At 44.0% G+C, this 140,223-nt stretch overlaps 10 protein-coding genes across 28 annotated transcripts in view; 6 read left to right on the plus strand and 4 right to left on the minus strand.

Annotated features, from left to right (window-relative positions):
* Positions 1–580: 580 nt before the first annotated feature.
* On the minus strand, positions 581–5,350 carry mibp (muscle-specific beta 1 integrin binding protein). Of its 2 annotated transcripts, XM_066695734.1 has the most exons (8): positions 5,160–5,350; positions 3,915–4,005; positions 2,571–2,619; positions 2,190–2,364; positions 1,631–1,702; positions 1,342–1,448; positions 1,051–1,136; positions 581–963 (listed from the first exon to the last, which is right to left on the minus strand). In XM_066695734.1, the coding sequence occupies exons 1-7, from the start codon at positions 5,183–5,185 to the stop codon at positions 1,051–1,053; spliced, it is 606 nt and encodes a 201-aa protein (XP_066551831.1). In that variant the 5' UTR covers positions 5,186–5,350; the 3' UTR covers positions 581–963. The 2 variants fall into 2 exon arrangements, with proteins under 2 accessions (XP_066551831.1, XP_066551832.1); XM_066695735.1 differs by lacking the exons at positions 2,571–2,619; positions 5,160–5,350.
* Positions 5,351–8,045: 2,695 nt separating this feature from the next.
* Positions 8,046–22,699, minus strand: atcaya (ATCAY kinesin light chain interacting caytaxin a). Of its 4 annotated transcripts, XM_066696190.1 has the most exons (13): positions 20,615–22,699; positions 18,272–18,368; positions 15,034–15,092; positions 14,489–14,722; positions 14,055–14,234; positions 12,976–13,078; positions 12,524–12,655; positions 12,274–12,360; positions 12,031–12,129; positions 11,711–11,746; positions 11,292–11,381; positions 11,110–11,172; positions 8,046–10,592 (listed from the first exon to the last, which is right to left on the minus strand). In XM_066696190.1, the coding sequence occupies exons 2-12, from the start codon at positions 18,346–18,348 to the stop codon at positions 11,139–11,141; spliced, it is 1,131 nt and encodes a 376-aa protein (XP_066552287.1). In that variant the 5' UTR covers positions 18,349–18,368; positions 20,615–22,699; the 3' UTR covers positions 8,046–10,592; positions 11,110–11,138. The 4 variants fall into 4 exon arrangements, with proteins under 4 accessions (XP_066552287.1, XP_066552286.1, XP_066552288.1 ...); XM_066696189.1 differs by lacking the exon at positions 11,110–11,172; XM_066696191.1 differs by lacking the exons at positions 11,110–11,172; positions 11,711–11,746.
* On the plus strand, positions 22,600–42,084 carry zfr2 (zinc finger RNA binding protein 2). Of its 7 annotated transcripts, none has more exons than XM_066696182.1 (20): positions 22,600–22,683; positions 26,431–26,683; positions 27,041–27,079; positions 27,467–27,581; positions 28,015–28,242; positions 28,434–28,753; positions 28,844–29,026; positions 29,284–29,503; positions 29,772–29,923; positions 30,065–30,184; positions 31,749–31,894; positions 32,585–32,717; positions 32,975–33,186; positions 33,287–33,458; positions 35,746–35,920; positions 37,698–37,792; positions 38,899–38,994; positions 39,410–39,521; positions 39,641–39,738; positions 40,039–42,084. In XM_066696182.1, the coding sequence occupies exons 1-20, from the start codon at positions 22,631–22,633 to the stop codon at positions 40,216–40,218; spliced, it is 3,102 nt and encodes a 1,033-aa protein (XP_066552279.1). In that variant the 5' UTR covers positions 22,600–22,630; the 3' UTR covers positions 40,219–42,084. The 7 variants fall into 7 exon arrangements, with proteins under 7 accessions (XP_066552279.1, XP_066552282.1, XP_066552280.1 ...); XM_066696185.1 differs by having other exon boundaries at positions 32,990–33,186; XM_066696183.1 differs by having other exon boundaries at positions 32,588–32,717.
* Positions 42,085–43,061: 977 nt separating this feature from the next.
* On the plus strand, positions 43,062–55,061 carry matk (megakaryocyte-associated tyrosine kinase). Of its 6 annotated transcripts, none has more exons than XM_066695448.1 (14): positions 43,062–43,269; positions 44,386–44,451; positions 45,306–45,363; positions 45,707–45,820; positions 46,184–46,299; positions 46,388–46,607; positions 49,232–49,325; positions 49,592–49,657; positions 50,176–50,275; positions 50,627–50,711; positions 50,797–50,870; positions 51,281–51,476; positions 51,568–51,654; positions 53,710–55,061. In XM_066695448.1, exons 3-14 carry the CDS (start codon positions 45,331–45,333, stop codon positions 53,899–53,901), a joined length of 1,377 nt encoding a protein of 458 aa, XP_066551545.1. In that variant the 5' UTR covers positions 43,062–43,269; positions 44,386–44,451; positions 45,306–45,330; the 3' UTR covers positions 53,902–55,061. The 6 variants fall into 6 exon arrangements, with proteins under 6 accessions (XP_066551545.1, XP_066551544.1, XP_066551543.1 ...); XM_066695447.1 differs by having other exon boundaries at positions 43,063–43,296; positions 51,565–51,654; XM_066695446.1 differs by having other exon boundaries at positions 43,063–43,269; positions 51,565–51,654.
* A 100-nt stretch (positions 55,062–55,161) lies between these two features.
* cplx4c (complexin 4c) lies at positions 55,162–61,615 on the plus strand. Its single transcript, XM_066695452.1, has 3 exons — positions 55,162–58,158; positions 60,318–60,405; positions 60,577–61,615. Exons 1-3 carry the CDS (start codon positions 57,992–57,994, stop codon positions 60,793–60,795), a joined length of 474 nt encoding a protein of 157 aa, XP_066551549.1. The 5' UTR covers positions 55,162–57,991; the 3' UTR covers positions 60,796–61,615.
* Positions 61,616–75,769: 14,154 nt separating this feature from the next.
* Positions 75,770–88,704, plus strand: rx1 (retinal homeobox gene 1). The gene is made up of 4 exons (XM_066695964.1): positions 75,770–76,017; positions 79,321–79,863; positions 83,884–84,134; positions 84,601–88,704. The coding sequence occupies exons 2-4, from the start codon at positions 79,581–79,583 to the stop codon at positions 85,042–85,044; spliced, it is 978 nt and encodes a 325-aa protein (XP_066552061.1). The 5' UTR covers positions 75,770–76,017; positions 79,321–79,580; the 3' UTR covers positions 85,045–88,704.
* Positions 88,705–95,719: 7,015 nt separating this feature from the next.
* malt2 (MALT paracaspase 2) lies at positions 95,720–104,588 on the minus strand. Of its 3 annotated transcripts, none has more exons than XM_066695264.1 (17): positions 104,091–104,588; positions 102,520–102,678; positions 102,249–102,415; positions 101,898–102,037; positions 101,367–101,520; positions 100,705–100,895; positions 100,149–100,245; positions 99,838–99,873; positions 99,111–99,152; positions 98,723–98,926; positions 98,349–98,526; positions 98,163–98,237; positions 97,949–98,076; positions 97,653–97,802; positions 97,181–97,338; positions 96,732–96,869; positions 95,720–96,627 (listed from the first exon to the last, which is right to left on the minus strand). In XM_066695264.1, the coding sequence occupies exons 2-17, from the start codon at positions 102,654–102,656 to the stop codon at positions 96,133–96,135; spliced, it is 2,490 nt and encodes an 829-aa protein (XP_066551361.1). In that variant the 5' UTR covers positions 102,657–102,678; positions 104,091–104,588; the 3' UTR covers positions 95,720–96,132. The 3 variants fall into 3 exon arrangements, with proteins under 3 accessions (XP_066551361.1, XP_066551362.1, XP_066551360.1); XM_066695265.1 differs by lacking the exon at positions 104,091–104,588 and adding an exon at positions 103,789–104,042; XM_066695263.1 differs by lacking the exon at positions 104,091–104,588 and adding an exon at positions 103,159–103,499.
* A 98-nt stretch (positions 104,589–104,686) lies between these two features.
* On the minus strand, positions 104,687–111,151 carry mrpl54 (mitochondrial ribosomal protein L54). The gene is made up of 3 exons (XM_066695266.1): positions 110,980–111,151; positions 107,314–107,470; positions 104,687–105,428 (listed from the first exon to the last, which is right to left on the minus strand). The coding sequence occupies exons 1-3, from the start codon at positions 111,089–111,091 to the stop codon at positions 105,296–105,298; spliced, it is 402 nt and encodes a 133-aa protein (XP_066551363.1). The 5' UTR covers positions 111,092–111,151; the 3' UTR covers positions 104,687–105,295.
* Positions 111,152–111,161: 10 nt separating this feature from the next.
* Positions 111,162–113,941, plus strand: fam32a (family with sequence similarity 32 member A). Its single transcript, XM_066695267.1, has 4 exons — positions 111,162–111,281; positions 111,494–111,635; positions 111,875–111,928; positions 113,544–113,941. The coding sequence occupies exons 1-4, from the start codon at positions 111,211–111,213 to the stop codon at positions 113,610–113,612; spliced, it is 336 nt and encodes a 111-aa protein (XP_066551364.1). The 5' UTR covers positions 111,162–111,210; the 3' UTR covers positions 113,613–113,941.
* An 883-nt stretch (positions 113,942–114,824) lies between these two features.
* Positions 114,825–140,223, plus strand: part of LOC136717840 (AP-1 complex subunit mu-1) — a 31,673-nt gene continuing 6,274 nt past the window's right edge. Inside the window, exons 1-11 of one of the 2 annotated variants that reach the window (XM_066695378.1) lie at positions 114,825–115,040; positions 116,699–116,855; positions 117,099–117,166; positions 117,828–117,958; positions 118,120–118,267; positions 118,417–118,543; positions 118,663–118,805; positions 122,237–122,308; positions 124,203–124,361; positions 126,551–126,676; positions 138,079–138,154. In XM_066695378.1, coding sequence (XP_066551475.1) covers positions 114,999–115,040; positions 116,699–116,855; positions 117,099–117,166; positions 117,828–117,958; positions 118,120–118,267; positions 118,417–118,543; positions 118,663–118,805; positions 122,237–122,308; positions 124,203–124,361; positions 126,551–126,676; positions 138,079–138,154 — 1,249 coding nt within the window. In that variant the 5' untranslated portion in view covers positions 114,825–114,998. The remainder of the gene's footprint in view (positions 115,041–116,698; positions 116,856–117,098; positions 117,167–117,827; positions 117,959–118,119; positions 118,268–118,416; positions 118,544–118,662; positions 118,806–122,236; positions 122,309–124,202; positions 124,362–126,550; positions 126,677–138,078; positions 138,155–140,223) is intronic. The other variant, XM_066695379.1, reaches the window with a different exon arrangement.

The raw sequence follows: 140,223 nt of genomic DNA on the forward strand, positions 1-140,223 counted from the left end.
AAGCCAGAGCACTAATGACTTTAGGATCGCATTTAATCTGACCTGCTCCAGCTTCTTAACACATCACTGGAACAATGGCAAAGCACGCCAGCAACCAGAAAAGTGCTGGAAGGGCGATTATGCGCCAACACTCCCAGAGTGCAGGTTTACAAGAACGTCAAGTGATTTAATATGCTATTGGGGTACAAACCTGGATTTTGAACACTGCGTGGATCTTAATCTGCAACATTAGGGTTGTGTAACAATCAGATCTCTGGCTACTCTATAGAGGAGGTGTAGGGGGGGCCGGTACAGGATTGAAGCCAGCAAGGACATCTAAATTGAATGGGTTTGAAGACTAATCAATGTTCACCTCTGCAAGCCCCCGGCGATCCTGGTATGGTTATAATTAATTGAAAGGCAGGTCTTACATTTTATGCAGTAGTTGAATGAAAAACAAACCAGGTTAAAGTTGCTAGATAAGTAGTGCTTGTTAGATATGGTAAACATTTGGAGTTCCCCCATCAGTTGTATTGACAGGAGCAGATTTGGCTGGGGAAGATAGTGAATTGTTCTTTGGTGCATTTAAAAAGCAAAACAATTTGATCACATGGATTTTGGTTTTTATTGGCATGACAAACCCATTCGCATGGGGATGGCGTACATTTTCAAGATGAACAGAACAAACTTCCCAGGTTTCTAAGGTAATTAAATGTACACAAACTGGGATGTTACTATGGCACAAGTTCTATGGAAAGTCTAGACATTTAGTTTCTTAAAGTTGACTCAGTCTTTACCTTGGATGTCATTGTATAAAATACCAAAAATAGAATTGCAAATCAAAGTTTTAGAATAAGTTAAAAGATCCTTCATACTATTTACAGAGTGTATGCCACTTATTAAAAAGACTTCCAAATAAACAGAAAAATGCGACCCTCAAATATTTACAATTCTGTACACAGGTCTTCAGAGATGCAATCTATGCTGGAGAGAGAGGGAGGGAGAGCATTAGATTCAAATTTAACTTGACAATTAAATGCATAAAATAAAATGTATGCTTAAGATAGTTACCTATAAACGATTTAACAATGTGTTCTGGATATCTTCGTAAACCTGCTCGTAGAGTTCATCTTTAGATTTCAAACCGTCAAGATATTCTGGAATAAGAAAAAACTGATTAAGTCAAATTACACTTGATCTAAGGGTGTAAGAGAACGGGCCAGGCTAGCATTCACACCCCAAAATACAAAATCGCAACCTAAAAACAGAACAGTTACAATAAAACTATTCCCCCACCCAGTCTGAATACTCTGGTTTGTACCCACCCATTCTATAGAAGAGGTCTTGCAGTTAACCACCTACCAATATTCATACAGTTGGCTTCCATCTCTTTCCTGTGCTTCAAGTACATGGGCCACACGTGGCCATCGAACAGGCCGGGGGGGTCAGGAACCGTGTATTTCCTTGTACTGTAAAAATAAATCATGGACAACCGTAAGAGACCTTCAGAAAAAGCCAGCATCAACTCACCAAAAAATAAATAAACCTATACAATCCAAAGGGGTTTTAGCCCACAGTTCAATTAGGATTGGCATCCACACGTTTAAAGCTCTTGAGGCATCATTTTTAAATTAAACCAAAACCAGCCTACCTCCTCCTCTTCTTGCACTCCTCGTACGGAACGGCAATGTAGTAGCACTTGTCATAGACGTCAAGTAACGGCCTGCGAGGGGAGAACAAGATGTTCAGTCCAAGATTCCAAGAACTCCTCCACCCAAAAATAAAAACTCATGACTGGAAAAATAAATAAATTTGAAAGCTTCATCCAGATTAATCCGGATTCACTCCTACAAGTTTATTTTGTAAACATCCACCCCCCCCTTCCCCCAACAGACATCGCAAACATTACAACAATATCAGCACCCATCCTGCTATTCGACAGACGCCCGATAAAACAGCTGGCCAAAGTCCCCAGGTTACGTCAATCATAGAGAAGCTAATCTCTGGGGACAACACCCTCTTTATCTTCCACTGCATGCCGAGCAGGAACGCGAGGGGCCCGGCGAGAGCCTGCCCCCTGCCGACACTCACCGGCAGACCTGAACACGGAATAGTCAGTACGAGTCCTACAGCCTTTATTCACGATCTCCCAGGCTCTGAAGCTGGGCTACAGGTCACCGCGGTTTGGCATCAGAGGTGGCATCCCTCACCTGTAGTTGTAGAGCAGAAAGCCCTCCACGATCAGGATGTGGATCTCCTCCTCAGACTGGGCCTCATCCTCCACAGGGGACACGCTGACACCGTGAGAACGGGCAAATTTCACTGGGTTCTCCATCCACGCCTTCACCGTGTTGGTCATCGCCTCCATGTCCAGAGCAGTGATCACTACACAAGGCAAGGAGAGGGGCGGAGGGAGAGGAACCAGTTACTCAAGAGGAAGGAAACCAGTGGGGGCAATATATTAAGAACATTACTTTGTATAAAACAAAATTTGCATTTATTTTAGGTTACAAAACTGTTAGGTTAACCATTACTAAAGTAGCTTAAAGCAAAATACTTTACTGGTTTCCCTCAGCGAAAACCACTCTTACCATCCCACTGTTTAAAGCCGTCCTCCCCGACTTCTATTTGGTCTGGTGGCTGAAATAACAGTGACCAATAAAACAACGCTGCAAACCACAGAGTGATCAGTTATCTGACAGACCTGATCACATCCTGAACACTAGAAGCCACACACACACAGGGCAGCCATAGGGGTTAAATGGGAGTAGAGGGGATAGATACCCAGGGAGTCTGTATAGACCAGAATAATGGATGATGGTAAAGCCCAAACTGAAAGTGACATCTTTGCACCCTATTGGTCAATTTAGGGAAAAAGGAAATTTTGTATGAGGATAAAATGATTTTATCCTAACAAAGAGGTCCTTTATTGAAAGGCACTCATGGCTGTTGCTCATGGACAGATGCCAAAGGTCCATGTTCCCATCCTGCATCCACTACATCTCCATTCAAACCCCTGGGTTTTGGGAGTTTATGGGACAATCAGAAGACTGGGATGATTTTCTTGTGGGAATGGAAAATTAACCCCCAGGGGGCACTACTATCTCAAACCTAATAGCATTCTCTCTATACTAGAGAAGAGTTAACGTACAGGACCTAACAGAGCTTTTACAGCGTCAGGGGGTTAGAAAGGCGGCCGGTTAGCAAGAGAAGTGCACAAATTGCAAGGATTTGAACAGCTTAGTTATACTTTTAAAGTTATGAGGACACGCGTCTTAAATGGTATACAATATATACAATTAGAAGATTAAAAGAACGGCACTTCTTTTGCAATTAGCTTCTCCCAATGCATCAGTCAGCCAGGCATGTGTTAGTAATCGTGATTAAAGCATGCACTTTAAAGATTTGAGCTCCGATGCTGGAAAAGAATTTCAGAATACTAAGAGTCCCACCGCCCTAATAGTGGTTGACATTTTAAATGTCAATACAGAGTGGAATTTCCATTCCAACAAACGGATGCATTACAGTTTATATTTGGGTACATTGAAATATTATGGTACATGAATCATTTAGGTAAAAGATGCATGGCTTTGGTTAACCATGTACATAAAATCATAGGACTAAGTAGATTTTGGAAGTCACCCTGGACTGGGGCGTCTGCTAATTTGTCATTTTAGACTTAAGGAACTGTCGATTTGACACAAATTAGTTTAAAAGCTGGCCGACTCTCAATACCGTCTTAAGGGTTACAAGTGGAACATTTACTGGTGCATTTCAGATGGTTACATTCCAGGGTAACTGAAGCCACAAAACGGGTCACCAGATCTAGGCAACAAAAGCCATGCATCCCAAACTATCAATCCAGTTCCAACACGATGGTAAAGATCAAATCGAGTTTAGTTTGGTTTCGCATGGTCTATAAAGCAGATGCTTACCTTGAAGAAGTCATCTTGATGCACCACACAACAGTTGGGAAACGCTTTGATAAGTCTATTCGTCAATGTGGTTTTCCCACCATTGGTCATGCTAAATAGGAATTTTAAGCACATGGCACAGAGTTAGCACTCAGCAGGGAAAGAGGAGACAATGGCACATGACCTTAAACTACAATTGTTCGATCTCTTGGTGCGATTTAATACATTTAGCTATATAATGCATTACCAATCATAACGGTTATAATTACTGTAATTATAGCTAAGTATTCCAATTTAATTAGATCTAATTTTAACTTCTGATTTAAAAAAAAAAAAAAAGAGTGGCCAAGCTTTGGCGCAATTTTTTCCCTCTCATTCCCACGACGCCTGCAACTATTCAGTCACGATAACTAGTGAATCAATCTTCGGGGGGCAGGATTTTCATTAAACACGTCTATAACCTGGTGAAATACTAGTTTAGAATCGGATTAGATTAGATTACCAACAAATGCACTGCTGTTAGGGTTATATCCCGGTCTGTACAAAGGTTTGCAACAGTAAAAAGGCGCCAGATGTCAACACACCCTCCCCCCTTCCTTATGAAAACCATTTTCTTTTACACAGGTTTCAATTTTTCAAAGTTCCCGCCCGGACCATTTAAAGTCCTACCTAAACACATAGCATTAATCCTAATGACATTACTTTTATATGACCTGAACACATTGCAGACCGCTTCCTTTCATAATCCAGTTTTAGATTTTTTTAAGTGAGGGAAGCATTTAAACCCCCTAATATTGCAGTGTTTAATGCGGTGCTCAGTGCAGACAGCGCGCATGCCCAGTCCGCCCTCTGAGCGCGCAGGAGTTTAAATCTGGCGCTCAAAGGCCCGTCTCGAGCGGCGTGCGCAGGCGCACAACCCGCCCGCTGCTCCTGCTGCCGTGTGCGCTTTAATCCGCCGACCCTCGATAAAGACACTGCACCCTCCTCCAGCGCCACAGATCTATACTACAGCTATACGTAAAGTAGTAATAAGTAGAGTCCAGTAAACCAATACAACCATAGCGATGAGCTATTGGCATTTGCGAATGGCAGCAGTGTCATCAAGCCTGGCTAGATTGTCATTCCATATAAATATGTAATTTACAGACAGATGCGATTCAGATCAAGCGTCAAAAGAACATGAACAGTTCTGCCGCCCCTCACTGCCTGCTATCCTTTTAATCATTCAGAATTTTAAAAATGAAAGGATGGTTAGCCTATACTCACCCGCCAATGCCTAAAATGTACTTCATGTTGAGGTCTTGATCTTGGGCTTTGCAACAAGAAAGTGGGGAAAAAAATGAATACAACTTCCTTTTTAATAATAATAACAACAACAAAAACAAATCAATTACAAATCCTGCGGTGTTTTCCTCTTCTTTTTTTTTTTTTTTGTCCACCAGAGCCCTACTCTGCCATTACTATTTCATTGATAAAGTAGCCCGCCCTCTGTGTTTTATAGCCTCCGGGCTGTGCGTCACTGGGACACGCCCCCCCGGGGAGTGACGCGCCCTCAGCTCCGCAATGTGTCCTTTTTCCTGCAGCCAATCAGCGAGCTCCAAACAGGAGGCAGGTCCAATCAGCGGCGCTGCTGCGCTCCGGAGTTCGCATGTTGGCCAGGGTCCCATCCTGCACCTGTTGCGCCGTGTCCGAGGGACAGACCCCCCCAGCTGATCATTCACTAGCCCCCAAAATAGCGCCGGCACTGGGATAATAGGAAAAATGGCTGTGTGACTTTCTTTGATCTTTTTAGGGGGCTTTTTTGTTGGCCTTTAGGAAAAAAAAAAAGATTCTCTTCCCTGTTTCCAAAAATAATGCAAAGTAGAAGAAACTTAAGGTGGAAATCAACCAAGACAAGACCAGTATAGAGAATACATTAAATTAATACAATTTTATTTTCCAACCTCCAAAAGCTAATTTAAACAATAATAATAATAATAATAATAATAATAATAATAATAATAATAATAATAATAATAATAATAGCTGTCAGGGGATTACATGAAAATTTAATCACATTTAATGTAAACATATTTTCCCATACGTTGTAATGTTTGACATTAAAACTCCTGAAGTTTATACATGTTCAAATACCATTGCCTCAAAGCTACTGAACGACTTTTATTTTCACCTGGTGACCTTAATGTTTAGGACAAGAAGGGACCTGTATCAGTATATTTTTTCAGTTTTATTATACAACAATGTAACTACTAAGCATCTTGTCTCCTCTGTCATGTTAGAGGTATTTCTCTCTCCTCGTCCTCTGCACTGTGAGGTTTGGACAGAGACCGTGACGCACTTAGAAACGTGATTGTGCATTCATTTTCCCCGGCCCTGCCGCTGTTTCAACGCCGGGCTCTCGTGCCTGGGAGAGCCTTTTCCTGGGTGGGGGATTATTTGCTGAGAGAATCTGTGCTCTCCTGCGACGGCCCTGGATTGTGTTTCGCGTATTAATGCAAAGTGTGCCAAGGACACAGCACTAGCTCAGTCGCCCCTTGTCTGAGCATGATGCCAACGTATCGGCAGCATTTTGATGGACGGCTGAATGAGCGTGTGGGAGCACATTTGTCCAGGGCAAAGACACACACCTGTTTGGATTCCTTTCTCTCTGGAAACGTGCGCTTTTTGTGATTACAGGCTCTGCCTCTCGTTTGCTTTCTTTTGCTCTCCAAATCAGTTTGATTGCCTTAATTGCTACCCACTTCCAAGTGAAATGTCAGGCAGACCGCTCTGGACATGGTGTGCCTATACTTCTGTCAAAACCTTAGCAACCATCCATTTGTTGAATTGTGTTATCATTTTTGTGTCACAGAGATCAGGCTAGGACTTCAGCCCATTCTGTGTCTGTTTAACATCAATATCACAAGCTTCCAATCAAAAGCCTTAATAAGATGTGAAGGGACATAAACAGCTTTTGTGAGAAACTGTATCAGCACTGACCTCCATTCAGACGTTTACTCTGCAGTTACCACATACCACTCAAACACAGCTAGCTACGTCTGAGGGACAGTAATTGCTTTGATCCACACTGTTGGTTAATTGCAGCTTCTGCTCTGACAACCCATATTTTCCACTTTTCCATCCTGTTTATATAGCAGAATGTGCTAATCTGGCCTGAGAAGCCCTGCCTATCCAAACAGCGCTGGGGAGATTACTGTCTCTTTCCCCTCCTATTGCCTGACAGCCACTTCCACGCACGGGGATATGTTTCCGCGTGACACACATCAAGAAGAACAAACATCAAGAAGAGCAATATGTGTTGCGACACGTTTATCTCCCAAGAAGATTGCACATGTGCTTTGTTATGTGCTTGTAAATGTGTTTGCATCCAACAGATGATGTTCAGCATTCCTGATGCAACAGTCACACACACACACACACACACACACACAGGCTGCTACGAGAGCTAGTTAGTTCATGTGACTGCGTGGGTAAGGTCTGCCATTTGTATCGAAAATATAAATACATTTTGGCAGTTTAACGCATCACACTCAGCGTTCATGTATATCAGTCCAGGTCCTTAACACTACCATTCTGAGAGGCATTCTTGTGAGGGTGCAGGACGTGGTGACCGGAGGACACAGCCTTTTACATAATCCCCAGTAGTGTCTGTTCATGCGATCACATGGATGGAAAGTCTTGCCATCCCTAAATATCAGAGCCAGCTCATGTGTGTCCCTGTTCCTTGGTTTTTCACAATAAAAGTACTCCTGTGTGGCAATGTGGGGGTGTGCCAACTGATCTTTTTTATTACTCTTATTAAAAAAAAACATTTATAGACATTTTTAGTTTTCTGTCGAGTTCAGCACGCACTTAAAAGATTAAAGGTCAGAATCTGTTCATGGAATTTGAGGTACTTGATGGCAGGTCATCTTGTGGATGTGCTTCTAGGAGAAAAAGCTTGGCATATCAGTACTGAAGCTACAAAATGAATGATTTGGAACAAAAAAATGAGGTTTTAATAAAATGGCGAACTTTCAACAACACAACTTCACAGCAAACATGGACCGCCCCCCTCCTCCAGCTCTATCCTCATCAAATGAAATGAAAGCCTGGTTTGTAACATTGATGTTTTCAGATTTTTTTAAATTGATTTAGGAGTCCAACACCACACATTATTTACACATTTAATGAGGATCTCAGACTTGGCTTCAACAAACCCCAGTTTCACCAAACAAAATGCCTTCCAAAATGTCACTAAAGAGATGTTTTTGGAGAGTGCGAATCCACAAAAAGAAACTGTCAGATTGGTCCTTTAGAGAAACACCTGAAATGAAAAGTATTTACATTATGGACAGCCTGAAATCAAGATGAAGGTCCTTTTTTCACCGAGAAGGAGGAAGGCAGGGGACCCTCACCGATTGTCTGCAGACGGTGTTCTTCTCCGCCACGAAGCCCCTGTCTATCAAATCACACTCTGTGAGGTTTTTGGCACAAAGGGTTACGCAGGAACTAAACGGATAGGATAACGTCCTCCTGTCCCCATCCTTGTCCCCGCCAGACCACCTGGGTATCACCGAACCCCTTCCTGACTGCCTGTGCCGGACGTTATTCTTCACCTCTGTAGCCCTGCTTGGCGGTGTTATCAGTTCCCTTTGCCGACAGCGGCTTATCGACTCCTTTTCGATGACTCCTGCGCCTTGAAAGGAATGGGTCAGCACAGGCTAAGCACGTGAGAGGGGATCAAGATAAAGTAGGGCCGTATTTGGAAGAAGTGGCGCACTACTCCTTCTGCTTTGCTAGATCTTCCGTACAGCTGTAAGTGAAACGGTGCTTTGTCCTCTCACGCACGTGGTTGAGTGGCAGAGTGGCAGAGTGCCAGCGTGCGGAGAGGCTCAGCCCGTACAGACACACACAGCAAGGACGGCTGGCGATCTGACTCTGTGTTGACACACCAGAGAAGGGTGGACGAAGTTGCACATCGACAGCGTACCTGGAAAGAAAACACAGCTGCTCACGAAGCATGCTTGGTTTGTCACAAGGCTTCTCAAATTGCAATTTGAAAGACAATAAAACACGCAGGGAAAGAAGGGGGCAGTATATACAAGCGCACTACTGGTGTGACATCACAGATGGTCCATCGTTTTTTTTAGTTTTGGAAGAAAAAAAGGTTGGTTGGCTTCTTTTGACAGTTCCTTCCTAAACTCTCATCCACGGCAGTAATAAACCATGTGGGTTGATTTCTTTGATAGTGCAATTGACTATATGTCCTTTTTACAAAATGAAAATAAATAAACACAGTTGTCCTCTATTCACCCCCCATTCCCCAGGCTTGTCAAAGTATTAGCTAACAAATGAAGGATTTACAATGGGGCTGGATACTCACACTGGAGAGGAATGTGGAATTGACAGTCAGCACTCGGAGATACTAAAAGATTCCCATTCATATGAATAGCGGTGTTCATTTATACTGTGAAGCCGACAGAAATCGCTAGTTATAGTACTGTAGATTGTAAGTAAATTTGAAAAGAAATACAAGACTGATGTACAAATCACATTTTACACCCAAAATGACTGGTACAAGAACCAAACCCACTGTTCCTCGTGTACCACTATACATAACTATAAGTAAGGTGCTTATTGGATGGTACAGAACATCTACGCAGATGACAATTTCCCCCAAATGGGTCTTCTTGGCTTTATCGATTGTCCCTTCTGACAGTGTCGGTGCAAATCCAAGGTATGACGCCTCAATTCCGGGGAAATATCAGAGACAGGATTAAACTGACGCACTAGGTGGCTGCTGTCTGGGTTAAACAAAAGGTAAGGAAATATTGTGGCAGCTTAACGTGAGTTTTTTTTAAATGAGGCCAGGTTTGCGGGGGAGGTGTACTGGTCCCAGGATTGGATTTGTGAAAGGAGTGTGGAGTTGCGAGTGGCCTTGCTCTGTCCGCCCAGCAGGGGGCACTGTCCACTATCCTCTCAGTCAAGGGAATCTGTATAGTGTAAGGGGGCCCTCTCTCCCATCAATGCCATCTTCCCTCCACTCTGCAGAAATTAGAGATGTCCGGTCTGTCTCTCTCACTCTCTCAAAGAAGAAGAACCGTAGTGCAGAGAGGGGGAAGGGCCATTCCAGCTTCATTTCCTTCCCAGAATTCCTCAGCCATGACTATAACCACACACCATCTGCGGAGAATGACCAGCGTGGTAGTGACGTGTTGAGGGTTATTCTTGATAGTTTTTGTTCCTCTCACAGAATAGCCACCTTCCCAATAGTGTAATGTACTTTTTGCTTTTCCACGGGGAATATCTGGAACTAATTATGTAAGAGATACATTAACAGTTCATTTGGGGATTTAATACAAATTTGCTGTAGGGATATACTTGCAAAATTAATCATGCCTTGACAGATAGTAAAATACATTGATCTGTGCACCCAGTCCTCCTGCTCCGAGTGGGAATGGTAACGTTAGAATGCCACCGGATTGGTCCGTTGGGAATGGGGGGCGTGAGGGGGTGGGGTCAGGAATAGTAGCGGGGATGGGAGCTCATTGATTGATCGATGGAAGGTCTCAGTTCTCTTAATACAAATAAAGAAATGAAAAAAATGACAGGATTGATCTTCCTTTTCTTGTTGTTGTTTCTGTTTTGCCTTCCTCTCACCCTGGCTGCGAACATTAGTTTTCTTCTCTTTCCGCCTGATTGCAAACTGAATCCTCCCTGCCGTGCAAAGAAAAACACAATCAGTTATCGTTGTTGTTGTTGTCGTCGTCGTCGTCTTAATAACTTTCGGGAAGTGTGTCGATGTCAGTGCTCTGTAACACTAAACACACCCTGAAACACCCTGTTACAGGAACATTTGCATACGTAACTAAAGATCTAGGGAGGGAAAGAGAGAGAGAGAGAGAGAGAGACCTGTGATGTTTGGGTCCGCAGGGGGCCTTCAGTCTCGGTGCATATGTGATGGCAGCACTTCTGAAGAGACATTCCTGCACATAACATTGCACGTGCTGGGGACTGGTATTTTAAGCATGCAAGCAGGTGCAGCTTATGTAACTCCTGTACACGAGAAGCAACACTGTGGTTCAGCGTTGGCCACACTGCCTGAGGAAAAGACGGGCTGGGGATGGAACCGGTCTAAAGCATTCCGTGAGAGAAGAGTGCCACCTATTGGTGACCATCTGAATTACACTCAGCCTGTAAGACTGTGGTGCCCATGCCTTAATGTGCCCCTCACCTCTTACGATGAGATGCCGCCCGCCTCCCTCACAGTCCCGGCTCTTGCACCATCGATGTGGGCCTGTAAGCACATTTCTCCACTTACTAGTGTGTTCGTTAAAGGCCTAATATGGAAACAGGGCCGTTTTTTCGATGAGATCACAAGGGGGGGGTCTCCCGGGGTTTCAGTGCTTTTCTTACCTTTCTCTCTCTGCAGGTGCCGGCGCAGGTGCCGGTGGCTGTTGTTGCTGCTGCTGCTGCTGCTGCTGCTGTTGCTGTTCTTGCTCCATCCTATAGGGGGCAAAAGAGAGCTAGTGTCGACTGGCCTGTCTTTGGGGATTCCGGAGAGAAGGTTTAGCACCTTTGTCTGATTAACAATGTACCCTCTCCCTTGCTCGATGACAATATAGGTCTGCGACTGGCCTGATTTCTTTCTGTTTGCCCCCCCATGGACACTGCTCTAAATGTTTCTCACAAAGACAGACCAGCTGCCAGGAGGAGGGGCTATAAATGAAGCAATATCTGTATATAGTCTGCCACTCGGTCCCCTACTGCTCCTTTTTTTTAAGAATTATGAAAAAGATTTAAAAAAAAAACACACACATAGTGATTTGCTTTACCTCTCTTTCCTAGCTTGAATTCTCTCCTCTTCATACCTAAAAATCGAGACCACCAGGTTATCATTTTAAATAAGTCAGATTAAAATAAAAAACAGTGATACAGAGAACGCTTGAACTGCCTTTCCATGTGTTGAAAGGGTAAGACCTTGTAGGCCATGTTCAGTTAGGCCTGATCGTTTTATCTTTGTGATCTGTGACGTGCAGAAGTCAACTAGCAGTGCATGCCATCGAGGTGTATTCGCTACTTCAGCCTATTCGTTGAGCTGCGTGGGACTCGGAGGGGTGAGGGGCGCCGGTGCTGCCCTCTGGAGCGCACTTACTGCAGGATGCACTCCGGGATCTGCACATGCTCCATGGGGATGATCTGTTCCAGCTCCTGCAGGCTGTGCACGTAACGGATCTTATTCATGAACTTCACACTGTGCGAGGCAAGGGGACAGGCAGAAATCTTTTATCTTATTTTATTGTATCTTGTTGAATGATGTCTTTTATCGATTGAAGCACACACATATTATTTGATACGAGGGTAGGGGGCTGAAGGTTTGGTTCCCATGACCCCTTACCTGATGAAAGGTCTGGAGATGGCCAGGACGGTGCGGATGAACCAGGAAGGGTGGGCGATGATCAGAGACTTCAGATTCTTCCGCAGCCTTCAGAGATGGACACAGACAGAAAAAGAACGAAAAAAGAAGGTGCTGAGTGAGTCTAGATGATTGTGATTGGAGGAGCCCAAGATGTGGCTCTAACAGCCCAGTGTCTCCAAAGAGGCCCCGAGGAGTAAAGCTTCAGCTCAGACATGGAGGGCTGGCCTACCTCCTGTCAATCATCTGATAGCACCGCTTCAGCCAGCCAATCCCGGGCATCCTTCTCCGCGGAGTCGCGCCGTTCAGGTAAATAATCATGTAATCCTCGGCCACCAGGAGCTCCAGACTGCTGATCACGTACCTGGGGGACAGAGAGAGAGAGAGAGAAAGAGAAAGAGAGAGAGAGAGAGAGAGACTCTTAGTCCCTGGCAAAGGCTACAACAATACTAAGGGCTCCACTGAGCACAGAATGAATGCACATAAAGAGGATTGATTAAGATCTGGGGCAACATTTTATCAATTATTTATTATCACATAGTTTTCCCCTTCACTAATGTATCGGTTTCAATGTTTGAAAGTTGTTGGTGCAGCAGGCCAAGGCACTGTGCCATGGAAAGCAGATACGGTGTGTGTAAGACCATGTGATTGGCCCCAGATGCCCTCTGGTTTGGCCTTGCTTACAAGAAGAGGTTCTCCATGATGTAGTGATAGTCGGCACAGCTGCTGTCCGGGAGGTGGCAGGCGGCGAACACGATGATAGCGTTCAGGCCCTCGCCGTAGTAACCTGGAAGAAATAGGGCAGAGTTCACTGGAGGTTGGGAGATCTGCTGACATATTGAAATGGCCTCCCTGGAGCTCGTGGAAGGAGATTTGGGAGCTTTTCAGATCACCGCCTCAAGTGTCCACACACTGATGGTGACAGTTATGGTCCCGAAACGACGTAGTGCCTGAGCAGCCCAATGGCAGTGATACAGTTTACTGTGTACAGTGTGCAGTGTGTCACAGTGTGTTAGTGTGCAGTGTATAGTGTTACAGTGTGCTGTGTGTTACAGTGTTCAGTGTGCTGTGTGCAGTGTTCATTGTTACAGTGTGCTGTGTGCAGTGTGTAGTGTTACAGTAAACTGTGTGCAGTGTGTAGTGTTACAGTAAACTGTGTGCAGTGTGCAGTGTTACAGTGTGCAGTGTTCATTGTTACAGTAAACTGTGTGCAGTGTGTTAGTGTTACAGTGTGCAGTGTTCATTGTTACAGTAAACTGTATGCAGTGTGTTACAGTGTGCAGTGTTACAGTGTGCAGTGTGTAGTGTTACAGTGTGCTGTGTGTTACAGTGTTCAGTGTGCTGTGTGCAGTGTTCATTGTTACAGTGTGCTGTGTGCAGTGTAGTGTTACAGTAAACTGTGTGCAATGTGTAGTGTTACAGTAAACTGTGTGCAGTGTGTTACATTGTTACAGTGTGCAGTGTGCAGTGTTCATTATTACAGTAAACTGTTTGCAGTGTGTAGTGTTACAGTAAACTGTGTGCAGTGTGTTACATTGTTACAGTGTGCAGTGTTCATTATTACAGTAAACTGTGTGCAGTGTGTAGTGTTACAAAAAACTGTGTGCAGTGTGTTACATTGTTACAGTGTGCAGTGTGCAGTGTTCATTATTACAGTAAACTGTGTGCAGTGTGTTACAGTGTGCAGTGTTACAGTGTGCAGTGTGTAGTGTTACAGTGCGCAGTGTTACAGTGCGCAGTGTTACAGGGCACAGTGCACTCACCTCCGTGCGTGATGACACGCAGGTACGGCCGGATGACCTGCATGTCGATGCGGTGCTCCTGCTCCCCGATGATGACGCTCCTCCACAGACGCCCGTTGGCGCCCGCCCCCCCTGCCCCCTCCTCCCCCCCGCCCGCCCCCTCATTGGGTGGGGCCTTCGCCGAGGCCACCGGGGTGTCATCTGGAAGGACACAGAGAGAGCGTCACATCTCAGCATAGCAACGGTAAGGAAAACTTCTCTCTGACCTCTTCTGGCTGCCCTTTGACCCCCGGGGCCACTGACAACAGCTGATCAATGAGTACCTGCCAATGACCTCTGACCCCCTTCACTCTCCATCTCCATTAAAATAAATCCCCTCCCCCGCCATTTCCTTTCTGGCCACTGACCCCTTGATCTTTCCAACCCAGCCTCACGACCCCTGACCCCCAGCTGACCTTCCCACTCCAGCTCGTTGCCGTTGGTGATGAACTCCAGGGAGTCGGTCTCGTCGGGCGTCTCGATGTCGTCCACGTTGATGTCCAGGTCATCCGGGGTGTCCAGGAAGTCGTCAGAGAGCAGCGAGCCCTCACTTTGGTCCAGGGACAGGTTCATCTCGGGGGCCACCAGCGTGCGCCGCTTTCGGGAGCTGCCTCCGCCCCCCCCGCCCACGTTCAGGGAGCTGGGGGGAGCTGGGCCCGGGACACAGCAGAGAAGAGACACACAGTCAGGCAAGGTTCGTTCAAGTCTTCAGTTCTTATTAATTCCTCACTGCTATCAGTTTCACGTCAATCGCTGTTTTGATAGATGCCTAGAGCTCCTTTTCACAGTGAGAACCAGTGATTTAATGAGGAAATACGAAGTTTAGTAGTGCGACTTCACAAGAGACGGCACAAATTGACTCGCAATCCAATTTAGTGGGCAAACAAACCAACAACAAAAACATCCAGAGTCCTCAATAAGTCAGACCCAACTAGGGGTGTTGGGGCGGGGTTGTACTCACAGTTCCTGTTGTCTGTGAGGCTGCAGGATGTCTCCATCTCGCCGTCCTCTGGAAGGGGTCTGCAAGAGAGGAGGACAACGGGATCAGTCTCCCTGTGCCATGCAGGACCCATAACCCTCTTACAGTCGAAAACACATCCCCGACATCAATGGGAAATAGCTTTTTATTCCCAGAAATCAAAGCACACACAGAAAAAGATGATTTGAAAATATTTACAATGGATGCATACAAACAGAGGCTCTTTCGAAGCAGTGTCACTCAAATCCTGGAATTAAGCACTAGCTTGATTGAAAAAGACTAATTTCACACTCCAGATGTGCCACATCAAACACAGTGTACGACAACAACAACAACAAAATGAAACACAGACATCAATAACAAAAAACGGGTACAATAGTGGCATCCCTACTGACTCCCATGTGGCCGTTTACATCCTAGCGATGCAGCCATGGGGAGAAGGGGAGGGGAATCGAGGCAGGGGGAGTGGCGGAGGTTCGGAGCGGGGGTGGGGGAGGTCTGGTACACCCCCCTCGGCTGTGGTCAGGGTGCATCGGATCAAGCAACTGGCAGCGCGCAGATCGCATCCTCCTGGTCCCTAGAGACAGGCAGCACCCAGCTTGAACAGAAGGCCGGAAACGGACAAACAACATTTTTTTTTTTGTAATAGGAGAAAAGAAAGACAGACGAAAAGCTGTGCTATCTGCAATTCAAACTCCAGCCCCCGAGACAGCTGTTTAATTGAGCGACAGGAGAGAGGAAATCATCACCGTCAGCATCCGCGGCGCTGTACAGTGTGGTAAAGTAATAATAATACGCAGACTGAACACCCCTCTGGGCAGGAGCCTTGTTTTCGTACGGCAATATTTGGCACAGCCTTTTCTTTTTGCTTCCCTGGATTGCGTAGTGCATAACAAACAGCCCACATTTCAGAAAGAGATCCCTCCCCAATTAATCTCACAAGGAAAAACACAAAAAATCCAAAATATGCTCATTTCAGACATAACTTTCTTACCTACTGGAAGCACAGAGGTTTTAGGATATTGTATGATTTAGTCCCAGGCTTCTCTTTCGTCTGCAGTCTGTTTGAAATGCTTGCTGTGTGTTTTTTTCCCTCACACGCACACACACACGCACACACACACGCACGCGCGGACGACACACACAGCAGGACTTGGCAGTATGATGAATCTGATGCTCTTTCCCCCCCCCTGCTAAGTCTGTCTTGCCTCCATTTTCCCAGAGATGATGCTGTGTTGTTGACTGTCGGCTGCGTCACATGACATGGGGTTTTACCATTTAAGGCTGGCACTGCACCTGCTCCCTTTCCGCTCTCTCTCTCTCTCTCTCCCTCTCCCCCTTCTCTCTCTCTCTCCTTCCTTCTGTGCCTCTCTCCCTGTCTCTCTCAGGGCCTCCCTTTCTCATCCTCCTCTCTCTCAACCCTGCTAATTCTCCCTTTTTCTCCCTCTTTTTCCTTTCCTGCTCTCTCTCTCCCGTCCACTTCTCTCTGCTGCTGCCACATCTCTCTCTACCCCCCTCCAGACTTTCTCCTGGTCTCTATCTCTGCCCCCCCCATCCATAAATCTCACCATCTCCCTACATCTTTCCTCCATGTCTCATTCCTCCCCCCTGACCCGATGTGACAGACTGCAGGGCTGAGGGGTCGGGGGGTCGGGGGGTTGGAAGGGGTCCCCTGCTCCCTACCCAGCCCCCACCCCCTTGGCGCTCTGCTGGGAGACAGAAAAGATACTGGGGGGACAGAATCAGCTCTCCTCAGAGAAGCCCAATTATAAAGCCCACTGAAGCATGCCTTACTCTCAGACGGTCTGTGATTAGGAAAATGAAGCGATGAGGAAATTGATTGCCGGTGATTTCCAAAGCAAATACATTAATGACGGATTCCGCGCTGCACGGCGATGGAGAAATGGTGTGGAAGTGTGTCGGCCTGCTTGACATTTGAACTGCCGAGCCTGCGGGCTTTTTGTGTCTTCCCCCCTGCCTTACAGTGAATTTCCTGATCTCCATTATTCCTGCCCCACCACCCTCTGGGCCAATGAGATGTGCTTTTATTGCAACCACAGCAAATGCATTGTTTTTTCCCCCATGTTTAATAGCGAGCAAGTACAAAAAATGGGGGGGGGGGTTACAAATACACACTTTGGGCCCTTGAAAGATTTTTTGTGTGTGGTTTGGACCCATGTGCTCACACAGTGGCCCTGGTCTTGTAGTGCCTTCTCTCATATTTGAGCACGACTACACCTGGCTCCATTCTGTCTGTGACACATTTCAAATTGATATATCTACTCCTCGTTCAGAGCTCTCTGAAGTCTAATGTATCAATTTCCACTGGATTTAGAGGAAGGTTGTTTTTTTAAAAAGACATATTCAAAGCCACTTCTCCGCTCTCCCTCTCTCTCTCTCTCTCTCTCTCTCTCTCTCTCTCTCATTTTCCCTCACGTTGTCAAGGCAACACAGCTGCTCTTTCTCCCGTTCTTGCCATGCAATCTTCACCCCTCTGTTACTGAGGCACTGGAACCGAAAACACACTCATGGTGGGTGTGTCGTCACTTGTCTTGTGTCTGCGTGTGTGTGTGTGTGTGTGTGTGTGTGAACCACAAACACCCACTCACAATGACAAAGCCCCATCAAGTAAGGTTAGCCCATTCTTGAAATGAAAGTAAATGAAAATGCACATCATCCATTGTGATTGGCCGGTGACTTTAATCCATCACTGCCAGTTAATGCATCTGGCAGTGCCATAGAAATGAAACATGAAAACTAGAAAATAATTGCCTGTGTCGGGCTGTATCCATTCTACAGCTACATAAGACTGACAGCACCGATCCAATCATTAACATTTAGTATCCATACTGTACATTGTCATATCATCTCCAGACCATCTCATCTCATTGGTCCAGTGGAGCTAGGCATCCACATCAACCAGACCTTTTCATACTGAATAATATTAACATTTACAATCATGAAAAAGCTACTATATATATCCTGTTCTTCTTTTCTGCTCAATTTGAAATTAGAGAGGTATCTAGGGACTAAACCAAATCCACACATTTGACTTGGACTGTAACATTGAGGATTCTGAAAGCCCACCTCATTGTTCCCTCAGTTCAAGGCTAAAAAGGTCAAATTCTTATGTCCACACACCGAAGGACCCCCAGCACCCATGGCTGGATGCGTTAACACCTAGTGCTGGTGAGGAAACGTAAGCAACAGTCCGCCTTACCTGGGGAAATCCTCGTCCTGCCACTCGTCTTTCACCTCCATGTTCTCCATGCGCAGGGTGGCCTCGGTGGTCCCCATGGTCCTCGGGCAAGAGGGAGCTGAGACAGACACACAAGGAGACGTCCCATATTGAGGAAACATGCTTCGCCCAACAGAAAACTCAAAACACAACAGGGAAAATCATGCTATGCTGAAATACAGAAGAGAAGGCATCTCAATGCGATGCTACAAAGGACAGGATGTTAATTGTCCTGATCGACCTTCCAGATCTCCTGTTGATGGGAGAACATAAAAGGACCAGTCTGAACCTTTTGTAGAAGCCTGCATATTGAAGGTCATCTTCTAAACAGGTCCCCGGACCTAGTCCACCTGACCATCCCGTGAGCGCCATGTGAACTACATGTGACACCCCGCCCCCCTGACCCACGTCAATCACGGCAAGTCCAAGTCCTGGAGTGAATTTCCTGGAGCCTGGAGAAGTCAAATGTAATCCCGCTCATTACGCCTAATCCGCTGCTGAATTCCCACTTTTTTATGTTTTCAGCCTTATCCCTTCGGTCACCCTGATTTAAAGTGACAGTGTCCCCCATTTCCCGCAGTTACGTGACCTAATTTCAGTGGTGAAATTGCGTGTGCGTGACTCTGTGGCCTTCACCCGTGTGTGTTTCAGTGCCTGGGCCATGTTCTGTATGTATCTATGCAGGAATGCGTGGGGTATGTATGTTTTCTTTTGAGAACAGTGTGGATGACGTCTCCTTACACTCAAGTGCTGCTCACAGATTTATATGTGTGTGTGTGTGTGTGTGTGTGTGTGTGTGTGTGTGGTGGGGGAGGGTATGCGTTATTATCCATTCAATTTAGAAATCTACCTGCATCAACTGTGTGGTCCTTTTTCAATGCCCTTAACTGCAGCATTTCTAAATATAATTTCATTTAGTGCATGCTTGAGTTCAGCCATGCCCAGAATACAATGTATTATTTTAGTTTGTATTGATGGAGGCCTGCCTTTATTTTTCAACTGCTGCACCCATGTGGAAAACCAGCAATCCACAATATAACCCACAGCAATCTGCCTCCCATTAGAGACGTGTGTGTAAAGCACTGAGGGGTGGAGCTGATCGGCTATATAAGGGGAAACTCACATGGCATCTTCTAGCACAGTGCCTGACAATAGGCAGCACCGTAATCCCTAATCGTTGCAGGGCAAATAATTCACTTTCAAAATATATTTTTTCATTTTTTTTGACATAGGGGGGGAGGGTGAAGCCATGTCCACTCTTATTCGGGCAGGTCGTGTTTTTATTCTCTCCTTGTACTTTGATTTTTATTCTCTCCTTGTACTTTGATTGCCTTTTTTCAAACCAACAGTAACCTGCTGGATCTCTCGCTCCATAAACCCAAGCAAAAGCAAAAAAAAAAGCTTGAACACAATCAGAAGGGTGCTTGTCTGTTTAGTCTCAGTGTACGTGATATTGTGTAGCTTTTCCTGTGCGTCTGGCACTGCAGGTGTTTTTGCGGGAGCTCAACTCCTACACAGCGTGTCTGTCCTGCTGGGCTTCACAGAAACAGCCCCACTTCCACCATCCACTGACAGAGACAGTTGTGGCATGGTGGTCTTTATGGATCCGGGCTGCAAACAGACTTTTCCCCATCTTGTGTGTAAAAGGACAGTTTTGGCCCCAATTACCAGATCCTTAGCATTCAATGCCACTGCCTACATAGCTGGTTGGATTACGAAAATAAAATCAGGTGGGTTTTGTTAGATGCTACTTCTTGTGGGGGGGAGGTGATCAGATCTTTGCCTCCCAATTACGAGGTCAGCCTCCTTGCGATGGTCTGTGTTTCAGTCCGTCTTTAACACTTCGCAGTGCACCCCTTCCAAAACGGATTTCACCAGCATGAAAAGGTGAGAGGAGAGCACACCACTGCAACGAAGGAACCCCCACACCTCCCAATACACGCACCACACAGATACAAACCTGTGTGATCAGACATTAAAGCAGCACCCGTGCCTGTGCAGTTCTGTGGTTTGGTTTATCCTGCAAGCACATTCCTCCACTGTGTTACACAGTGAAGGGCACAGTCTCCACCCCCCCACCCCTCCGCCTTTTAATCCCAATTCGCAATTTTGAGGCGAGTATTAAACGCTGTCCACTCAACGGGGAAGTGGATGCATTCCAGCTGCATTACACAACCCAGAAGAAGTGTGTCAGCCTTGATTATAGATCAGGAATCAGACTCCATAACCACCATATGTTTTTTCACCCCCCCCCCCCCCCCCCCACAAACAAACATAACACAACACACCCAGCTCCACTGAAAAAAGAAAGAATGAAACACTCACATCTCGGGAAGGGTGCCTGTCTCCTCCTCTGCCTGGTCCCAGTCGTCCTCCCTCCTTTTCTTCTTCTTTTGCTAGTCCTCTACCTCTCTCTCCTTCAGGGATGGGCAGAGCGGACAAAGGAAGCGGCTCGGGCTGGGATGCGGCAGTGGCACATGCCGCGTCTGTGCGGGTGTGGGTTCCGCTTGGGCTCTGGTACCAGCAGCAGGTGCCTGAGAGAGGGCACAGCCCGGGCAGAGGCTCGGGGAGGGGGAGAGGGAGGGTCTGCTGCTCCCTTTCCCGAGGCAATCAGACAATGGAGAGCCCCCCTGTCGCGTGGGTGGGCTGGCGACAGAGAGAAGACGCTCTTCTCTCCTCCTTTCCGCAGTAGCAGCAGCAGCAGCAGTGGAGGGCTATTCAGATGCCTGTCCTGCCCCTGTTAATATCCCCTCTTCACTGCCATGACAGCCACCATCAAATGCTTACTCTATAATTTCTCTCTCTCTCTCTCTCTCTCTCTCACACTGTCCTCCACTGGCCCAGTTTCGGCCAAGTTTATTGGTACGGCTCCCAAATCCTCTTCTTCTCCTCCCTTCCCTTCTCAGCTCTGCTACTCCCTTCTTTTCCCTCTCTCTCTCTCTCTCTCTCTCTGTTCTCCTCTCCAGCTGTTATAAGGTAAGGAGTAGTATCTCAATTTCTAGCGCTGTGCATAGACATTTCTCTTGATGTCTTCTTTATCTATCCATCCATCCATCTAGCTAGCTACCTATCTGTCTGTCTGTCTATCCATCTGTAACACCAGCTTTTGCAGCTAGGTCTTTATCGCTAGTGTTTCCTGGCAACAGCATCTCTTTATTCCTCTCTATTGCTATCCATCTCTCTCTCTCTCTCTCACACACACACACTCTCCCTCCTACCACATAACCCCCCTTCTCTCTGACTTTCCCCTCCAACCACAGCTCCCCTCCTCCTGTTCTGTCGATCTCTCCCATATCTCCTCCCACCAGCCCCCTCCTCCCTCTCTCCCTCTCTCCCTCTCTCCCTCTCTCCCTCTCTCTCTCCCCAGCTGCATCATACTCAGGCAATGGCAGTGAGCAGGAGAACTCACTCGCTATTCCTGAAGGGTTTGTGAGGCCAAACAGCAGCATCCTTTCTCTCCCGCCATTGGCTGGCTGATAAATTGAGCTCCACAGTCTCAGGCAGCCCTTTACCCAGTTCCTGCGTTCTATTAATACACCAGCTGCGCAGTGCAACAACGCAGACTCAGGCTGTGAGGAGACTGCACTGGGAGCACCTTATAATAAAAGAGCTTGTTCTCCAGTTGCTTTGTTATTTCACTTTGTACTATAATAGGGATGCTCTACAGGGGTATCTGTAGTTTGATTGTACAAAAAAAAATAGGTATACTCATATGCAGAATAGTCTTTTATCTCCAGACACAAACAAGATGCATTATTTTTTAGGGTAGGTGTGACTGTGTATCAATAATAACAACCCACTTCAGTTGAGGAATCCTTTCAGATGGTTTTCTCTTGCATAGTTTAGGGGAAAAAATTAAAGACAAAACCACCAGGCACATTAAATTCACAAAACCAATTATTAAAAATAACATGTCATGCAAACAACCTCTCCCTGGACACAGTAGTGAGGAAATAAAGACGCTTGCATTTGGCTGGATGATAACATCAGGGCAAATAAAGCTCAAAATCCCTGGATGGCAATATTGATCTTTTCATGTATCACCAGGTGTTGGCCTGTACATGCACAATAACGGAGTGTATAAACCATAAAACCAATCACACCAACAGCACGAATGCAATAGTATGGCCATGCAGCTATAACACGATCACAGCACTTTTCGAAAGCACTCAAATAAAGATGTGAAACAAATGCAAAATAAACTTCGTAACTCAAGTAACGGGGGGGTGCTGGTCCCGTCCGGCGCTCGAGGGGTTACCGGCCCGCCGTGCGCGAGACTCGCTCATTTGAGGGGCACGTGACGGCGCGCGGCCCGGCTCGCTCCTGTCTGAAGACGCCAAGATGGCGGCGAGCAACTACTACGGATTCACGCATGGTGCCGGCCCGCAGTACAGGTAATACCACCGGCGGCTTACGGGGGCAGCCCGTCCTCACCTGCGTGGGAGGGAAAGCGCGGCTGGTGAATGCAGAAACAAGGGTCTGGTATGTGTGCAGGCAGTCGGGGCGGCAGGAGAGAAAAAGGCCGTGAGCAGATAAGGAGCTCTTTACTTGCACACTTGACAGAAATGCATCTCGTTGAGCCCCATCCGGAGGAGGGGAAAGATGCGCCCAGACCAGCCCCGCAGCGGTGCCACGTCCCCCGGGGTTCACTAATGCCAGCGGGTGGCTTTTCCGCGCCGGGCGCTGGATGCGGCGGGGAGGTGTTGTCATTTTTAAATGGTCAAACTTCGTAAAGAACCGCCCTTCACTATCGGTGGGAAACGGCAAAATGGCGGTGGAAAGGGTGCATGCATTGCAACCAGCGATCGCGGGGGGACATCCTCACCCCCAAGCATTTGCAGTCAGATATCGTCCTGACTGCAAGATGCATGTAAAAAAGCAGTGGGCACTGGTGCCGTGTCGGGTCCATTTTATGATCTGGGCGTGATGTCTGTTCTGCAGCAGGCTGTTGGTCGGGGTATCATGCCGGAATGAAGTGCGATGGCAAAGCTCAGGTTAATAACACTGCAGGTGCTCACTTTGGCCTGGACGATTTCAGCACATTTGAACGTTGGACGTGAATGCATTGGTGCGCGTTTTGGGTGACGGTGGTTAAGAAACGGGAAGAGAAACATGACGTGCAGATCCGTTGCATTTCACCTGTGGAGACTAATGCGATGTCTTCCAGAGACATGGCTACCTTGATCTCTTGTCATTGCGTTCAGTATTTCATTGTCACGTATTGGACGCTGCCTGGCCGCAGCCTAGTCAAGGTGAAACTAAAATGCGTTTGTGTTTTGGATTTGATCATCGCACCCTGACATTGAAACCCGCTAACCTGTAGGCTGCACCCTGCACCTGCCAATTTAAATTAGTTGGCATACAGTAGGGCCACCAACTTTAGAAAAACAGGAGGTTCATATAATCTGTATTTTTTAAGGAATGACTATATCCAAACTTCACATTATTCTGGCAAGAGTTAGACATGCATCTAAGAAACATGCATTTGAATATCCCATCAGAGAGGCGTTGTAAAGCAATAGTAACTGAGTAACAGCTCATTTGAATCTGATGTTCCCTTGCATTAGTATTTTAATATGCTGTCCAAAGCTGCAGTGTGCAGCTGATAGTCTGTTCCAGCTGAATAAAGCCCTGCATTACAATGGGCATCTTTTGTGTGTGAGTGTATGTGCTGCTTTAAAAGTATAACCTGAGGCAGCATTGGACTTGTGATTGACAGTGGAGAATGAATTTCAGGTGCTAATGTTCATAAGATCGCCATCATATCGTTTAAGCCGTGCCTGAGCGATTTGTCATATAATGCCTATTGTAAAAGTATAAACACACTTGCTTGTCTGTGGGTTTTAGTTGTTTTTTTTAACAAAAGCCCTTCCTGAATTTGTTTAAATGTTAGCCTTGCATGACCTCACATTGACCCCTTGCAAGCATTCTTTGTAAATTGGGAATGGTGTTTTCTTTTGTGCTGTCACAATTAAATGGTTTGTGCATTTTAATTCCCAAGTAAATATCATGTTTCCATAATTTTTTTTAACTACCAGTTGCTGCTCACATCAGCCTGCCTTTTGTCTGCTTTATACCTATTCGTTCATGCCAAAGACATGTTAGCAAGATTGTATTAGATGTCTGTACTATGATAACTGTCTGTATTGCATACCACAAAAGTCTTCACTGGCAAAGTAATGTCTTGTTTATTTGTTATTATCCTGTTTATTCCAGACCCGATTGTACTATTTATGTCTCTATATATAATATGAGCAAGACTTGTACCGTATTGTAACAAGTAACATCTCTAGTGATTTCCAATTAAAAAAAGTTTTCAGGTAGCAAATTCAAATAAACTTTCTCTCTCTTGTCAGTATATGCATTGCTGAATATATTTTGGCATTTGGTGTGTTTTATTTTGTACTCACCATTACAATATGGCAGTGCCACTCCCATCCTGAATGTACTAGACTTTGTATGCAAGAATAATCTTAATTATTTCCCATTGTTTCAAGGTTAAGCGTTTTAAAAAGATTTACTAGGTATGTGTGTACAAAACCTAGTGCATGTTTTTTGATCAGATTTGCTTCAATCGTGCCAAGTCAGTTGCATTGGCACACATTGGTGGCTTTGCCAAAAACTGGGCCCTGAAAATAGTCTTTACTGGAGAAAGTGGTACAGCGAGTTTTGCTTCATCGAAAGGGAAGAAAATGTCCTGCGAACACGATTTTTTTTTCCTGTAGTGCATTAAGGAGGTGTGATGCTGAGTCAAATTATACACGCTTAAAACAGAGTAGGTACAGCAGTTTATAAGGATGGATTGATCACCAAGTGGGAAGAAGTGAAAATGAGAGAAACTGAATGCTTCGTGTTTGCAGCTTTCGATTGTTGTTCCTAATCGCCAACCCCAGTAAATTCTCTGCACTAAAATTAGAGGGATCTCTGGCAGTTCGAGGTGTTTTTTGTGTGTGTGGGTGTGTTGGAATTGGACATTTGTCAGATATCTTGCTGGTAGTTAAATGCAGATGGCATTTAAGGAAATGTTACTCTGTTTAATGAAGTGCATGGTGAGAGGTTTTCAGGGGGGCTGTATTGTTGAATGCCAGTGCTGTCTCTGCTCAGTGCCTGGGGTGGTAGGTATTTTATAAAAGCAGCCTTATATTCTTGCCCCATGAAGTGCTTTTTTTTCAGAATTGAAGGGAAGGATAATTGTTCTTGCATAGTTTGTAATGTATGACATTTTTGATCTGTCGCTCTCCAGAATGCTGAAGCCCTGCTAAACGTCCTGGATGATCTTAGTGTGAGCTCTTAAAGTGGCTGAAAAAAGCTTTTTAATTTGTGGTTTAGGCATGGGCAGGCTTGTGTAGAGATTCAGAGGTGACTTGTGCAGGTGGTGTTGGGATGCTTTTAATCTCGCAGCCTGTCTCCAAAGGCACACGTTTACCGCAAGTGAACAGGGCCTGGCAAAGTATTTATCTGAGTGCAGTCTGATCTGTGCCGAGCTTCTCCTTCTGCTGCCTAACATTTTGTGTTGCAGTGTTTTTCTGAATAAGGGCAGTTCTGCAAATCCTTTGCTCGTTCAAGCTGAAGGTGGCACTCCCCTGCTGTGCAATCGAAGAGCTGGGAGTCGCATTCATGCATGCACATTGCACATGTATTACTGACCCACAGCTTCCAGTATTCCAGTGCCCCGGGCTCATTTCAGCTCATCCAAATGTCTTCATTGGGGGAGCCGTTATAAATTTGGTACTCTGGGTCTGCAGTCTGACAGGCAACATTGAAAGCTTTCTAGTTCTGTGTAAATGGCTGATCCAGCTTACCTGCTATCAGGTTATTTTAGTACTCTATTTAGAGAACACCACCATATTTCCTGGGGAAAATTGAGTGATGGCATAGGAACTGTCAAAAATGTAGCCGGAAGAGGGGTGGGTCCTGTTTGGCCCTCACAGCTAATTGATGTATTTTTTCCCCTGCGCTTTCAGGTATTGGGTTGGAAATGCAAATTTTAATTTCCATTCATTTTCCCTCTAGTTTTTGACACTTTCATCCATCTGCACATTCGTTTTGCCTGACTTCTGTCCTTGTGTTTGTGAAGATCTCGTGGTCATGCTGAATCTCCTTTCTCTCTCGTCCCCGTCCCCGTCCCCATCCCCCCCCAGTGCCCAGCCTGCCCCAGCCTATTCCCACCCCACCACAGCGAGCTACACTGTGCAGGCCGCTCCGGGGGTGGCCCATGCCGTGACTGCCACGTATGCTCCAGCCGCCGCCCAGTCCGCCAGACCAGTGGTGTCCGTCGCCTACCAGGGCTACCAGACCCATGCGGGCCCCGACTATGGCTATGGGGCGCGCCAACAGGAAGCTGCGCCACAGCCCACCACCACACCACAGACCTACCAAGTATACACAGAAACGGTCAGTACTTCTCCTTTTTCTACTCTATTTTCCACTTTGATTTAAGACTTTTTAATGTTTGTGATAATTTAATGTGTTTAAGTGCATTTTAAAGTTAGTAAAGTTGTTTTGTGTGTTAATTAAGAGGATCATTTAAACTGCACTAAACAAAATATCTATCCCCCTGTCCACCATTATAAGATGTAAGTTTACTGTAGAAAACATTATCGTAGGCCAGGCCGTTTAAGCACCTTGGTGCCGAGGCACTATAATCTGAAATGCAAGATTGCCGAATCCCTATAATTTTTAATTGCGCTATAAATATTGTACCTATGCGCTTACATTTCACCAATTTGAAGAAATATCGCCTTTTTTCAGTGTTTACATCGAGATTTCGAGACCCGGGCTGCAATTTTGGTATGTACAAAGGCCGATGTCGAACAAACTTCTGATTGGCTGACGAGCAAAACGCAATCTCCAATTATACCCGAAGTCATCCCTACGACACCCCCTGCTCGCAAAAATGTTTGCACTTACAGAAAGTCCTGGGGAAGACTGATTTATTTAAGTAAAGATCTTAATAATAAAAGCTTTACATTTTCATCTTGGTTATATTTTGTAGCTTGTTTAAAAGTATTTTAAACCTTGTAGTTTACATTTGTCATGTTGCATGTGTTCTCTTATTGACTTATACTGTATTTAAATGCTCTCTGTGTGCTGTTCAGTTTTTTTATTCATTAGTGATTATTGTGGTTCTTAGTAATATTCTTAATGTACTTTATATGATTTTAATACAAATTTCAGGACAACTATAGTTACGGACGGTCTACGTCTGCAACCAACTATGAGAATAAGCAGTACTATCAAACGAGTGTAGCCCCGGTGCAGCGCCCAGCCACAGAATCCTACTACCAAACGGGTGAGTTCCCTGCAGACGGAGCACAAAGATCTGTGTTTACTGCCATTATCTCCTGCGTCTTGCCTTGATTTTCAGCTTGGTAGTCATGCAGAGTCCTGTCGCGTCTCGGCACTGTGCGCCGGTTATTTTGCAACATTGCACTGCAGATGTCCGCTCGGGTGCTTTTGTTTTTTGCTGCTGGTGTTTTTAAAAATATTTTTAAAAATATTTTTGTTAATGGAAGAAGAGCAAAACCTCCCTGTGTTTAAATCAGGAGGAGACTTGAAGTTGAGAAACGTTTCAATGGGAAGCAAACCATCAGTCCTGCCCTGTTTAAATTGCAATGCGCAATAATTGCTCATTATAAATAAGTGTATATATGTTTGTATATCTATATCTAAGTATGTATTTGTATTTTCTTCAGGTGTTTTATGTAATAATTATGTCCCTTCAGGCACAAAAGGTTGTTACAGTCAAGCCAGCAGTGGGTACAGCCAGCCGCCGCCCCAGAGACAGGTCACCGCATTAAAGCCCATTGCCCCGGCCAGCTCGGTCTCCACCAGCTACAACATCTATCCAGTGTCTACCAGTGTCCAGCAGTCTGTTACCCCCACCTCCATCTCCATCTCCTCCTATTCGCCAAGCTCTTCCTACAACTCCACCTCGGCCACGTCCTACTCAGGTGAGCCGGCGGTCCCCTTTCCCCCGCTGACCGCAGTCAAGTTCAGAGCCAAACAATGAGTGTTTGAAATGCCGTGTCCCCAAGTCTTATGAAAACGCACTCATGCCCAGTGTAGCAGATATTCTAACAGGCCTCTAACATTTGTAAGACTTTTCCTATTTTCTTTCCCCACTCTTCTAACCATTGCTCAGGTCCCAGCTATTCCAGCTATGACACAAGTGGCTACACCTCCACCCCTTCCTACTACCAGCCTGCCCAGCAGCCCCCGCCACAGCAGCCCCAGCCCCCGCCACAGCAGCCCCAGCCACCCCCCCAGCAGCCCCCCAAACAGCAGACCTGCTCTTCCTGGAGCAACGCCGGCAGTCACATGGTCACCACCCCCGCGCCCACCATCAACACCTACAGCAAGAAGCCCATGTTCCAGAACAAGATGCAGAAGCCCAAGGGCCCCCCAAAACAGCCCCAGCTCCACTACTGCGACATCTGTAAGATCAGCTGCGCCGGTCCGCAGGTGGGTCTGAGCTGTCGTGAGCGGGCATTGTGTGACGAGTTCACGTGGGTGCTGTGGGCGCACTGACGGGTTCTCCTCTCCGCCCCGCAGACATACAGAGAGCACTTAGAAGGTCAGAAGCACAAGAAGAAGGAGGCTGCCCAGAAGTGTGGCAACCAGGTGCCCAGCGGCCCCCGCGGTGTGCAGACGCAGCTGCGCTGTGAGCTGTGCGACGTGTCCTGCACCGGAGCGGACGCCTACGCAGCGCACATCCGAGGAGCCAAGCACCAGAAGGCCAGTACTGGGTTGTGACATCCTCCACCTGTTGCGACCTTTCAACCTGTGTTAGTAGTTACCTTTAGGAACTGTTAACTTTGCCTGTTGCTGTAGAACCTATTCAGCTCGTTTACACCTTTACACTCCTCATACCTCAGAAAAACAACGCTGAAGCGGTAACTGTAGTAGTAAAATTTCCAAACACGAGGATGTGGATTTGGGGTGTTTGTGTTGGAGATTAACAGTGCAGATTAACCTTGTGACCCTTCTCTCAGGTGGTGAAGTTGCACACCAAGCTCGGGAAGCCCATCCCCTCCACGGAACCTGTTGTGGTGAACTCGGCCCCCGTCGCGACGACGACCACGGCAAGTAAACCCACACCTCCCATCACCACCCCAGCAACCCCACCAACGCCCCCAAAACCCATAGTCACCAACGCCAGCAAGCCACCCCCTGCCGTCAAGAAGCCAATCGCACCCAAGATCACTTTTGTTGGTAAGTCTTCTATGCGGTGATCTAGGCCTTTCTCTGAAAATGACCACAGTGAGTTTCACCTGATCTGAAGCCCTCGAAAGAAATGCAAAGATTGTCCATAACCTTTGCAGAAAATGACTTATTTCAAATTAAACCTCCCCTCCATGAAGAGATTCAAAAAGCCATTAAACTGCTGTATCTGCGAACTCTTCTGGGGGGGAGCAAAGTTAATCGTTCTACATTGTAGTCGCTGCGCAGGTGTTGATCCTTTGTCTGTCTTTATCACAAGCTAATAAGCCAGCCACGCCACCTGCTGTGAAGGTGGAGGAAGCGAAACCGCCTGCAGTAAAACCTGACCCGCAAAGCGAGCACGAAGACGATGCCGATAGCGCGGGGGGGCAGGGCGACGTGCAGCCCGTCGGACACGACTACGTGGAAGAGGTCTGTAGTCTCCTGTTGGATTTGTTCACAGGTTAAGATGTCGTAAAAATAAAGCCAAATCTGTTACCCGTTAAAGAGAACGGTAGATTGTTAAATTGACGGATGTAGTGCTCTAATCCTGCACGACTCGTCTTCATTCAGGTGCGTAACGATGATGGTAAGGTGATCCGTTTCCACTGCAAGCTTTGTGAATGCAGCTTTAACGACCCCAACGCAAAGGACATGCACCTGAAAGGGCGCCGACACAGGCTACAGTACAAGGTAAGAGGTGTCTCTCTCTCTCTGAGTAATGACGTTGTTTACTGTACCATACTACAGAATCAACTGATCAAGCGAATACACCTCCGCTTTGTGTCAACGCTGCACACAGACTTAGAGATGGCAAGCGCCTCTTACTGTAGGCTTAAATTGTACAGATCTGATTGCTTGTTTCCAGAGTGCTGCAGAGAATATTCTAACCCCAGATCACAGCATATATCTAATCACACACGCTGCAGTAATAAACAGTTTTAACTTTCAATTTTTGCAATCAAAAGAAGGATGTCATTGATTCCTCACCTTTTGCATTGAGAAATTATCATTCTCTGCTGTTTCTGTTGGTTTGGTGTGAGCAGCTTTTGGTTTCTTGATATATTTATTTTTAAGTGATACCAGCAGTTTATTTTTCCCACAAGATGAAGTCTGACATTCCGCCCATTCAGAAACGATATTAACCCCTCGAGAAGAGGACAGCTTTAAGCTAGAAATGTTTTCCGTGTCCTGCAGCATAGATTTCCATCTGAAGCAAATTTCCAGACGTTTTTCCTTCTGAACCCATTAAACTGTCCTCTGGTTTGCACGGTTAGACATTTCTGTGTCGGTAGGCTCGGCCATTCAGACTACCCAAACTACCATCCATCTCCTCAGGTTGCAGAATCGTCTCCTCTGTGGCTTTGTGGTTTATCGGTAGCTCATCTGTCGTCTTTATTTTAGTGGCACTTCCTGCTTATTTGTCTTCTGCTTTGCATATTAATATTTTTAATAAGGTTTGTTCCACCGACATTTGTATCGCCCCTTGCTTAACACCAGTGATATTCAGTTTATCGGTTCAGCCGCCTTCAGTTTCACTCTGCTTTTACTCGATCGGTTACCATGACAATTGGGAGTCGAGCAAGTGTAACCTGCTAAACAGCGCCAGTTGTCTTGTCATTGCAAATGTATATTGAGCATTGTCAGAATAAGAGCGAGCTAATTGTATACACCAGAAAATGTGCCAGTTGTGTGGCTTGGCAGTTCTGGTGTTAGAGGGGTTTGTTAGATTTATAGAGTGAGAAGTAGATGTAGTTCAGAGTATTTATATGATGTCACTTCCATTGGTGCAGTGCTATACATTTTCTCCCACATTTTATATATGGTTTATGTCACCACAGTATTGAGCATCCTTGGGGCATTTTATATGAATTCAAACTAATAAATTCTGCCAGTAGGTGGCATAGTTGAACACATTTCAATTTTAGTAGGAGAGGTTCTCAGAGCTGTGACACGGGATCTCTTGACTTACTGGTGGTTTTGGTTCATTTTCTTAAAAAGGAATGAACCACAAGAGTAAACAAGATCTCATAAAAATACCTATACAAATAAAAATACCTGTTTTATCTTTGGCCTAGGGCAGTTGCTGGAAAGGGGTGGGTAGCCTCTTGTTGGACTCTTGATTTATTCTAACATGAAAACATGGCTTCCGAAATGAAGAGGGCAGTTGAAAATCTTCATGACCTTTCCTGACCTTGAGTTTTTTGTGTGTGTCCCCCTTCCCGTTCCCTCTCCTCCTCTCCTATACTTGCTGTAGAAGAAGGTCAATCCCGAGCTACCGGTGGAGATCAAGCCCAGTAACCGAGCTCGCAAGCTGCAGGAGGGCAAGCTGAGGAAGCAGAAGCAGAAGGCCGTGCTGAAGAGGCGCAGGGACGAGGAGCAACGCTGGCACTTGGAGATGAGGTCGGTGACCCGGAGCCGCCCCCACGAGAATTACTTCTCTTTAAATGCGTCTTTTGCATAGAAAAAGTCAATTCTCTTCCGGAAAAAGCTGAGCACAGGCTTCAGTAGCCTTTGGAACATCAAGATAAGTTGGAAAACACTCTAAATTGAAGTGAGAGAGAGATGCGGCTCTCACTGCAGGCTAAACACGGCTGCATCAGCATCACGCAGTCAGACAACAGCGCGCACATCTCACAACTGTTACAGATGAGAAACCAAAGCAAAGCAAAGTTAGAATAAGCAGACAGTGAAGTAAATAGTTTAGATGGGGGCAGAAATGAGACTATATACTTATGCAAAACCTGCAGTCTTACACCCAGATGAACAACAGATGGTCTGGAATGTTATTTTCTTCATGAAATTAAATTGTACCTGAGCAGCCTGACAGCTGCAAAATAATTGGACTGTGAAGGGTTAATGGGGAAAAACACATTCTGTGAAACCCAAACTTCTGCTTTTTCTATTCAGCCTTTGACATCCTTAAAGCCTTACCGATGCAGATTTTCTTCCAGATTAGTGTGTGTGACCGGAGTTCATATGGAAAGCCCCGTGTTTTTAAATATAAAGATGTAGCTTTTTCTATATATCCTTCCATTCAGACACTGTGGACTATTTTGTGAGAACATGAACACATTCAGTTGGTTTCCTCAGCAGGCGTTATGAGGAGGAGATGTACTGGAGGAGGATTGAGGAAGAGCAGCTCTACTGGGAGGAGCAGAGACGCCGGATGGTCCCTCCACCACCTCTGATGGGTCGCCCCGGCATGCCTGTCCCCCCTCTTTTGGTATGGTCCATTACCTCACCAGTAGAAGCTCAACATGCTTACGATACTTATACAGGCTTCCATAGAGGCCTCCCACACCCTCCTCTGCTCCCAGTTCACCCTTCATTTTGTTTACACTTAATTCTTGTTGCTGCTACATGTAAACATGCACTTACCCACATTTGTCGATGTCATGTGTCCATTGTGGTCATTTCTGCTGTAGTGGAAGGGCAGCGTAGCGACTGTGCCCCTGTGCTAAAAGGACGTGGTTTTATTAGCTCTTCTCCCCTAAGCCCGCCCGGCGCCCCGACTCCCCCGACGACCGGCACATCATGGCCAAGCACTCCACCATCTACCCTGTGGAGGAGGAGCTTCAGGCGGTGCAGAAGATTGTGTCCCACTCAGAGAGAGCCCTCAAACTGGTCTCCGACTCCCTGCTGGAGAAGGAGGATGAGAAGAAGGAGGAGGAGGAGGAGGACAAAGACAAAGTGTAGGAGTTTGTGTGTTACCAAGTTGTGAAAATTGGGTACAATAGCCCATAATGAAGGCTTTTTCCTCATTGGAATTCCCTGTATCCGTCCCTCCTGCAGGACAGTGGACCCTCAAGCCCGAATGCTAAAGGGAGTAATGAGGGTGGGGATCCTGGCCAAGGGCCTGCTGCTCCATGGCGACAGGAACGTGGAGCTCATCCTGCTGTCGGCCAAGAAACCCACCGTCTCCCTCCTGGACCGGATCGCTGAGCAGCTGCCCAAAGAGCTGGCGGTAAGAACGGTGGCAACCATATTGTTGGGGTGGCAACCATATAGCCTCGTTGAGGTTGTTGCTCGAATGCAACCTTATTTCCAAGCCAATAATATTGTTCATGCCAGTGACTCTGAACGAACCCGCTGGAGGGAGCGTGTGGTGATTACATGGCATTGAGATGAGTGGTGCACTCGGGGGAGAATCATGGGCTCTACGGGCTGGTAATCGTTTGCACGTGCCATCCCTGTCAATCATGAGGAGGTAACTCTTCAAAGAAGCGTCAACCATAAAATGTATTCATTACTGTGGTCCTTTTTGTGACAGTTAATCAAAACTCTTCATAAGGTCCTCTCCGCATCTTGTGTGTATGTTTGGCTGTTGTGAGGAGCTATAAGAGAAGGCGGAGGTTCAGGAGAAATCTATAGAAGATCTTGTTTGCAAAAGGCAAACTGTGCCTCTGATTTAAAAAAAAAAAAAAAAAAAAAGTTTCCATTTGAATCTGTAGATCATTTTAGGGACTTGCCCAGAAGTGCTCAGAGCAGATTTCTAAAGCAATGACTGTATTTGACGCTGTGGAAATCTTAGATGGCGCCCATTGCACAATTTTGGATCAAGTGTCTTGGGGAACTTAGATTCATGTATTGGTGCTTTGGTTTCTAAATCCAATAACTTCTTGCTAACCTTTCATCTCATGGAGTGTAATTTGGTCAGAGGGGAAGTTTTTGAAAACATTCAAATTTTCATTTGATAAACATTTTTGTGTCCTCCACACACTTTTTTCCAATCCCCAAATTGTCATGCTGACAATGTGTGGTCAGTTTCACTTTACTATCAGAGAAGTACAGCTTGAAGTTGAAATGCTTGTCAAGGACTTTCATCTTTAGTCTCTGTGATATCTGCACTTGTGTGCCAATTTATGTAAATTTGAAACAGGATCATTTTTCAAGTTAATAACTGAGGCGGCCTTTCACACTGTAGTCCACTAGCTCATTCCTACAACTATTTTAATTTAGTTTTTCTCTCAAAGCCTAAGTAAAGGTACAGTTAAAATTGCAGTACCTTTTAGCTACTTTGCAACCCAGCTCTCACTTCCGTCCGATTTCAATTCGTTCTGGCAATATCCAGAACCCAGAGGCAGTAAATTGTACCCAGACTTCATTTTCACCTCGAATCGTAGTGCTCTGTGAACAGAGATCCCGACTAAGCTTCTTGGACATGTTTGCCCTGTTGACTTTCAAGTATATAGTAAGCCTAAGAATAGTTTAAAAAAAAATCTTTTAGTGCCATGTTTTTCTCAAGCCAATACTGTGATCTCACTGAAAGCTCAATCTGGAAGGTATGTTCATGAAGCCGTGCATTTTATACCAAACCTTATTGAATCATCTTCACTTGATGGGGAAAAATGTGCCGTTTTGATTTTCGAGAAACAGACTTTTGTGTCACCTACTCGGGTCCTGCAATCTTCTGCTTTGTGGTAAAGCAATTTGTTTTCGTCTGTGGCATGTCAGGAATTGTGAAGACAGGGTGTGCTCCCTGTCAGATAAGGTGGAGAATGAATGCATTGGTGGTTCCTGCTGGAATCCGTTAATTACCCTTTTGCTTGCCCAGAAAGTGTCCGACTCCTTGCTGCGAGATGCTTCTATATTTCTCGCGTTGTAAAGGAGCATTCCAGGAAAATCTACAGGAGGGATTCCAGACAGTCGAGCTGTTCAATAAACAGTGCGATGTCTAAGCGTGTGTTTTGCAATTTCAGTTTTTCTCCCATTTAACCTATTGCTTTAGACTGGTTTAATTCGTATTTCTGTTCATCTCATGTGCTTTAACTGATCTTTAGCTCCACTGCCTGGTTATGACACCTGAAACCTACAGAGCGAGATTGGGGCAGTTGAGCCAAGTGGCACTCCCAGATATTTCTGTGGAAAAGGAGTCACTTTTTATCAAGTGTAGTGTTCTCGCCTCACAGTCTAAATGCTGTCCCCCTTTTTAGAAATCCCACAACAGACTTTATTGCCTTGCCAGTGGCACCCTTCGCTATAAATCCAGCTAAATGCATGAACAGACATGGCCTGGTTTGTGAAGAATTTCTTTCAAGGCTAGACTTGATAGCAGTCATATTTAATTTGGACTGAGCCAAGGCAGTGTTTAAGTTGCACTGAAAATGCCTGAGAGAAAATATCTGAAAGGGGGGGATACCTTTTTATAGAATATAAAAAAGTGCATTCCCAGACCCCCAGTCGCACCCATCCCCCTACTCTCCAATCCCCTCCTCTGTAGTGAGTAATTTTAAGTGTCTTTTAACCGGCAGACGTTTTCTGAAGATCAGTATGAGGTGCAGGCTCATCCTGAGGAAGCCAACATCGTGATTTGTTCAAGCAAGGAACCAAAAATGCAGGTCACCATCTCTCTCACGTCGCCACTGATGAGGGAGGACAGTGCCACTGAGGAGGAGGAAAAGGCAGGAGACAAAGCGGCCGAGAAAGGTTAGAGAAGCCAAGCTTTCAGTCGACTGCACTGTGAGTCTCTAACGGAAAACGATGGGAATTAAAACACTAAATTTGACTCTAACATAGTCAACAAAGCGATTTTATTTCTGGATTTGTTTTTTTCAGACCTCCCTCTGCCCCTCCAGCCCCCCGCCCCCCGCCATTACCCTCCTGTGAATTGGCTTCATCTAGTTGATTTGTTTGGTTTAGCTTTCCTCTTTGTATAATCAGACCCCCATCATTTTATTTTGGTAACGTCTCGCTGTTTGAAGCAGGGATCTCTGACCTTTCTGCGCCCTGGTGGCAAATGTCACTCCAAAGATCATAAGGCCGTACTTTGCTTCTGACTGGTATCTTTTGGGAGTTGTGGTGATCTACACAGAACTGTAATGCCCAGGGATGAGAGTGCGCACATCGCTGGTCCTCTCAGTGCGGTTTAGGGTTGTGATTTGTATGAAGTTTGTATTAATTTCTATATCCCCCTTCTAATGCTTTAAAATTCTTATTTTACCTTCGACTCCTAAATCAGAGTGCATGAGCTGGGGAGAATTATTCAGTCTCTTCCCACCCCTGCCCTTCTCTCTCATCCCTGAATACCCAAGGCATTACCTTAAAGACGGCACAAATTGAAACAGTGTAATATTTCTTAATCTGTGGACCTTGTTGAGGTTTTGATGCTTTATTTGATTTGCTTCCTTTTTGCTGCCTTTATGTGTACCCTGACTAAGACATTTTCTGTCAGGGTGGGCCGTCGCATCTAACCCACGCTTTGCTTTCTTGTGGTCACTTTGGTAGTATAAACAAGAATAATGGAGTGTTTTATGAGAATTAAAGGCAGTTAAAGTCACTGCTTAACTTACAAATAAAGTGCTCAATTACCTCACATTTTGTCTTTCAATTTTTACTGAATTCAAAGCAATCAAAATCTGCTTGTAGATGCATCTTGGGAGTTGGCAAATATTTTACCTTTGTCCACATCTGAGCAAATCACGGTCACTGTGATGTTTTCCAACTCTGGTGGTGGTTGTTTGAAACTCGCAATATGCCCTCTGGCATCAGCGGACTGATGTAGATTGGTACTTTTCTGCAATGTGGTGTTCTACAACTAACTTGTATGGCCCCAAAAGCAGGTTATTAGGAACAGGATGGTCGCTTAAACACTGACAGTGCCATCTTCACTCGGGGCATCGTTTTGAATTCAGGTGGCTTCAGCTCTGAAGGTTACCCTGAATATTTCTCCCGTCTAGCATAGCTGGGATCAAATTCCGTGGACTTATCCGTCGGCAGCCCCCATTTGAGTGACTTAATTTCTCGTTTATTAAGTTGCTGGCAATTAGGGGGAGATTGATTTGTCCTCCTGATACCTGAAGGGTCAAATCTAGGCCAGGTTGCCAATTAAAAGCTGTAAATGTACTTGCATTGTAAAGAAAGATAAAGAACCTGGTGCTCTGTGATCTAATGGTATACTGGTAACATTCAAAGACATGTCCTGGAGGGAGGGAAGGTTTTGTTCTTGAGAAAAAATAAATATTAAAATTGTTAAAAATCCAAAGAAAATTGTAAAATGTGAGTGGCCTCATCTGCTGTCCAATCCATCATAAGGGGACATAATTGTAGTGAAGTGCCGAGTGCACAAGCCTGCAGTTTAAGTAAATGTCTCCTTCTCCAGGGGGCGGGGAGGATTTAAAAGAGGGAAGTGAGGGGACACTGAGAACTACTCTCTATATGTATCAGTGGGGCCACGCACAATGAACCAGATATTCTTGTCTTCTAGAAGAAGCAGTGTCGGAGCCAGATCCCCCAGACGTCCTGAATAAGAAGAAATGCCTCGAATACCTGGCTGCTCTGCGTCACGCAAAGTGGTTTCAGGTGAGGGGCCTCGGCTCGCCACAGTCGCGCCACCAGAGCGGCTGCTTCGTGTAATTGATGTACAAAATGCTTTTGATAGACTTCTGTGTATCAATGTTGATTCATTACAAAGTTTTGAAGTAGATTCAAAGCAGAATTCATTGCATAGCTGGGTTATTTGGCACATTTGCTCTATCGTGCAAGGTATAACTGTATAGTCTTTAGTCCTGGTGCTTTTAAATTCTCAATGTTAGCTTTAATTTTAAGCTGTATGATATTATTTCCTGATTTTGCTTACCAACACACAAACCACACTTAAATTTTGTCTTAGTATGTTAGATTTATCTGCAGCGCAACATTAATCTGAAGTTTGTTTGCATTTGGTCAAAGAGTCAGTGTTAATTATGAGGGCTGCCTGCTGAAAATACAGAAGTTTGTGAAGTGTTGTCGGTTGTCAAGTGTGCTGAAACCACACTAACTGCACGAGCTGCAAACGCCATGTTCGCCTTTTGCACAGATCCATATATTTCTCGAGAGTGCCGCACCTTCAAACCCCCAGTGTTTTTTTTTTTGTTTTTTTTCTTCACTTTCCTTATCCAGGGCACATTGCAACATAATTGGTTTATGGCAGCGATGGTTGGGATAGATTAATAAATTCCTATTCAAATACTGGAGACGACAGGACAGGTTGATTTTAGTCTTACATGTTTTGTATATTTGTCCATATTTTTTATTTTAATGACACACACACCACAGGTTGACTTCGTTAACATTTTTTTTTTAAATGTTTTAAAAGGGCTGAAGAAGCTTGTGATTTTTACAGAACATAATAAATAGATGATGAAAACCAAAATTAACACACCACGTGTAATCTCAGACCGGCAGACTACACCACAAAAGTGTTTTTTATTAATTTCCCTTTGGTAACAAACCTTGTTGAAAACACTAGCTTGAGTAGACTGCCCTCCTATGACAGGTTCACAGTGTGTTCTGTGCCCACAATAGACACAGCAACGGTTATTGCAACCGGACATGGTGCTTACATACATGCATATACATTTCTCTATAAAGATGCATATATACGCATGTCAATTAATTACTGTTAATTAATTTGTTTCTGGTTGCAGGCCCGTGCCAATGGCTTGCAGTCCTGCGTGATCATTATCAGGGTGCTGCGGGACTTGTGCCACCGTGTCCCAACCTGGGGCAAGATGCCAGGCTGGGTATGATGCAATTCAGTTTTACGCATGCACTTTAAAGGGCATCGGCAGCCACGGGACAAAGCCGCGTTTCATCCTTTTGTTCAGAGGCTCCCAAATCGATATGGTCTAGGCCTTAAAGAGGGGCAGGGCCGTCATGGGACAGGCAGCCTTTCCCATCTAGCCGAGTCACTTGACCAGGGTGGGAGTGAGTAAGATGATGATGACTGAACACTAACAATCATATGCACTCTGGTCATTTCTGCACTGATGGATCCCGATCCTTCAGGTCCTTGACACTTACACATGTATCAAACACCTATTATTTTTTTATTTTTTTTTATTTTTTGCTAACCATGCAAAATAAATGCTTTTTTTCTTCTTTTCTCTCCCTTTGGCTGTAATCTCTAATGGCTGGGTTTTGCTGTTGTCTTGGCAGGCTATGGAGCTGCTTGTGGAGAAGGCGATCAGTAGTGCATCGGGCCCTCTGAGCCCAGGTGAGGCCATGCGCAGGGTCCTGGAGTGCCTGGCCACTGGGATACTACTGCCAGGTTTGTGCAAGATGACCTGCAACATGTTAATGTTGGACAGCACAATACACGTAGTTTTTTGTTGTTATAAATCTCAAACAGACGAATTTGAAGAGTCTTTTCTGCTGCTCTCTATACAGATGGGCCTGGACTCCTGGACCCTTGTGAAAAAGACCAAACAGATGCTCTGGAGAGCATGACCAATCAAGCGCGAGAAGAGATCACTGCCAGCGCTCAGGTGGGCAAAATGATCCTATTTGCATTTGTATCTCCTGTTCTTAAAGAAACAAACACTCTTTAAATTGATCGACCGCTCTGCCTTTGACCAAACCAAACTTCCTGTTGAACTGTGTCCTGCCACTCCCACTCCATTGCCACTCCATATTGATATTTGTATATTAAAAATAAAATGTGTGTATCAATCTATAGATGGATATATCATGTGCGAGTAATCTGCACTGTGTTTGTAGACATCAACCCTGCTGAATATTTAATGACTCCTTATACTTCCCCCATCCTCTCTGTCTCTCTGTCACAGCACGCGCTCCGGTTACTGGCCTTCCGGCAGATCCACCGAGTCCTGGGCATGGAGTCGCTGCCAGTGCCCAAGGCCCGGGCCAGCGCCCGCAACCGGAAGAGGAGGCGGGACGGGAACGAGACGGGCGAGGGGGAAGGGGAGGGCAAGAAAGACAAAAAGGAAGATGCAGACGATGCCTAAACGCGGTCAAAGCAAGAAAAGAAAAACGCTTGAAACAATTCACAGAACCTGCTTCTTTTTTTATAAATATATAATATATACATATATATATTTATATATACATATATATATATATATACATATATATATTTATATATACATATAAGTTGCTGTTTAGTCGGACATTTGGCAATTCTTAGGGGGTGAAGGTAATGGTGGAGATTCCTGACTGCCATCCTCTCCCTTAATGTACTGTAGTTTTTTTTTTTTTTGTACTTAAAATTGGTTTAAACCTCAAAAGCAAAACTAATTGCATCATTCCATTAAGATCAGAATAATTGCCCCTAGGTAGCTACTGTATCCCCCTTTCTCTCTACCAACCACTGTTAATTTTGTTTGTTTTAACTGCACTTTCATTCTTTAATTTTTTGGTTTGTTTTAAAGGTGAAATCCCCTTTGCCAAGGCCAGTTTGTTTAACCAATTTTGATGACTGAAATACTTCAGAATTTATTTACGTTGCATGCAGAGTTGTGTGCAGAAGGAAGACTAGAGGGATTGAGCAGCTAGTTGGACTCCGTGGAGGAGCGTGTGCTCACCGTGTAGCCCAGCTCAGGACCGGTACCTTGTTTTCAGATTTTAAAGAAACGATGGAGAAAAAACCACGACTTATAAAGCAGTCTTTTGTTTGTTCTTGGATCTAAGAACATAGTTTACAGCACCTACAAAGGGTGCCAAGGTTTTTTTTTTTATTCGTTTGTTTTGGGGTGGGGGGGGAGCTTTTTAATAACACTATTGGAAAAGACTCAAAACTGCAGTTAATTAAAGCTAAGCAAAGGCAATCGCCAGAAGCCCACTTTTAGATCTCTTTTAGATGCGGGGGAGGGGGATAAAAGCAGCCCCTTTCCAGTACCCACTGAAGGAGAATAAACTAAATCGGAACAAACTTTGCTTTCTTTATTCAAATTTTAAAAGCAATTTCGGATAAGCTAGTGTCCACTTGTAAATCGGACATTGGATTGTGTGTGTGGGAGTGACTTCAGTTAAATGAGAGGACCCCACACGCGTGCACACACCGGTACCTTCCGCCCTATTCCACAGTAACACGGCTCGCTGAGTGCTGTGGTGCTCGGACTTGCGAGGAACGCTGGGCGAAGGATAATATAATAACCTGACGAAGTAAACTGAAATGATCGAATTCCGTAGGCACTTTAGCGTGTTCTGTAGTGGCGTTGGAGTCGCAGGCCCTCTATCGCATTCGTATCGGAGTCTGTGTGGTTGGAGCCGGTGTCTCACGCCTGCGGAATGCAGCAGGATTTTGAATACTGCACCGGGCCAACCCAGAAAGTGTATATTGTGTTGCATGCCATTTTGAGACCTAGGAAATGACGGCAAATCCTCAAACCGTGTCGTCTGTGTTAAGGTTTAGACGCTCAGTGTCCCGGAAGATCTGTTTTGTTTGCCATATGCCTTCAGAGTATTTCCTGGTGGTGATTGAGTACTTCCCTGGCTTTGGTTCCTATTTTGCTCGAGGGTTGTTGGCGAAATGTACTGATCCAGTAGGACACGGATGAAGACCTCAATTTGGAAAGGAATGGTACCCTTCTTGGCTCGGTCAACAAATGCACTGTTCTGGGTGCATCTTTTTTTAAATAAACGTGCATTTTATGGTTTGATTTTGTAAAAAGGAAAAAAGTTTATAAATTTGCAAAATCCCTTGTCCAGTTTATTCTCCGCTATATTATTTTTTGAGGATGTCACTTTTTTTTGCCAGTTTTTTTATTTTAATTTTGTATGTTACAAGGACAGTGCGTCTGTGGCTTTAATATTTGAATGTCTTTGTAGTGCTGCCAAAAAAGAGGAAAATATATAAAAAAAATTAAAGTAAACCTTCAAGTTGTCTTGTTTTTTTATCAAATGTGGGAGCCAGTTTGCATAATTGGTGTGACTACGTTTCATAAAGCATATAACCTACAGTTTGATTTCCTAGTAAGTCCAGTCAAGCCTGGAGTGTTGATGAGCGAATGAACAAGTGCTGAAAGTCCAAAAATGAACAAAGCAGCAAATAAGTGGTTTACTAAAAAAAAATAAAAAAAATAAAAAAGGGGGCCAAAATGTCATACTTTTACATTAAAGATACTCATTTATATGGCTGAAGTTTCTCAAAAACCCAGCATGACCCATCTCCACCTGTCCAGTTTTGGCTTCAAAAGTAATTGCCTAACGTGTCTTCAGTATGAGATGCCATAGTCCATGTTTATTGCCTCCATCTGTTAATGTTCTTAATTTCTGCCAAGTGAGCCTCCCACAAATGTACTTAATTTTACTAATAAATAATTTAAATTAAAGTGCATATTACCAATTTTTTTTCATTCCTTCCCTTCCTTCCCCACATTCACTTTGATTTACTTCTATCAGGTTTGCTTAAAACCCAAGTAACTATTACTTGAATGTCTTATCAGCTAATTAAAATTACTTGTGGGGTGCACTTTTTTTTTTTTTGGAACCACTTAGATTAGACAAGTAGTTTTGTTTCCTGGACATAAGTAATCGATTGAATTACATTTCCCATTACTAGCAATGGCTACCCAATATTGTACATAACTAAGAATGACTTGTAGAATGGGCAAGGTTTTTGTTTTGTACACCCCTGTATTTAATTCTGCAGCACAAATCGTCTGCATCTAATAAAATCCAATGCAAATCTGCCACTTCTGCTGCTGTCAAGGGGGAAACAAATCGGCATCCCCTATGGCAGCAGAAACTTGTGTCTGGAGTGGGTACCGCAGAAGGTACACCGAGGACATTAGGACCCTAACACTGCATTGGTGTGTGTGTGTGTGTTATTTCTCAGGCTCCTGCACTGCACAAATGAGGAAGTGAGCAGTTGCAGCTGGCCTGCTTCCTTGTGTCTGCCTGTCCGTTTGGCATGAAGGAGCCCTGGTCTGTCCAGCAGCCGGGGGCTTCGCAGTGGGACCAGCACGACCAGCACGACCATCCCTCCGGGCTGCAGTGACATGCCATAGCCCGGCCTGGCTCCAGAGACCGGCATCCGAGAGCCGCACAGCTGCCCGGTGAGCCATTTTCAAGAGCGATGCAAGGTTACTTTCCGTCAGAAACCGCCACTGATCTCTCCGTTTCGTTACAAATGTATCAGCCGGCGATCGCCGCACGAACAGCCTTCTGCGGTGCTGGATCTTGGGTGGTGGGTTTCTCATGCCTAAAAATACGAAGCTCTCGTTTCCCTTTCATGTCCAATTGTGTTCTTCACCGAGCGGGACAGAGTTATAGCTTGCATGCATGCAGATTAGATGCCTGGCCTTATTACGACTATCAGCCGACATGGTTTATTATACATACGTGTAGCGTTAATGGTCCGTGGGAACGAAGGCGCACCTGCGTTTTCAGGTAACACGGGGTGTATTGAATGGTGCGAGAAGGCGGCTGTGGACTTGTGATTTACAGGTAACGGCAACGACGACGCAAACCCAACTGTCTGCGAGATTTGGAGAAAGCAACGCACATTGGGGATCACTGTGTAAAGAGCATGGGTATGCATGCAGTAACGGCTTTCCCCACTGACTTCATCTTGCAGATATACAGGATAACAACTGTATTTATGAAGACATGGACATTAGACTGTTTTGCATGTGTTAATTACTGTACGCACAGGATTACAGTAATAAGCCATTACATAAATTGCATTCGCTGTTGAGCAGCACATTATTTATCTCTCTGTCTCTCTCTCCACCATCTCCATTTTAAGACTAATTAACGAAAACAAGTTGGTACAATAGCTTATGTTCACCATTAGACAGTCGTTAAACCATTTTATGAGTGTTTTAGGTATTCAAAGAAGAAGAAAAAATGTCTACGCATGCGCATCTAAACAGAAACCATAATTAGTTAATTGGTCATGTTTCCCTCTGCAATTTGGAGTGTGGGACGGTAGCTAGATGCAAAGTTTCTCAAGTTTGTTCTTTGTTCATAGTTTGTTCATATCTCTTGCGCAAATCTGCTGCAGTTTCCTATTATGTCAATAACGCCAATTTTGTTAAGGTAACATGACGAAATGTTGTTAACCAAATCTGATGGAAATCTGTCGTTGCTGACGTTTTAGCCAGATGTTTGTTAATAGCCTTTTAATTATCTGCACACAGCATTTCACTTTTTTTCCCCCTTCTCTCCAGTCATTCAGCTTTTCCTTGCAGCATCCATGAAAACACATCCAAGCTGAGCTTCCAAAGATGGCAACAGTAAGTAAGATTGTTTCTGTTTATGGTATCTATCTGTTCTATCTGATCTATCGATCTTTCTGTCTGTCTATCTATCATGCTTTTGATATGCATGCTTTTGATATGCATAACTGGAATTGAAACTCATGATTTTCCAAGTCCTTACTTGTTGCTTCTGTAAGGCATGACAAAGCTTTGTATCACATGCCATCTGGATGAAGAAAACAAAACACCAGTCCTGTGTGTCTTGCTTCCTTTTCTTTACCACAATATGAATGAAGAAATCCAGCCATTTTGCACCCTCTTTCTCATCCACATTTTCTATTATTGAAATTCTATTGTACGATGCTTGAAAAATGCTTTTCTGTTTATTTATTGACTTGGTTTGGGGATGTTTTATTTTTGATTCCACACACAGGTTTTAGTATGACTATTGTCTACGAACTGATTGCACCAAGTTGGTTTTTTTTTGGGAAATAAGTGTGATGTCAATAGAAGCCACATGATCATTTAAGTGAAGATTGTTTTCCTTTCCATTTTCCATTTCTGACTTTGTTTAATTAACTTATGCATGTGAAACCTTTTTGTGTTATTGACATAACTGCAGACTATTTTTTTTCCTTTTCCAAACTATTGTCCTTTTTTTAAGTTTACTTTTGCTCATTAGAAAATAATTAATTATCTCTCTCTGTAAAATAAACTGAAAATTCCATAGGGTTATACTGAACTGTGATTATACATTAACCCCAATCCTTGGGAAAGCTTTGAGTCCAGCGATGAGTGGGCGTTAATGTGACAAAGATCGCTCTGGAAAGTGTGATGAGAGGAGTCTGTCTCCAGGGAGAATCATGGTGTCACACTTCCTTGTGCCACAGCTATGGGGAACAGCTAGATGGTCAGATGTCATCCCACAAGGCGTTGCCTCATCAGAATGTACGCAGAATTAAGGAAGCACCCATTTCCTATTTTTAGTATGCCCATTTTGCGCTGTGTGAATTGTGGGAAGGTGAGTGGCGCGTTGAGTCATTTTCCAGCACAGCATCCCAGAAGGTTTTGCTTTAAAACATCAGAATTGAGGATGTCACATTTACAAACACATCACTGTTATAGTCTGCTTTGCTGCCCCCAAAATGTAAAACCCAATTTTTTTCATTCAGATTGTGATCTGAATCACAATCACAAGAGGGTGGGGAGCTGTAAAATCAAAGCCTGATGCCCTGTCCTTTGGCTGCATCCTGTAATCAGGCCTGTTTGTCTGTTTTGTCTTCTTGTGCAGAAGGGGTGGGTGCCCGGCACTCAGTGTGTTGCCAAGAGTGATCACACCAAGCCCAAAGCCACCGAGTTAGCCTATCGCAGAGGGGACATCCTCACCATTGTAGAAACAGGCACGGTAAGACTTCCTTCTCTCTCTCTCTCTCTCTCTCTCTCTCTCTCTGTGGCTCACGGAACAGCATTGACCTTAATGCCTAAAACCAAATTCCCCACTGTTTCACTTCTTCTCCAAGACTGCCACCAGTTCCTCTAAGGCGGTAACCTTTCCAGGATATTTCATAGACAGCTCTATTCTGGGAAGATAAACATTTGTTCTCCATTATCGGATCAATCAATCTAGAACAATGTGCTGTCATTTGGGCTTGGTTGAGAAAAAGTGATTTGTTGGGAGCTGGGAAAAGAAAATGCAGTTCAAGTGATTGGCCTTGTCCGTGGACTGTCAAATGAAGACAGCTTTGTGTTTTTTTTTTTTTTTTATCAGGGCAAGGGGGTGTACCGAGCACGGCACAACAAGAGCGGGGACGAAGGCATCATTTCTGCCAGCAACGTCCGCGAGAGAGAGGCCATCCGTGTCGACCCCAGCCTCAGCCTCATGCCGTGAGTTAAACACCAAGAACTCGTCAAAACAAAATTGTTCCCTGCCTCCCCGTGTTCTGATTGGTGCTCCGGCTCTCGCCCCTCGCAGCTGGTTCCACGGCAAGATCTCGGGGCCTGAGGCGGTGAACAAGCTGCGCCCGGTGGAGGACGGCCTGTTCCTGGTGCGCGAGTCCATCCGCCATCTGGGCGACTACGTGTTGTGCGTCAGCTTCGAAGGCGAGGTCATCCACTACCGGGTCATCTACAAGGACAACAAGCTGACCATTGACAACACCCAGTACTTCTACAACCTCATTGACATGATCGAGGTGAGTTCCTGAAGACCTGTGGGTGCAATGCTGTCTTACTGGAAACAATTGCTCTGGTATGTTGTAATGTGCCATGTAGCAAAACTGCATCCGTATGTGACTAGGTTTTGGTCACCCATTTAGAGAAGTGGTGGTCGGATCGATTTGTTCTTTCCTGGACTGCAATCATGTTTCCTGATTGTGGCCAGGCTGGGGGTAGGGGGAGGTGTATTTCTCTAGCTCATTGTGAAGGTGTCAGCTGTGATCTTTCCGAGCTGAGACTAGCTCTGTACTGCAAACTTACACTTACTGTAGAATGCTCACTTTTATTATGCTTAAAATTGAGGCGTACCTGTTTCTTTTTGTATTTATATGATATTCATCTCCTTCCTTTTGAAAGTTTTATTTATTATTATGGTCTCACCGCCAGTCCTTGTTATTTCTGAAGTGCGTGCACCAGAGGTTAGTATTCTAGAGCGTTATTACCTTTTATGGGTATTTACCACAATTCAAAATGAGCAGATGATGCGAGCTGAGTTGCTTCACAGTGTATGTGTGTGTGTGTGTGTGTGTATCTCAGGGACAATAACAGTCGCTTTCAGCTTCTTGACAACTTAAGATGTCATGTTCGTGGATTTAGACACTCATATCACAGCTGCCCAGCACTTCGATCTTGCGGCAGCTAAGCCACAGTGGGGCATGACTCATTTCCTTGTGCACATCTAAGATAAGCCCTGGTCTTTCCATGAAAAACCTTGAGCCTCAGTTAGATCTGGGTCTAATGAAGCACTAAGAAATACTTTGTAAATAATGAAAAATGGCGCATATGCCCCGAGTGTGTAGCAGGGCACGGTGAAATCTCTTCCAGTGTTTGCATGGACCAGACGCAAAAAGTGTCTGAGCGATAAGCATACTTTAATGATATTTGTTAAATTAAAAGAATCACTGAATAATATACACTACTGGTCAAAAGTTTTAAAGTTTTTATTGAAATGTATGCAGTTTAATGTCTCAATGTACTCTGAAATTAAAGCATAGAACAAATAAACAATTGGAGATAAAAAATAAATCATGGAATTGTTCTGTTTAACAAAATGTAACCCCTTAAGCTGACAAACCCCTCTGGTACCCTTAAAAGGGCACCAAATCCATGTGCTTCTCTTTAATCCCATGTGTACAATTCATGTTGTCTGCCAAGTGTTGGTATCCCATGAAAGCTGATACTCTCAGCTTTCTAACAATGTGAAGCATTCTCAGATGTGAAAAATGTGTTTTTTATACCCCCCCCACCCTCCACATTCTGAAATGGGGGGTGGGGGGATACTTGGTCTGAGTAGGAATACAACATCTCAGAAAATATTGACAATTATGACGTATTCTGGAACCAGACAGCCTACTGATCAAAACAAGACCATCCACGTTTTGGTAGAAACAACACACACCCGTAGAGAGCTCGAAATGTCAAGATGGACCACTGTTTACAGTGTACACAATGATTTTACATAATTGGATCTGAACTTCTCGGTTTGATAGAACATCAAATGATGTATTCTTAATCGTTAGGTTGTTCTGAATAACGCAAGCCTATTTGCAAAGAAATCCGATCGAAACTGAGTGATCTGTGACCGTCTGAATGAGACTGCGCATTTACCCGCCGGGCTCTGAATGACGGTAGGCGACACGGAAACTGTAAATCGGATGTGTTTGAGAATGAATCGCACTGGTAGCCAAGAGAATAAGCTTTCAAACGATGTGTGCATTGTAGGAATACAGTGTAACTACTATGCACAGGAGCTGCGTGTAACACTGCCAAATAGTGCTTAAGAGGGTGTAGTAACAGTATATAAATGTGAAATGTACATTATTATTATATAAACTTTTTTTTAACCTCTGTCAGTTTACCGCTTACCTTTGTACCATTTCAGGTTATTCACTGGACTTGAACTGCTTAAATTTCAATAAAAACTGGAAACATGGGGGTGTTCTAAAGCTTTTGACCGGTAATGTAGTTTATATGAGGTTCCTACACTGAACCAGTAGGTTGCATTTTTCTGTCAAGTATTATCTGTATCCAAGCATTCAAAGATGGTTCCTTTATAGGCACTTTAAATGCAACTACAGCATCCATTCCAAGGTCTTCTGTTTGTGGGGGATTCTCCCCTTGTTTTGTATCTTTTAATAGCATCACCTTCAACTATTTTGACGCATCATTTTTTTAGATATCTGTGTGTTGCTCTGTGGTTCCTCTGCCGGGCTGTTCTGTTTGTACCGTTGCACAGTATTGAGGCAAACCACTATTTTCTGCGGTAAGCAGAAATAAATTTGGACTTGTTAAAATGCCAATTGTATGATAGTGGTTAGGGCTGTTCAGTGTGACTCCCCCTGCTTTACACTCTTCCCACTCGTGAAAAAGTAAGGACTGCAGTCACATAGAGAATTTAAATGTAATATTGTTTTCTTTTGTCTGTGTATCTCTTAAATTCTTCACATTAATCACCCAAGTTAACAGTGCTGAATGCATCTCATCTGGACTGAGGAAGTCCTTCAGATCTCTGGGCTAGAGCTCCAAGTCTGTGCTGTTCGAATAAGCAGACTGAGGTCCCCTTTGCAGTTGCAGGCAGTCAGAAGTCTCCTCTCTCTTTCAGTTCTATACCAAGAACAAAGGAGCTATTGCAACCACACTGAGGAAACCCAAACAGAAAGAGGGCACCAAATCAGCGAAAGATGAACTATCCAAAGGTAAGGGAAGTAGTCACTTCGATCACGATTTTTCAGATGTACAATTAAAACACGTTGCAATTGCTTTTGATCCTTGGCAACGTGCTCTAAATTTTTTGGGGTTGATCTTATTTTGAACCCATCGAGTATAATCTGTGGAGCTATAATCTTTTATCTGCGTGCTACAGTTTGTGCAGAGATGGTGATTAATTGAGATGAGTTAGGATGTGGGCAGGGCGGGTTACGGCATGCTGTGTAGAAATCATCAAGGTGTCTGTGTGTTTCAGCTGGGTGGCTACTGGATATTGAGAAGCTAACTCTGGGAGAGAGTATCGGAGAGGGAGAATTTGGCGGTAAGTTCGCAGGGTTGATGCAGGCGGAATCGTCCATTGTGTTAAAATTAAAAACATGCATGTAAAAAAACAAAAAAAAGACTTGTCTGAATCACAAAATGCTGACCTAAATTACAGGTGGAAAAAGCGTACAGTGAACACTATGGCATCCTGTTTGTAGAGTTGTTGTTTCAAGTTCTATAGAATTGAGGTCAATTTCTAACACCTGAGCCACACCTTCAGCATCACACACCACTGCTTATCTGAAGCTGCACTGTTCAGTGTGAGACCTGGCCTGCAGCTCCTCCGCTCATCCGCGCAACATGTGGTGGAAAAATTAGCTTTCACACCTGTACGGTTCTCGCGATCACCGCGTGGGAGGTCAGACACCCTAGTAATGTTCCAATGCTCTTCGGCCTTGAAGTGGTTCAATTGTTGGGGGGAGGGCTCCACTGAGACTGTTCGTAGTGGTCAGTGTTGCTGGGTGCCGCGTTGTGCCAATGCAGGACAGTCACTGCCCGGTCTCTGTCGCCCCCTAGCGGTGTACGAAGGCGAGTACATGGGCCAGAAGGTGGCGGTGAAGAACATCAAGTGTGATGTCACTGCCCAGGCCTTCCTGGAGGAGACCACTGTCATGACGTAGGTGTATCCACCCCCCTTTTCTCATCCCTTCTTTCTCTTTGTTGCCTCTATGTCTCTTCCCACGTTGTCTGCTTTCTCTCTGTCGTGGCACTTTTCTTCCCCCTCCTCACACTCAAAGCCCAGACCTCCTAGCTCTGACTGAAGTTCTCGGGCACGTCCTGGACCAGTCAGACAGCTTCTCTCAGAGCTACCTGGTACAGTGTCTGTTTGTAGTTTTGTTTGTTTTTCACAAGAATATGCCAATCTTTTGTCATCTCTACCCAAACTCCCTACATTTGTGTGCTAAGAAGTTTCTCCTTCCTAGTTCCTCCCCTTCTCTCACTCCCTCGCTCTCTCCCTCTCATCCAGGAAGCTGCAGCACCGGAACCTGGTCCAGTTGCTGGGCGTGATCCTGCACAACGGCCTGCACATCGTCACGGAGTTCATGGCCAAGGTGGGAGCAGGGAGATCAGGGTTTGCCTTTCGCGCTGTTCGAAATTGTTGATTTTGAAGGTGCTTAAATGGTGTCTGTGCTGCAGGGTAACCTGGTGAATTTTCTTCGCACCCGGGGCCGTTCTGTGATCAGCACTGCACAACTCCTCCGTTTTGCACTGTGAGTATAACGCCCCCCCCCCACTTACACACACACACACTACCCCGTGACGCCCCCCGGATCTACGCTAAGCAGGTCCTGTTGGTGTTTGATTGAGTCTGGCAGCTGCTCCTGTTTCTCATCGGTAAGGTAGAAGTAAATCGATTTGAATTAGAGAATAGTCCAAATAGAAATAGACTTTCTAAATGCTGAACTCCCACTTGAGACTCGAGAATCAATATCTGTCAGGGATCTGGCCCAGTTCCCCCAACTAGGCTTGTCTCTCATTTCAAGGCAGGTTTTAAATGATGAAACCCTGCCAACTGAGTTAATCTTTTAGCAATGTCAGTGGCTTGATGTTTGTGTATTATCTGAAACTGCACTGTGTGTTGGTATGAGCTTGTGTGTGTTTGTGTGTTCCTGTGTTGCAGGGACGTGTGCGAGGGGATGGAATACCTGGAGTCCAAAAAGCTGGTGCACAGAGACCTGGCCGCCCGCAACATCCTGGTCTCCAGCGACAACGTGGCCAAGGTCAGTGACTTCGGCCTGGCCAAGGTGGACCCCAAGACCTCGGACAATGCCAAGCTGCCTGTCAAGTGGACGGCCCCCGAAGCGCTGAAAAAAGAGGTGAGGACCCCCTATGGGGGTGGCGGCGGCAGGCACAGTTTGAAGTCACCGAGAAATGTCATTGGCTGATCACGGTGTTCTCCCTCAGCAGAAGTTTTCGACGCGGTCGGACATCTGGAGCTACGGGGTCCTTCTCTGGGAGACCTTCTCCTACGGGAGGCAGCCCTACCCCAAGATGGTGAGACCACTTTCTCAGCCCAAACTCGAGCAGAGGAACGAGACTGCCCTGGTGGAGCCTGGTTTTTATAAGCAGAAGGCTCCATTTTAATGATCCAGATGAAGCAGAAAAGCATAAAAAATTGTAGTAAATTGTATTTCCTCCTATTAACAAAGATTTGCTCTGAGAGAAAGAAGACACCCTGCCCTTACAGTTCCTAGTGTTTCATTCACAATGTATGCTATTATTACTATTACTATTATTACTACTACTACCACTAATAACGCTCTCTCACATTAGACAAAACCACAGAGCTCGATTCACAGACTTGGGCTGATGCCAGTCACTCACTCACTTCCCAGAGTAAACACAAAGAGGAAGTACTATAGGCCCAGCTCAGCCAAATCAGCCACTATGACCATTTAGTAATGTCTGGGCCACATTAGTGGGACGTCCTCTACCGGAGACATGGGGGGGGATTTTACTACACCCCCACTGCGCCCTTCTACCCTTCCCTCTGCGCCTCAGCCCAGCTCAAGGCTACACCCTTTCTTACCCTTTCTTATCCCTCCGGAGACTGAGAATATGCTTTCTTGCCCCGTACATGCCGAGTTCAGGAGTAATCACCTGAGATGCCTGCTGGTGACGTGAGTTTTGTTCCCAGGGCATGTCGCAAAGACTTTATTTGGCGTGAAGTGGGTCAAAAAAAGGAAATAGAAGAGGCTGCACAGCGCAGGTTTCTCCTGCCTCCAGGGGGGGCAGCTGCAGGGAGCAGGTTGTACCAAAAGGGGGCGATCGGGGACAACTCTTATGAAAGACGAGGCCTGGTGTATTCGTTCCAAACTGCCTCCTTTTTTCATGATTTAGTGTTTACTTCTTTATAAAACTAAATGCTGTTCGGTGTTGAATGGTGAGAGATTTTTAGGTTTTCTTCGTTTTCTCGTCTTAGGTTTTTTTTAATGTAAAGAAACCAAAACCCTCACCATATACAAAAGGGGCTCCCCACATGTGAAGCCTTCCAGCTTTACAATTAGCCCAAAAACCCTGGAAAATCCGCTTTGGGATAAACCGTGTTCAAATTTGCGTGTTCAGGATGATAAATGACGATAATCTATTTGGTTAAAGGAAAATACTTGGTGTTTTGTGGAAGTTGAATATTTTACTTATAGTTCAATTCAAACTTGCACAAAGTACATATCAGTTAAGGTGTATTAGACCTCCGATTTGATTCCCAGTCTTTCCCAGACGAAAAGAGCATTTTCAGCAGTGCAGCCTCCTCACCCTTGCCTCTCCTCTTCAGCTCGTATTCCTGGACAGCAGATTCGAGTTTGCATCGCACAGCAGATGAAATCCAACCAGCTGTGCTAAGCAGGTAGTAAAGAGAGGGATGAAGCTGGATTAAGGCTCCTAGGCCTTGTTTCTATGGCTCCAGTACCTTCTAATCTCATCCAGCCAATTCGGAGGGGGTGGGGTTGGATTACGTTCGGAGTTAACCGTCTCGGTCTCTCGATCGCTGTCAGCCTGATCCGGGCCTTTTTTCTTCTTAATAATCATCATAATAATATTGCATGCGTGTGATTTTTTCGTTTTTGTATTAAGTTATTCAAAAATAATAATAAATATACTTTTACTTTCTATAGGCACAGGTCTAACGGTCTCTAATTTCTGAAGGACTTTATCCTTTTGGCCTGCGAACTCTGCTCAGTACGCATGACATTGTATGATCCCCAAATTAGGATTCGGATGTTTTCTTTTGCCAAGATAAAGAAGTATGAAAATTATCATGTTTAGTTGTATTATAATTATAATGTATCTGTCTTGGATTAAGGTTATAATTCTATCGTGGCAGCGCAAAATTGATGTAACAAGAAATCTAGAATACAAACTTAATGTACCATTCTTTGCAACACGGCGTATAAGTAAATTAAATCAAATGAGATGAAGGATTAAATACAATTTGCCTGAGCAGCTTGCATTATGTAGATCCAGTGTGATCTGATGGGGCCGTGCCGGGCAGAGAGATGCCATTTCACTCCATTCGCTGATGGCAGTGCGTCTGTTTTCTCCGTCCCCCAGTCCCTGAAGGAGGTGAAGGAAAAGGTGGAGAAGGGCTACCGCATGGAGACCCCAGAGGACTGCCCCCCCAGCATCTACGCCCTGATGAGGAGCTGCTGGGAGAACGACCCCGGCAAGAGGCCGTCTTTCCGCAAGCTCCGGGACAAACTGGAGAGGGAGCTGCGCAACCGCGACACCGGACCCCCGTCCTGAGCCCCAGCGGACTGGGTCTCGCACAGTCCAGTCACCACATTCCACTGCACCCACTGTCAGAAACCCATTCCTAATGCCTGTGCCAAGGACTTTTAAATCCAGGTTCATTGAACTGAAAAAATTTAATTTGCCGTACATCCGTTTCTGGAGGGGATTCTGATTCTACATCTCTGATTAGAATATTTATTTATTTATTGATCTGCTTACAGAGGTGAAACTTGAGTGTTGCTGAAAGTGGCAACTGTTCTGTTTGTGTCTGCCTATCTGTACTCTATCTGACGTAGCTATTTTAGAAACTGTGTGAATATTTTTACCCGGAGAGCAGGCCAGTCTTGAATCTTGTTCTGCCAATCTGTGATGAGAAGCGGCTGCTAAGAATGCCTTATACTCAATAATGAACACTGGTCCAGTACAGAATGCTAAACAATTTGTAATGATAGATTTGTTCATTTATGTTTTATGTCAGTGTACTGTGTCTGCTTTACTGGCCTGCCCGTCTCCCCAATTTGGAACAGTATCTGGGCTGGGAGGAGGGCTACAAACCACTGGATGTCATCAGATCTTTCTTCTCCCCTACCCAGCTCCTCTTTGTGCCCAGTTGGGCCATTGAGAAATTACTGGGGAGCTACGAGGAGCATCAGACTCAATCTCTTTTTGGCCTACATCGAATCTAGAATATGTGGATTTTAAAGCAAAATAAGTTTTGGTACTTGAGACCCCAATAGGGGGCGAGAAACAGTCCAAACGTTGTGGAAAAAAATATATAAAAAATTATCAAGCCTCCCCTTTCAAAACAGGCGAGAAACGGGCCCAGTTCACAAGGAGTACACTCTCAGCCTCAAAAATAAAAAAATAAGCAAAGCAGACATATGGAGGTAAACCGTTAATACCTGTTCTCAAACACACAGGGCCATTTGCAGGTGAAACGCTTTTGTTCGGGTGACTTGAACTGAACTTGAACTTGAGCACTAAAAACTGGTGCAGTGATTTCCCTTTGGACGGTTTACACATACTAATGCAAACTGGACGAATGCTGTACATATGTTATATATATCTCCAATAATGGATGTTGATTGGAAGTTTGTATATAACTACCAAATGGAAATGGCAATAAAATAGACCTCAACCTTATTAAAATACCGATTTCGGCTCCAGTTGAAGCATTAATAGTTTAATAATCAATCTGTTTCGACGTGTGAATGTATTTGGTTACTGGCATCCCACTTCGGATTCATCAGAAATATATACTGAACTACAACCAGAGTGATGTGATACTCAAAAACTGTTTCTACCCACATAGAAATGAGTCCCGGGATGAGTGCCCTCCTGGGAGAGAGAGAGTGAGAGAGAGAGAGAGAGAAAGCTGATCCAATCCAGGATTACAGCTCAGATCACTCATATCTGCCAGTCAGTCACATAATTGTCCACAATATGTCAAGGGACTTGGAGCTTAATATGCAAAATCTTGAGTGTTATTGCTGATATAAGTAAGGAATTACAGAGACAACAGCCCTGAACGCTTTACAGCTCTGAGGATTTAAAGAGTGTCCAGTTTCTTTCTGATCTAATTGTTGAGAATATATGACGTATTCATATATTTTTAAAGTTTATCTATCTACCTTGGCAGCTTTCGGCCTGACCACCATAAACTGCCCAGGTCTTTGTTAGTCTGCTGCCGGGGTGTGCATTTGTAGGAGATTGGCAAAACAAGGGACGGGCACAGAAGCCGGGAAGAGCAGCCATCTTCCGTGTATTACAAAATGCTCAGGACCTGCTCGCTGATCAACCAGCCCAGATCGCTTCTGGAAGACTGTTTCGTTTTGCAATTGTGTTCGCCACCCTTCCCGATTCAGCGGCTCACATGCTTTAAGCTCTGTAAGCCCGGTTTTCATCTCTTCCCCCTGGGATGGGAGGCAGATTGAAGCCTTATCCTCTCACGGTTCATTAGGAGCGCACAGGGAGAAGCCAGGCTTGGATTTGCCTTGTGTTTACAAAGCTTCTAATGGGATAAACTGCAATATTAATAAAAAGGGAGGGAAAAAGTAGGAAGTTTCAAAACATATTAAAATATTTAAAACCAGGCATTTGTTTTCTTATGAGTCAAATATATTGTGGTTTAGTGCACAAGGAGTGTGACAGTTGTGAGATTCCACCCTCTCACCCAAGACTGGGCCTCTGGGTTCCTTCAGTAGGGTTTCCTGTATTTTAATGAATCTAAATTACCTGAAAGATCCTTGTTTACTCAACTTGTCTCAACTTCAAACAGACTGGTGAGAAAACAAAACTTGAAAAACCAACCTGAAAGTGGAATTTAACTTGGAAGTTGTGCATGGGAATGGTGTGATGTTAAGAAAAGAGATTCCAAGGACAATAAAGCAAAAAATGAATGCATTAATGGATGAATGAGTGAAAAGAATGAACTCCAGGCGTACAGATGCACAGATTAGTCTGGCACATGAATTCTCTGAGAAATTGACACATCCTGTGGCTTGTGGAGGTGCTGAAAGCTCCTGTCCTTAAGCTTTTGTGACCTATATATATAATTAACCCTGAATCACATTACTATCACAATCTCCTTAGAACACACTCGCTAAACACCCTTTGCAGGCAGGAGGACGGGTAGGGGATTGTGGGAAAAAGTTGTGCTGCAGGATTGCACACACCTTTGATGCAGGGGCTAGCGCTCCAAAAGCCATTCAAGAAACCAGCCGCACAGAACAAAGTCTTAACGCATTGCCAAGTCCAAGGTGATTCTTGTGTTTTGTCACTCCCTGGAGAAAGATTTCATGGGCCGGAAGTACAGTTCACTACACTGTGGTATACTTGGAGTGCCCTTAAAGTTGTCTGGAGTATACTTGAAATTGAAGTGTACTTAACTGTCCTTCTTCTTCACGAGGGGCATTTAATGAATTCCAGGTCAAATGGAGTGTTCTCGGCATCTTCGGAGGACCTCGGGCACCGTGCCTCTGCTTCAGGGAACTCTTTCAATGTGCCAAGCAAAATAAAACGGCGGTCATCACGCTGTTTGTTTGCGGCCAAGGGTGTCTCCCAGTTGTGTCTGCAAGGTTTTGCCGAAGGGCAGGTCAGGACACTTGTTAGGACCTAATTACCGATGTGACTCAGTGCCAGCTCAGTCTTACAGCCCAGACCGCTGCCAAAACCTGTATTATACCCGTTATTGGATGCTAATTAAAAGGAAGCAGTTAGCTGATTTATGTAAGCTGGGTTTATGCAATTAAAACACAGGCTGCTCTTTTGACACCTATTAATCTGCTCTCTTCTTTTTTTCCCTTTTTTCCCCCCCCTCTTATCCCCTCCTACCCGAGTTCTCTGAGCAGTCACACCAAAGGAAGATCACCGATGCTTAAACGTCTTGGCCACTAAAGCCCTGTTAGTTCGCTCTTTTTGGCTGAGGTCCTGTGATTTTTTTTTTTTCTTCAAATGACACCTCAAGACCCTTAAAACGCCCATACCCGAGAATGAAATAACTTGTGTGCGTTTCCCATGATATCCTGCGATATTCAATGCTCCTGAAGGGAATATGATGTTTTTTTTTTTTGGATGTAACTGTCCAGGCTCTGTTTAGCGAGTGAAAAAGAGAAAAATGTCTTGAGAGTGATCCAGTGGGAACCCAATAATCATTGATGTTTCTGGGTGTTACCTTCTATTGTGGGGGTGGGTAATAGGGGTCACAGAGAAAATTTCGTGGGCACTTGCAATCTTCGGACGCTCTCTCAGATGCTCTCTCTTGGGGGGCTTTTTAAGACCTTGGACCAAGGTGAAGCCAGCCCAGCTGACCAGGGCTCCTTCTAATGAGTTAAGCTCTTTAGCTGTTTTGCTCCCTGCGAAATACACTGACACCAAGCTCCACTAACCTTGAGGCACAACACTCCCACAGTGTAAGACCTGCCTGAGTAACTGACTCGATAGCCTGAGAAGGCATTATTTATTTCTCTTTTCCCACTACCTAAGCATCCACCTATTCTCCCTCCTTTGGCTTCTCCCTTTCGTTTCAAGAAGCTTGTAGCAGCCCCTTCCCCCCTTTCCTTCTCCACGTCCCCCCAGACCCCGAGCCTCGAAATCAGACACCATGTCGTTCCTCCTGAAGAGCATGGTGGGGGGCCAGATGAAGAATCTGAGTGGTGGAGGTGGGGACGAGGAGAAGAAGGCCGATCCCGATGGGAAAGAGACCCCCGAGTCCAAGGGAATGAGCCGTGAGGAGTTTGAGGAGTACCAGAGGCAGCTGGTGGAAGAAAAGTGAGTTCTCACCTTTCCTGTCTTCTCTAGGGCTGAGGGATGTTGACTATAGTGAACTTAGATTGAGAAAATGTGCTTCGATTGTACATTTTATTTGACTTTAATTTCCTGTGATAGTCTCAACAATCCTACTTTCTTTAGCATCTTTCTGTAGATCGTAGGTGGACTTTGCACCTGTAACAAACCAGAAAGGACCTTCTTCTAGAGACATGTACCTCCAAAAGTTGTGCTGTACTCCAGAAAACCGTGCCCTAGATAACTGTCACTTAGAAGTTGTGTGCAAGGGAAGCTTTGCGTACTTTCCGCAGGGGTTTTCAGAAAGGGTTTTCCATAGCGGCGATTAGAGTGTTATTGGGGGCTGTGGGTAGAATGCGTTTTGGATTAAATCTAATCTGTCTGCAGGGAGCCGTTTCATTCATTTGTTTAAATTTCAAATCCCGTCATTTCCCAGAGTAAAACGTTCGACCCCGATATTATTTAACAGAGCAGCACATTTTTTCTGATACTGATTGATTTCTTATTTGATTTTAGAAAAGGCAGCAGCCTTCTTAGAATATAAGCACCATCTTGTGTAGGAATGCCTTGTTTTATACATGTTTGTTCTAGTCATTGAATTCTAATTGTATATTATTCTTGTAGCATATTCAATTTAAATGCACCATGATTCTGGAATATATTACCAAGACAGCTAGAAACAAATTAATGTGTAAGTTTCAAATACACTTCAAACACAACCAAATACACTGCAATGCATTGTAAGGTACTCAAGGATCATACAGGAATCTGAAAGCTGTAACCATTGAGCTAATGAAAAGCAAGTGTTCCCTTCATTCATATTCTAATTTGCAGGTTGTAGTAGTGGTATGATCACCTTGCTAAACAGGGAAATTGATGCAATGCTCAGCTTTTTCATGATTACTAATTACTTTGCTTCCTGTGGAGACCTCTTGTGGCTGGAGGATTAATTTACATCCATACGAAGAGGTGTGAATGACCCAGGTTTTAGGCTTATGTAACATTCAGTGCTACTGGCTGTCCCACTGAATGCATGTTAGTTTACCCTCTCAGATCACCAGAGACACATTTTAGTTCACATTGATCCTGAGAGGCGTTTCACGTCAATACATCTTGGTGCAACTCATTTCAGATGAAACGCAACAAGGAACGAATACAACAGATTGTGTGATTTGTGTGTGTTTATTCTGAATCTTGCAAACTGTTTCGGCAGTAGGGGAACCTAGAGCCATGCAGTTAGAGGATTAGCATGCCATCTCTACTGGGCAGCGTCATCAGAGCACAAAAGTTTGTAATCCTGGGCAATTCATAAATGAATGAACCCAGAGCATGCCTGGTATACATCACATCAGTCTGTACATGACCGGTTTTAAATAATGTATATATCTACATATACACGTATGGAGCAGCAGAGCCAGGCAGGGTGAAAGTCAGGGGGAAGCAGGCTTATTTTGAAAGACGAAGGGGTTATTTTACTGCGGCCGCAATTAGCCTGATTTAGGAGATTAGGGTCTGGCAGTGCTGTTGGATCAGAGCAAGGCTGATCCAGAGAGTCTGTCATTCCCAAACTCACCTCTGCGCACCCGGCCACTGTCAGGGTCTTCGATGTATCGCCTCATTGGCTAATTGGGATGCATGGTACAGTGTAGTGTGAAACCCACAAAGCTCGCAAACTGGCGTCGTTTACAACCTGAGTATCATCAGACAGGAATTGAGTTGTGTGTAGATTACTGTATGGGATAGCCCAGCAGGGACTCTGGTCTTGTTGTTGACCTGGTTGGAGGGTCAGGGCACTATTGAGGTCCTTTGAGAGAGGGGGGTGTATGGTAGGTTTAAGTCGCAGGAGATCTGCCCTGAGACTGTTTATATAACACCTGATAGTATTAAGGAGAGATCAGAGCAACAACCCACACAATGTCCTTTTTAAAACCCTCTCAACCCAAAAAGCTTTTTTTTTTAATTGATATGTACCTGATCTGGGGGTGCTATAGATGTCTTTTGCATATTCGACCATGAAGAGTGGTTGAAAAGGGGAAATAATAAAGATTCACTTGAAATATATCATGTCATGTCAAACAAGAAAATGTTTGTCCCACACACTGGAGAGCTCAGAGTGTTACAGGCTGTTTGTGTTATCTCCTCAGGATCGAGAGGGACAAGCAGTTTGCCATGAAGAAAGCAGAGAGAGCCAATCTCAGGGTGCAACTGAGGGAGAAGTACAGACTACCTGACGTAAGGGGCTGCCCAGTTTGTTTTTGCTAAAATACTGACCGAAGGGAAGAGAGTTCCCAGAGGTTTGTTTAGGTATAGGTGGAGGTGTGTGTATCTTGTCCCACCTCTGTCTCTGCCTGTCTTGACCACTCTCCATGTCCCTCTCTCTCTCTCTCTCTCTCTCTCTTTCAGAGCGAGAAGGATGATGCTCAGATCCAGATGGTTGGGGGGGATGTGGACCTTCCTGAGGACCTGGCCAAGATGGTGGAAGAGGACGAGGAGGAGGAGGAGGCGAGCGACACTCTGCTGGGCAAGATTCAGAACATGGACTTTGATGTCCTCAAGAACAAAGCCCAAGTCACCATGACGGAGATCAAACTAGCCGCTGAAGAGAAGTGTGCCATCATGTGACTGCGGACCACCTAGATATCGCACCCCTTTTTCCAAGCGTCCACTCCTGCCACTGATCTGTCCATCACATCAGAGACCCACAGGTACCAAACCTGGCCTTGGGGACACAGCTAAAACCTACTGGTTAATAAGCACCACCATGAATCCATTCAGAGATACCTTTTTACAAGCAGACTCCCTCGACTGAGTTCAGTATTGCTGTGTCGACGGATGTTGGATTGAGTGAACAAACAAGCAGATAAAAATGTGGAATGAAACTCAGTCCTAGATTATGGGGGGGTAGCCATTTTTGGAGCCTGGACAGGAAATGGCTTGTGGAACCTCAATACAAATCCTCTAGAAGAAGCTTTTGAAACGTACTACAGCTTGAGACAACATAAGACCATCCAGCATCTCTCGGTAGGCAGAGTAGAGTTGGGAATTTTAATCGATGCTTAGACTTTCGCTGATGCATCCTTTGTCTACTGTTTTGAAAGGCATGTTTAAGACTTTTCATATCGAACAGGTATGTAGGTTAGCGTTAACTGTATGGAAAAGCTGACATGGCTTGTTGTGAACAGTCAATGTCTGTTTTTAGTTTATCAAGAACATGGAAGTATTGCCTTGATTTGTATGAGCGTATTTTTTTTTTTTTATTAAAATTGTCTAACAATATAATAGTTCACAATAGTAATAGTTAATTATAGTGGTGAATTGTGACTAAAAACCTGAGTAGGGTGCCACTGTGGCCACATTGTAAATGATAAACGATGTCATGTGTAATTTTGTTGTCGTTGACTTTATTTCTGAATGAAACAACCAAACAGAAACATCCCCATAACAGACTTGTGTTGTTGTATTTTGTGCACGCTAGCATGTTCATAGCTCGTGAGGAACATGGGCCGATCAGATACAACGCTGTAATTGTACGGTTTATGTGATTATACCGCACTTACACTACATACATACACCTCCTTTCAATCACTAGTGCAGCGCAAACACACATTTCAATTCTCTTGACCAACTACCCCTGCCAATAAAACCAACAGGAATGTGTCTCTTCAGGACCGGAGCTGTGGACCCCTGCACAAGTCAGAGCTCATATTTTATGGTTTATTTCTTTTCTTTGACTGCTTTGGATGAAGGGATGAGAAAACCGAACAGTGTGGTGTCTCTCAACATCAGCCTGTTCCCTACGCACTGCAGTGAAGTCCAGTATAGAGCCATTTCCCGATCTCATCTCAAAAACGATGGACCTGACCGGGGGAAGATATCGGACTGGGGACTGATGGGTCTCTAAAACTGGTTGAAGTAAGACAGGTTGTGAGGTTTGTAACAGCCACATCTCATTGTGTGTGTGTGTGTGTGTGTGTGGTAGGACTTGACTGCACTGGAATATAAAATTCAGCAATACACTACAATGTTCAGCAGGGGGCAGTAGAGGGACAGGTGAGGTGAGAATAAATAGCTCTAGAGATAGCAGGTGCTTTACTGTCATTTGCATTGCCCTGACAGTTCCTGTACCCTTAATTGAACTAATAATTTATTTTAAGTTAAGTATAAAACTGTATTAGGAAATTACTAAGGAACCCACTTTTTACCTGTTACACAATTTAAAGAGTCAAATGTAATCAAATTACTTATTACTTAACTTAAGGGTTGAATTAAGTAATTGAGAGCTCGGTTGGAACAAAAACCAGCAGGGTACAGGGTCCCTCAGGACAGGTTTGAGAACCACCGGTCTAGGAAATGGACAGACCTTGTTTAATTCTTATAGGACTGACTGGGATCATTTGTAACAGATTTGATGGGGAGAGCATTCTTTCAGACAAGCAGAAAGGGTGATAGAGTGCATTATAATGATTGCATACCTTGTCTCAGCTCACCCTGCCCATGCACCAACAAAAATATGAAAGTAGAGTCAAGGCCTCGTGACAAAATGAAAACCAAAACGACAGGGAATCGTGAGGCAGGGTCAGTTCCGTCTCTCCGTTATTAAACTCATAACCGAATGGGTATTGGGGAAGGCAGGCCTTGGCCTATTTCGGAGAGATTAAAAGCAGAGCCTCCTAGAATTATGATTCGGGGCCTTGTGTATTTCTTCTGAGTTTGCCCCCTGTAATCCCCCCGGGGAGTGCGCTAATCCTGCACCATAAGGAGGAGGCAGAAGGAAGCGATCAGACAATGAAGACGATCACAAAATATGTATTTCGGGCCATGTGGCTGCTGAAGATTACGTCCAACTGCAACTGCTCTTGGGGGAATTTTTCTTTCCCTCCCCCCGACTAACCCTTTCAGATCCTCTCGGACACAATCAGTGCCATTTTGACCTTCGCAAACTCGCCAAAACCAGGCTGGTGAAAACAATTACACGACTTGAGTACTGACAATTTGATAGACAGATAGGTAGAAAGATCTGGGGCTGTATTTGTTCAGTTCTTATATTCAACTTTCTCGGTGGTTGCCCCCAAAACTAGGCCTGGGTGCCCGTTGTGGGAATATGTCCCTGTATCCTGTCAGGCGTGGGGTTGTGTAGTACAGCATTCCTGCAGAGTTCAGCCCCACCTTGGCCTCTGCTACTGGATTATCCTGCATGAAGCCCGGAGGAGGACTGAGGCATGGAAGTAGGAAATTCAGACAAGGGGGCATAGTAGGTCAAGAAGAGCGACCAGGAAGGGTGGGGGGGTGTCTATTCTTAGGGAAGAAGAGTAGATCAGATGAGAAGTGGGTGAGGGGAAGAGCGGAGGGGGGTGGGAGTGTGATTGACAGGTGTGGCGACTAATCGGAGAATTAAGTGCCAAAGTACGTCAATGTTTCCTAGGGACTCATCTGTCCTAATGAAGTTAAGAGTATCGGATGAACTGATAAGGAAGGAGGCTTTTCCAATTATTCCCGGGCCGGAGTGAGGGAGGACAGCTCCTAGAAAGAAAACCTGCCCTGTCCCCCTTTTTTAATGACTTGGCCAGGCCTCGCTCCTGCTTTCCTTTCCTTGGCCGCTCCAGTGGGCCGTGGCCTAGCTTGCCCTCACACCTCAGTCCTAAGCCGCTCAGCCTGGGTCAGACGTGGAGTCCTATTGAAGGAAGTCTACGGGGGACCGAACCAATGCTCTCTAGAGTCTAAAGTTGTCATTACTTGTTGCAATCACCTGGCCTGTGCTGGGAACCCATTTTGTGGGTCTGTCTCTTTCCCAAATGTCAATATTGTGTAGTGTTTAAACAAAACAAAAAAGGAATTTAGATAATGAACTCCCTCCTGGATTCCCTGAGGATACCTGGAGACCTCCTGGAGCATTATACAATATTTACAATTAAGCAATACCGTATGAATGGAGCTCCTATCTCCTGATGTTCTCGTTGACTATGAGGGGCAGACAGGCCCACCTCTGCTAGGAAGTGCTACTAACCAATTGGATTTGAAATTACACTCTGAAGCATTTTCCTTTTAAATAAATATTATTTATAAAATACCTGATACACCTCAGGGCTACATTATGTTCCACGTACTGACCCTTCCAGTGCCAGATTGATTTCAGATTATTTTCCTGTATTTATTTCTCTAATATATTTATATATTTAATTAAATTTTGTAAGTTGCCCTGGACAAGGGTGTCTCATAATAATAATAATAATAATAATAATTATAATATACACATCAAACAGTCATGAAGAACTCCATAGCTGTTGAGAACTGAAATAAAACTGCAACCCAACACTGAGCTACTGAACATAATGCAGCCAAGTTCTCTACCACTGAGCCACTAAACACACTGCAGCCCAGCACAGACACTGAGCTACTGAACACACTGCAGCCCAGCACAGACACTGAGCTACTGAACACACTGTAGCCCAGCACTGAGACACTGAGCTACTGAACACACTGTAGCCCAGCACAGACACTGAGCTACTGAACACACTGTAGCCCAGCACAGACACTGAGCTACTGAACACACTGCAGCCCAACACTGTGACACTGAGCTACTGAACACACTGCAGCCCAGCACAGACACTGAGCTACTGAACACACTGCAGCCCAGCACAGACACTGAGCCACTAAACACACTGCAGCCCAGCACTGAGACACTGAGCTACTGAACACACTGCAGCCCAGCACTGAGACACTGAGCTACTGAACACACTGTAGCCCAGCACAGACACTGAGCTACTGAACACACTGCAGCCCAGCACTGAGACACTGAGCCACTAAACACACTGCAGCCCAGCACAGACACTGAGCTACTGAACACACTGTAGCCCAGCACAGACACTGAGCTACTGAACACACTGCAGCCCAGCACTGAGACACTGAGCTACTGAACACACTGCAGCCCAGCACTGAGACACTGAGCTACTGAACACACTGTAGCCCAGCACAGACACTGAGCTACTGAACACACTGCAGCCCAGCACTGAGACACTGAGCCACTAAACACACTGCAGCCCAGCACAGACACTGAGCTACTGAACACACTGCAGCCCAGCACTGAGACACTGAGCTACTGAACACACTGCAGCCCAGCACTGAGACACTGAGCTACTGAACACACTGTAGCCCAGCACAGACACTGAGCCACTAAACACACTGCAGCCCAGCACAGACACTGAGCTACTGAACACACTGCAGCCCAGCACTGAGACACTGAGCTACTGAACACACTGCAGCCCAGCACTGAGACACTGAGCTACTGAACACACTGCAGCCCAGCACTGAGACACTGAGCTACTGAACACACTGCAGCCCAGCACTGAGACACTGAGCTACTGAACACACTGCAGCCCAGCACTGAGACACTGAGCCACTAAACACACTGCAGCCCAGCACAGACACTGAGCTACTGAACACACTGCAGCCCAGCACTGAGACACTGAGCTACTGAACACACTGCAGCCCAGCACTGAGACACTGAGCTACTGAACACACTGCAGCCCAGCACTGAGACACTGAGCTACTGAACACACTGCAGCCCAGCACTGAGACACTGAGCTACTGAACACACTGCAGCCCAGCACTGAGACACTGAGCTACTGAACACACTGCAGCCCAGCACTGTGACACTGAGCCACTGAACACACTGCAGCCCAACACTGTGACACTGAGCTACTGAACACACTGCAGCCCAGCACTGAGACACTGAGCTACTGAACACACTGCAGCCCAGCACTGTGACACTGAGCCACTAAACACACTGCAGCCCAGCACAGACACTGAGCTACTGAACACACTGCAGCCCAGCACTGAGACACTGAGCTACTGAACACACTGCAGCCCAGCACTGAGACACTGAGCTACTGAACACACTGCAGCCCAGCACTGAGACACTGAGCTACTGAACACACTGCAGCCCAGCACTGAGACACTGAGCTACTGAACACACTGTAGCCCAGCACAGACACTGAGCTACTGAACACACTGCAGCCCAGCACTGAGACACTGAGCTACTGAACACACTGCAGCCCAGCACTGAGACACTGAGCTACTGAACACACTGCAGCCCAGCACTGTGACACTGAGCCACTAAACACACTGCAGCCCAGCACAGACACTGAGCTACTGAACACACTGCAGCCCAGCACTGAGACACTGAGCCACTAAACACACTGCAGCCCAGCACTGAGACACTGAGCCACTAAACACACTGCAGCCCAGCACTGAGACACTGAGCTACTGAACACACTGCAGCCCAGCACAGACACTGAGCTACTGAACACACTGCAGCCCAGCACTGAGACACTGAGCTACTGAACACACTGCAGCCCAGCACTGAGACACTGAGCTACTGAACACACTGCAGCCCAGCACTGAGACACTGAGCTACTGAACACACTGCAGCCCAGCACTGAGACACTGAGCTACTGAACACACTGTAGCCCAGCACAGACACTGAGCTACTGAACACACTGCAGCCCAGCACTGAGACACTGAGCCACTAAACACACTGCAGCCCAGCACAGACACTGAGCTACTGAACACACTGCAGCCCAGCACTGAGACACTGAGCTACTGAACACACTGCAGCCCAGCACTGAGACACTGAGCTACTGAACACACTGCAGCCCAGCACTGAGACACTGAGCTACTGAACACACTGCAGCCCAGCACTGAGACACTGAGCCACTAAACACACTGCAGCCCAGCACAGACACTGAGCTACTGAACACACTGCAGCCCAACACTGTGACACTGAGCTACTGAACACACTGCAGCCCAGCACAGACACTGAGCTACTGAACACACTGCAGCCCAACACTGTGACACTGAGCTACTGAACACACTGCAGCCCAGCACTGAGACACTGAGCCACTAAACACACTGCAGCCCAGCACTGAGACACTGAGCTACTGAACACACTGCAGCCCAGCACTGAGACACTGAGCTACTGAACACACTGCAGCCCAGCACTGAGACACTGAGCCACTAAACACACTGCAGCCCAGCACTGAGACACTGAGCCACTAAACACACTGCAGCCCAGCACTGAGACACTGAGCTACTGAACACACTGCAGCCCAGCACAGACACTGAGCTACTGAACACACTGCAGCCCAGCACTGAGACACTGAGCTACTGAACACACTGCAGCCCAGCACTGAGACACTGAGCTACTGAACACACTGCAGCCCAGCACTGAGACACTGAGCTACTGAACACACTGTAGCCCAGCACAGACACTGAGCTACTGAACACACTGCAGCCCAGCACTGAGACACTGAGCCACTAAACACACTGCAGCCCAGCACAGACACTGAGCTACTGAACACACTGCAGCCCAGCACTGAGACACTGAGCCACTAAACACACTGCAGCCCAGCACAGACACTGAGCTACTGAACACACTGCAGCCCAGCACTGAGACACTGAGCCACTAAACACACTGCAGCCCAGCACAGACACTGAGCTACTGAACACACTGTAGCCCAGCACAGACACTGAGCTACTGAACACACTGCAGCCCAGCACTGAGACACTGAGCTACTGAACACACTGCAGCCCAGCACTGAGACACTGAGCCACTAAACACACTGCAGCCCAGCACTGAGACACTGAGCTACTGAACACACTGCAGCCCAGCACTGAGACACTGAGCCACTAAACACACTGCAGCCCAGCACTGAGACACTGAGCTACTGAACACACTGCAGCCCAGCACTGAGACACTGAGCTACTGAACACACTGCAGCCCAGCACTGAGACACTGAGCTACTGAACACACTGTAGCCCAGCACAGACACTGAGCTACTGAACACACTGCAGCCCAGCACTGAGACACTGAGCTACTGAACACACTGCAGCCCAGCACTGAGACACTGAGCCACTAAACACACTGCAGCCCAGCACAGACACTGAGCTACTGAACACACTGCAGCCCAACACTGTGACACTGAGCTACTGAACACACTGCAGCCCAGCACAGACACTGAGCTACTGAACACACTGCAGACCAACACTGTGACACTGAGCTACTGAACACACTGCAGCCCAGCACTGAGACACTGAGCCACTAAACACACTGCAGCCCAGCACTGAGACACTGAGCTACTAAACACACTGCAGCCCAGCACTGAGACACTGAGCTACTGAACACACTGCAGCCCAGCACAGACACTGAGCTACTGAACACACTGCAGCCCAACACTGTGACACTGAGCTACTGAACACACTGCAGCCCAGCACAGACACTGAGCTACTGAACACACTGCAGCCCAACTCTCTAACATTAAGCTATTGAACAACAGCCCAACACTGTGACACTGAACGCACTTCAGTCCAGCACATGAGCACAACGGATTACTTGGAAGTACGTTAAAACCAGGGTTAGAAAATTTCCCAGAAGCATCAGAGGAGCCAGCAGTGGTTTTAAGTGGCTGACAGGCGGTTTCACAAATACTGTATTACCAGCCATCTGGACATAGAGGTGGTGTTTGATTAATTAGCTGCTTGGACGGATGACTTCAGTCCACACACTCACGCTTAAGGAGAGCCCGTGTGTGTGTGGAGGGGTGTGGGGGGATCTTTTCAGTGCTAGCAACACATGTATACATGTATACAAATACTGTAATGGGACCAAATCACACAGCCAAGCCTAAAAACACAACCAAAACAACAAACTATTTCTACGCTGAGACTACCCAAAGTGGCCAGACTGGAGAGCTTCATACGATCATTAAAAGAAACTCTGTAAGTATCTACTGTAATCCCCCAAACATCATTATCGTGTTTCCTTCGGGGTGGGGTGGGGGGTATCTGAGGTCCTTGATGCTTCTTAATCTCCGTACTGTTCACTTTTAGCAGAAGCTCAGACCAGTAATGTTTTTCCCAGCACTCTACGTGGATATATTTTCCTTTCTTTCATCCTCCATTCATTCATTCTGAGGCCTGGGAGGTTGCAGCTGGTTGCTGGATGGATACAGTAGCCATTAGATACCAGCCTTTCCGATTCCATTTCATTCAATAATTTAATTATCAATTACTTAACCAATTACCCAGCTGGTTGAGCCGAAACGCAACAAAGGCCTAGATTACAAGGTTCGGTATACATCTATATTTTTTTTTACTAATCTGTCGCTGAGATCAGGCATGTCCCCACAAAATTAGGAACCTGTTAAAAGTGTCTCTGCGCTAGGCCATAATTGTTCCGGGTCTCTCTCAGGTCCTTAATTGAGCGCAACCTGTCGAAGTCAAATGAGAGTTTGGGGAAATGGATTACCTATGAAACCTGTTGGATTGTATCTTTCCAGCGCCACGGCTGTGCCCTCGGGGGCGTAGGTGTTAGAGACGGAGGTGGGTTGACGTGGCTGTGGATTTCTAGTTAAAGGGGAGGTTTAAAGGAGGAAAGCTCAGTGGCAGCAGAGGTGGGGCCTGGTCAGGGCTTAAGTGACCCAGCAGGGGGACTGCAGTTTCCACCCAGAGGAGTCCACCATTATTTTATTTTTGGGGGGGTAAAAAGAAAAAAATCTTGAAGCTAGGGAAAGCAGGAGAAAGACAGTAGCAATTCAAATGGAGGTGTGTGGGTTCTCTCTGGACGCATTCAGAGTCTATAAACGAACGGAAAGAAGTGTCCATCCAGAGGAGGGGCAGAGGGGGGGGGATCACATGGTCCTGTCCCCTCAGCCCCCACCCCCTCTCCTGCTCTCTCTCCCTCTCCAGCCCCCTCTTTCCCAATAAGCTGACACAGCGCATTTAAGCTTTAGCTGCTTTGTCCCTAATAGGATCAGAGGGGCTTAAGTTGTCATCTGATAAAACTAAGCAGCTTGATAGCTACGCTGCACCTTCTTAACCAATTTGCACTCAATTAGGATAATGAGGAAACAAGCAAAGAAGTACAGCCTTAATATATTAACGTGATAAAATGATTATAACCCCCCAACCCGCTTGTTTGCTCGCTGGAGGGAAAATCAATTTGCCATCGCCTGCCCCCTCTCAAAAGGCAATTATATTAGTTTATTAAGTGGCTGCTTGAGTTAAGGAGTTTAGGGTTATGATTTGTGGAGTGTTTACATACGTGCCCCCCCTCAATCCGTCTCTCTCTCGCTCTCTCCCTCCGTGTGTGAACCGGCTCCTTCTCACCTCAGTCCTGGGGCTCCTTTATTTTCACAGGAGATTAGACGGACGCGAGGACTCTCCAAATGTTTCCTGCTGCACCGAGATGTAGCAACACTTACACTAGAACCCCCCCCACCTCCCCGAGAAGGCGGACAGAAATGTATACTGGGATATCTTGTGATGCCCAAGGGAGAATAATCCTCACCGCCATGTATGCATCATAGTAAGTAGTAAATAATAAATTATGAACCCACAACGGATCGGCATGCCAGTCTAATGGACACTGTTCATGGTTAAACGGAACAGGGCAACACCAGTACCGACACAGTCAAACACTAATCAAACACACACTGACGTTAATTTCCAAGGATGTTCGTCGTTTCAAATAGTTCAAGGTGCTCTCTGTTTACTGTCAAGTGAAATAGAAAACTACAAACTATCCCCTCTTCCAAATTTAGCCACAACTTCCCGGGCAAAAATGACTGGTGACTACTGTAAACACCAAACAAAATGTTAGGGTATATTGTCAAAAGTGTAGAATTGAGAACAAGGGCAGTGATGTTCAGACTGTACAATGCACTAGTTAGAGCTCATCTGGATACTGTGTGCAGTTCTGGGCTCCACACTTCAAGAAAGATATCGCTGCTCTAGAGGCAGTTCAGAGGAGAGCAACCAGACTTATTCCAGGTCTGAAGGGAAAGTCCTACTGAGAGACTGAGGAACTGAACCTTTTCACCCTGGAACACAGGAGACTACGTGGGGACTTGATCCAAGTCTTCAAAATCATGAAAGGCATCGACCACATCAAACCAGAGGAGCTTTTCCAGATCAGCAGGGACACACGCACCCGGGGACACAAATGGAAATTGGGCTTCAAGGCATTCAAGACAGAAAACAGGAGACGCTTCTTCACACAGAGAGGCGTCACAATCTGAACAAACTCCCCAGCGATGTGGTTGAAGCTGAAAATGTGGGAACATTTGGGAATGGCCTCCTCTCATTTGTAAACTTTCTTATGTTCTTAAGACAGAATGAAGAGAGACGGAATGATAATTTAAGTAAAAAGTGAAAGCCCCTTTTGTTTTTTTGTTTTTAAAATGAGGTAAGGTTGAAAAATCTATATTTAAAAGCTCTCCTGTACTGAGATCCTAAGCATTTTCATCAGCCTGGGAGATATTTCTCTTTTGGCTGCAAGGCTTGGCCAGAAACCCACTCTCAAAGCCAGATATGAGGAACCCATCTCACTTCTCTCTCCTCCTTCGGGGCTAATAATCAAATTGTGACTGGATTCCTCAGGCACTACCGGGTGACCTAAAGATGCCTGGCTAAAGGCATCACCTCACTAAGACAATTAACAATTAACAATCACAATTATTCAGGCCGCAGCCACAGTGTTAAAAGCTCCCTGGTCTCAGTTTCACTTCAAGAACAGATATTTGGCAACAGTAGTCCCGCGCTGAAACCCATAGGAATCTGAAAAATGATCCATCATTGTTGTCTTTGACTCTACAGGTTTTAAACCGTCAGTCTTACCCCGTCAATCTTGAGCTTCACCTCAGCATCAGAATGACGTCAAAGCAAACCGTTCCCTCACTTGTCTTGGACACTGGCTAGCCCAGGGTGTGTACACTGGGGTAGTTAAATATATCTTGTGTCCATTAGGATTGGGACGTCCCAAGCATGGACAGATGGCCACAGTTCTTGAACTTTACTTGAAGGGTACTTTGCAATACTTGGTTTTCCAATAATTCTGCTACCGTTTCCTATCAGGCTTTTCATTAGGTACAGTACGTACACCAGAACCATAATAGTGTTACGGCCTAGCTGTCCACAAGTGGACTTGTATAAGTAAGTGAATAATGTTCTTTTGACCTAAAGCTCCCAAAATCCTCATCTCCCACCTTCAACGTGCAAACCCCCCCCCGCCCCACAGTCGCTGAACCAAAATTCTTGGAAACAGGGGGCGATTTAAGAGGGAGAAGACCTGCTCAATCTGCCGCGTCCTTCAGTTTCTGGAAACGGCCGCGTTTGGACGTCACTTTAATCAGCTCTGGGTTGAAGTGACATGAGCATGACGCCTGTTTGGTGCACAGTGGCCTGCCTGGTGACCCAAAAAAGTCCCAGTGTCACCGGGGCGGAGGGAGGGGAGGGGTGACGTCCAGGGTTTTACCTCTGACCTTTCACCCCCTGGCTTGGGTTCACTGGTGCGTCCAGTTTGGAGGCCAAAGGTCTCACGGTCTAGCATGAAGTTAGGGGATGTTATTCCCCATTCATAGTGGGTACCATTTTATACTTAGATTTTAATAGTTCATGCCACATTGAAAATGCTTCTAATAGAGAAAGTTGGATTGACGTTGGACCATTGAGCATAGACACATGACTAAACATACCAGGCACTGTGTATAAGATACCCTGTAAAAAGTCCTATAGTATGAAATAGTTTGGGATGAGGATGGGGTAGTGGTTTACATTTTCTTTTTTACTCACATGTCTATATGTACGGTTTGATCTCTATATATTTCCCCAGCATTAAAGGTGGGGTCTGACAGTGGGCTGTGTTTGCAAGTAGTCCCATTGACTTTCTACTGTTTTACGTGTACAATTTAAAGTGGAGCCCACTTTATAATCTTGTATGTATGAAGTGTCCTGTTCGTCACATAGAGCAGTTGAACCATTTTACTATCCAGCTTTCCAACTTTTTATTTTGAATTGTTTTTTGCAGGATTTGTCAGTTTCCGTGACCATCACAAATATAACAACTGCCCCTAGGACACCGTCTTCCGTGCCAGTATTCTTGACCTTTCTTTTTTTACGTTCCGCCATTGTGGGGCTTCTGCGAGGAATCGTCAGAGCTTCTTAAACTTATCTTTAGATTTCAATGAGGTCAGAGGAAATCTCCCGAGAAGCCCTTAGCCTCTTTAAGAGTCCAGTTGATCTCTGTGACAGTTAGCTCTCTTAGCTCAGCCAAGATTTCTCTTCTAGCAACCCTTAAAGAGACAGTACTCACAATTATGAGAGGGTGGTTGGGGGGGGTGGGGGGTAGATGAAAAACTGTAAACTGTGTAAATGGAGAAGGAAGTCTTGAAACAAATGTCTCAAACTGACAATATTACCCTGAATTTCTCATGTGGACTTTAAGTGCACACATCCCACTTTCACCATGAATTCACCAGTCTCTAATTGTGTTTTACATGTATTTAATGAACACCATGCAAACGAGCTGCTTATCTATCTGTCTGTCTGTCTAACTGCACATACTCACAAGCAGCGATACTATTAGTTAAAGCCAATTTACGAAAACAGGGTTAAATCCTTAACAAGCTGTTAAACAGGCTACAGACCCGTCCTTTTAATTGGTTTTGTAAATTGCTTTGTTTGACGTATAGTTCGATAGTGTAGAATATTTTATAGTTTCCATTTGTTAAAATAAGATGGCCGACTACACATTTGGAAACCAGATTCTAAGACAAATAACAAAATACTCTAATAAGCATCAAATAACTGCAGATATCAATCAAAATCCATTAATTAACAATAGATTCTAATTCATGCATTTATTACCTATTACCACTTATTATTATTTGATTCTTAATTTGTGTTACAATCCTATCCACTTCCATATCATGTATAGAAACAAAGAACTCGTATAACACAGTTTGAAGGCTATCACCACTCTGTAGATAGATTATTTATTTAATGCCATGTGGGCAAAGATCAAAGCTTTTTTCTATGGATTATGTTTCTTTTAGTATTATGTGGATTTGCCATCTTCAAGCTTGAATTGAACAAGAAAGGAGGCACTTTGCGTAGTGTAAATACTGTTTCATTTCTTTCCTGTTGTGAAATCTGTGGATTTTGAGTCCATAATCTCTGATAATTCCCTGCTTAAGATGGTACTGCAGCTTAAAAATATATATATTTTATGAACATATGTCTGTTTGTATGGCCGCACAATCGCACCCCCTCCGGCCTGTGGAGGATGGTCTGATACACGTTTTTTCCTCCTTCTTAAAAAGTGATTTGTCAAAAGTGTAGCACAAAAATAATGGTAAATTAAAAATTCCTCAGGGAAACAATACCTGCCAAAGTCTCTGGGCAAAGAAAAATACACAGGAAGTGATGTATGGAAGTAAAACAGCAAACAGGAAGTATCCTCAGGTGATGAACATCCAGCACTCCAACTACTCCACCATCATTAAATCCTAACACAGGGTCTCACGTTAAAAACAATAAAATAACTTGGGTTGGGGCGCACTTTTCTGTTTTTAATACACTTCTCAGACTCTTTGTGACTAATGCATCTGCATCACATCGCTATATTCATAAAGTGTACGTCTGTGTCACGTAACACACAACTCTCTCCCTCTCTGATTGCTCGCCTTTTCTTTTTCCTTCATTTCATCCTCATGGCATCATCTATTTAATTGGGTTCTTTGCGACTCGATTTGATACATACTATGGTGGGCCGGGGATCGACAACAAAAGCAAGTAACGATGCAAAAAATACAAAACCAAAAATCAACAACATGAGATTGCGCGTGGTTCCTTGGTGTGTTTCGGTTCTCCATCCGTCTGATTGGGGACAGGTGAAGAGGTCAGAGGTCACCGTCAGGAGAACCTGGTTTCAGCACCAGCAGTAATATACAGTGAGGCATGCCTTCAAATTCAACAAAACACAGAATAGGGGGAAAGCAACTGAAAGCATTAAAAAATAAATGAATATTTTAAAGTTTATTTTTGTTTTATAGTTCTCTTCACGCACAATCATAGCCTGACCAAGTGTAAAGTATGGCTCTTAAATAAAAAGCTGCATTGACACAACTAATGTGTGACATAGCCTAGCATAGATCATTGAGGGTGGCACTAGAAAATAAATGTGATCGTCTGGAAAGCATCTATTCCCATCATATCCCAACCCCTAATCCGAAATCTACCATAACCCTCACCGTTAAATTGAGCATACATTGCTTCCTAAAAGAATACCTGTCTAAAACACAATACTTTAATTTAATGTACAATTTTAAGAAATAAACAAACAAACAAGAAGAAAGGTAGATAAATAAGTAAACAGGCTAAAATAATGCTAAAATTCCCTCTACATATCTCCAAGTTTTGCCAACACTCTCACACGCGCAGAAAAATAAATATACAACTTTGGAAAGTTTTGTCTTTCTTTCTTTTTCTTTTAAACATACTCTTTCATTGGAATAATGAGGGGATTAGCAAGAAAACTTTGGGCAGAACTCCTTTGTCTTTAAAACAATAGCTTTTTTGAAAGCAAGTCTTGTCTGGGCTTCATTAGCTCGGCCCTCCTCCTGCGGAGTGAATGCGGGCTGCATTTAGAGCAATTACTTGACCAGAAAACACCTGCCAATCATTCTTAAAGGGGAAGGATTCCAATTAATAAACCCCTTTAATCCGCCGGTTTATTTCCATTCTTCAGCCTACCTCTGTCGTCTGCGCGGCTTAGGGAAAGAGTCTACAAAAGAAAAAGAAAAAAAAAACCTTCGTGGTCTCTGTTTTTTATTATTTTTGTTTATTCATTTGTTTGGATAAGACGCCTAAAGGACATGTAGCGACAATTAAGAGGGACACTGAGCGGACCTTGACTCCGACCTGGCAGTATTCAGGACTACAGCTCCAATAGTTGTTGTTGAACCCAAACAGGTGGATCAAACGGACCCAGGCGGCCAGCGTCCCGGGAAGGTATGTGTCACAGTTGGTTGTTCTTCTTTTTATTGTATGATGATGATTTTTGGTAAACCGTCATATTTGAGTGTCTGTGAAATGACGTTTATCGTTATGCACAGCTGTTGAAACCAGGGATCTCACAATACTACCCATGCTGTAGCATCATTATTGAGTACGGACTGACTTCTTCTGTTTTATTTTAAAGAACAACAGCAATCATAATAATAATAATAATAATAATAATAATAATAATAATAATAATAATAATAATAATAATGCAAGTGTGGGTATTGCCAAAGGTTAAGTTCTTCAATGTGTTACTAATACAGTAGTAGTAATAATAATAATAATAATAATAATAATAATAATAGCAATATAATAATGCAAGTTTGGGTATTGTCAAATGTTAAAAACAAAAAAATCAAAGATATGACCAAAAGTTCTTCAACGTGTTACTTTACGTGATTTAATTATTTATTAACGGCAACATGTTTTGTTAGAAATTATTCATATATAAATGTCATACTATTACTACTACTACTACTACTACTACTACTACTAATAATAATAATAATAATTTACGTTACCGGTACAGTGTTTCAGATTTGACTGTATTACAACTATTATATGTTATTGTTCCTTTTAAGTGTCGCGACTTTGTGTTGAAAACTGAATTTTGACCAAATCTGAAGACTCTTGCACACCTGTAGTGATGTACTGTATGTCATGTAGTGTCACAGTTACTACAAAATGCGCACATCATTTTTTAAAGGGAGTCAATTATTGCTTAAGAATGACGGAATAATATCTCAACCTATTAGTTTAGTTTCCTCTGCACTTTCTGCGCCTGTGCCAGGTTTTCGGGAATGTATTTGGTGTTTTTTTTGTAATGTTTTTTTAATTTTTCGCTTCGCTGCGTAGAGAAACCGTTTTTAAAATTATTGTTTTTTGCATTGGGCATTTTGCCCTGGAGTACACTATAAAATAACTACTATATAATATAATATAATATAGTTGTCTGAGAAACATGATCTGTTTTGCGACCAAACGATCTTAATTACTGTGTGCTATGAAATTAAATTACATGGACCTATGCTTTATTACGATCTGTTGATAAAATGAATAGATTAAATGTATTAGTGACCTTACTTAATTTTGACAAGTATAAAATATTATTTAGCAGTTCACTTAAAACATAAAACAAACCATATGTATAGGCCTGCCATGGAGTAAACTGTATGCATTATAACCGTCAGATACGCCACCTTTTAAAGTGACTTTTAAAAGTCTGGATTAATTTACATGTGCTCGCACAAATTATTATTATTATTATTATTATTATTATTATTATTATTATTATTATTATTATTATTATACCAATTAATTACTGTGCACTGAACATAAACTGGACTGCACAGATGTAGGAAAAACAACTGTTGCAATAATAATAATAATAATAATAATATTATTATTATTATTATTATTAATAAAACACGTTAATTGCACTAGGCAATACACTGTGTATCATTCGATCATAGCCTGCGTTTTAATTATACTAATCATACTAACTACTTTTCTGATTTCGTTTTTCTCGTCTGTAAACTACATTAACTAAATAAAATCAATATTAATAAATATGGATAAAAAGGATTAAAGGATAGTTTAGAAAACAGCTACACAGATCTAAAGATGAAGGTGTGATACTGGGCAACTAGTGCATCTGTAATGCGTGGAAAGAATTGAATGTTATATTAGACTAACATTTGTTTAACCCTTTAAGAGCCCCACGATGCTAAGTTGCTAAGTAACTTTTTGGATGGTTATTATAACAGAGTTAAGAGCCTGTTGCATTTAAGTTAGACATCACAATGGCGGCTAACAGATCCCATACAAACTATGCAATGGAGAACATAATTGCATTTGTCCACGGAAAACAACGGTAACCTGTAAATTATTGAACCTTAACTTTCATTGCTCCCCACCAATTTCAATGTTTTAAAACATGTTTGCCTAAAATAACATTACAATAATAACTATATCTAATCCTACCTATAACTAAGAATTAACACACACATATTTATTCTTCTTCTATTAATAATAATAATAATAATAATAATAATAATAAAACTTTGCTGAAAGAATGAAGGGAGATGCATGCTGACAGTTACAGAAACAGATGATAACAACTTACTCAGCCCTTACTCGTCCATTAAAAAGGCCTATTCAAAAGAAACGTGTCCATCTGCACTTAGATGACTTCATGTGAGACATTACAGCAGTTTCTCATGGTTCTCCCATCTGACCGCACATCTGCCCGGCAGTTTAAACAATTATGCGCTTATATCAATAATTCAGTTATGAGCCCGTCAGAGAAACATGTTGTGAATGTCTGATTCTTTGGGAAGCGTTGCTTTAGATGCATGCACCATATCCAAAAAGCATGTGGAAATACAATACAGCAAAATCCTCAAATATAATCCAACAAATGTCCCCTTTCCCCCCTTTTCTGTTGAGTTACAATGCGCTAGAGTGAGTTAATTGCAAATGTACTTAAGACAAGACACTGGGTGCATTGGTATTGTGTACATAATTAAACAAAATTGCAAAAGATGGACATACATTTTATAGAAGTGTGAGTCGCCTTAATTCCACAGATATGTTATGATTACAAGACACAAACAATCCAAAAAGTAAAAGGTGTCTTGTTATTTTGGGATCAGAGGCTGAAAAGTTGCACTGATGTGACCTCAGATAACTGGAGGAGCAAAAGTACAGTCAGTCACTTGTCAGTCTGTCAGCCACTTCCATCATCTGGAATTTAAAGAGACTCCAGAAGCCCTAATACATACAGACATACATATTTTACAGCGCACATGTTTTCTCCTAAAGGTGATGGTGGCTCTGCACAACTTACACTCTTTCTCCTTTACAGAGCAACGTTGGGGAGATAGGATGGGATTTTCCAGCTCTTAGTAACACAGCAACTTTTATGCACATGATACCGCCTCTCCACTAAGAACCTGATGCCTGAAAAAGTGTTTCCTACTACTGTAATGCCATGGGAACGGCACCGTTACAAATGAGACCTCAACTGGGGGAAAAAAGTTCACCTTAGCATTACCCAGCAACTGAGATGCCATCATTGTTATTCAATTCCCACAAGCGTGTCATAACTTTGTAATGTAGGCCACAGCAATGCAAAATAGCACTGATTGATTGTGCTGGTTATCTCCATTAATCATTCCACTATGCTGTTTACATTTTTGTATTTTATTTTATTGCAATCATTTAATCAATTCTGTCATCTCTCTTTTACAGATTAAACAACTGGAGACCTACAGGAGAGCCAGCTATCAAGGTCCAGGTCCAAGAAGCTCCAGGAGAAAAAGTGGAAACGAAAAAAGAAAGGATTTGACCGTCTTCCCCCCGATTGCTGTGGGCCTTTTCCGTCCCTTTCTCTACGTTTTGTTGTTTTCTCTTCCGATACATGTAAAGCCGAACCCGTAGGTCTCTCTCTGCACGTCAAGCGTCTCGCCGTGTTTTCCCTGCTGGAGGAGAGAGGGAGCCCCGACGCTCAGATGCATTTGTCACTGGATACCATGAGCATGGTGGACGACAGCTGCCTCTCGCCTGGCAACTTCCACGAGATGGTGAAAGGTGGGGGGGCAGCGGTGGGCGGCCGCGTCCACAGCATCGACGTCATCCTGGGCTTCAGCAAGGACCAGGACCCGCTCCTGAACCCCGCCGGAGCCCCCGGACCCCACAAGGAGACCCTGGGCGACCCCGGGAAACCAGACCCCTCTAACCCCTATGGACACCTCTCCAGTCTGAGGGACAGCTCGGACCAGGGCAGTTATCATGGTAAGAGGAACGAGGACAGCAATGCCTCCAAGCCAGGCCTTCAGAGCTGCAATGCAAAATTTTCTATCAATTAACTACTTAGTCGGCCAATCAAACTTGTAGGGTCTGGCCCTTCATGACCAGACTTCACGAATCCCTGACTGTTGAAATCCCACAGGCCATATTTCATCATATTATATAACTGCAGCACTTATTAGCCCTTAATTACAGTTGATATTCAACATTTGGGTCACACAATTCATACAGTTGGGTTTCTACTGGAGCATTCAAAGTACCTTTCTCAGGGTTACAACCGCAGTGTCCCCCACCTGGGATTGATCCCAAATAGGAGTGTGAGTACGCCTTGCCTGGCCGTCCAGTGTCCACTCTTGCTTTGAGTGACACAGTGCCCGACTCCAGCCTTAGAGAAGCCCCAATGCTTTCATCTCTGCTGAGCTCCTAATTGGACTGATGACTTCTTTAATTCAATCAGTTAAAGACAAATAAAATGTCGGTTTTATCTCACCGATAAGGATTGTGGCCACTTGAGAGAGATAAACTACAGTAACTGGCATTAATATCTTAAACCAGTGGTTCTCAATCCTGGTCCTGGGGACCCCCTGCCCTGCTGTTTTTTGTTCTAGCTGTGCTCTCAATTACTTAATTACTAGTAAAGTACTTAATTGAACCCTAGTTTAACTAGTTTAACTAATCATTTGCCATGTTAAATATGAAACTGTAGATGGAACTTGAAATCTCCAACTTTTTATAAGCTACGCAATTTAAAAAGTCAAGCAAATTAGTTCAATTGAGGGTTCGGTTGGAATGAAAACCACGAGGTCCCCAGGACCAGGATTGAGAACCAGTGTCTTAAACGACACATTCGGGAGCTTTGGGCAAAACCAAAAGATGGAGTGTAATTATGGGTTGGCTGAAGGAATGATGGCCTGGCCAGATGTCCTGCTAAGGCCATGTTTGGGCAGGATGGAAGGATGCGAATATCGTTCCCTCCCAATTTAATTTACAACTCCATTAAGAGCCTTGAGCGTTGATCCTTCCCAATGTCTGGACCTTCGTACCACAGTGTTGGTTAGGCCTTCTCTCCTAATGTATTCTCTTGTGCTTTATCTTGCGTTTCTGAAGGGAATGCACAATTTTATTTGTGTTTGTGATGCAAATGGACCATATTGTGTCGTTGCTGTTGCCAACGCACGTCCAGTTGTGAGATGCTGAGACTGAATGGACCTTGTGTCCAGCTGAGACTGAACCAGGCTAGGTGTGTTGTCACTGGGATGTGTTTAAATGAAAGGCCTGCCATGGTCCTCAGCATTCTGTCAGACACACTGTCACAAACCAGAGAAACAGACATGATGGGATCCAAGAAGGTAAAGATGGATTAAGGTCTGGCTAGATCATACACCACTTGTAAATTATTATTGAAAGTAATGGTGTGTCTGGGGGGGGTTCTTATCATCAACCCCCCAGCTCCCAGCCCCACATCCCAGCTCTCTCTAATCTGTTTGACTTTAATAGTCAGTAGTGATGGGATTTTTGGTTGTTGTTTTTGTCAGAATTCAGTTTTTTTATATTTCTCCCACTGCGATCAATGACAAAAAAGGAGTCTGTTTATTTTATTTGCTGCTTTTTCAGTCGAATTTCAGACAAATGGCTTCTTTATCCCCATTAAATTACACGCATTGCATAATCAAGCGGTCCACGTTGGACATGTCCATCTGAACGGCATACAGGTTCTGTAACAAATAAGTCGAAATGAGACGCAAAAAAAAAAAGACAAAACTTCCCTTGTGCGGAGAAGACAATGTTTTCTCAATTTATCTTGTGTGCGTTCCCCACTCATCCGTGGATCAGAATGTTCTTTTAAACAAAGAAACATTCTTTCAGTGTAAACAGTGCGCCGCGCTCTGAGGAGTCCCGGAGCGCTCCGACAGACTGACAGGCAGCGAGGCGGACCGCGACCCCAGCCTGACCTCCCTCTTTGTGCTGGTGTCACACCCTGACGGAGCATTGAGTGGCCTCCAGACTTCCAGGGGCTTTGCCAGTGTCTGTTAATGAGAGGAGGATCAGCAAGCCTAAAAAGCTTGCGCTCGTTAGTTAATTGAGTTGCAACCCACCCACCCCCCGATCCCTGCTGCCCCTTTTGTCAGGGAGAGTGGAGGCTGGGGTGTTGGGTTGCAGAGAGGCACCTACATGTGGGAGGCAGCGAGGGCCACACAAGTCTGAGTCTAGCCCCAGGTAATAGTGCTAAAGGTGGTCTGAAATCCAGTCTTCAATTAAGCCGCAGGAGAGACGCAGATGAGAAGAGATTAGTGATAAATAGTCCTGGCCTGCAGGCAGAAATAGAGACAGTTGCCCAGGTCAGTTGCCCATTTTAAAACTCCCAGTGTCCTACAGCTGGGGTGAGACAGGTGAAAGCTGGGGGGACACGGGGGTAAAGAAGGGAAAGCGTCCCAACAACAGAGCTTTTAAACTTTCCAACCTTCACACAACTCCCAGGAGTAATTATTGAAGGGATCAGACTCAATTAAGTAATGAAGGGTCAATCAAGTGAAGGAAGTTGGACTGAAGTCCCACAAGGGGATGTTGTTGATTCACACATCCACTCAAAGGAAACGCCTTAATCTGTGATTCGGAATGCAATCTGGGAAAATGATCCGAACAATGACGTGGACTCAAAATGCACTGATAAATGACAACGAGAAGAACTTCACCATGTACAGCACAGACTCTGCCTGTCCTGTGTCCGTTGGGTCAGGTTCCGGCTCACCATGACCCTGTACTGGATATATTTGTTTTATGTTCAAAGCTGTCTGTACCTTTTTGTGAGCAATTAGTATATGTCTAAATTTCCGAAGCTTGGAATAACTCATTCGGTTACCCTTTTAAGGTGTTAACCATTTTTTTGGGTGTGTTTTTTTTTGGTGCTTCCGCTACATCAGTGCTAATCAAGTCTTAGTTAGATTAGGCCTAAGAGCACATGGAAACTATCAGCAGGATTAACAGACTACATCTGTTTACAATGGGATTAGGGTTAAGGCTGCAGTGAAAGCAGTGGTAATGTGTCACTAACAAGTGGCTTGCCTGTTTGAGTCCTCAGAAAAGGCAAGGAACAATGGCTCCTGTCAACCAAAGAAGTAGGTATTGTGCCGCTGTTGTTAACCGTTGAGTAATTTCGAGAGATGCGACCTGACAATCGGTAGCATGTTTCCAAGGGTTTTTTAGAATGAACCAGAGGTAGTGGCAGTGTTGGCTTGTTAGGGCACTGTCTGTGGGCTAAAGTGTTGAAAACTGGAGGATATTTTGTTTGAGCTCTACACCCTCCTCTTGATTTGGTTATATACTTGCTGAGGTTTTCTGGGGTGGGGGTTGATACATGATTTGTCATCTTAAACGTGGTTCAGATAATATGGGTGGAGAGAAAGGGAGGAAGGGAGAAAGGGACTGTCCTCTGGCACAGTGCAGAGTTATGAAGGAGTTATTAGAGGTGGCAGCAAATGGGCACACACATCATCACAACAACGGCATTATGAATGTGTGGCTGTTTTGTTTACTTACAAACAATCCTGCAGTTCAGACTTCACAGGCAGAGGGCAGTGCCGGCTGGAATTGCCAATATGGATCTTCACAATGATATCAGCCTGAGACTCAGAAATACTATGGTGTAACTCAGGGTTAGACAAATAGACGGCATTTCTATTGATGCCAGTGCAGGATTTGGTTGCTTATCTCATTATTTTATTTTATTTTAGTTAAAGAGCTGTTTAGGAGGTAGGTCCATCATTGGGCAGTCCTGGTCTCATGGTTGGGCCCTAGAGGCTGCTGTCCAGAGTTCTGAAGTTTGCTCACTCATTGGAATACATATTATTTTTGTAGCTGCTGTTGATTTCATTGATGTTTAGTCAAGTCCTTGTCAGTCATAGCAGATTGTTCGGAAGGGGGTCAGTTTACTGTATCTCGGACCCCCCTGTGTGGACTCTTTGCCACTGTTCTGTATCGGCTCTAACCCCCTTCACCTCCCTCCAGACTCTGGCCTGTTCTCCAACAAGTGTGAGGGGGAGCTGAGCGAGCTGCGCAAGAGCGTGGAGAGCGACGGCAAGTCCCCCGACCCGCTGGAGGAAGAGCAGCCCAAGAAGAAGCACCGGCGCAACCGCACCACCTTCACCACCTACCAGCTGCACGAACTGGAGCGCGCCTTCGAGAAGTCCCACTACCCGGACGTGTACAGCCGGGAGGAGCTGGCCATGAAGGTCAACCTGCCCGAGGTCCGCGTGCAGGTGAGCCCTTGATCAGCGTCTTCTCCTGCGCATCCCTGCTTATGTTTCTTTAGCTGTGTCCGATTAATTCTGCATTCAGTGTGGCCTTACCTGGTCTTGATTGATATTTTAATGTCACAGAAGACCATTTTAAGACTAATGCCCTTTCCCTTTCAGTTCAGGATGTCTGAGACTAGGCTGCTGTAGAACATGAGAACTTAACAAAGGTTACAAACAAGAGGTGGCCACTTTGAATGAAGGCTGTGGGCCAGGGAAGAGCTATATGCAAATTAGTATTTATTTTTTTCAGCCAAAGACTTGGCGAGGAAATGACTTCAATTGCTTAATGACAAGAAGAGGGACAATCTAAGCAACTAAATGAAATAAATCTCATAATTTTTGGTGCCAAACCACTAAGCCTCATGTGTCCCTTGACCAGTTGCATTGCCACTATCTGTGTGATCAAGTGCCCTCTCTCTCTTACCAGGTATGGTTCCAGAACCGGCGGGCCAAGTGGCGGCGCCAGGAAAAGATGGACGCCAGCACCATGAAGCTGCATGATTCCCCCATGCTGTCTTTCAACCGGCCGCCCATGCCCACCAACGTTGGGCCCATGACTAACTCCCTGCCCCTGGACCCCTGGCTCACCTCCCCGCTGTCCAGCGCCACACCAGTGCACAGCATCCCCGGCTTCATGGGCCCCTCGCAGGGCCTGCAGCCTGGGTACCCCAGCCACAGTTTCCTCAACACCCCCCCAACCATGGCCCAGAGCATGCAGCCCATGGCACCCCCACCCTACCAGTGTCCGGCTTCCTTCGCTGACAAATACCCCCTAGAGGACGTGGACCAGAGGAGCTCCAGTATCGCGTCCTTGAGGATGAAGGCCAAGGAGCACATTCAGTCCATGGATAAAACCTGGCAGCCCATATGACCAACTGGACTGGAATCCCAACTGGAGAGGGAGAGGGAGAGCAAAGAAAAAAAAATTGCTACGTGCTGATAACAAGGTGATAGTATAATTATTACAGTTTGGAAGGATATCCCCCACCCACCCCACACATATACACATCAGTATGAAAAGTTCTTGGTCCCCTCCTTCCCATTTTATTTGGAGCAGCTTGACCTCCAGTGTGGTCCCATCGCAGCCCTGGTGGACAGTTCCATACTGGCCGATCAGTATTGTTTCTGTGGTTACTCTTGGCGGTCTGCGTTGCACACCGGACACTGGAGTTGATTACCTGCCAATCCAACCACATAAGGGAGTTTGTACTCTGTAAATAAACACAAGATCCCTGTTTGTTATGGGAGATAACTGGACTTAGTTCACGAGAAAGGCTTACTTCTGTTGACATCTTACTGCTTTCTGAACATGATTGCGAAAGCCAATCAAACGCCTGCAGAAAGAAACAAAGTGTTTTGGTATGGGCCCCCATTTTGTATTTTGTGTTTGTAATGGTTCAGGAGTGTTTACCCAGTCAGTTGGAAATGGAAACACTGGGATCATGCCCATTAAAGGATCACACCTGCCTGGTACTCACATCTCTGCTCAGACGCGTCTCCACTTGTACAGGAATGTCCCAAAGACTGCTGGGAGAGGGACTTACCCAAGACAGTGCAGAGATGTTGATTTCATTGTACATGTTTTGTTTAGTATTGCTTTGGTTCTTGTTTCTAAACATGGGAAGTAGATTGTGAGCATTTCTGTGTATTTAAGACACCTCAATTGAATATTTACTATATGTGTCTCCGTGTGTGTGTGTGTGTGTGTGTGTGTATATATATATACACACACACACACACACACAAATACATATAGTGGATACCCTGAAGGTAAATGGAAAAATTTGCACAAAACGACAAAAGTTTTCCTCTCTGAGTTACAGTGCCAGAGAACTATATGATATCACAGTTACACTCTCCTGCAAAATCTCGAGGCAATCCTGTCACAAGTCTCCATATAATATCACGTTCTATCTAAATGACTCATGAGAGGAAGAAAAAACAATATTATAGGATGCTAAATGTTGCAGAAACCAAGTGTGTCATAGACTTTGCGCTTAGGTCTTTTGTGCACTTTTATTGATTGTTATTTGTTATTTTGTATTCAATTTTGTTCATGTTTTGTACCCGTGTACTGTACCAGGCCATAGTAGATGTACCATTTGTTTTAGTGCTTTCATTGACATATGCAAATTGTAATGACTGCTTTTCTTTATTTCATCACTTGGCCGCTGATTCTCTGAGCAGGATGTGACGGGCCATCTGAATCACAGTCCATTTAATTTAAATCTTAACCCTGCTCTGCTACCATGAAAAAAGTTACATTGACAGTACCATTGGGGTGGGGTCACAGAGACCCCATGGTACCACATCAGGGTTAAACAAACAAACACACCAGTGGCCGATCTGAAACCAGGCTGAGTCTTGGACGCTCTGATATAGATGGAGAGAGAGAATGCCCTATGCAGTCTAATTAAGGGGGGTAACAACGGATTTAGATACCTTGTTTATCACATCTTTATTCCAACGCTGTCGGTGTGAGGGGCGGGCAAATCCCAGGCCTCAGACACATTTGGCGCAGCTCTGATGGAGCTGGCCGGGATGCGCAGGGACCCTGTCAGCCTCGCTAATTCAGGCAGACGTGAGCACTTCTTAACACCTAATGAACTGATTTGAAAGCGATTAACTTCTGCTCCTAATTGATGTGACTGACAGCTGCCCTAAGGCTACCTTCACTGAGTACCGCGGCATCGCCCAACACACTGTTCCCGCCCCCTCACAGAGAGATGGAGACGAGGACAAATTGTTATTTCTCAGATTTAAAGTTTTGGAGGGAAAAAACATGTGCAGTCACGTTATTACTCTTTTCATGCACAGTTTGCCATTAGCTTAAGCAAAGAAGAATAAACTTACTCCACTTGCATACTGGTGAAGACCTCACTTACTGTGAGTACGACAGACGGCACAATCTGATGACTCCTAAAACACATTATTCCTTTTGTCCTGTCTGATTGATCCAGCTGAGTTTCCTTTGTTCATAGGTTACAGGGATAAACCAAACAAAAGATTGACAGACTGGACTACTTAGTAGGTGCAACCAAGGCTCCTAAAACAATGACTTTTACAAAAACTAACAAAATATCTTAAAAAATAAAAGTAAAACTAGAAAATACATATATTGTATATGTTTAGATGATATTTGGGATGCACATGTACAAATATATATGTATGATATGCACATAGTGTGTATATGTATATATGCTTCAGTTAACATTGTTTAACATGAGTTAGGAGCGGTGCATTTTCCACGGACATGTTTTGATTGACATATGGGTGTATCTCAGTCTCTGAGGCTACGGCCTGCTTTCCGGAGAAACTAGTGGAAGGAAATACAATCCAATGACATGCAAGCAGAGTCTCGGGAGGGTTTAACCAATGACTGAATGAGATTTGGATTCCCAATTAAAAAAAAAGTTTGTGACTGGGAGCGCAAGTGTGAGATCCACAGCCGTCTCCTCTATTAGACTCTCCCAGAAGTAGATGCCAATCAGCTGGAAATGGATGTGTTGTATTTCCCCTGAAACCCCTAGCACAAAGGAAGCCGACTCTTTCACACAAAAGTGCACTTTTGTAGCGTATCTTCTGGAAGGAAACTCAAACTGTCTGTGCTGCCAGGCAAAAAGAAATAGCTCACTTAAAAGCTTGTGAGTGATTATTAAAATCAGTACTGATGTTAGCAGTGTGCATAGTCTCCTTTGATGAATGTGGTGAAAATTACAGCTGGACACAAAGTCTCTGATAAAACCCTGACAATATTAGGGTCAATTTAACTCCAAGTTGTGGTGCCACTTGCTGTTGCTTGGTAACCGTTTTATTTAACACAGGCCTTAATTAATACCATTAGGCTGAGAGTAAACGGAGTTAAGACGAGGCCCATTTGTGTCCGTTCTAACAGTAGTTACACTTCTATGTTTCTGGTCTATGTCACGATGTCTCTACACAGTAGGCTCTACAATGTGACCTCTGCAGGGTTTGCTTGGCTACTCCAGGTCTCCACTGTAAAGGTGTCCTCAATTAATTAAATCTGACATCCTCGTCCGGTGAATCGGGACATCGCGGGTCATGCAGGTGAACTGGAATCTAATTGGATTGCAAACACGCAAGCATGCGCAAAGAAACGCGCTGTTTCAAAATCATGTCATACTGCAGATTAATGTTCCTCTTTGGTACAAAAACGGACGCCTCTATTCGTCTTCCTCACACACTGTGATGTACCAGCACCAGGATTCATACCGAAACTGGACTAAGACTAAGCCAAAGGATATAGTTATTCTGATTTGTTTCTTTTGTAATTAAAATGCAGTAGAGACCTGGGAAACTGATTTGTGACTGTGCGTTTGACTTGTGTTCAGGTGCAGTTGTATTTCTGTATAGTCATCATTGCGGCTAGGTTTCCGTTTCGATATTTAGGCATTTGACCCTTTTTTTTTTTTTTTTCTTCGTTTTGTTTTGTGTCTTTGTCAGAAAGACTGATGTCCATGTTTGGCGAAAAGATTGGAATACTTCAAATAAACAAATCTAGTTTAATAGAGCTTGGTCTTGGTGGATTGATTCCCTTTTCTCCCCTGACACATTGGATATCAGTGTCATACCCACCCCACCCCCTCACCCCACCCCCTCACCCCACCCCCTCACCCCACTCCCCAAAAGTTGCTAGCTCACTAACAAATATGTTAAAAAGTCATAGCGGGCTTGTTTGTATGGTTTTCAACCTGCCACAATAAAAATAATCCAAACGTTTCAAGAAATCCACTCTGGCTGAGACAGGACACTTTTTTTTTTTCCCCGTTTTCCTGTTTATTTCTTCTCTTCTACCAAACTGCTTACCCCTAGAGAGATACAAAATTAAAACGCCTCTGTATGGGTGAGCTAAAACACAATCCGGCCCGTAACAACACACTGCCAGACGGACGGATGGACTGCTGGGCAGAGAGACAGACAGCCAGGCAGGCAGGCAGGCTTGTGTGGTCATTCTCCCTGTGTCTCAGTGTGTGGTGGCGCTCTGCCAGGCTGTTAGGAAGATGAGGCTCCACTCAATCAGCTGTCCCTGGGGGGCCTGGCCACAGGGGCTGGCGGCTCTCTAATTGCCCCGAGGCCCTGTCGCTGCCGCACATGTCCCCCGCACCCCGGCCCGCTGAAATTACATTAGCGCCGTGTGAACTGTGCTCCTGGACAGATGGGACGCTGGGGGAAGCCCCCGGGTCCACCAGCCACCTCCCCGGTGGACAGTAATTACAGTGCAGGGATGAGGAAGATGGCGTCACACTAGGAGGCCCACAACGCCTAGTGTCAGACTCTGGCACCGCTGGTATGAGCCGGCTGTACGGATAATCTCGAGAGAACGAGAAGGAGCTGTGCACGAGTGGCATCGAGAAACAACGTTCAGTGGGGTTATTGTCAAGTTGTAGGCCTGGCCTGTTATGATACGAGCTCCTTTAAGAGTTTCCTTCTCTTTCATGAACAAATGCAACAGATTTAAGGTCACCTTGCCCACTGTGGCTTGTCCCTGGGCTACTCAGATGCACCATGGCCAGCAAACTGGCATCTCTTAAAGTGATCCTGAATGGATGATAAACAGCCGTCTCACGAAATAGCACGTAGAAATAGTTCTTACGTGCCTTAGAAGACATGCAGGATGGTTAGAGGTTCATTAAAGGCTTTGTTTTGACAGCAAAGGAGATCAAAACGGCCCCAACACTTTCCAACACCTGAAATAAAAACCAGTAACAAAATATTTTAAATCCACATTCTGGATTTCGGGAAGTTACGGAGTCACAGGAGCAGCTAAAAAAAAAAAAAAAAACCACATTGGAAACAGTTATTCTTGTGTGTGTGTGTTTAAGAAGTTTCACAAAGTCCACAGCTCTGGGAGGAAATGGCTACAATGGCAGAGGAGGGAGCAACCTGCTCATCGAGGGTAATGATGTGGAAAATCCCCCAATTAGAGCCTTTTCCTCAGGGCTAGGATGAGTTCAGTTCAGGCTGCTCTGACAGCTCGGGGATTAGTGCCCCGGCCGGCCGGCAGAGACAATGTGGGCGCAGTGTGGCCAGGGCATAGCGGGCAGGCAGGCAGGCAGGCAGGCAGGCGTGGTGTCAAACGGGGTACGAGAGCAAGGTGCATTATAGGAGCTTTGGCACATCGATCTGTCCTACTGCAGCAGCTGCTCTGGCCCAGCAGTACTGTCCCTTCACAGCTAACAAAGATAAAACAGAGGAATAAAGGACGTTTTTATGTAGGAGGGTTGCTAGTAATTGTGCAGCCTGCATGTGCTAGCTAGTTTAAGAGATTACAGTTTCAGGTCTCACAGAAAACACAAAACTCACTGCTGCCATCGAATTGCAATTCATCTGACTGAAAAATTGATGCAGTGACGGTGATTCATGACATTTACATGTTTCTCATAACCAGTTTGAAATATAATATGAGTACCAGTACAGGCCACACATTTGACCACCACACACTCTTTCCGCAAAGAGTTTTTGACGATTTTGACAGCCCATAAAATGAGATGTGCTCTTGTGAAGATGATACCGTAATCTAGAGATTACAAAAAAACACACAACGGCAGGAAGCTTGCATTTCCATTATAAAAGTCCCTGGCGCTGGAATAACGAACACGGAAGAGGCTGTTAAAGCACCACCTCGTTATGTTCGGCCAGAGAGCCTCGAGTTTATTTAAGCCTTTGTTTTATATCTCTGGGCTTTTTTTAAAACAAAGAAGGGTTTTGTCACAAAGAGTGAAGAAAAAAAAAAAAAAGAGAAAGAAAATCAAAGAGCTGACCACCCCTCGGTTTAATTAGGAGACGAGTGCGAAAAACAAAAAAGCTTCCTTTCTGTTCCTCGCGGCTCAGCCACCGACGCTTCGGGGACTCTTGGATTCATTAAGAACAATTAAGTCTCTAACAACTAATTAATTGCATAATCTATTATTTGACTCCCCCTCCTACAGGCCTCTAATGGGGCCCAGGCTGGTATTAGCAGGCCGGCTCTGAAGACGCGCTCCCCGGCAGGGAGAAAAAGGGAAAGGAGCGGAATTAATTGGGTTTGATTAAGAAAGCTTTTCTATGGGACAGAGCTTTTTTCGCATGACATAATTGGAGGTCAGAGAGTGGGGAGGTGGAGGTTGGGGTGGTTGCGGGGGGGGTTGATGACTGGCGCCAGTTTTTTGGTGTCTTTTTTTTTTTGTTCCTCCCCCCTTTCTTTAAGTATCCTTGCAGCAGCCGCTGTATTAGTGCGATGTCTGTCCAGCCCTGAACACATCCACTGACATCGCACACATACAGTCACACACACACACACACAGTTTGAGCTCTGTGTTCCCTCTTGTTTGGGATTACAATTATTTCACACTAGGCCCATATTTCAAGGCATCACTGATTTTCAGTTTGGCTTCCACCTCGCTTGAGTAAGATTTCCCATGGTATGCCACAATACAGAGGACGAGAAAACTTCTCTTCTGTGCCGCCGTTAAATAACAGTTTTTTTAAATCTGCATTCCACATTTCCCTCCTGTTGCACATCCTCTTTTGTCCTCTTGCTTGGGCAGCTGTGTATAAAACGTATTAGCAATAACACATATCCAAAATAGGTTTCACACATTTAAGAAGGAACTAATTTCTGACACTCCACCAAACTACAAAAACACACTCAAAAATCATCTGTGTTGCGATATTGGTGTCTCAGACCCTAACAGGAGTATATAAACGAGCTCCTGGAAGCTTTAACCTCACACGGGGGAGGTTAATCAGTGCTACACCACATTCAGACCACAAATGGCCTTCAGAGCCCTGCGCAACGCTTATTTGCTCCCCCTCCACACTTCCTCTTCAGTTGCAGTTAATAGGAGCGGCTCCTTTAACAGCCACGACGGCCAAGCGTGCTGGAATGTGCACAATACGCCAGCTGCACCGAGCACCCTGCCGGCTGACCCAGATCACAGACACAGACAATTTGATAAAGAATACACACACCTTTCACTAATCGGCCTGAGACTCGCATGTTATAATCTGGTTACAGAGACTCAGCACAAGAGAGAGACAGAGAGGTTTGGCACGATGATGGGATTGTAGGGCGAAGGTGTGTGTGTGTGTGTGTGTGTGTCAGACAATACAGTAAATGGATATAAGATGTACAAAAAGCAACCCCCATATAATTATAATAATAATAATAATAATAATAATAATAATATATATTTTTAAAAAGGATCAACATGCCCTGGTACTTGATCTTAGGCATGATTGGATTGCATCTCATTATAAAACTGGGATACTTCACCCATGCAGACAAAAACACAATGAAATGACCATTGAAGCTCATATACTGCAGTCTGATTGCAGGTCGAGCCTTGAAATTTCCCAATAGTGAGCAAGCGTAGTGTTCTAGAGTGACGCCTAGTGGGGAAACAAAAAACATGACACAAATTCAGTGTATGTGTAAGCACTTTAGGGTGCCTGTTTAACTAGCCAGCTCAAAAATACATAATCTAGTGTCCAGGTCATGGGTCTCAAACTCAGTTCATGGAGGGCATGTGTATGCTGGTTTTCGTTCCAACCGAGTCCTCAATGACTTAATTGATCTAATTGTTTAATTAGCTACATACATTTATACACCTGTCCAGGCCCGGGATATTTTATAAGATACTGTACCTTGAATAAAATGCACTTTTAGACCATCAACTGTAAAATACCTTGCAATATATTGTTTAAATATATCAAATTGAATAATTAATTAGACAAATTAAGTAATTGACTCGGTTGGAACGAAAACCAGCATAGACACGGCCCTCGAGGATTTGATTTTGAGACCCCTGGTCCAGGTGCTTCCTCATATTGAAGTAAAATTAGGATTATGTATATATATATATATATATATATACACACAGACACAGACACACACACACACACATACATATATGTTATTCTATCACTGCCATCATTTAAAGGTATTGTAATCTCAGGTATTGTGTATCATTTTCTCTCTCTGTTTTTATTACTTTCGATATAACGGTCAATGAGAATACAATGTCATTCATGTATTTGTTTAAGAAAGATATCCCAAATGGACATGAAAATGAAAACCAAAACTAAGAAAAAAGTGGGCTGTTGACGTCTGTTAGTTGCCCGTGTCCTGTTGTGGGCGCTGCGGTTTGCACTCATCCGTTGGCTCTCTCTCTCACTTCTTTCACTCCATCGGGCTAAACGTCTCTCTCCTGCAGCTCTCTGATGAGCCAAAGAAGGGAGTATGTTGCCTAAAAACAGAGGGGAAAAAAAAAAAAGATGTGTGAAGATAAAAAAAATAAATCTGGATTTATATTACTTTTGATGATGATTATTATTGATAATTAGATTTGCTAATAATAATGCTTGTCAGAAAAGTAAGTTTCACAAGTTTCTCTAAACATGGAGAACAACAACACAGCCAGAAGACAAAAGGTATTAATTGTGCCAGTGCCACGTACAGTACAGAGTCAAGTCACTCTGCCTCAGCTATTTCTGCAAAAACTGGTGCACTGAAAGGTGGACTGAGGCAGGAAGATTGTGGTTGGCTATGAAAGTACAGTTTCAGCAGCATAATGGAAATGTGGTTAAATTAGCTTTAAAAAAAAAAAAAAAATTCAAGACTAAATTGGATCTCCAATTGAATCAGGGAGGAAGAAGGTCCGATGCGTTTCCTAAGTGCAAGAGCTGGAAATAGTTCAGCACAGGATTAGGAATGTGAGCAAAATATGTTGGGTTTCAGCAAAAAGACTGAAAGTTATAAAGTATTCACATGAAATCGGACGGCGATTGTCCAGTCTGCCTGCAGGTCCTGTGCTCCTATTGGCTCCTGTGGATCCCTACCTGTGTGTGGGTGGGCTGTGAAAGAGGGGCTGGTCTGTCGGGCTGGATGGAGGCCTCCACAGTGCCAAGGACACGGTGCAGCAGTCGGGCCAGCGTTGGGGGGCCAGGGGTTGCCTTCCACACCACAGATGCCAAGGGGAGGACATGTTCTACAGGGTCCGGCTGCAGTACACTAGACTGACTCTTCTTCCCCAGAAAATGGCCTGCGGGCGAGAGAGGAGGATGCTGATTAACGCAAGGAATCAGTTTTAAAACTAACCAGCAGATGGACAGCTTTTTAGAAAGATGGGGAAAAAAGTACATGAAAAAAAGGGAATTACTGCGTCAGCAAGTGTAACAATAGAGGAAGATTTTTTTTTAAGGAGGGAGAGAAAGTGAAACTTAATATAAATGATTAAACTATAATCAGATTGTGTGAAGCTACACTGTGACACAGCAGTCCTTAGTCTTTTCATTTTCTCCCCACTCTTGGGGATCCTAATTAGGGAATTGAATGTTGCACTTCAAAGGGTTATGAACGCCTCTTGAGGAGAAATGGCGAGGAATCCCTGCGATAGAAGTTTAAAGAGAGAAAAGTAGAGGAGATTGCACCTACCTACAGCCCAATGGTACCCTCTGGGTGAGCGGTGCGTCCTAAGGAGGCTGTGGAGTCTGTTGGCAGGGTGTCCTGAATACAAGGGGGGCGTCACGAGGAGCAGCAGTACAGTGTGCGTCAACAGGAGCTCCCAGGGTGCCATGGCAATGTCTAGTTGATGCCCACTCCTTCTGCATGGCGCACAGAGAACCTCCAGCTTTATATCGAGCTTCCCCACCCTCCCCACAACACGCCCTGTCCCAGAGTCTGTCCCGCCCCGTCTCTCAGCCAGCTAGATTATTGAGGGTTAAATGTCATCAGTCTCCTCCAAATTGCTCTCAGTTTCACTCAATCTGATTAGTGTAAATGGACTTCAGATTTGCATTCTCAGTATTTGCTAATGTCATCTGTTAGATAGTGCTTCTGGATACCCATCATCTGATCATTTCAGATTTCCAGCAAACGACGAGACTTACACACGTTCACATGGGATTTGGCGGTTCCACCTGCTTGGAATGTAGGTTAATGGCCAAACAGCATGGGTCAGAGAACCACCATATTTCTGGCCATGGGAACGTTTGGGAACCTAGCACTTTTGTCCAGATACAATGGCATGTCTTTGCAAGGAAAGCCACCTAGAACTCACCTTGAGAACATCTACTCCCGAACCCAGCTTTAGGCAGGGCCGATCGAAAAAACTCTCACTTCCTCTTCTCAGTCTGTCATCTGCCCTTCTCTCTAGGGAAGAACCATAAAGAGCTCTTCTCAGAAGTGAAGCTGCTGCTGTTTCCTCCCCACCCTTCTCCATTACAACTGACGGGCCACTTACTTCAATTACTGTGCTGACAGCCAGCAACAGGAAATTCATCAAATGAAAATACCCCAGGCAAAACTAAGCAGCTTTTTTTTGGTTTCTCGCTGCCGTCACGTGCCTTTCTGGGTACCTGAGAAGCTTAACAGCAGGACTTACGAATCTAAGAACCAGGCTCAATACCTACAGAGAACTTGACAAACATAGTGGACAAACAGCTTCCTTAGATTGAGCTGCTTTCTAGCTGGATCCCCAGATGATTTATCCCATTCTTGAGACGTGCAGAGAAATGTTGGATCAGAGAGGAAAGTGTTACAGGCAGGCTTTTGATTTTTTTTAATGAATAAAATTACAATATCTAATTGGAATTCCCCCTCAAAACCCTAAAAGCTTTTAATAAACAAACAAAATGGCATAAAATGTTACTCAGCCCAGTTATAAATAATCCCTAGCTTACAATTTGGTCAATATCGCTGTTAACACTGGTGTTTCAGTTTTCTTTTCAGTTAAGAGTCTGTAAATGACTTACGAAAGGCATCGCCAGTTCGTGTTAAGGCACTTATTAATTCTGTTATTTAAACTCATTCATTCATTATGAATTTAACTAAACAGAATGGCGTTTCACTTTCAGCAGCCATAATTGAATAAAACAAAACAAAAAAACACTATACAAAGGTGGGTGGCACTCATACATGGCAGATTGAGTGCATATGCAGTACCCGTGGTTAAACACACTAGCAGGAGTGGAAGTTTTGTTTGCTATGGAAGCTGAAGGTGAGGTCGTCTAAGTGTTCATGGGGCAGGCTGAGGGGTTTCTCTGAGAGCGACTTGGGCCGGTCCTCATCCAGGAACTCGGGGCTGAGAGTCTCCTCCGGCAGGTTGACTTTCCTGGGGGCGGTAGTGTCGGGGAAGTCCCCTGGGTGCGAGTAGTAGGACCAGCAGGTGGAGGCCGAGCCCACGGAAGACGTCTCGGACGCCGGGAAGCTGGCCAGGCTTCCGCTCTCCAGGCACTCGGAGAAGGAGGAGGACTCTGCGAGGCTGAGGGAGCGCAGGTCGAAGGAGGAGGTGGAGGAGGAGATGGAGGAGGAGGAGGGGTACGGCTGCCGGGGCTCGTGGAGGTTGAGTTTGGCCACCAGTGGTTTGCCTACGGTGACCGTTTGTCGCTCCTGGACCTCCTCGTCCATGTTGGAGTACTGGTAGTGGAGGCACACGGTGAAGGTGAGGTCCTTCTGTACGAACACAGACACAGATGTCAGAAACAGTCCTAGAAATCAATCGGAGGTCCCCACCCAACACACACACACACACACACAATCTACAGTGATCTGCGGACCTTGAGTCTCTGCAGGGCGCTGAGGCGGGTGTACAGACACACGGGCTCTGGGAAAGGCAGGTTGTCCAATGTGAACAGCAGGCTGCCAGCGTCTTGGGGGCTCTCCTGGTTTGTCATCTTCAGGTCCACCTCCAGCCCCTTGTCAAACACAAACACAGAGAGAGAGCACCCCCTGTCAGCAACAAACAACACAGACATACTTCTGGATAAAGATTGAAAAAAATTGAAAACAAACAACAAACAAAACAAATCAAACTACAACAGGCAAAACTGTAATAACCTAACCAAGGACATCCCACACGGGAGAGCTGACTAACAGAAGAATGGCACAGACCCACTGAGGAAGAAGAAAAATCCAAATCTTTAAGCTTGGAAAAGAAGACCGACTCTGAAGAGCCAGACAGCAAACACAATCCTTGCTCGCTTGGCTGGGAGAGGGGTCAGCTGACCTCTGAGAAGTCGGTGAGCTGGGCGCTGCAGGTCAGGACGTTGGCAGGCTTCTCCAGGACGCGGGTGTAGATGATCATGATGTTGGAGAACTCAGCAGCGAAGCCCAGCTGCACCCTCACGCCACAGTCAAACTGCAGGTACTTTCTCTCCGGGAGCACTGGCAGACATTGGGACGCCACACACAATTATTACCCTTTTCCCAACAGATAATAAAGTATTGTTTTGCATTTTTTCTTACTAGGAAATCTTACTAGTCCTTATTAGTCCTTACTTACTAATCTCCACCCCCATTGTTTCTTCTTGATTACCTGTGCCTGTACTGTCGGCTTACTTGAGGATGATACAAAAATATTAAAAGGAAAGTCTTGTAATAAGTGGAAGGGGGAATAATTTCAGTCCCAGACAGGGCAGTGTGAATGCTAAAGGTTGTGTGGGTGTTGTGTCGGAGGTCTGTGTGCAGAGGGTCCTCACCGTGTGCGATGGCCCACTGCAGGTTGCGTGCGGAGGTGGCCTCAGGACAGTCAGAGCCCTGGATGCGGTCGGTGAGTGCTCGCCTCTCCGACAGGTTACTGCGCAGCTCCAGAGCCTGCCTGCCCCGCGTGATCTCGCACTGGCCCATGTCTGCGCAAAGGGGGAAGGGCGAGAGAGCCGAGAGATGGATGGGAGAGGAGAGAAAAGCATGAGAAAGACAGAGGAAGTGACAGGCGGGAGGTGACTGGAGAAGCAGAGAGAGAGGCCGAGAGGCATGGAGATGGATGGGACCTCACCTTCAGCCACTCTGTCCAGCATGACTGTGACTTTCTCGTCCTCCAGGAGGCGCTGTCTCAGGAAGCTGATGAAGATCCCATTCGACAGGGAGCCTTTATTCACTTCGTAGGCCTCGGCATCGACACACCTGCAGTCACACACCAACACACACTTAGTCAAACACAGAACGTATGCACGGAAACTACACAACCCTAACACAGAAGGTGGACTCACGTGGCGTATCCGAACACAATGTTCGCCGTCACCTTCAGCGGCCCGGGCTGGGGAATGATGTCATCGTTGAAATTCCTGCAAAGAGGACATACGGGACTTGAAGATCTAATCGGAGGCCTTGTGGACAGTGGGGTGAGGCGCACAGTGGCCAGAGAGCAGGCAAGACTTCGGGGGGGGCAGGCATACCGTTTGCGACACATGTCCAGCAGGAAAACATTGAGGCCCGTCTTGCGTTCCTGCATGCGCTGCAGCACGTCCTGCACCCACAGGCAGTGCTCCGAGGTGTAAGAAGCGGGGGCGTCGATGGGCACCATGAAGCTGTTGCCGTAGTTCTCGTAGCCGTGACCAGCGAAGTACAGCAGCCCTGCAGCAGAGCACGGCACGCGGTCAACACACGCAAGGGCCGGGCAGAGACAGGACCAAGAGGACAACAGTCACGTGGAACCATCAAACGATTGGTTAGATCAACGATATCGTCATACATTCCAGTGGTCAGGAGAGGGACTACCCAACCAGGCCTCAACCCAAATACAGACAGAGAGACGGGCGGGCGGACTGACCGTACACCCCTCTGTCCAGCAGCAGCAGGAACTCCGTGACTGCGCTCTGCATCTCGTGTCTGTCCAGGTCCAGCAGGGATACGACCTTGAAGTCCAGCTGGCGCAGCAGGTTGGTGAGCTCGTGGACGTCCGCCATGGGCGCTCTGAGCTGCCGGTGATGCTGGTAGTTCATGTTGCCCATCAGGAGGGCCACCTTGTCTGTGGCTGCCGGGGGAGAGGGAGCGAAGGAGAGGTTAGGAAGAAATAAACCGGTAATGCAGAATATAAACACTGCGCTTGGGCTTGAGAGAAGCAGAGGAAGAGTCCGAGGCTAGAGAATCATCAAGACAAGGCCCCACGACCGGTTACTGTTACTTTTTCTTTTCCTTGTTCTTACTTGCTTACTTACCGTAGAAACGACTTAGCTGACGAGCCGGGCTGGGCACAAAACCTGCGGAAGGAACCAGTTAGGGTTAAACCAGGCTTTCACTTGGTCTAATCTTAATTAAAGACGACAACAGGGATGTTCTACAACTTGGCCTCATCGCCAAGATTCACTGTCGCATATTTACTGAAAGCGATTCCAGAGGAGCCCTCAAGTGAAGGAAGAGTTCATCGCACACCCTTGCCTTATTTGACAAACACTCTTATGCATTTCTCCTCCTTATCCTCTCCAGGGTTGTATCCAACATTTATAAACAGGATTTAGAACTAGAGACCTACGTTTTGCACAACTTTGTTTTGGTATTTTTTGCACAAGTTTTTTGTAAAATGCAGGTCTGTATTTATAACCTCTGAAATCTTAACTATTTGTTTCAGTTTTGTATGTATCAGTATATTCTCACAAAACACAGATGATTAACACCTCTGCACTTAAAAAAAACCTGTTGATTTATAAAAGTAGAAGACTTGTGAACAGATAGTACCATACAGAATGTGTGAAAAACACGTAAAATACAGTGCTATCGAGTGATACAATCTGCAGAGAGCCTATCTTGGCAAGCTGGGGCTTTACTTTGTTTTAACACTTCATAATTGTGAAAAAATATCAGTTTCCTTATCGGCTCGCAGTGTCAGAGCTCAGATATTCTGAAGTGGACAAGGTGGGGGGGCAAGGAGAGTGAAGGTTCAAACACCTGGATCTCTCTCTTCATCGGAGACGGAGCCAGGACCTGCACAACAGCCAGAGAGGACAGGAGAACAGCATTCAGATGATACTCGCAATATAACAACCTCCATTCAGGTTTCTTACTGTGCGCTTCTTGCGGCCTAAATCACAATCACTTACTGCCTTTAATCGCAAATCCACAAATCCTAAGGCAGCTACAATAGCATCATCTTTTGAAAAAGACTACTGCGGTGACTGATAGCTAATCTCCTTTCTGCTACAGTAGCCCTGCATTTATGTTTAAATTAAAAGACACCAAAGACCAACATCGCCTCTCACCGATCTCCACATGCACTGGGTCGCTCCACAGCTCGTGGTAGAGGTTATACACCCTGCATCTGTATGTCCCTCTGTCCGCTGTTGTCACGCAGTTGATCTGGAAAGATGAAAACGAAACTGTCATTGTCTCGGCCACAAACTAGACTGAGTTGCAACAAACCCAACTTGCAACACTCTTACAGGAGTCATTATCAAAGGAACACTAAACTAGGTAGTGCAACAGGGCGTAAGCATGCAGTGTCTCATCTAAGATAAGCCGATAAATGTAGGCGTTTGTCTAAAGGTGCAAAAAGTCAAAAGCTGTGTGTCGAGGAACTGACATCCGTGGTGCATCCGGAATTGTTTATCTGACGATTTCCCCAAAAAATGCGACACTGATGCATGCGTTGGGAAGCGTTGTCTAAATGGGAAAACTGTTTCAATTGCAATATGCCTTTGAAAACATGATCTTGGCTGCTATGGAACAACACCATCAATCTGCCTAATTGGACAAACAAAACCAGACAAATAGGGGAACCAGTGTTATCATCACTGGGCAGGCCAGACCTAGTCTCACCTTCAGACAGGACTGGTGGGCCTGAGACACGGGCTCCTTGTTGTGGTACCACTGGTACTGTGGGGGGGGGTTGCCCTCAGCTACGCACTCCAGGAGAAGAAGGTCACGCTCGGCCACTTCCATTGGCCAGGGCTGGGTGGTGATGCGCAGGCCACTCACGGTGGAGGGCAGGAAGCTGGCCTGGAGGAGGGCTGGGGGAGACATTGTCACAGAGAGGACAATGCTATTGCGCTTGCACAGTTTTTCAGATTTACAGAGCCTCTAACCCAGTGGTTCCCAAACCGGTCCTGGGGGACCCCCTACCCTGCTGGTTTTTGTTCCAACCGAGCTCTCAATTATTTATTTAAACCTTAATTGAAGTAAAAATCTGCTTAGATTTTACTTTTCAAATTGTATAAGAAAATAGTTGTTTCTTCAATACGTTTTTTAATATAATTCTATACTTAACTTAAAACCCCTACTGTTTAAAATAATTAAAAGTCTCTGATTTAGGAAATTATTAGTTCAATTAAGGGATCAATTAAGTAATTGAGAGCTTGGTTGGAACAAAAACCAGCAGGGTAGGGGGTCCCCCAGGACCGGTTTGGGAACAACTGCTCTAACCCATCTCTCTGAGCAGCTGAAGGGATGTACGAGCGGGCGAGGGTGGAGACGGGCTGTACCTGAGCTGGAGGAGGTGGGACTCTGGGCCACGCTGACCTTGGCCCATTGGGAGAAGAGGAATTGATCCCCCTGGCTGATGCGGCAGATGTAGTAGCCGTTGTGAGCTGCACTGAGGGGGCTGAAGACCAGCTCAGGGGAACTGCCTTTGGGGATCTGTAACGCAGAGGGCAAAAGCCAGGGTTATTGACACAGAATGCCTCACTGACTGCAAAACGACAAATATCAGGAAAGATGGACTGACACTAGATCACTTGGTTTTTGTTTTATTTTTATTTATTTATTTACTCACTCATAGCCTTTTCATTATTTACTCAATCATTAGCCTTTTAATTATTTTAAACATTCAGTTTGAAGATAAGTATAACATTGTATAAGGAACTTATTTTCTTATTAAGGAACCTTTATCAATTACACAATTTAAAAGGTAAAATATAAACAAATTTGTACTTCAATTAATGGTTCAATTAAGTAATTAAGGAACAAAAACCAGGAGGAAGGGTGTGGTGTCCATGCCAGGAAACATTCCCCACCTCTTCCTTCTCTTTGAACCACTGGTACGCCAGTCCGGTTGGGCCACTGGCCCGGCAGGTCAACATCAGCCGCCCGCCCTCCGGGGCATTCTGGGATCGCGGCTGCACCAGGATGCTGATGTGCCCCGCTGAACCCGCCACTGCAACCACAACATCAGAGTGTCAGCTGCCCCCTTGCCAATACACTGTGGTACCGAGTCCTCTCAACCCCGCAGATTTAATACAGCTCTTCAGTATTTATTGATTTTGAAAAGCTTTCTAAGAAGCCTAAAATCATAGGATCTACAACAGCAGGTCGGTGTGTATTTTAAACAGCACTGTGGTACTCGAGAGGCCGACAGTCCCACTGACCTGTGTCAGTGAGGTAGCGCACCGCCTCCCTGTGGTCCATCTTCTTCAGGCACTGCAGCAGAACGCCCAGGGAGCAAGAGCGGTCGGCCAGTTTGGCCAGGAGGCTGCGGCTAGGGCTACCCTTGGCACTGAGGACCTGCAGGGAGCAGTTCATCAGCTCCTTCTCACTGCAACACATATATTTTCAAAAACTTAGACCCCATTTTTTCAAGACAAAATGTTATAAGTTACAAACAATTTCCTCTGTAGTCTCCCCCGCTCAGCCCCTCACCTGCACCGGAGATGGGGCTGGTCAGTGACGGCGGTGGCCAGCTGTCTCCAGCCACATGTGGAATTGTCCAGCATGTCGGACAGCCGGCTCAGGACTCCTTCTCCTAGAGTCCCCAGGGGCAGGTTCCAGTCGCCCATCTTCTGGCCAGGGCTGCCTTCACTGCCCAAAGACACAAAGCACTGTCAGTCCTATAATACTCCACAATATGCAAGCAAAAGTGTGAAGCAACCGTGGCCTTAAACCCAAAATGACCCTTTTGGGATCTTAGCGTTGTGCCAGTGAATGCCCAGATCAAGCCCCTTCTTTCTGGAGGCAGTACCGTGGTCAGCACACAGCACTGAGGTCAGGCACAGAGCTGCATTGTCTCTCTGCTCACTGGACCACCGGGCACTGACTGGCACCGGCTCACTGACACAATGCGGCGGACTGTGCATTGTGTGATTTGAACACAATAGGTGTGGGTGGTTTATTTGTTTGATTGTTTTGCCCTGCGAAAGGCGCTATACAAAGTAAAAACTGATTCTCAGTACGCATGCCTAATAGAACGAAAAAAAAAATACACTTCTCTGAAATACACTACCGACTAAATATGCGATATTTTAGACGAGTAAGGCAAAGGGTGATCTGAAGTGATCTTACCTTGCGTGCCGGATGTCAAGTGTCGGAGCTACTATGACATTTGCGTTGTTTTCTCTCTCGGTGCACTGTGCAGATACATGCAACATCATTTGCCTATTGTTTGCTGATTTGTATAGAAAAGTGACTCATGCTTTCAAACGTGCTGCATTTTTACAGAGCTTTCGGTCTTTATTTCAACGCTGCCCAAACAGCACGTACCTAAGTTTCCTACGGCAGACAGTTAAACACAGACGTAAGTGCGTAGTTCGCGTTCGTGCAGCGCAGATTTCCGCAGTTCTGCGCAGATCGGAAGAATTCCAACGATGCCATTGGTGGCGCCGCGCAGAGCTGCGGAAATCTGCGCTAAGCGAGCGCGACAGTAGTGCCAGACTATCAGGATGTACAGGCGACAAGGGGGCGAAGTAGGGGGGGCAGATTAGCTGATTAACACGAAGGTTCAAATGAATTAATGATTTACATTTTATACAGTGAGCATCTCCTGTAAGATATTTGATATGCAATATAGGCTACATTAAGTACAATGTTTAAGTATTAAACAGTTGAATTGTGCATACACTAGGTATACAGTACTTATGCGAATAAATTACAGAATGTGCAGTAGTGTTATACAGCAACAAGCCCACTTCTTACCCCTGATTTTATTAGTAAAACTGTTATGACCCATGCAAGTGTAATTTCTCTGCTGCGCTGTCCACCATGTTGAATGTGTCCTATGGATAAGACACGGGAGTCCACATGTCTTCACTCAGTAGTATTTAAATCCCCTCTCGCCGAGTACGACTCTGTGGAAATTGCTTTATATGGCTAGTGAAACACATTGAAACCAGATCATATATATATGAGCGCCGCACACAATCGCCAATTCGCTACTTGTTGCCTGCTAACGGAAGCCCGTCCAGGACAAAAAAGAGGAGACCCCAGCGCGTCCTTACCTGCGGCTCAGGGACTCGTTGCCGGGAGGTGGCCGTCACGCTGATCTCGCTTCAGTTTTCTTTCCAAACCAGTGACGGGCGATGCTCACCTCGTTTGAGTCCAACTTCTTATTCACACTCGGCAAGAGCAGATAAAAAACGAGACACGGACGGACAGGCTGAGCCAAAGTGAAAGAGCGAAAGCCCGTGTGAAGAGACGGGGTGGGGGCGTCAAATGTGGAAGGTTTAAAATGAGTCGCTTTGCCGAAAATGCAGGCAGCTCGGAAGACAGACCCAGTGCGGATCCGAAACCATTCAATTATACAGCAAACGTGAAGTATATTAAAATATGCAACTTCTGCTTTCACTCTCTATTGTTCCTCTTTCTCCCCTGGCATTTGCATGAGCGAAACGCGGCTGGTTTTATTAACCTTTTAATAACTTTTAACTGAATGCGCCGCCACAGACAAATAATGTAATGACTAAACACCAATGCAGCTTACCTGTGGACATGCAACTTTCAAATCACTCCTGATGTCCTCTAGAAGAGAGGTTTCATTTATAAGAAATGTACAATACTGTTAAAATTGTATGCATGTACTTTTACAAAACGTTGATTACTTTGTTTATACACTTTATTAGTTTATAACAATAATCCACAAACGTCATAGATAGGACAACAGGGTGTCATTTGAAAACCAGATCTCTGATCTATTTGGGTCATTAAACTGCCATGACCCTCAGCTCTCCGGTGGATCCGTCTGATGGACACTCACAATCGTGTCTCCAGCCCTGTCCGGTGCCCACGCCACACACGTGGTCACATTTTCACCCTGTGCGTTTGGAAGTACAGGACTCTGAGGTGAGGCACTCTCGTCACACGTACAGCACAGTGACTAGGCGTCTCATTAACACCATAGTAGCAAACTGTTCTTTTGCAACTCAGGGATTACCATCATCAGAGGCTAGATGCATGGGTAGAAGATATGAAGTTCGCCCCCTTCCTCACAGGTGGGTGGGTGGTCAGTAGCAATGGGGAACAAAACCTGGGCGAAATCAAGAGCTGTACATGTGAACTGTAAATGATATATAAGGAATTAGAATGAGTGAGAGTTTGGTCAGAGGCACCCAGTTCCTGTCCCTAGATGTCCACTGTAGTGGCAGCTGAGTCCAGTTTGCAGGGGAGCAGGGGGGAGGTCTCCCCAGTACAGTCTTGGGGGACTGCCCTATAGCTTCTTGCCCTTGTGGAGTCTGTTGAAACGCCACATGTGCTCTTTCCGCAGCAGTTTCCAGTAACTGTGGCTCTCGGGGTCCAGTTCTGTCAGCTTCTTGGGGGGTCCCAGGTCCAGCTGGAAAAGCCTGGAAAAAGGGCAGCAAAACAGATGAGAGTAAGAGGACTGTGTAGCGGCCACAGACAATGGAGAAGAAGAGTGTCCGGATCCTTTGTGCACTTCCTAATATCTGCTTTATGTGTTTAACCAGATAACTGAACCTTGGTAGCTCCTTAATGTTCCACACACACTGTATTACTCACTGTATCACTCACTCACTCACAAGTGTTGCCAAAGCAGTTGATATTATATACATACATTGAAAAATAATAAAAGGTAAGAAAAAGGAGAAAAAATAAATAAATAAAAAATTGAAACTGTACAATATAATTTATAAATAAAATCTTAATAGACATGTACATTTACTTTATTTATAGTTTACAAGTTTACAGCTGGTGCTCATGTATGTTTTCACAGTGAGCCCCTCAGGCTGTGGCAGGCGGCTACATATTGGGCGGCCAGGGGGGCTGTGTGTCCCTCCCCCAGGAGGATAGCTATTTTTTTTCATTTATCAATTCAGAAAATGATTTTATAATATTTATTAATTTATTAAAGAATGTGTCCCTTAATTTGGCATATTTATTGCAGTGGAGGAGGAAGTGCATCTCTGTCTCGACCTCTCCTGTCTCGCAGTGACCACAGCGCCGCTCCTCTCTGGGCAGCCAGCTCTGCCTGTGTCGGCCCGTCTCTCTGGCCAGGCTGTGGTCACTGAGCCTGTACTTGGTAAGGATCCGTCTCTGCTTCGTATCTCTGACAGTGAAGAGATACTCTGCCAGGGTGTATTCTCTGTTTAGGGCCCGATAGCAATCCAGTTTACTTTGGGATTTGGTTTCATTGTTCCAATGTTCCAGATAGGAGGTTTTGGTTATCTTTATGATTTGGTTGACTCTAATTGGGGGCAGGTAAGCAGTGCTGACCTGAAGCTGGTCTCTGTTCGCAGTATTAGCGGGGGTCAGTGCCGTGAGCTTCAGGGCCAGCTGACTCAGGGGACTCTTTTCAGGGCTGAGCTCTTGGGTTTGGAGGGCCTTGTACTGGAGTGAGTCTGACTCACTTTTCTTCAGGTGCATCCAGAATTTCAGTGCCCTTTTCTTTATATTAATGAGAGTTGGGAAGCGGCCTAATTCTGCCCTGAATGCGTGGTTAGGTGTGTTCCTGTGCACCTGCAGTATGTTTTTATAGAATTCAGCATGCAGGGTCTCTATTGGATGTTTGTCCCACCTAGTGTAGTCCTGTTGACTGAATGGACCCCATACTTCACTTCCATACAGCGCAATGGGCTGGATCACACTGTCAATTAGTTTGAGCCAGATTTTCACTGGGATATTAATGTTATAGAATCTTCTTCTGATTGTGTAGAAAGCTCTTCTTGCTTTTGTCTTTGAGTGCCTTCACTGCCAGGTTAAAACCCCCTGACGCACTAATAGTCAGGCCCAGGTAAGTGTAGTGTGAGGTGTGTTCTAGGGTAGTGTTGCCTAGCGTGAAGTGGTATTTGTTTCCCTGAGGTCTGGCCTTTTTTTGGAAGATCATGATCTTTGTCTTCTTCATGTTTACTGCCAGGGCCCAGGACTGACAGGACTGCTCTAGCAGTGCCAGGTCTTGCTGAAGCCCCTGCTCTGTGGGTGACAGCAGGACTAGGTCATCCACATAGAACAGGAATTTGACTTCTGTGTCATTTAGGGTGAGGCCAGGGGCATCAGACTGCTCCAATACCGATGCCAACTCATTGATGTAGATGTTGAACAGTGTTGGGCTCAGACTGCAGCCTTGCCTCACTCCCCGCCCCTGAGTGAAGGCGCACACACACACACGGTTTGCATCCTTCTCCTCAAGATGACATCTCAATAACCCTAAAGAGACACACCTGTGCCCCAGCATTACAAAGCTGCAGGATGTGGCGGAGGAATGTCGCTCACCAGTCGGGGTATTCCTGGGGGGCTTTCAGCGGGGGATCCTGGCCCGTCTTGTAGATGTTGACCCCCATCGCGTGAGAAGTCAGTTTCACTGGGTCCTTGCACACCTCCGGGCCCTTCAGGCTCTCTTTGGCCATGCCTTTTCCCTTCCCTTTTGCCACTGGAAAAAAGACAGAAGAGACACTTCAGCTTCAATGTGGTGGGGGGAGAAATAGAGAGAGAGGATAGTATTTTGTTTCAACTTTAAATTAAGTACACATCCATGCTGATACCCATTTTGTAAGGTAATATGCGTTTCCGACAGATATACACACTCGCTGCACAACAGCACTGGGGAAAACTGAGCAGGTGCCCGTTTGGGTTCATTGAAATGGTGCGAGCTCAGCTGCGGCCCGAAACCCAGTCCCGTGGGAATGAAAAGCAAAAGGCCCGGGTCTGGCCTGGACTGATTGAGGGTTTGAACTGGGCAGTCCAAACTGGGAGGGGCTAAAGGAAAGGGAACTAAACAAGATGTACTTTTAGTGTTTTATGAAAGGGGGTGACAGGTTGTACAGATTACAGAGGCCCTGATCAGGGGTGCCAGCAAGGGCTGTAGTGACAAAACACAGGAAATACGAACAGGAACCCAGTGTCAAGATCACTTGACAACATGACAGGAGGTGGCCATGTGACCACAGAAGCCCCGCCCCCTTAACCTCTCTCGGGACATGCCGTATCTGAGTAAACTCATTCAACCTGTGCTTTTTTCCTTTGCAGTGCTGTAGGTATAGTAGGGAGTAGGGAAATGAAGACAGAGGTGGTTACAGTATCAATATGCATTAAGGGAAAAGAACAATGGAGATGATAAAAGGGAAACTACTACTGCTGGCAGTTTTTTTCTTTGCAAAACCACACCATGTTCTCAGCGTCAAGACTTGTTTTTTTTTAAATAGCAGAACTAATATTAGAAAGTAGGATAACAGACAGGAAATTAACTGAAGTTGAACCAATTTTTCCACTAACTAGAGACAAGAGGTGCAAATAGAAGCTAAATGCAACTATCTTAACACACATCAAAAAGAGCCTTTTGACATTGTAAATATTGTATTTTTTAACAGACGCCCTTATCCAGGGGCGACTTAGAATATGTACAATGTATGACATTAATATCTAAAGTCTGGATTGGTTTGTGACGTTGAGTGATATAAACATTCATGACAGTGACTACATTTTGAATGCAATGTGTGTATTCATTAAATGAAGAAAACAAATTCTAAAAACTCAAGTTTTGGTTGAAAAAAAAAAAATCGATTATTCACTGGAGTATGCTGTTTTTTTTTTTTTAAAGTGGTGCTGCCACCTTGAGGCAAAAAAACAACAGCAGGGTGATCATGTTTTTTTAGTTTTTAGTTTCAAACTTTTTACAAAGAACAATTGTAAAACTCCCTTCCCCAACAACTATGTCTCTTCTAGTGTAATCCTACCACAGGGTCTTGTTTGAGTACAATTAAATGTGGCTTCAAATATATTAAAAACATTGCATACATTAATAGAGCCTTGAAGACACATTCAAATAAGAAAAACGATTAACTTGGCTCAAACAAATACTTTTAAAAAAGGGCATTTGTATTATTGCACAGTTAGGTTTTTTTTATTTACATTTCACAGTTAATTCAACAGTTCCTGGTCCCTCTGCTGGGTTGTACATGTCAAAGCAAAGACTCAACCATGAGCACCAAAGAGCTTTCAGAAGAACTCCAGGACAAAGTTGCTGAAAGGCACAGATCAGGGGATGGCTATAAAAATATATCAAAGGCCTTGAATATCCCCTGGAGAACAGTCAAGACAATTATTAAGAAGGGGAAAGTGTGCGGCATCACCAAGACCCTGCCAAGATCAGGCCATTCCTCCAAACTGAATAACCGAGCAAGAAGATGACTGATCAGAGAGGTAACCAAGAGGCCAATGGCAACTGTGTTAGCGCTACAGGCTTTTATGACAAAGACTGGTCAAAGTGCCAACACTCAAGCACTCCACAAATCTGGCCTGTATGGAAGGAAGCTATACTCAAAAAGTTCACCTTGAATCCTGTTTAAAATATGCAAACCTAATAAAAAAAATAAAAACACTTGGGAGATTCTGCAGCCTTGTGGACCAGCCAGACCTAAATCTAATTTTAAATGTGCGACTTGATATTGCTGCCCATCAACACTCCCCAAGGAACTTGACAGAGCTTGAACAGTTTTGTAAAGACGAATGGTCAAATATTGCCAAATCTACATGTGCAAAGTTCAATAGACCGACCCCGACAGGTTCACAGCTGTAATTGCTGAAAATGGTGCTTCCACCAAGTGTTAACTCAGGGGGATCGAGGCTTATTAATTAAATTATGATTTGAGTTTTGTATTTTTAATATTTTTTCTCAATCTCTCTCTCTCTCTCTCTCTCTCACTCACACACACACAATATATTTATATTCTCCATTTTCTGTTTATCTAAAGATGTCCCGAGATATTTACTTCTTTCTTTTGCCAACATAAGTACAGAATAATAGTAGACAATGTTTTAAAAGACGCATTCACATCTTCAACCAATCAGGTGTCCGCAATGTTACAAAGTAGATGACCACTAAATTAAGATTTGATGGTATAAGGGTTTATAGCTAATGTCCGGTAAAAGCAGGGTCTGACTCCACATTAGGCAGTAAACTGATATGTACAGTATTCATTAGCCCAATAGATCAAAAGTGGCAAGAAACATTACAAAAAAGTATATCAATATTAACTTAAAAGATAATATCCTGAAAAAGTCGAAAGATAAACAGTTGTCATGAAAATACTGGCATATACCCTGAGGCATAACATATATTAAAAAGTAAATGTAGGCCTATACCTTGAACAAAATAGATCCCTACATTTATAATATGTGCTCTTTTGAACTTTAAGTAGCTTCTTGTAAAAGTAGGAACATGGAATGAAATATTTTAATAAATACATCAGCATGTGGCATATAAACAGTTGACAATGGGATGCTGCATGTTTGTCTATGCTAGAGAAACTAATAATACAACCATTTTTCGATCTGCATTTGAATTTCATTGCTTAAGGGGCTTATTTCATATTTTGTCTAAAATTATGATGGTGGGGTGCCCTCTGTGGACAGATATAACCACGCATCCTCTTCATTGCCTCTTTTAACAATAAGAGGGCACTAATACATTGTGTTGCAGAGACACACGTGAAAATGCAATATTGTTACAGTCACGGTACAATTGTAATTAATAATTGCTGTGATAATTGAGGTATTTCCATTTGCAGTGACTTGAAGTTACAAGTGACTTCTTTAGAGGAAAAGACAAAAAAACTCACAGCGATCCATTTTTAATAATTTGTATTTAAGAGTCTTAGTGGATCCATTACATCATGTAGTGTCTTGCATTAAGAGAACAGCACTACACACCCAAGACATTTCAAAATAGAGTGAACTGCTTTTCTTCTGAATAACAGGCCCCGAAATAAAACCACGAATACATCGGATACGTTTCTGAACTTAATAAACCCGACAAAAGCCCTGCTTTTGCACTACTACCTAGAGAATAACTGGGTCTAGTTCAGTGTCCAAGGTCAAGCGTGCATTTGGTGGGTGGATGAAGCACGAAGTACAGCTTCAGCCTTAATTCAGGGATCTTACCTTTCTTCGAATAACTGCAAACCTGCATCCTACAGACATTGCTGACAGCCGCCTGGGTGTGGGTGATCCATCTCAGGCTCCTCGGCGCTCCCAGCAAAACGTTGGCAGACATTGTTGTCTCATATAAGCGGCGCAGGACATGTGTAGGAACCCGGGGAAGAGGGAAGACGGACCGACTTCCTGTGACGTCATTCGAGTTCCGGCCTCGGGAAAACAACAAGCGCAACAAAGATGGCGGACTACAGCGTCCAGAAAGGCGCTCTCAAGCTGAAAGGAATCGGCGAGCTGTCGGCTGGGAAAAAGTAATGTTTATTTTCACTCCGTGCTTTATGATCGGTAGCAGTGACACTTTTTGTGGTCAAACTAAATAGTAAATCGTTACCCATACGAAAACATAAGTGAAAATCCTAAGACGTAGACGCATCTAGAATCTTCTCTGAGCTCCCGTATATATAACAATGTTTTATAAACTTAGTATGCATATTAAACAAACAGATATGATGTGTGTCTACAGGAAGAAGAAAAAGAACAAGGAAAGCAAGGAGCGTATGGAGCAGATCCTGACGAACCAGGCGAAGGAAGAGGAGAACAATCAAGGCTACGTCGACAAAAGGACTCCGGCCCAGATGGCTTTTGATAAAATGCAGGAAAAGAGGGTACGTTTTTTATTTATTTTTTATTTTAGGTATTTAATGGTCTGCGTTTGTAAACATTGTTATATGTTGTCATATACTTAGACCTGCGTCGTCTTTCAAATAAAGACGGCTTCCTCTGTATGAACAGCATAGTATTGGGCCTGATTTGAGGGTTGCAAGTTGGCTTGACATGATAAAACAAGAATGTTATATTTGTATTTGTCTTATTAATGCAGCGATTTGTGTTTCTTTTTCTACAGCAAATGGAAAGGATATTGAACAAGGCATCGAAGACCCACAAGCGCAGAGTGGAGGTGAGATGAGGTCACTTGACAAATAAATCAGTCATTAACAGTTCTTAGATATGTGACCCCTGACATTGGTGCAGTGAGATAGAGGGTTAAAATAATATTAATAATGCTACCAAAACCATGCCTGTGCCTTAATTATTAAGGAAGTTACCGCCAATTAACACTCGGATCATTACATTTTCTCCCATTGATTTACCATTGAACTTGAACAAAAACCTTGACCGAAAAAACATTTTAAAAAGCTCATATCTCCATTTATATTAAAGAAAATTGAATCAAACTTTCAGCAAAACTAGGCTTAAGCATCTCACAAAGATTGAGCTACTAACCATTTGGTAGACAGTGGAATTCATTTAATTGAACTAATTAACTTCACCTAAATATGCTCAAATCTATATGAAGGATATGTCATAGACATGACATGGACGATATTACTAGTATGTTGTTCTTAATTCAGGTTGGTAATAGACTTCAGGAAGGTTAATTTGATTATGAATTAACCATTTAACATCTCATCAAGGTGTCTTCTTACAACACCAGGCTGAATCAACTAATGTTTCCTCTTTAGAGGCATCTTCCTGTGTAGATCGCACATAGCTGTCTCAGATTTTGATCAGACTTGGTATGATATGATTACATTTTATATAAATTGCCCCATCTGTCTTAGGTTTTGTCAGATTTTGATTAGTAATGCCTTCTTAATACTGATTTCTATTTATATTAGTAGTACATATGGGGGAAAAAACCCACAAAGGCTAAAATACTTGCAAGCCATCAATGTTTAAGAGAAGAGTAAGAAATACATTATTTAACATCCAGCAACAGTGAGCACAAGACATTTATTGTATAATTGCAGCTTCTGAGTCAGTCTGATTGTGCCATTTGTTGACAATGCACACGCAGGAGAAGTAAAAAAATAAAAATAACCTACAATAATCATTCATTACATAAAAATGAATATTGCAATGGAAAAACAATTTTAAATGTATATAAACATTTAAAATATTATCTGAGGTGAAATAATGAATGTCTGTGTATGTACGATAGTTTCATCTGGCCAGAGTGAATGGCCATTTTCACAGATTTCTTTGGGTTGCTGGTTTGACCATTATTCCGGGCATTAAATAACTACTTTCTAATCATTTAATGATCATGAAACATCATTATTTACATGAAACATAATATTAAATGTCTATTTACCTTTTTTTAGTGTCCAAAACTTCAATTTCTAACAGTGGAAGGTGGAAATGCACCAATATTTTGAAAGGAAGCTCAAAATATGACCGAGTAGAGGCAGTAGAAGGTGATTTCCACTACGTTATAGCAAGGAATCACTGTGAAATACCACCACAAAAGGCAACCGAAAGCCTGGGATAGCCCTCTGCCCGATATGCAGGTAGCATATGCAAGTGGACAACACAGCAGCTGCTGATGGCATAGATTGTCATACCTACAATTCTTTCTGTCTAGCTGTTTATTAGTTTCACCATCAGTTATACATGTTAAAGGCGGTGTAAAAACAATGCTTATCATATTCTAAGCAACACATTCCAGTCTATATTTTCCCCCTAAGAGTTGTTCTGACAACTATTTAACTTTTTCCTCCCTCCCCATATAGGATTTCAACAGGCATCTGGACACGCTCACTGAGCACTATGACATCCCAAAAGTCAGCTGGACCAAATAAACAAGATGACCCACGGTGCTTTGGACCATTCTGTTTTTTCATTATATGCTCAAATATTCTGTCTTCAGATACTTACGAAAAGTCTTCAATGATTAAAGTGTAAGATTGGGTATTTCTTGAACAGGGAAATTAAAAATGGAATAGCAGTGACATCTGACTTTCTTGCTGGCATGCTTTCATTTTGCTTTGTGTTCTTGTCCCCCTGTGTTGGAGTCTTTATTTAACTTTATTGAAATGTCTGAACATACAAGATATTTGAATTGGTTTGGGGAACCATGAGTAGTGAAAATAGTGTACATAAAACAATAAAACATATGTTTTGGATTTTACTCCCTGTTGTGACTGTTAACTGTTTTTCCATTCTAAGTGAGATTTTTCACTTTCTTTAAGACTTAAAACAAAACAAAAAAGTATGGCTACGATAGAGGACCAATAGCTTCTGCTTTTACTACACACACACACACACACACACACACACACACACCACACAATAAGAAGTTGAGAGCCACTCCTGAACCCTCATTTTGAAGCTACACTCCATCTAAAGCTACCATTAGTTTAGTTAACTGTAGGAATCTTGACCCTAATCTTACTGGGAGTCTTGTATTCATAGGAGAATACAATTCATTTAGTGCACAAACATTGCTAAGTTAGTCAAAATCATGGTTGTAAAACAAATGTAACCATAATACCATGCCTGTGTTCTTTTGTATCCTTCCCTGGTTATTTTTAGAACTATTCTCTGATCTCTGCTGATGCCCTGACCTTATTAGAAGTGTGATGTAGGGGGGGAAATCATTAGACTATTCACCTTAACTCCTATGCATAATTACATTTAACCATAACCTGATTGAATGGTTACATTTAATACAAACATTAACTATAATCCAAAACCCAGCTTTAAATCAAGACTACATGAGCCCGAGTGGACAGTTTCAGGTAAATGGATGTCATGTACATGTAACGGGGGGGGGGGGGGGGCAATCATAGGAATTAATAGATTCTTAGGAGAATATGGAGAAAATTGGATTAAGTATACGGCATGCTTCATTTAAGAAAACTGACAATATACATTATTTGCCATCACAGTGACTCAATCTCTTCCTAAGATTATAACTATGAATTGCATTTCAGAAGTGTCATGGCTGCCCTCATGGCGACTTCAGTGTCCCTCATCACTGGAAGAGGAAGCTCGCTGTCGTATTTCCGGTGTGACGGTGTTCTATGGTGAATAGGGTGCCGCCGCCGCCGTGGATATACTGAAATACATGGGACCGCTTTTCCAGCCTCATTGAATCTCTTTTTTTATTTTCGGTGATTAGAAACACACACCTCGAAGACTAGTAACCGATCGCTGCGCCCGGGGGGGAGAAAAACGGCTGCAGGATGTCGGCCAGCGCGGTGTATGTTTTAGATCTGAAGGGAAAGGTAAGGAGATGCGAAGAAACGGGGGGTGGTGGGGGGGCACCGTTATTGATATTGAATGCCTCTCGGAGCAGCGGTGCACCTGTTATCTGGATGAAACTGGAAATAGCTCTAAACAATGCGGATCTGTTCTTCTTTTTAACGTTATCCAGGCTCAACCACGAAACACGTTGCCTCAGACCATTTGTGGTGTATTGGCCAGCAGATCCGAGGGTGTAGTACTAGGGATTGATTGGCTTTCACGTCACTTGCGTACACAAATACAGCAGTGTTTTCATGCTTTGATCATATAATCTATATGGAGAAGTGAAGTTGAATGTCCATTGATGGAGATGGAGCCCCAAGCCAGCTGTTTACTGTAATATAGACCCGCTCATCTGTGGCCATTGCTAATGTAGGTCTTTTAGGTCTGAGGCAGAAGTAGAAGTACATTCCCCAGGCAGGGATTGTGCAAGCTTCTCATGCAAGAGGCCAACTTCTCTGTTTTCGGTCCAGAAACACTTGATTCCTTATTATTTTGCCATAGGGTCTCAGCCACTTTGCTCCAAACCTGTTGCCCGTTTTTATGTTATGCTTTATGTATTTATGCTTATGTTGCCAATCAGGACAACAATTAAAGCTTTGTAAAGTGACCTATTATTGCAGCCATGCAAATATATTACCAGGCCACACCAAATGGCATGCCTTTATGGAAGTAACAAATAGAAACTTGGCAGAGCTTTCTCTTCCTCTCTTTCTGGTGTTGTTGCACAGCAGTGTACACATTTGTCTGCTAGGACTGTAAAAGTCACTTATTGCTGTTTTTAAATGAACACCTCCCGCTTACAGTGTCTTGACATTGGATGCCAGTAAAGATGATCTGAATGTGTGATTGAAGAACTGCAATGTTTGTGTCAATTATTTGAAGCAAAAATAATAATAATGATGATAAGAGAAGTTGGAAAGTTGAGGTCAATACCACCTGTCATTGAACTTTCTCAGCCCTACTGAACATATGCAGCTGATCATAAACTGATGACGGTCATAATCAAAACGGTATCGCTTTCATTTTGTCTACAATACAAATATAAAGGGAAGTTTCAGATAAGAAGATCGAGGTGTTTGTAACTTGATTGCAGATGATCAGACTTGATACAGGCCAACGCTATCTGTTCACACCATCAGTGCACATACTGTTTAATAGCATATGATCTGGTTAAGAGCAAAAACAAAGGAGAAATTCTGCTGTGTTTTAGGAAACTTCATTAGGCACTACACCCCCATCCCCCTGCTCTGATATTAAAGCACAAACAAGAGTGTAAATTCAGTGAAATGGAACTTCTTTCATATCTGGACTCTAAGCTGCTAATCTGCACATTCCTGCCTGTGCAAATCCGTGTCATAGTTACATGTAACAGGTCCATGCAGAGGTCACCGTTCACAGGCACGGGGATTTGCAGATTTTGAGCTAGAGGCTTAAACAGATTCTGGGCAGTATAGGTGAGGGGCAAAAGAAAGGAGACATTTGTCTTGTGTATGTATTGAAATAAGTCACTGGAAATTGACTGTTTTCAATACAAATACAGGGCCTAGTATACAAACAAAAAGAAACTGCTAAGGGGTTTGAAGTTAGTAGGATCTTTTATTTATTTGTTTATGATTATTATTTTCTCCAATATCAGGTCCTCATCTGCCGCAATTACCGCGGGGATGTGGACATGTCTGAGATCGAGCACTTTATGCCAATTCTCATGGACAAGGAGGAGGAAGGCACCCTGTCCCCCATCCTAGCCCACGGAGGGGTCCGCTTCATGTGGATCAAACACAACAACCTGTATCGTATCCTTTCGGCTGTCTGAACTGGGGACAACAGTATAGCTGCCATTTTTCACATGAGCGTAAAAGAGCACGGGCCTCCGAGACTCAGGTCCTCAGCTATGAAGGTCTTATTTGAGTGTATATAGCGTATATATAGCAATATGATTTGCTGTTTGACTTCTCTGGGTGTCGGGAGGCGGGTCTGTTGAGAAACGTGGCTCTGTCCAGGATTCCAGTCGTTTCCCTTAACAAGAGTCTTCTCAGTTGTCGCAACGTCCAAGAAAAATGCCTGTGTCTCGTTGGTGTTTTCCTTTCTCTACAAGATTGTACAGGTGAGCAGCATTTTATGATTTCATCCCTGATTCAGATACTGGTTTGGTAAGCGTATAGGTATTATGCCCTTATGATACGCTTAATTTTAAAACACCATCTGCTTTCCAACACAAATAATGAGTCCTACAAAACAGGAAATGCAGCTTTCAGAGCTGTCCAGAGTGCGACATGACTTTACATGCTAATTCCACAGGTGCTGCTCCCTTTAGATTTACATCTTCATTGAGAAGGAGTTCTTGCATTGCACATTAGAGATCTAAAAATCCTCTAAGGCTTCAAACGGTTTGAATTCTCTCTCTGTCCATGTTTGTCAACAAGTAGTGATGTGCATTATACAACAGTCCACTGCTGGAGCATCATACGCAGGTGACTTATATTATAGCCACCGTTATTCCCTGGCTTTCGCCCTCAGGCAGAAATTCTCACTCCTGGGTCTGGAGAGCCACTGGCCTGCAGGGTGTATATGTAGAATGAAGGAAGTGGTGTGTGAAAACCTGGAAACATTGGTAGTTTAGAACAATTAAGTCATTCAGTGGCTTCAATTGGGCGATTTAAACTGTGTCAGGTGAAAAATGGAAGATAAACGGTGTCAGTCATGCTTATCATTGGCATTGGCGTCCTCGGTCTCCTCTGCTGACAACAGGCTGTTGTGTTTTGAAGGTTTTCTCCGAGTACTTCAAGGAGTTGGAGGAGGAGAGTATCCGAGATAATTTTGTCATCATCTATGAACTCATGGATGAGCTGATGGACTTCGGATATCCTCAGACTACGGACAGCAAAATTCTGCAGGAGTGAGTTTGTGTGTTGTGATGTGTTTGTCTGCGTACGTCTTAAAGTTGTGTAAGAAAGTTGCTAACTTCCTTAAGTTGCTGCCATCATCCTTAGTCACTCTGTCGGAGTAGGACGGTTCTCCTCATTTGTGTTCTTGGTGTTTGTTTGTACGTGTGTTCAGGTACATCACCCAGGAAGGTCACAAACTGGACACGGGAGCGCCTCGCCCCCCCGCCACCGTCACCAACGCAGTGTCCTGGAGGTCAGAGGGCATCAAGTACAGGAAAAACGAAGTCTTCCTGGACGTCATTGAATCCGTCAATCTCCTGGTAAGAAGCAAAATCGAGATGTTGGCAGTGACTCTACTGACCTCATCTTAGTTTTGAAATACATTTTAAACAGTCAAACTCCTCAAAAGTTGATCCTGGGGAGCAGAATTGGATTTTATGTGTCGTGATAACCAGGCTTGTCTCCTCAGGTCAGTGCCAATGGGAACGTGCTGCGGAGTGAGATCGTGGGCTCCATCAAGATGCGCGTGTTCCTGTCCGGGATGCCCGAGCTGCGTCTGGGCCTCAATGACAAGGTCCTGTTCGAGAACACGGGCAGTGAGTTTCTCTGAGGTTTTCACGACGTTTATAATGGTGGCACAACTCTGAATAAAAAACAAAAAAAAATGCGTTTGTCCCCGGGCCTCCTCTCAGCTGTGTGCCTGTGTTTCCGCCAGGAGGAAAGAGCAAGTCCGTGGAGCTGGAGGATGTGAAATTCCACCAGTGCGTGCGCCTGTCCCGCTTTGAGAATGACCGCACCATCTCCTTCATCCCCCCCGACGGAGAGTTCGAGCTCATGTCCTACCGCCTCAACACACACGTAAGCTCTCCCTTGATCACACTGCAGAGCCCTCGCCTGAAGAGGTTACTGTGGGGGGTGAAATCTGGCTGTCAGAGGCCTTCTTCCGCTCTTCTTTTATTAGGATATCCGGGTTCTAGACTAACTTTTTCCAATAGTGGCACCAGTGCTACTGACATTTTCAGTTGGTGGCACCAGTACATAATTTGGTCACACCAGTTTTTCACCAGTGCGTGACGATAATAACAGGTTGTGTCCCATTATGTACCTGCAAACCATACAGAACCAGGGTAATGACTAGCCATCTTATACCCCTTTTCCACTGTCATATCCAAGCCGTGCTGGAACCAGGCTGGCGCACTGGCACTTTTGTCGAGCCGACACGGAACCAGGCCCTTGAATTTTCGGGGGAGGAGTTGACTGAACTTGTAATCACGTAGCGTCGGTCTACACCATTACTAGATTTAAGCATGTCTTGCCTCTTTTCATGGTCGGTGCGTCGTTGGTCAGACAAGTTTTTAATGCTTAGTGTGGCTTATTATTAGGGCTGCTTCCATTAATCGATTAATTGGGTCTATTATTGATTGACTGGCGATTTATACGGTTAACACTAGATTCACCGACATTTCGAACTACATACAAGAGTCAAAACCCGCTAATTTTAACCGATAGCTCTTTAAACGCTGTGGTATAGTAATGTAAGGCTAACGATCATATAAAACTAGCACAAATGGAGCAGGTATTTAAATGTAAATATGAACATTAAACATTAAAATGAGTGGTATAAATAACATCAAAGTGCTTTTTTTTTTTTTTTTTTTTTTTTTTTTTTTTAATGCATACGCTGCATAGTCAAAACAAATGAATGAAACAAGTGTTTATTTGTGGCGTAATCACTATGTCCACTCAATCTGACTACAGTTGTAAGAAGACACTTGCAATGCTGTACAATGCGTGTGTTTTTCAAGTACATGAAAGACTGTAGACTGTAGGTGAGGTAGAGATTGTGACTTGATTTACGTTTATGCAGCTAAATCCCAGTGGCATATTTAATACATATTTCTTTGAAAAGTCACGAACGGGTATGCACAGTGTATTCAGGAACACAGAGCAATTCAAATTAAATCAGTCAAACTGACCAGCCCTGCGCTTCTAGTGTTAAATGATAAAGGCGAATCACGCAAGAGATCACACCAGAGCGCTACAGTACAGTATCTGCGCACGACTGCTGGGTTACAGTCGCTAAAGGGAAAACTACAGTCTAGCTTTGGATTCAAACTGGAATCGTAAGGAAACATTGAGGACAAAGGAAAGGTTTTCCGTTTCAATGCTTTTCTTACAAGGGCAGTGTGAGTACTTTACAGTATTATTTTTGAGCAGAACATCTGTTTGCTGTAGCGATTTATAATTTAGTTTACTGATTCTATTTATTTATTATTTATTTAATATACATTCTTATTTTTTTACCATTCCCATTGTTATACTGTAATTTCATTTTATTAAAGTATTAATGTGTGACAACCACTTAAAGACTTACACTTATTTTAATAAGTGCCTGTTTAATCTACCGATTTAATCAACTAATGCCCATTGATTAAACGATCAAATATTTTAATCGACTGACAGCCCTATTTATTGTGCTTACAAGATAATAATAAGTTGTACCAATTTGATGTAACACAATCAATATCGGCTTCAGGTTAAACCCAATGTAGTACAACATGAAGCGCTTTCAACCTTAAGCGCAACACACGGCTGGCTACAATAGGGCTTAACAAGACACTTATGCTTTAATATCACAATTTAAACATCAATCTTTGGTGTGTCAGCCTGGGTGGTGTCAGTCATGTAATTTGTGAATTTTGGATATCAATGGTTACATTTTATGTACAGTAAGCTACATTAAGCGATGTCTATATTAAGCATTTTAGACTCCCGTTAAAAGCTAATATTTATTTTCACAATGTTATATAGCATACAGTTCGATTATATAGCTCTGGAAGAAAAAGAGAATATTTTTTCAGAGCTGTATTTATACATAATTATTATATGAATGTACTGTTTCAATGCATGCTGGAATACTCCATATTATCACGGTTCAATGACTACCTAAACAATACTATAGCCTAACAAATAGAATTTAAATTCAGTCATTACAGTCTTTCATATGTTTTTGTCACATTTGAGAATGTTTGAATGTATGTCTTTGCAGCTTCACTATTATAGTTTGGTAGCCAGACCAGATGGTCTAAAGCTAAATTACGAGAATAACCATACTCTCAAGATCCTCCATTGTTGTCATCTGAAAAACCCGACTGTCTTTCAGCAGCACTGTCATGATTTTTTTTTAGACATTGATTTGGATAGATAGATAGATAGTACTGAGACTGGTCAAATAAAGTGGAAAATGTATTTATTGCGGATTTCAAAGTGTCAGTCTGCCATGTTACTTTGTGAGATGGGCTGACATGGCTAGTAAAACATACAATTGATAAATGTTCTCCATAAATAATATTAAACAATCGATTATCAGCAGCAGTTGGTTGAGATTGTGTTTTTGGTGTGCATTTTGTTATACAATCAAATGGAATAAGAAGGAAACCAAACAACGGTGATGACCCAGATATGCTTTTGTAAGTGTTATAAAGAGTCTGACTCTGAAATACACTTTTTAGATTCAAATAAATATTTAAATGAATGATGTGTAAATGACTTGCATTTTTTTAAAGTTACAAACATGTGCTCTCTATGATGTTGTGTGTGGGCCACAACATAACTGCCAAAAATGCCAACTTATTGACATTGTTGATGTTGACTTTGTGCGTCTTTAATGCTGATTGCATTGCATTGCTCCTTGTTTTAAACACGATTATTCCAGGGGAGCCTAATACCCAATCACATTATCAAAGCCTTGGAGCCCAAAAAAGTATCCCGTCCTGTCATAACAATGTTAAAAATACTAAAACTAAAACCTAAAATGATAAAAAATAAGGTTAATATAAAAAGGGGAAGAATGCTCAAATGTATTTTCCTGTTTAATGCGCTGTGAGGAGTCACACTTGGCAGGACACTTTATTCTCGCAGCTCTTGCTCATGGACTGGCCGTAATCACACATCTCGATTTAGTGTATTTGACAGAAAAAGCCGCTTTGAACCCGGGATATTGCGCTTTTCAGAGCTCAGGGACTGTGAAGCTCCTTGTCTGTGCTTCACATCTCTATCAGAATGTGTTACACTGTTTCTCACACTTCGTCCGAGTGACTTTTTCTTAATATGTTCTGTGACACCATATGGCTTGGCTCGTACTTGTGCTGTATAGTTGCAAAGGCTCTAGTGAAGATAGATTGGAAAACCCCTCAAACTACAGCACACGTGACTAGGCATGTTGGCCCGTGTCCTCGTTGGTATTACTGCTGTCCAGAAAGTGACTCTGTTTTGGGTTTGTCTGGCAGGTGAAACCGCTGATCTGGATCGAGTCGGTGATCGAGAAGCATTCACACAGCCGCATCGAGTACATGATCAAGGTATGTACGATTGTCCTTGTGCTTGGTTGGGGGGGGGTGCCTGAGCTGTCCTGTCGTGTGACGCTGTAAGTGGTGGGGGGGATTGAAAGGAGACGGCTGTCAGTTACCGTTTCCAGACCTCTCTAAGACCCAACTTGATTATAATTATTATTAATTTATTTAGTTCATTAGTTCATTTTTAGTAATTCTTAGTCTTGAGTAGTCACTGGGGAGGAGATTTATGACAGCTGTCAATAATACTTTTTAATCAATATGATGCAGACTAATTATTTAATCTATTAATACAGAGGTATACAAAGATATAGCAGTATGCATGTTAACTTTGATACATTTACACTACAGTGCCTATAAAGGGTGAATAATTTACCTTTACAAACCTATTCTGTCATGTATTTGTAATAAGTATGTTCTTTGTAGGGCCCAACGGATATATTGGAGTACAGATATTATCGACCGATATTGGACTTATCGGTATCGGCACATATTCCACTGATAATGCACCGATACATTTTCTCAAACTATTTGCTAAATATTTCTTTCAAATTACCATAAAATCCTTCGTCAGACTTTAGACAAAAAACAAATACATGTTTGTTTGATTTTACAATCGTTATTATATTTATTTATAGCATAGTTGTGGTGGTGTGGTGTGGTGCTTTAGTTTTCCACTGGAAGCTTCCGACTCCACAGTGATTCTCAGCACAACGGCGCCACGGGCGCTACTGAGCACCAGGATGAAACAAACACACACCCGTTGAGAAACACGGCTTATTAACCAATACATGTTTAACTAAAACCCTCATAACCAACAGAAAGTGTTTTTGAAAGCTGTGTGGCATTTGAGTTTCCATGGTTTTGGTTAGTGCTTGTTCTCATCCTGACTGAAGATTGCTGTATACTATGGCATACAGGCGCATTTGTACTGAAAGGTTAATTAAATCGCTTCTCAAAATTCACAATAGCAATTAAAATCTAGAAAAACAGTAAATGTTTGCTGAAGATGTTGACTGGATATCAGGAAACAAAAACTGTCTCCAAATTAAAAGCAAGCCCAAAATCACAGAGAACAATCTAAAGAAAATGAGCGAAAAAAGCACCTCTCGGAAAATGTTGGAGAAAATGTCCTGTATAGTTTCAGTTCATAAAACTATTTCAAATCCTACATTGTGTTTTGGCTGTGATTCGTAATACTCTTAACATATGCAGTAAATACAAAAGACAAAAAAAACTGAGCTCCCTCTTGGGAGAGAATGCAGCTGTGCTGTGCGTCCTGCACTACAACCTGCTACTGTTGGATCTGCAGTATTGAGGACTGAGGAGGACTTGTGAACCTGAGGAGAAACTCACGCGTGTAAAATGCCAATATAAGCTAGCACTTAACACCAGATAGCACTTAATACTATCTTATTATTTGCTCTAAAGTATATAACATGTACATTTTTCTATTTATATGTGAAATTGTTCTCATACCTTGGTATATTTCTAATGTATAGAACATGCATATTTTTATATTTTTTCTTTTATTCTCCCTTATTCTAATGTTTTTCATTTTTGATGTTTGATTTGTGGTTATTTATGATGAAAAGTAATGTTAACTTAAAGTTTATTATTCAAATGTGAAAATCCTGCCTTCAGTGCATATTTTTCACAATTTCTCTGAGAGCCTAATTTGAGGGATCTGTGCTAGAAAAAATGCGTTTTGCATGCTAACCAAAAAAATAAGTAGTTTGTAGTAGGAAATTTGGATCCCCAATTATCGGTATTGGATCTTTAAAAAACAGTATCGGTCGGGCTCTATTTCTTTGCAATACATGTAATTTATGCATAGTATGTAAATGTTTACATAACCTATGTCTATCCTGTAACAATCCCCCAACCTCTCTCTCTCTCACAGGCTAAGAGTCAGTTTAAAAGACGATCAACGGCCAACAACGTTGAAATTCACATTCCAGTCCCCAACGATGCCGACTCGCCAAAATTCAAGACCACCGTGGGCAGTGTCAAGTGGGTGCCTGAGAACAGCGAGATCGTGTGGTCCATCAAGTCATTCCCGGTAAGAACCTCCTGCTTGCTGCGCAGCATGGCGACGCCAGGGCCGAATGAAACTACTGCTGAAATGGATTTAAGGAACTCCTCTTTCTTAGTGGATTCGCTGTGATTTCTCTTCAGATTTCTGAAACGTATGTCATCTAATATTTACTTTCTCCCTGTTGCCCGGTTTATACGTACAGTGTCCTCTCCTGAGATTTTACCAGCCAGTCCTCGGAGGTGTTTGTTTGCCACGGCTGTACAACCACTCCTTCATTGATTGGTTGATCTGAGCCCGTATTCATAAAGCGTCTGAGAGTGATAAATCAGTCCTAAGTGCATGAAATATCTGAGAGTGAGGTCAATTTGGTCCTACTTTTACTCTCCTTCAGCAGAGATACGGGTGGTGACAATGTTGCGGTGTCTGGCCACAGGGAAAATGTAACAGTGATGGTTTAGGACCATCACAGCCTTCAATAAGCAGGATTTTCCCACTACAGTGCACAATTATCCCCAAAAAAAAATGCATTCATAATCAATGATTGTGTATGTAATCAATGCTAGCCTATATCATCAAAGGTTTTGCATTACACCGATTCTATATCCGAATATTCTTCAACACGAATAATAGAAAAAAATAAACCATAAAATGAATTAAAAATGATCCACTCATACAAAGCATATTCATAATAAACTGTATGTGCAGTGACGTATGTATGTTAACTTTAATTAGTATTTTATTCAATACAGAAAAACTGTCTTGTCGGGTCTAAAACCCAATTACCTATGTACGACCGAAGGATAAATAGTGTTAAATTTAAGATGTTCGCCACCAGTTAATCTAGCATTTTAGTTCCGTATAGCACGTTAACGTCGCTGTAATGAAGGAATGAGGGGAAAACACATTATTTTGTGTAAAATTATAAACCAATAAAAGGCTGAGTTAGCTTCACATATTCCTTTTTTGCACTTCTGCTTGTCTACATGTGATCTCGCGTTTTTTTTGTTTTTCCAAAATGAAGAAAAAACATCACAGCGAGCCGTATTCTAACCTAAACCGCTGTGAAAATTTGCTTAAAGTTTTTCCTAGGATTGGATCCTACTCCCAGTAGGTGTGAGAGACTTTGACTATCTTCTACCTCCTACTCTGAGCGAGGAGTAATCTTACACCTAAACTTTTAGCGTGATTCCTAGGAGTAATTCTGAGATGTTTTATGCATACGGGCCCTGGTCCTTTAACACTAGAAGCTCTGACATTTCGAACTACATACAAGAGCCAAAACTGGTAATTTTAATCGATAGCTCTTTAACAGCTGTGGTATAATAATGACGGGCAAACAATGGTATACAACTCGGAAGTTTTATTCATGGACATCAAATTCAACATTTACATTGCACAAATGTAGTATTTAATTGGAAATATTAACATAAAACATAACAATTATTGGTATAAATAACATCAAACACATACATTGCACAGTCAAAACATAAATAACTATTTACAATGAGCAGGAAGCTAAATAACTACATGCAATAAGCAAATGAAACGTGTAAACATGAATATTCGAATAATGCTCAAACTATTTTATTCCCAAAAATTATTGCATTTATAAAAATGCAATAATTTTTGGGAATAAAATAGTTTTAGCATTATTCGAATATTCATGTTATTATTACACTCCATGTATGATCAGGTTTATTTGCAATGTAATCGCTCTGTGTCCAGTACAGTTGTAAGAATACACATGAAAGACTGTAGACCGGTAGAGATCGCCACTTGAGCATGAGACAAGTATTGTAAAGGGCATTTGGGATTATGTGTTATATTTGATTTATTATGTATTTAAATGACCGGTCAAAATAACCGATTTGGCTATTCTAGGTATTTATGTTTGTGTTTATGCAGCTAAAATGCAAAACCGCTAACGGGTATGCACAACGTATTCAGGAGCATGGAGTCATTCAAATTTGAATAACCAAATCTGTCAAACTGATGTGTTAAAGGCCTGTGGTCACATTGATCGAGAAACTTGAGTGCATTGCTTTTAGGGATATTCAATAGTGCAGCTACTAACCTTTCATGTTTTAATTGCTAAGCTATGTGCTTGTGATAACATTTACTTCTGTAGAAGTAACACAAGGAAGATACTGATAAAGTCATACTGACAGAGCTGCGGTCATTTAAAAGCACGTTGCCCTGCTTCCTTCTTCCAGGGAGGCAAGGAATACCTGATGAGGGCCCACTTCGGGCTGCCCAGCGTGGAGGCGGAGGACAAGGAAGGGAAGCCCCCCATCAGCGTCAAGTTCGAGATCCCCTACTTCACCACCTCAGGAATCCAGGTCAGTGGCGCGCTGCCTCCGCCAGCCACTTGAGGGCGCTGGATGCTTGGGAATGGAATAGAGTGGTGTGCCAGTGCAATGACGGGGGATCATCACGCTGTTTAAGTCGACCTTGAGGCTACATCGTGTGTAGTGAAGCCCTTCACTTCTGTGAATATGTCAAGTCATAAGTACATCCTAACTGTAATAAATAGTATAAATATGTATTAAACACACAAACACTCGGAAATGTGACTGATCCAGCATCTCTTCATACAGTTTACATCACTTTCCGCACATCATTTTCACAGTGCCTCACAACCACGTGAAACACATCATGGAACATTTGAATTAGGATGTTTCTAGACTCTCTAGACCCCCTCTGTTCAGTGCGCTTCTACACCCTTTCCAGTTTCAAAGACAGACCCCTGTTCAGTTCGGCTGAGCATCTCTCCCAATAGTCTGTCCCAGAGCAGCTATAGGCCTGTGCTAAAATTGTGACTAGTTGGCAGCATGTCCTGCGTGGCGCACACGGCCAGCTGACCAGGATATGCTTGTGTCTGCTTAGTTCGGTGCTTGGTGTTTTGTCACGGGTGTGATAACAGAAAGCGAATCCAATAAGTTGTGGTCTAGGCAGTGTGCATGGCAGGCCACCCCAGGCCCTGCGAGTGTGAGGCTTGTGTTGTGGGCGGCTGGGAGGAGCTTGCAAACCAAACTGTACCACGCTTGTGGACAGGTAGAGGTGGCAGAGCGTGCTGCCCTCTCTGTGCCACCTTGTGGGGAGGAGGATGTTGCCCTGCTGTGGTTTCACTCTACTGCTCCGTGTCAGTGTTTGCACGGCTGCAGCGTCAACAACAAGATGAGCGAGCAATATGGGTTCAGGTGCAGTTCAGAGTGCAGTGGAGGGATCATCCTGGGCCTCTCAATCTGTGGAGAAAAACCCAGAGGCCTTTCACAGCTTGTACTCATTTCTGCTATCTGCAAAGGAAAAGGTTGTTTTAGCATTTGTCCTCCCTACTCTCTCTCCCCTCTTACAAGTGTCATTTTGTTTCTGAACTGTAAGGAGAGAGACAAGTGTCACAGCACTCAAAAATGAAAGGAAAGAAAACAAGCAGCAAAATATTCCTTTAAAGTAGGCCGTTTAAACGCATACACACAAAACAGTGTTGTTTTGCAGGAGAGAAACCGTCCCGTTACAGTGCTGCTTTGTGCCCTCCGAGTCCAGATCCGAATTCCTCTCGTTCGAGGCCTGTTGCCCCTGCTTTGAAGTGGAAGCAAAACTCTTCACTCCCGACTGCCTGAATGAAACCTAAAAACCAAAACAAACAAGAAAGGACCACTATGAAAAATGTTTGGGCAGTAATGGTGTGTGCTAGAGATCTCAGACCCCGTCGTACGAGTCTCGGGAGCTGCATGTTGATTTAAGGTACAGCGGTGCCAAGACCGTGTGTGTGTGTGTGTGATAGCATTTGACAGTTGTATTTACCTCAGGAGTTGTTTAAATACTTGCCCAGGACCTTTCAAGTTGGGCGCTGTAGCCAAATTACCCAGAGGCCCTGGTCTCTCAAGGTGTCAAAGACCTGACAGCGTCATGGGGGGGTAAACGGAATGTATTTTGAGAAGTTTAATTCCCTGGTTGTAAAATGTGTTTTTTCATTTTCTTTTTAAAAACAAATTCATCTGGGCAGCTTGAAAAGGCTAACAGGGCTTCCCTTTATATTTGGTTTAATCTCTGCTGTAATATCTGAAAAGTTAATTAATACCCTTAAGTAAAACATACTATAATTACAGTCAAGTAACATGATTAATTACCGTTCTTGCCTCAAAGATTTGGCCGCGACTGTGAATTCCTTAAAAAAAAAAAAAAAAAAAAAAAATCCTTTTTGATTTATATGAACAAGGCCTATCGCTTTATTCCTTTTTTCTTTTATTCCCCCCCACTAACCGTGTACCCGTAGGATGTCATTGCACAGCTGTCTTTATTGTAGTTTTATGGGTGGTTTATATTTAGGGAAGATGTACAAATATTTCCAGATTTAAATTATGAACACTGATCTGTAATGAGAGAGAGATTTAGTTTAGTAGATTTCGATTTATTTTTCAGGCATCCATACAATATAGGGCATTTCACATGGAACTGAAACACGAAAAACCGCAGATACTCCCATTAAAAACCTAATTTCTCATCAAATGAGGAAGTTTTATTAGGAATAGAAAAGTCAGTTATAAGTATTACCTGGGGTAGTAGAACAGTCAGTAGAACACAAAAACGTTCTGTGCTCATTCTATTTGTGGGTAATGGCTGCAATCCAGGCTTCAAAGCAATTTTAATTTGATTGTTACTTTTTCAGTGTACTAATATGATTAGTTAGTTTCAGGTTTGGGCGTTACAACATCATCCCAACTGCAATTTAAAACGGCTTACTAAGCTCAGTATTCGTCGTGCATCCTGTTTTAAATGATGACTAACAAATTGAATGTAACTGGTGTCGTTCTGAGCTGGGCTGCTCCGAGAGGTGAGGGGCTTAACGTCAGTGTTTTCTGTGTAGAAACGATATTTTAACTACACAAATATCACATCCTGAGGCACGCATACCGATTGTCATTCGATATTTAGATTTCTGTGGGAAACGCAAGAAGCGGTGATGTTAAAACAAAAAGTGAAATGTGACTTGAGTTGGTTGCGAGTGGCACGATGAGAAGATCCTTTAAATCCCGACACTTGGCACTTTGCGGGCCCCAGGCTTGAGGTCTGCCACGCGTAGCAACTCCGCTTCACAATTTCAGACCTGTCAAAACACTGGCACTTAGTTGGACTTTCACATTTTATGGATGAGTGTACACAGATCTGCAGGACCATTTCACAAAACTGTATTGGCCCAGTGTGTGCGTGTGTGTGAGTCTGTGAGTCTGTGTGTAAAACGAGTCCTGCGCACATGTGCACAGTTTGTGGTGCAGCAAATTCACGAGCAGTTGTTGTCAACTTTCCAGCACTGTTGAGAGATGAAAGACGACTCTTTTATCACCTTGCTGTTATCGTGCTTTCATCACCAGTACGGCACAATTTCACACTGCCTACTCGTCCGGATCATGTCAGATGCACCTTTTGTCGTTGTACTGTGTATTTTGTATGCCAATGGAATTATATTTAAATTGGTTTCTGTGTGAGATACTGTACTTCTGCCTGACTTCTGAGTCATTTATCACATCGTGTTGAACTCTGTTGAGCCTCGCTACTAAAGAAACGTTTGCAAGTCTCCTTTTATGTGTGCCTCACAGTTGTGCCGTTTGAGGAGAGGTGTGAGACAAATCGGTAGCACATCATTGTCTTTTTACTACTAAGGCTTGCAAAATCATTTACTCTGGAATGGGACATACAACGTAAGCGGGGGTGGTGATGGGTATGTTCATGGGCACGCTGCTGGGGTTCTGGGTAACTGCGCCATGTGCTCCTCTCTGGTGTTTTTTTTTTTTTTTTTCTGTCTACCCTGCAGCCTGTTATAGGCCTTGATGTTTCCATTAAATGCTCATTAAAAGAGCCCGCTGACTGCTCTTATTACAGGGCACAGGCCGAACATGTCCAGCCGCTAGTGTGCCGGGCCGCCGTGTGCTCCTATTCGAGTTACAGAAGAAGAAGAAGGAGAAAAAAAGGCACTATGTAATCAGCTTCTTAATTAGATGCGTCGTATATCAAAGTTTGTATTTTATTATACCACTAAGTGCAGGGGCAGAAGCGTATTAAGCATGTAAAATACACCCCAGAGTCCTCGCTGCTGCCAATGTAGAGGGAAGTTGTTCGGGGCAATTATGCTGTAGTACAAGGGGGGCTTACGTGCTTTTGTAGCTGGGGGAGGGGGAGGGAAGCCACATCACGGGCTTTTTCCCTTTCTTGATCGTGCCCCTTTGTAGGCAGCACTTTGCATTAGACTGATCTCTGTGAACAGGATGTGCACTCACTCTCGCTGGCCTGTTTGGCAGGGCTGTAATGGAGCTGCCTGCTTGGGAGTTTTGTGCTGCTAAAACTTTATACCTGTTTTTGGCAACAAAGAAAAATTAAATAAAAGGGCATTGGTGTCTTGCAATAAAGTCTAAACCACTCCGATCCCGTTTTACAGCACCCCTCTGCTTAGTGTTGTGCCGCCCCTTGGCTCAGGTGGACGACTTTTTCTGTAGATAAGTGTAGATGTATTACTTCTCGGGGGGGGGTGGGGGGAAACCATTGCATCCTTGTTTCCCAGAAGTAGAAAATTCTGCTTAATTTGGGACTTTCAGCTTCAAAATCGATTCTGAATGACTTCATCAGAGTTTAAAAAACTCGGAGGCACTGGTATTGCATTGGCATTACCCTAACACACAGGGGGATGTTTGGGAAGTGCTATTCCTCCCATTAAACTCGATTTTATAGGTTCAAAGTATGTTTTATGTCACTCTCTCATCGCCTTGCAGAACATCTATTTTGTACTATTGCTACAACAGTGCGGACAGTGTTTGAAAAGCTGGGTGTAAAACATCATCTTTCAGTCGACTTTTGGCACCGCATTAAAGACTCATCTAGTGGATGCAGAAGTTACGATGCAAGGGCGAGAATCGCTGACACACAGTCGCTCTCCTGGGTTGGAGAAGCCCGGAGTGGCGGAGAAGCCTCACAGCTGTCTCTACTATCCTGACTGCTTTTCCTAGAAGCACCGTCTTTGTCGCCAGGGAAATGGTGCCAAGCACTTCTGGCACTAACCTCTCGCATGCTGCGTTCGCTTCTGCTGCAGCGAGCAGGCTTGAACAGTAATGAAAGGACTGCAGCCGATTTATAAATAAAGGATTGGACTGATATAGAACACACTGCCTGCAGGACCAAACCTTGCAAGCCAGGGCGGCCATCTGTGTAGGAACACTCTTACTTATAGACATTTTTTTTTTCTTCTATATATGTGATATTATAATAGCTTTCACTTTAATCAGACGAAACGTCGACCGCAGCTCTAGAAGTGTACAGTAGGAGTCGAAAGCTATTTCGGTGTCATTCTCCCGTTGAACCTCTTCAACCTTTCTTCGGCTGCGGGCCAGAAACGTAAATACAAACGCCAACGACAACAACAAAACAAAACAAGAAAAAGAAGAATGAAAAGGCATGCATTTTTGACTGCTAGGTTGTCTGTAGTCGAGACAAACCCCAAAACCTATCGCTGCCACTTCAAACGTGGACGCCAACGACAGCATGACAGTTCTAAGCGTTAATTAAAGTCCATTTTTGGAACAAATGGCGAAGATGGATTTTATTTTAATTCTTGGGTCACTGAGGGTTACCGCACACGTGTGTATGTCTATTATAGGTATACTGCACATGCTGTATACATTGGTGTAGATGTAAGTTATTTTTATTTTTATTTTTTACTGTTATGGCTTTCTTGAATAATTTTTCAAATTTTTGGATACAAATTTAAATTGATTTTTATACATGTCATGAAACAACCCTCGTCTCTGCAATAGACCAGATTAAAGATGAAAGAATTTAGAGATAGATATTACCGCTATCTTAAAAATTTAAAGATTCAATCACCAAAGGGTTGTGTGTGTGCTGGTCCTCGATGACTGAATTTGTCAGATTAATTATTCCGTTAGATGTATCTAAATACAATATTTGATATTTTACAGTTGGTCTAAAAGTGCATTTGATTAAAGGTTTACAGTGAGGGAAAAAAGTATTTGATCCCCTGCTGATTTTGTATGTTTGCCCACTGACAAAGAAATGATCAGTCTATAATTTTAATGGTAGGTGTATTTTAACAGTGAGAGACAGAATAACAACAAAAAAATCCAGAAAAACGCATTTCAAAAAAGTTATACATTGATTTGCATGTTAATGAGGGAAATAAGTATTTGACCCCTTCGACTTAGTACTTGGTGGCAAAACCCTTGTTGACAATCACAGAGGTCAGACGTTTCTTGTAGTTGGCCACCAGGTTTGCACACATCTCAGGAGGGATTTTGTCCCACTCCTCTTTGCAGATCCTCTCCAAGTCATTAAGGTTTCGAGGCTGACGTTTGGCAACTCGAACCTTCAGCTCCTTCCACAGATTTTCTATGGGATTAAGGTCTGGAGACTGGCTAGGCCACTCCAGGACCTTAATGTGCTTCTTCTTGAGCCGCTCCTTTGTTGCCTTGGCTGTGTGTTTTGGGTCATTGTCATGCTGGAATACCCATCCACGACCCATTTTCAATGCCCTGGCTGAGGGAAGGAGGTTCTCACCCTAGATTTGACGGTACATGGCCCCGTCCATCGTCCCTTTGATGCGGTGCAGTTGTCCTGTCCCCTTAGCAGAAAAACACCCCCAAAGCATAATGTTTCCACCTCCATGTTTGACGGTGGGAATGGTGTTCTTGGGGTCATTCCTCCTCCTCCAAACACGGCGACTTGAGTTGATGCCAAAGAGCTCGATTTTGGTCTCATCTGACCACAACACTTTCACCCAGGTCTCCTCTGAATCATTCAGATGTTCATTGGCAAACTTCAGACGGGCCTGTACATGTGCTTTCTTGAGCAGGGGGACCTTGTGGGCGCTGCAGGATTTTAGTCCTTCACGGCGTACTGTGTTACCAATTGTTTTCTTGGTGACTATGGTCCCAGCTGCCTTGAGATCATTAACAAGATCCTCCCCTGTAGTTCTGGGCTGATTCCTCACCGTTCTCATGATCATTGAAACTCCACGAGGTGAGATCTTGCATGGAGCCCCAGAGCGAAGGAGACTGACAGTTATTTTATGTTTCTTCCATTTGCGAATAATCGCACCAACCGATGGTCTTGTAGCCCATTCCAGCCTTGTGTAGGTCTACAATCTTGTCCCTGACATCCTTGGACAGCTCTTTGGTCTTGGCCATGGTGGAGAGTTTGGAATCTGATTGATTGATTGCTTCTGTGGACAGGTGTCTTTTATACAGGTAACGAGCTGAGATTAGGAGCACTCCCTTTAAGAGAGTGCTCCTAATCTCAGCTCGTTACCTGTATAAAAGACACCTGGGAGCCAGAAATCTTGCAGATTGATAGGGGATCAAATACTTATTTCCCTCATTAACATGCAAATCAATTTATAACTTTTTTGAAATGCGTTTTTCTGGATTTTTTGTTGTTATTCTGTCTCTCACTGTTAAAATACACCTACCATTAAAATTATAGACTGATCATTTCTTTGTCAGTGGGCAAACATACAAAATCAGCAGGGGATCAAATAATTTTTTCCCTCACTGTAGTTGCTTATAAAATATCCTGGGGCCTGATTGGTGTTTAAATGTATCTAGATTATTAAACAATTAGACCAATTAAGCCATTGAGGAGTTTGCTGGAAGGAAAACCAGCATCATTCACACGGCCCTCCAGGGACTGAGTTTGAGACCCCTGGGCTACGGGGATGCAAATCTTCATTCTGATGTTGAAAAGCTAGTTCTGTAGAGATGATTCAAAGTTAGATCAGTAATTCTACAGGTATTCACACTAACTTAGTCTCAGCAAGAAACTCTCTTAGATATTCAGTGCCTTATATCAATTACTGAGTTTAATTTCCCCAGCAGTTGGTTAGTTCAGTGGTTGTCAACCCTGCTCCTGGAGGACCCCTACCCTGCAGGTTTTTGTTCCAACCAAGCTCTCAATTACTTAAATGAACCCTTAAATTATGTAATCATTTGCTTACATTTGAGTTTTTAAATTGTGTAACTGATAAAAAGTTAGTTCCTTAATAAGAAGTTGCTTATATGATTTTAAACTTAAAACACCTAATGTTTAAAATAAGTAAAAGGCTCTGATTTAGGACATTATTAGTTAAATTAAGGGCTCAATTAAGTTATTGAGAGCTCAGTTGGAACAAAAACCTGCAGTGACCCACTGGGTTAGTTTTAATAGTAAAACCCAAAATAAAGTACAATTACAAGTCCTGACTGACCCTTGAGAAGAATATTATTCACACCTTTAGTGTGTGCCTTTTGCCCAGAGTGATGGTTGACATTACTAGTTACATAAAACATACATCAATTAAAGGCATTGATCATTCCACATGTCAAGAGTCTGTCTCCCGTTTGGGGCAACCTATGAACGTATAATTCTGTTGTATTTAGCAACAGGACATTAAAAGCTATAACTGTTCTGATCTGATCTCCCCCTCGGGTTTTCGGTACCAGGCCAAGAACATGGGTGTTACACTTGCACGCCTCACCTCCAGCGGTCGAGTGTAAACTGCAGATGCACGCCTGCGATGCCTCAAGGTAGCCAACATGCTTGCTAAGCGAAAATATTTTGGTGCGTCGCGTTGAGGTGGCGGCGCTGCAAGGCGGTGAGAGTGCGGCTGGCCATCCGCATGTCAAGGGCGAGGGATCGTGCTCTTCTGGCAGGGACGGCTGCTGCTGTGCCGGGTAATGAGAGGGCGTCCAGCGCCACACTGCCCTCAGCGGCCCGACTTTTGCCTTTCTTGGCTGATTCCATCTTTTTCTCCTCAGCGGCTGGAACATGGAATTAGCCTTTCGAAGGAGGCCGCTCATTTTAGTAGGAATGTCTAGACTGCGCTGCGAACCGGTCTCAGTCAGCACAGTTGAACAGGAGTACAGTGGGCTGGGTCCTGACTGAAGTTCTCGCCTTTTTAGCTTTGTTGTTTTTTTGGCGTCTAGTTTCTTTACTTCAGCTGCAGGTTGTATAAAAGTAACAACAAGGGTGTCATTTAGTGGCCTACACCCACGCACATGCCAGGCCTGTCTGCCTCTGTGGACAACCCTTTGTTGCATAGATTTGATTTGCTTTCATCCCAAATATACAAATTATGGCACTTCATTTCAAGTGCAAAAATAACAATTATTTGACTCTGCTACCTCACAAACTTTCCAACTATGTAGAATCAGTTGATGTTTTACAACAAGGTCTAATTTTTCCCCCACACTTTTCCCGTTTTAGATGAATTGTTGCACTCCGAATGTCTATAAACCCCAGACTGCAGTTTTTGGTTTGACTGTGGATTTATTGCAGTCTCTTAATCTTCTGTTGACGTACAGTTGTTGTTTTTAAAAGGGGGAATTTTTGGTACTTTTTAATATACATTTTAATGTTTTTCCTTGGCTGTGGAAGTGTAGTGCTGTGCCAGAAGGGCCCTGTTAAAAAGACCCAGCTATCTGGATGGGCTTTAGCAGGATAAATAAAAACGGTATGCTTCCTCCCTTTGAACTATGCCTGCCAAATACAGAATACAGAGAGGGTGTATGTACCAAAATGTCTCCAGTAGTAAGGTAGGAGTCCATATGGTCTCTGAAGCCAGTCAATAATACTCTTTCTAATCATGTTCAAAGATCTTACTTTACCCAAGGAGACCAAATGCACTCCTTGTCAGTGGATGTTTGTGTCTTGAAGAAGTGACTTTATTACAGGGTGTATAGGGCACTATTTTTACAGGCAGGGGGTTGATGTTTTATTTACAGTCTTCCCTTTTTTGAGACGGTGCATCTGCACTGTTTCAGCTGCTCTTCTTGCAAGATTTTCTGAGAAAAGAACGGTATCATGTTGTGCAACACCGAGCGATGTTGTGATCGATGCAACAGTCCCCTGTGTAATTAATACAATACACCAGATCGAAAGAAATAAGAACAAACAACGCTGCACTTTTTTTCTTGCACAATGTTTGTCAATTCTAAACCAATCTTGGGGTCACTGAATCACCCTTTTACTGGGAATTTGTTTCCCCCCACATGGATTTTCTTTTCATTTGCCTCCATTTAACCTCCAGATTTCACAACAATCTTGCAATGCTTTATTATTATCAATCTCCAATTGTGTGTTTATGTATAAATGTTTATATGTATTTAAACGTGTACATAGAGTATTTAAAACTATATTCTACTACACACAATTACGCAATGAATAATGTTGTCGTTTCGTAACAGTGAAAGCTGAAAAACAGTGAAATGCTATACAGTAGTGGAAGGCACCATTTCCCTAATTTGTATTAATATCTGCTGTTTCTTAACCACTTCTCTATAAACTGTTTTTCTTATTGAAAATGTGTGAAAGTTTCTCAGGGTCTGAACCTACCGATTGGCATAGTCACTTTTGGAGCACATCTTAAATTAGATCGGCTTGGTTTTCGCACACACGCTTTGCCCTGTGTTAGTTTTCAAAATGTTTTCCGGGTGTTGCTTAAGGCCTCCGTTCGAAATCGCATCTAAAGTGAGAGCTGTCTTGTCAGCTGAAATGAATCTCAAATTGGTGAGGGAAGGAGTTCATTAATCCTTTAAATGGGTCACATCTTTTTACGTTTTCACGTTGCACTCTTAGCATGGTAAATTCTAGACAAAATGTAAAAAGTCTTGTCTCTGCAATCAGTTTGAAGTATCCATCCCAGAATGTTCCGTTGTAATGGTCACCCAGTGAGTCTGCAGTTGGGAGGATTTGTGAGGTCACAAATGGTGCAGGTAGTTACTGTAACAATAAGAGCCAACATTGCAAAAGCATGAGTAGTAGGTGAGGGCAGTATTTTAGTTTTAACTTTGATCCCTGCATTGGTACAATCTCTGTATACCCCAAACAGATAACTCCTCTCCTCTTTTATAATATTGGGAGGGGGTGTAGTCAACCAAGGACCCTTCTGCACACACTATTTATAATCACTATACGTTTCTCATCATCTAAAGGATATAAATTATGATTGTATTTTATTTTACCACACATGGCCGGAATCTTCATTGCTTTTTTACCGGAAGTAATTAATCCTGACAACTGTGCTGCCAGAAGGCTTGGAATACTGACTGCATTTTGTGGGCCATATTCATCAGGCAATTCAAAATTATTTAATTACGACCTTGATCGAGTGTAATTTCTTTTTTTATTGCATCACTTTGCCATTGCGCTTACAAGCAATGGCAAGCGGACACGTGCTTTATAACCTGTATATATGTATTCAATCGATGTAATCTCAGAGAATCTTAAAGCAACTTATTGGGCAATTTGCTCGCTTTGGCCCAGTGGTACAGCTTCCCTGCAAACCGAAAAAAAAGGGCAACGCTCCGCTGCCAACACACTAATGTGACCACTTCCTCTTTCGTGTTTTTATAGCGCATATATACACAAAACTAGTTTGTCACAGTACATTACCTCTATTGTAATTACAATATCTAATATTTACTTTTCAAAGTAAGCAGTGAAGATTCCCAGGCACACACTATTATTATTAAGTTATTTAGAACATGCCTTTATCCAAAGCACCTTATGCTGTTTAACCACTAACTACCACATGTCTGAGTTATGTTATTGTAATAGTGTGTATATTAAAATTCATCCACACAATAGTGAGCAGAACTAAGGTATATCAAGGAATGTTACCGTGTAAAGGGAGTCTCTCTCTGGGAGTTGCGACCTGAATTCCCGGTGACGCAGTACTGACACGCTGCTGTTTTTCTTGCAGGTGCGTTACCTGAAGATCATTGAGAAGAGCGGGTACCAGGCGTTGCCGTGGGTACGGTACATCACCCAGAATGGAGGTAAGGTGGCCCTTGTTCTAGCTAAAGAAAATATCTTAAGATTAAATAAGATGTACGATTGCTTGCGGAGAGCCCAGAGGAAAGGAAGATTACATTTTTTGAGAGAGTTCGTTTCTGAATCCTGTCAGGTTATCTTTGCAGATGGATGTCGAATGTGCATCTTGGCGTGATTAGGGGGGAAGGAAATCCCCGACGGCAACATTTTTGTTGGCCGTGCTTGTCCACTTGTCTCGGCCAGAACAAATGGCTGTTGCATGAATAATGTGCTTGAAAAATGCAAGCAATGTGCACCAGGCCAGTTTATTAATTCTTTTTGATATCAACAAAAGGAAAGCATAAATCCCAGCAGACGCACTTTGATTTGAAGGAAGTTCAGGGGCTAATCTCAACCCTAATGAATCTCCTATGTCTGTTTTACATTTGCCAGGTCAGGCCAGTGCTCTAGTTTGCATTTGAGTTGAGTGTGCCTTTCAGTTTTCAGTTGTATGGCAACATCTAGCCAAATGACTCAAACTTCAAACCTAAAGTTTGACATAAATTCCGTTCCCCCAAATTATGTATGCCCGGCTCCATAGGCCGATCCGAGTATTGGCGTTTTTTAGAAGGTGTGACTCAAGGCTGAACCACATTAATATCCGAGATAATATCAGAAAACAAAAGCCATGCCTTTTCACAAATGAAAGAAATGAGATCCAATCCACGCTGTTGCACAACTGTGAATGAATGAAGAATGTATCCTCAGCGGGGGGGGGTGACTCTCTACTGGGTGACTAACTAAAGGCCAAAAACACGGAGTCAGGCCTCCAGTGTGAGGACCTATGGGCTGAGAGAGCAGCCTGTGCCAGTATTTTGGAGCAGTTTAGTGATGGAAGATGACTAATGTTAGCAGCCCATAGGGATTCCACAAGTATGCGTTTGCTTCCAAGTGTCACTGTTTGCTCTTGTTTGCGATGGTAGACATACTGAAAATGATTTGAACAGTGAAGGTGAAGAATTTGGGCGATAAAAAGAAGGGTTGTCAGTGGCTGCTTTGTTATTTTGATTGGATCTGATGAGCATTGAGAGCTTTAGTGACCCACGCACAGTTCAAAAGTATCTTACGGTGTTGTTTTGTGGCGTGTTCTGGATACACGTAACATTTTTTATTAAATGACTAAAATCTCGATTTATTGCTCGTTGCATTATGTTTGCTGTCTTGTGATTTACTGTGTGAGTCACCATTAGAGAGCTCCTCTTTGCAATTCCTGTTGTCAACAGTCCTGCATTGTTAGAGGCACTCTCCCAGCGAGTTTTCTTGTTGTCATGATTAACGTACCATTTATTGAAACAAAGCGGAGCGAACCGTGTGTCGAGTGTAAAAGAGTGAGACAAACACAGAGTGAATAAATCGCCGGGTAAATATAACTCCAATCAAAAGCAGAAGTCATACAACCACACTGTGTAACAACAGTGTTGCTAGTATTACTGCGACGACATCCATACCAATTACAGCGCACGGCATAAATACACATTAAAAAGTAACAGTGTTTCGGCTACAAGGGCCGCTATAAATGCAGGTGTCTGCGGACTGCGACCGAGCCAAAGCCACGAGTCTCTTTAGCCATGGATCAAAACACATCAAGTCTACATAAACAGCCCGTCTGATTTTAAAGTATAAAATTGGATGAGAAGGGATGCGTTTCCATCTGTACTCCAACCTAATCACTCCCTTCACCGACTGATCCAAACAAATCTCTTCTCTCAGGCTTTCTTGACCCTGAAATTTTATTATTTTTAATATTGTCACATATTGTGATTTTACTTGTATTCAGCCACAAACTACAGTATTCAATATTGTGCATATGTGTGTGTGAGTATGTATTTTGTTTTTTTCACCCCTTACAGATGTCAATCCTAAAAATAGTCTAATCTGATTAATCCAGATTAGTAGAATTGATTTTGTTGTTTCCCCACCTACCACCGAGCGAGAGAGAGAGATCAAAGTAACTATTTATAATTAGAATCTTGCTCTTGCTCTTTTCTTCTGTGATCTCCAGTGTTTTATGAAACTGCGTTTGCAGGTTTTGGAT

The sequence above is a fragment of the Amia ocellicauda genome, chromosome 22 (genome assembly GCF_036373705.1).
Source record: "Amia ocellicauda isolate fAmiCal2 chromosome 22, fAmiCal2.hap1, whole genome shotgun sequence".
NCBI lineage: Eukaryota > Metazoa > Chordata > Actinopteri > Amiiformes > Amiidae > Amia > Amia ocellicauda.

What these genes read in the sequence shown, in the direction of transcription:
- mibp (XM_066695734.1), bottom strand. Translation starts at nt 5,185, where the DNA reads ATGAAGTACATTTTAGGCATTGGCGG. An exon ending in TACATTTTAGGCATTGGCGG is followed by an intron (nt 4,006 to 5,159) that starts GTGAGTATAGGC and finishes ATTCCTATTTAG; the next exon opens with CATGACCAATGGTGGGAAAA. An exon ending in CGGCTTTAAACAGTGGGATG is followed by an intron (nt 2,365 to 2,570) that starts GTAAGAGTGGTT and finishes TGCCTTGTGTAG; the next exon opens with TGATCACTGCTCTGGACATG.
- atcaya (XM_066696189.1), bottom strand. Translation starts at nt 18,348, where the DNA reads ATGGGGACCACCGAGGCCACCCTGCGCATGGAGAACATGGAGGTGAAA. An exon ending in CAACGAGCTGGAGTGGGAAG is followed by an intron (nt 14,235 to 14,488) that starts GTCAGCTGGGGG and finishes GTGTCCTTCCAG; the next exon opens with ATGACACCCCGGTGGCCTCG. An exon ending in GCGTGTCATCACGCACGGAG is followed by an intron (nt 13,079 to 14,054) that starts GTGAGTGCACTG and finishes TATTTCTTCCAG; the next exon opens with GTTACTACGGCGAGGGCCTG.
- zfr2 (XM_066696182.1), top strand. Translation starts at nt 22,631, where the DNA reads ATGGCGGCGAGCAACTACTACGGATTCACGCATGGTGCCGGCCCGCAG. An exon ending in AGAATCCTACTACCAAACGG is followed by an intron (nt 27,582 to 28,014) that starts GTGAGTTCCCTG and finishes ATGTCCCTTCAG; the next exon opens with GCACAAAAGGTTGTTACAGT. An exon ending in GACACGACTACGTGGAAGAG is followed by an intron (nt 29,924 to 30,064) that starts GTCTGTAGTCTC and finishes GTCTTCATTCAG; the next exon opens with GTGCGTAACGATGATGGTAA.
- matk (XM_066695447.1), top strand. Translation starts at nt 45,331, where the DNA reads ATGTCATCCCACAAGGCGTTGCCTCATCAGAAT. An exon ending in CAACTCCTCCGTTTTGCACT is followed by an intron (nt 50,871 to 51,280) that starts GTGAGTATAACG and finishes CCTGTGTTGCAG; the next exon opens with GGACGTGTGCGAGGGGATGG. An exon ending in CCGAAGCGCTGAAAAAAGAG is followed by an intron (nt 51,477 to 51,564) that starts GTGAGGACCCCC and finishes GTTCTCCCTCAG; the next exon opens with CAGAAGTTTTCGACGCGGTC.
- cplx4c (XM_066695452.1), top strand. Translation starts at nt 57,992, where the DNA reads ATGTCGTTCCTCCTGAAGAGCATGGTGGGGGGCCAGATGAAGAATCTG. An exon ending in AGGCAGCTGGTGGAAGAAAA is followed by an intron (nt 58,159 to 60,317) that starts GTGAGTTCTCAC and finishes TTATCTCCTCAG; the next exon opens with GATCGAGAGGGACAAGCAGT. An exon ending in AGAAGTACAGACTACCTGAC is followed by an intron (nt 60,406 to 60,576) that starts GTAAGGGGCTGC and finishes TCTCTCTTTCAG; the next exon opens with AGCGAGAAGGATGATGCTCA.
- rx1 (XM_066695964.1), top strand. Translation starts at nt 79,581, where the DNA reads ATGCATTTGTCACTGGATACCATGAGCATGGTGGACGACAGCTGCCTC. An exon ending in GGACCAGGGCAGTTATCATG is followed by an intron (nt 79,864 to 83,883) that starts GTAAGAGGAACG and finishes ACCTCCCTCCAG; the next exon opens with ACTCTGGCCTGTTCTCCAAC. An exon ending in TGCCCGAGGTCCGCGTGCAG is followed by an intron (nt 84,135 to 84,600) that starts GTGAGCCCTTGA and finishes CTCTCTTACCAG; the next exon opens with GTATGGTTCCAGAACCGGCG.
- malt2 (XM_066695263.1), bottom strand. Translation starts at nt 103,247, where the DNA reads ATGATGTTGCATGTATCTGCACAGTGCACCGAGAGAGAAAACAACGCA. An exon ending in ATTGTGTTCGGATACGCCAC is followed by an intron (nt 98,077 to 98,162) that starts GTGAGTCCACCT and finishes GTGTGACTGCAG; the next exon opens with GTGTGTCGATGCCGAGGCCT. An exon ending in GCAGTGGGCCATCGCACACG is followed by an intron (nt 97,339 to 97,652) that starts GTGAGGACCCTC and finishes AATGTCTGCCAG; the next exon opens with TGCTCCCGGAGAGAAAGTAC.
- mrpl54 (XM_066695266.1), bottom strand. Translation starts at nt 111,091, where the DNA reads ATGTCTGCCAACGTTTTGCTGGGAGCGCCGAGGAGCCTGAGATGGATC. An exon ending in TTGCAGTTATTCGAAGAAAG is followed by an intron (nt 107,471 to 110,979) that starts GTAAGATCCCTG and finishes TCTTTTTTCCAG; the next exon opens with TGGCAAAAGGGAAGGGAAAA. An exon ending in CCCCAGGAATACCCCGACTG is followed by an intron (nt 105,429 to 107,313) that starts GTGAGCGACATT and finishes CCCTTTTTCCAG; the next exon opens with GCTTTTCCAGCTGGACCTGG.
- fam32a (XM_066695267.1), top strand. Translation starts at nt 111,211, where the DNA reads ATGGCGGACTACAGCGTCCAGAAAGGCGCTCTCAAGCTGAAAGGAATC. An exon ending in GAGCTGTCGGCTGGGAAAAA is followed by an intron (nt 111,282 to 111,493) that starts GTAATGTTTATT and finishes GTGTGTCTACAG; the next exon opens with GAAGAAGAAAAAGAACAAGG. An exon ending in ATAAAATGCAGGAAAAGAGG is followed by an intron (nt 111,636 to 111,874) that starts GTACGTTTTTTA and finishes CTTTTTCTACAG; the next exon opens with CAAATGGAAAGGATATTGAA.